Here is a 144,179-nt window from a genome sequence, read left to right as displayed (position 1 = left end):
TTGACCTAGATTACTTCAGATTTTCCAAACAAGAATTTCCCAGGCTTTACCAAGGGACTTGTTAGGGGGAAAAAAACACAGGAAACAAACAAAAAAATACATTTCACTTTGGGGTTTTGTTTGTTTGTTTGTTTGTTTGTTTGGGGTTTTTTGTTTCTTTTTCTGAAGTTAAATACCTCACAATACAGAGAAAAAAAATTTCTGACAAAATATTGCTACTGTACCAGACAGTCATCTGTAAGGTGATAGGTGCCAGTATCCACAACATATGAACTCAAATAAACAACAACTTATGATGAGGAAGTTATTGATAAATAAGGTGAGCTATATGAATAATTTTATATAGACATGGCAGTAAAGAAGTGCAATGACAAGGAAGACCTAATGGTTTATAGAACTTGTTTTCTTCATCTTGCTGCAATCTTCAAAATTATTTTTCTGTGAAGGACAAATAGAAAGATAAAACAGGGTCATAATATAAGAAATGCATATTAATTTATAATGTACTGCTTAATGGTTTCAGTTGATGGTAACAGCAGGACTTAGAGCCTTGTGAATTATCAAAAGGGGTTGGCTTTTCTGCTGAATATGTGCATGAATAAGCAGTGGTACAAAGCTGAAGAAAAATCTGGAAGTGTCTGATCTCAGATTACTAGAGTTCTTTTCTTTAAAGTCTTACTTGACCTTATGACGGCATGTCAGCAAATTAAATTTAGCTAATGCTGTTCCCAAGAGCTCTAATTATGGCTCATATGTATATTCTGCAATTCATTAAAAAAAATGCATTATAACAGCCTTACTGTATACTAATTTGCACGCACATCAAAATAGAATCTGTACAACCAGAATCTGCAGAACGGCTTTAATTCTTCTGAAGCATTTAGATGTTTCATAAATACTTGTAACTATTATTCTTTGTTGAAATGCATTTCTTGAACTGTCTGAGCAAGGATAATTTACATTTGTTTTTGGAAGTGGCCAGCACAAATAACTGGTCTGCTCAAGAACATCTACTAACATGAAATATAATTCTTTAAAGAAAATATCTGAACCAACTGCCCTGGGTGTGACATCTATGGAGGACAACGAGAATACAGTAATGAGAATGGCTTATGCTTGCTATTCCTCATTCACACTGAAAACTTGTCATAAAAACGGATTACCTGTAGTTCTGTACTATTTGCAATTTTCATTGTGCTAATAAGACATTAGAAGTTTAATGTTTAATATATCCCATGAAATACAAATAGCATATATAGATGTGAAGATACCAAAATATTTGCTACCTCAACTTGTTACCTTTTACTGTGTTTATATCCTAGGCTGACAAACCAACATCACTTTTGATGCTGTCTACTGTTTCAGGTTTCTGGGAATAACATTACATGCTTGGAAGGACCACAGACATCTTCCTGGACAAATGAAAAAAGCCCTATTGAAGGTGATAGGTCAACCATCTTGATTTGTTGACAATCTCCAAACCTTGGGTTACCTAGCTGATGCTGGTGGTGTGTTGTATTAGTGGCCTAGCTGCATTTCTCTATTATTAACTGCAGAGGAAAACCTGAAGCTGCTGAGTGTTTCTTGTAATGTGATGTTAGTTCCTGTCTTCCAGTGACCACAAGGAGACCCTCAGCAACTTGTCAAGACAACTTTGTATTTGGCTCATTTACTAATGGGAGTTCAGTACTCAAGATTGAACCCAATCAAATCAGGAATTTGAGGATACAAACCAAAAACATTCAAAAGAGATGCTGCATATTACATCTCAGCTGCATATTACATCTTAACTTACATGCCATTAGAGTTGACTGGCCATACCTTAAGCAGATACTCCAAAGCTGATGGAAAGGACCAAATAAATGAGTTGGAAAGCCATCTCTCTCTCCCTCTGTCTCTCAGTGTAGCTTACCAAAGTTTGCAAGTTAGGGTGCTATGGCTTCTCTCACCATTAGTGCATTGCCTATGAATGCTCCAGTAAAGACAGTTAGGGACTGACACTGCATTTACTTGAAAGACTGTTGAATTAACATCAGTAGGAGCAGGACAGCCTATAGCCATCAACACCTACATTTTGTGTATGTTCGAAATGCCTTATAGTTACTGAGTTTTCTGAGCTCCTCAGTTCAAGCGTAACTTGCTTGAATAACTTCAAACTTTAAAAGAAAAAAAAAAGTAAGATAAGACATAAGAGTAAGGCCAAAAGGAGTCAGACCAAAAGGAGCTTTTCTGTGGCAGTTAAACAATAGCATTGCAAATTTATGCTAACATTAGAAAATGTGCCACAACATTACTCGATAGAACCATTGCCCTAATGTAGGAGTGTGTGTAATCCTTCTAAAAATGTCATTAGAAGAGAATTTGTCACTCCAAACTGCAGTTACATTTACAGTAGAATATTTGTATAAGCTGTTTGCTGAAATACGTCTGATTCCTCAGTAAAGAGAGAAAAGGCAAGGAGCTCTAGCCTATATTTACCATGGCACACACTCAAGATAAGCCTTAAAATTACTTTTTGGTGTCCAAACAGTGTGGTTTCCCCATCAAAAGGTTATTTGTTATAAAAGAGCTTTATTTGGCAAAACATTGAGAACATTCACTTTTTAATTAGAGCAGCAAACTTCTGATGCCAGAGTTATGGCATTTTATAATACTTCTTTTCCTGATTATAAAAGAAACAAGTGCAGCAGAACCTATTTCATCCCCTGGGAATTCCCTGTAGGTCAGTCACACTATGAAAAAATAAACTAGAAATTGTAACACTGAGTACACTTTCCTAACATCATGAGGAGTCTTTTAAAATGTGTGGAGTTTAGCTCCTGATGGTTTTTTCTTTGTTTAATCTCACAGTAATTTTAAACAGAAATTTTAAAAATTCATTTCATTAATTTCTTTTCCTTATATATTCATATCCTCATTTTTAACTCAGTTTTTATTTTTATTTGGATTGTATTTGCATTTAATGTTATTAGTTAAGTGCAAGTGGGTCAAATGTCACTGTAGTGTCTTTTTTTCTCTTTCCTTGAAGGAATGGGACCTTTGATTTTACTGGATATTTTAATAATTCTTGCTGCTCCCAACAGGAGCAGATTTATTGTTAAACTAGATTTATTGTTTCTCAAAAAAAATGAGGTGTGACTACCTTCAGTTTTTAGGCAAAACCAATTACAATCTACTTGTCATTTCATGTGATAAGACCCAGTAAGCCCGTTAATTAAAACAGCCACAGAGCATCTGCAGCACTTTTGAATGAGTGCAAGGTCAAAACAGTCTTTATGGATCAGTATTTTTGTGCGAAGGTCAAGGGACTCATTACCTGCCCCAGAGTCCTCTGTAGCTCGAGTTTGCTCTCCCAGAGTGGGATTAGATGTGATGGTTGCTGTGTTTATTTTTACATATTGAGAGTAATGGAAGTTCTGCTTTAAACATCACTATGCCTCATAATGTTAACATTGTGCAAGCCATGTAGGCGAGGTTCCTTTGTGATGTTTCAATGTTTGATTGTCTCATCTATCTAAAAACTGCCACAGATCACTGCAGGCCGGGCTGCTAGGGAAGATCTGTTTGCCTAGAAGCAGTATGACTAAGAGCTAGAGGGCCTTCATATTGAGGCTAGAGAATTTCTTCTGGAAAAAAATATGGTTAAACTACCGAAAACCTGTTTTGTTTTGCAGTATGAAAAAAAAAGCCACTGAAGTTGCTTAAAATTACTTTTGGGTAACATGAAAGAAATTTAAAGACAAAATCATATGAAAAACCTTTCATAATAATGTTCTAGAATAACTGGAGTAGAAATAAATTTAAAGGAGATTTTTAAAATAATAGGATGGATTGATTGTTTCCCATAGAATCATCCACCATACCTAAGCAGTTCGGATTATCAAACTGAGAATGAGTTTTGGAAGATACATGAAAACATCTATTTGAGAAGAGATAATAAAATTAATCAAGGCAGTTTGCAAAGGAATAAACCCAAAACAATAATGTAAGGGGAAAATAAATCTAAGTATTCTTCAACTGATGAGAGTTTTAAGATTCTCTTATCAAGAAAGATGTGTAACTGAGTTCTTCATCAAACCTTAAAAATGGAAATATAATATTCTTATACCACTTTTTAGGTCTTCATTGGAGCAACATCTTGAATAGTATGTTCACTGTGAACAGGTTCCAGAAGTACTTGAAAAACTAGAAAGAAAATATAATCAGAATGATCGACCAGCTTAACAGAAACTATGTAAACCAGGTATCTTCAGCTGGGAAAAGACAGTTGAGGGTGTAGAGGTCCATAAAAATGAATGATGACTAAATCTTTTACAGACAAAGAAGAAGCAGCATGCAAACAAATTATTTTAAAAACCAAAGGAAATGCTTGCATAAAGAAAAGAATTTAACTATGGAACTAAATACCACATATGCTGAGGAGTCAAAAATTATAAAAGGCTTCAAAAAAAGGACCAGACCACTTTCACAAAGGATAGGTCCATTAGTAACTAATAAGTGTGATGGCCTACGCCCACTCCCTGTGACAGTTAGTGATATGACAGACAGCAAAGCAAATGTTACAACAAAAAATGCAGAGATCATCCCCTGCAGTATGTTTCCCACTCCCTTTCTTCAAACTGGTTCTTATGAGGATTATGACATTTTCAGAAATGCTCTAAACAGCCATGACTTTCTGTAAAGTCTCTTTCTTCTCCACAGCGGGACTTGCAGTCTACACCTGAGACATTTAGCCTGTTCCCTCCTGGTGAGCTGACACGCTGTCATATTATTCTTGTTCAGTTCTCACTCCTGGTCACAGAAAATATTTCCTTTGCCCTGTGAGAGAGCTTTTTTGCCATTTAATTTGCTTTGACAACAACAGTATGGTTAGGGGAAGAATGACCTAGGAGAAAAGAATCTTACCTTCAGCTGGGCAGAACAGCATCCTTTCAACAAGATCAACAGAATGATGGAGAGCAAGGCCCTTTGCTGCAATGCATGACTGGAGCGTGACAGATAATGGGCACAAGCTGAACCAAGACAGCCACAGACAGGGTAGAAGGAAAAAAATCATCACCTTGTGGGCAGTCAAGGTATGAAGCAGGTTACCCCGTGAGGTTGTGCAGTCTCCATCTCTGGGGGTTTTCAAGGCTCAAATGGTTAAAACCCTAATATGATGTCACAACTGACCCCACTCTGAACAAGACTGAACTAGAGATCTCCTGAAGTTCCTTCCAGCCTGAATCTTCTAGGATCCTATGTTTAGTACTATTATTAATTTGATCCACACATATATAATCCATAACAATTAATGTAATCAAGATGGGAAACACACAAGATTTAAAACCAGCACACAGTTTGAGTACTCAGAGTTTGTTGCTTGTTGGGCATACTTCAGAATAAGTAGGTGGTCCAGGAAAGTCTTCAATTGTAGATGGTTTCGAAGATGTAAAGGATGAAAAAAGGAAATAATTGGGGAGGAAATGGCAAAACTAGTAGGGCAAGACATAGTGTGATGCTAGTGCAGTCCTTTTCCTCTAGTGTTCCTCCTAGTCTGAAGGAGTTGCACTATGGCTTAGTTATGGATGTTTTAGCCTGTGAATGACTGATGAGGAAGTTTTGAAACTCTGGAGATCTCAAAGGAAGAATGCATCTTAAGATACAGGAAAAATTAGGTAGAGTTTGTTTATTATGGTATAAATAGTCTTTAATTTGGCATAATTAATAATTTATAAATATAAATTCAGTAAAAATAATGAAGTCAGTTTCCCTTTACTGCTAAAGGTCATAGCAGAAAGGTCTGTGGGAGGGTATTTCAAGAAGGAAGTGTTATGAAAAACTTATTTCCTAGAAAACATCATGGAGGGATTGATAGGATAAGACAGGTTTATGATGTAGGGTCTTTTCAGTCCATGTGTCAGTAGGCCATGAGCTTCTCAGTCTTGGTCATAGCACCTTCCATGATACAAAATTTTTCTATACTGTTTTTTAAATCTCTTCGGGAATGTAAAGGGATTTTGCGTCAAAATCTTCTTGATAGGTAAGACAGTGGAAATTGTCACTCAAAACAGCTTTCATGTTCTATGAAGGTCCTGTTAGGAAACTGGCAACTCAGCATTGTCTGTGACAGACAGCTCATACGCAAATGTAAAAGAGCTACTTTGACATAGCAGACTTCTTGCAAGCAGTGGAACAAGGTCTGCATCAGTGTTTTCTGTTACAGAGAGGATACAACATCGTGTTCTGTGTACCCATGACTGAGGTTAGTGGTGCTCATGTTTCTTAGTACAATCTATTTTTCTTAAATAGAATTATTTGCTCCACAAGCAGCATAACCTATAATACTATGAATATTTTATAAGGGCCCTGAACGAAGTATGTTCAAGCACTCTAGTGCATGCTATTGCAGGAGATGGACACTTTAAAAGCTCTCATTCCCATCCCCTTTGTCTCCCACTACTTTTTCCCACACTACGTCTCAGTGTGTCATATCATTTACGCCCACAGAATTGTTCATGAGGCTGCTGTGTGAAGTGGATCAAGAAAATTATTTAGATTAAAAATCATGCTCCAAAACCTGTCTGACAGGACGGAGATGGAATTTTATTGCAAATGTTTGAATAACTGGCAAACTGTATACCAATTCCTTTCCAGAACTGCTTTGTTCCTTATTTTGTATCTACAAACTTCCTACTAGAAATGACTAGGTATGAGTCTACACTGATATATGGCTATAGTCTGCTGGACCTTAGTTTGCCACAGACATTACTAAAAAAGTCGATTATTTTTATCTTGAGAAAAGCTGGAATTTCTAGCTTTTAAATGCCTATAGCTAACAAATTCATGACCTCTAAAATACATCAAGATAAACTTCTATATCTTTTAAGCTGAATACTACAAACAGCAACAGACCATAAAATAAACTGACTAATTTTAAGGTTAAATATTAAACCAGGAAATATAATCTGGATGTAGAGACTTTCCATACTGACATGATAAAATATAACTCCACACAGAAAAGAAAAAAAGGTCCTTCTTATTGTATATGGTATTTTACAGTCTTTGGATGTATAAAAGATGACAGCATATTGTCATTCAGTGTTTGTAGTAACTAGCTGGCAATATGCAATTAAACCCAAATAGTAATCTGGCCAGCTCTGCCAGGATACTTCTCTGGGACAACAGTGCACACTACAGTGTATAGATTCAGATGGCTCTTGGGCAGTGAAGCCAGAAAATCTTATTTACTTCTGAGATTTTAATGCACACAGTTAATAATCAGTAAAGCAGACAGTATAGTAAGGTCTCGGAATCTGAGAGTTAATTTGATAAAGCCTGAGTATTTAACTGGAAAACCGAGTCAAATTATACCACAAACATTTCAGAATATCAAGAAGTACATTAATTTATATGAGAGTTTAGACACACATTAAGCAAAAAGAAGCTTCCTAACCTCTTTACTAATACAATAGTTATGGCTGGATCCTCTCAGGTTGTATAATCAAATGAACAAGGGTTTGCCACACTGGTTTGTTCAAATCTGTCACCATCAGTTCAGGCAACACTGAGGCACGTGATTTTTCTTATTTAAGCAAAACTTAATTTCCTCAGAATCATTTACCATTTAATATTATCTTTTTACAGCAAAGTCCCACATACAAACACAGAAGGCAGTGAGGTAGTATACATATTGTTCTGTATCAGCTTGCACTAGAACAATATAAAACAAACTGGGATGGACTTCTAAAGCAAGAGATTTACTTCCCTGTCTTCACACAGCAGTGTGGAAACCCATACCTTTCTATTTTTTATATGGGAGATGTTTGTTTAGTTATATCTCAGTTTTTAACCTATATCAACTTTGAATTTTCAACAGGCATCATCATTAATGAAGTCGTATAATGTTTATTAGAAATACCTATAAAATGTTTTGTATGTCTGATGATTTTCAGCTATGCATTTATAACATAGATAATTAATAATAGTGGAACATTTCTGGAGTCTTTCAGCTAGGATAGGATAATAAATCTGTCACAACGCATCCTGAAGTAGAATATGAAACATATGGTGAGATACTAAAAAAAGAGGAAAAAAAAAAAAGAGAAGATGTCAGTGACCACAAAAACATTGATTTCCTGGTGTTTCAGAAAACTCAGCTGGGATAAAAGGCTTTTACTTCAGGATGAACATATACATAATACTACCACCAAGTACTATGTGCACTACAGAATAGTGAAACAGGTAAATTGCAGGCTCAGGAAATCTGCCTAAGTAATCCATTTCATAGAATTAAATATGACTGTGCTTATAACCTGTGACCTCCAGGAGGGAAGCACCTGCAAGACATTCCAAGTGGAATCAGTGGCTACAACACTGAGTTTATGAAACCACTCTACCACAATGTCAGTGATTTGAAAAGCCACCACTGTACACAAACCATGAAGATATCACCCACGATAAAGTATGTCCATGGGTCTCACCAGAAAAAGAATACCTGGTTATTTTGATCCCAATTTTAGGTTAGCACCTGGAAATCGGGCTATAATTTTACTTTACATTGTGTGTTGTTCTAAGCACAATCTGTTTACTACAAGGCTCTATTCAACAATTTACTACAAAGGCAGCACCAAAAGCTGGCATTTCTGTCAATTGACACAGTCTGATTACTAGGTAAGTGGAAGATGCAGATTGAGAAAATTTTAGGAATATCACCAAAACCCATATTTTGACTCCTATGCCTTCTGAAGGCTTGTGTTAGGCTTCATTTCTTTCCTGTGGATCACCAGAAAGAGGAATCTGACCCAAATAGGAACTTGCTGGTGAAGATGGTAGCAAGACATTGCAAAGGTCACCAACTCTGCAAAGTCAGCATAACCTTCCACCTATCGATTCTGCAAATCAAGAAACTCACAAGCTACTGCAAGTAAATCCAAATTCTATAAATATCAGGAACATGAGGGTTCTAATAAATAATTCCTGTCAAAGTCAAGTCTATAAACAACTTACTAAAACATGTCAAACTGTCAAACACTCTTTATATTTTCAGTCCCATTTTCAGTATAAGAGATAAAACAAGGACTTGCTGATATTAACCTGCAGAAGGCTGCTGGGCATACTGGTGCTTTTCCAAAGGTCCTTAAGAATTTTGGAACAAAAGGAAGGATGTAGTAAATTTCTTTACAAATACTCATCTCTCCGGCAAGCTACCCAAAGAATATACAGTTGGAAAATTTATGATCCTGGAAGCAAACAAGCTCTAGAAGTCACTGTATTTGACTGTACAGTGCCTGTCATAGCTTGTTAGAGGGCTTCCTCCTCAAACAACATGAAACAGTCTTGGAAACAGCTGTCCTAACAGAGCAAATCAGAGATCAGATTTAGTAACAATAGCTCTGGTAAGGTACTACCATAGTCCACTTTCACTGAATATAACTGCTGAAATAAATTCAAGCACAGTTACACTACTTATGTCAAGTTTTGCAAGGAGGAATGTCTGGCAGTTAAGCTTATGTCTCTGTTTTCAAACATCCTTAACTTGCACACAACTCTTACGCTGTCGGATACCATGCCCAGCAGTAGAAAATCTGCATGCTTAATCAAATTTCTGAATGAAGGACTTCCCCAAGAGCCACTACCTCTCAATCACCAATACTTTATCTAGAGTCTCCTACATGTCAAAGTCTGAAAATGACTTTGTAGTGCAGTTGAGTTTGGTGCCTGCTCTGAGATCAGAAGCATAAATGTAGGCTTAAAGACCAACTTCTTAGTCTGGAAGACATAATTTCATAAGTTCAGCTTTCTCCCAGACAGGCAGAAAATTGTAGACAGTTAAAAAAGGTAGGAACTGGTAGGAAGTCACAAAACCCCTCAAAACATCTTTCAGGAAAACAAATTAAATTCCTCTATCAGAGAATAATTCACATTGGAAGGGACTTCAGGAGGCCATCTAGGCCGGCCTCCTGCTGTAAACAGTGTCAGCATGGAACAAGGATCAGGTTAGAGTTGCCGGCTGAAGTGTGTTGGAATCAGACTGAAAGCTGCTCACAGCTGCCAAATGCATTTGAGAACAAGCAAAATACAAAAGCCCAGACATGCCCATTAGAAAGTAATGGGAACTACCTGAGGTAGCACTGTATGTGCCCTGAAGATTTTAAAACAAGGATTTGTCCTATCTACAGCAGAGAACTGCTCATCTGTTTGATATAAGAGCCCTCATACGTAGTTGATCCTCCCTGAAATAAATAGCTCTTTGAGAGTAATAAGCAGTGCATTAAACTCAAATCCAATTCCTTGGCTTTCAATACTATTGAGCACCCAAATATTAAACGTGAAGCAGCTGCACTGTAAGAGTGCCAGAAATTTATGGTCAATAAAGATCTGCCACTCGAGGCTAACATAAATGAGAAACAAGCAATGTGCCTAAAATCCAGAAAATTGTTTTAAATATGTGTCTCAAAACTTTGGGCAGAACTTAAAGATCTCACATCCTAATGGTATTTCATATAGGTATCCAGCAGTATCCTAAGTAAGAAATGAATTTTTAATCTCACGTAATAATGCCAGAATTTACCTTACTTTGCCAATAAATATCTGTCTAAATTTATTTGCAGCCAGAAAGTCACAAAAAGTGTACATATCTCGCATAAGCAAGGATAAACTTTTGAAAACAATTTCAGAGAACTTAATAATTCTCATTATTAAACAATTCTGGATTGTGCAGTGATGTAAGGAATATCAAAGAAATTCAATAGGTTCCAGAATCTACAGTAGGTTTTCAATTAATAAATAGTGGGGGGTTTTTTTAATGCCCATTGTAAGAGAGAAAGGGAATGTCAATACATAATTCTAGAGATAGCTGTTATTTTATAACTTATTGTGTATTTCAAAACTATACATAAGCCTTTTTTTAGTAATTTCTGCATTTAATTTCAGTAGGCAATGAATCTACTGTTTTCATAAAGGTTCTCCCTTACTCTTAAAATGAACCAAAAACATATGCTGGAAAATTTCTATCACTTCTATTAGAGATAATGAAAGCATGGGATGAAAAAAAATAATGTGTAAAAACTTTATTCAACTTGTGGAAGTCAAAGGCCCTGTTAAAAAGTTAAAAACAAAAGAACTAGTGTTCTAATTTGTTACCAGGAATTTAGGGACCATTTTGTCTTTCCAATGAAAGAATACTGTAATATTTCTACAGAATTGTGAGAATAATGATTTTCATCAAATCCTTTGCAATTATTCAAGTTTTAAAAATAAATCTGAAGAATTTACAATCGGTGAAAAAAAAAGGTGTGCGTTGCAAAAAGGATAAAGCAAACCTCATCCCAGATTTATGTGTGAGGATGCTGAACTCTTTTGTTTAATGTAACTTTTTTTCTCCAAGTTGCCTATGCTTTGGGAAAGCAAATTGTCCATGATATGTAGATCTTCTTCTAGATGGAAAGCTACAAAATGCCTCTTAATTTAGAAGTTATCAATAAACAGATTTGTGAACATTCACCCATATCATGTAGTAATCCTCCTTCGTGAAAATAAGCTATGTTACAACACCAGAATGTACCTTAAAATGTTACTATGGAATTGTTATCAGAGAATTTCTTTTCTTCATAAAGAGGTATTTTTAAAAATTATTTTTACTATATCTCATATAGAACACAGTGTGTAGTTATCAGGTACACTACACAATTGTGTATTTCTGATCTTGATGCAATCAGTCTAACATGGGCTAAATTTTCCCGAAAGATTTCCTAATGTGATATTATTTATAGCCATCAAGAACACCACAGGGGCTTTTTCGTAATTAAGTTTTAACACGGCAAGAAGAAAAAGGCCAGATGGCCATCTAGTGCTCACTGTGAGAAAGGCAAGTGATCAAAACGCCCTATTTGACAGTGATTTCGCAAATCTCCTTTAACAGTGAAAACGTTTTCAGTCAGACTGCACACTATTTCTGCAAAGCTGAAACCTAAAATTCTGGCTTCAACACTGAAAAACATAGTAAACAGGCTCATTTCCCTGCTTTGATTATATCCTTGTGTCTAGACTTTCACAGCATGCTCAGCAGTATGGAGCAGCTAGAATTTTCAGACTCTCTCAGGTGTTGCATGATTACATTGAATTTTGGTAGCTGTCAAGTGCCTAACCCCATTTGGTTATGTAAATAATACCAGCTGATATGCTGACACCTCAAATTACTACTCACAGAATCTTAGAATGGTTTGGGTTGGAAAGGACTTTAAAGACCATGTAGTACCAACCCCACAGCCACGGGCAGGGACACCTTCTGCTAGACCAGCTTCCCTGGGAAACCTCTTCCAGTGCCTCATCACCCTTAAAACAGTAAAGAATTTCTTCCTAATAACTTATCTAAACCTATCCTCCCTCAGCCTAAAGACATTCTCCCTTTTCCTAACACTGAATGGTCCTGTAAAAAGTCCCTCTCCAGCCTTCTTGTAGGCTCCCTTCAGATACTAGAAAAGCCAAATAAAGACTTCTTGCCTTCTCATATGCACAGGTCTCTGAAGCCTGTGACTACACCCAGGCTGCTCTGCAGGAGGGTTATGCTGAGCAGCCATGCAGATCTCTGCCATGCAAATGCAACAGACGCACCCTGGAATGTGGGGTCCAAGAATGTGCTGCAAGTCTCAGGTCTGGTCTTGCTCTGAGGACAGATTCATAACCATAGCAAAAAAAGACAAAGGTAGATGTAATAGGATTCTTCAGCTGCAGTATGACCTGGTTCTGAACCAGAGCAAGTGTTTACAGAAGATCTGTAAGTCAAAGCATGCTTATGGCCGTTAGTACGTGTCAGGGTGGAGATATGACAAACAATTGTTACAGTTACATGGTAATGTTTGCCTGTACACTCTGTAATGTATTCAGTGCAAAAAATTCACATTCCACCACAAAGAGAAACTGTTTTGTTTCCCTCCAAGGCAAGAGGAATCTTACTATTGACTTTACCAACATTATTATTAACTTATTATTAACTTTCTTATTAACTCATTTATACTCATACATATTTATCATACTAGTTGCCCTTCACAGAAATGCAGAAATTATCATAGACTCATAGAATATATTAGGTTGGAAGAGACCTCTGGAGGTCATCTCTTTCAACTCCCATGACCAGCTGAAAAGAAGGGAGAAGCTTCTGATACCAGAGTACTGACAACATCACTCAAAAACTCAGGCTGAATCTCTTTTGCAAAATGACAACATTTTTAATGCACTTTCTACTTCAGTGTGCTCTGCCTGTCACTGTGTGGTTCCACACAGAAAACAATGGTACTGACCAAAATCCTTCAGGAAAATTGACAATCCTTCCTGGGAATAGAAATCTTTCATGAAAGTTATTTCTAATGCATCTGAAGATGACCACAACTAAACATCTCATCAGTACATGTTCATTAGGAATGGCCCTTTTGTGCATAGTGAATTTTAATTAACACTACCTTTGTCCCTGCAGGGGGTACTGCCAAGGACAGCTGAGTTCACTAGCTTGCTGCCACTGGGTAAACACCACGATGTCTGCCACCAACGTGGATCTCCTCTGCTCTCACATATATGGGCTCTTGTCCTACCTCTGCCTCATTTGTTAATTACGGCCACTGAGAATTATGCTATCAAGCTTTATTTGAAGGTACTTCTAGCATAAAGAAGGAAGAAATTAAGTGACATTATAGCTAATGAGGCACCACCTGAGCCCTATAGCAATTTCTACAGGCATATGGGATCTGGTGGGTTATTCAAGAATGTAGAAGTAGTATCTGAGGTGATTTAATTCATTAAATAATTCCCTAGGTTCTCACTAAGTACTACACATACACAGGTCACAGTGTTCTTTTCCTTTTTCCAGTGTACAATTAATGAGATGGCACACTGAGGAACTGTTGGATTTAAATGTGAGAAGAGATGCCACATATGCAAATGTCCTGAAGGAAGCACAGATGGGCATTCCACAGGAAAACATCACTGTAACCTTGCACTACAGCATTTTCCAATCTAAGTAACTGCATTTACCCCAGATGAGAGAATATTGTACTAATACAAAAGGGAAATCTTTTAAAAACTTCCACTATCTCAGGGGCTCGACACATATCCTCCAACACTATTTAGTGAAAGACATGTCTAAGTCCCTGCAACATTTTAAAAAATTCCATCATACTATCCTCCAAATCTTTACTCCTGTCACATTTCAAAAGACCAGATTCAGTCCTAAGACAGCTGAAAAGAACAGTTCACTGTAAAGAAAATAGTAGGACTTGATTATGATAGGAATACCACAAGGATCTTAACTATGTGCAGTATATCTAAAATACCCTCTAGCTCTTGTCACTTCAATATCTGGATAAGGAATGGTGTAGAAAGCATATATAACATTGTGGCTCATTCCAGACTAATGTCTTCGGTTTCCTCCCCATAAAGCAATAGGAAAAGAGGTAGGACTGTTGACGCCTGTTTTACCCAAATCCCTTAGTACAGACATAGTCCAAGGGCCTAAACTTGCTCCTTCTAAATACTGCATCAGCTGTACCTTTTTTTTCCAAAAAGACTGAGATGAGAGACAAAACACCTTACCTTCCCCATAAAAACAGAGGACAATGTTCATGATAAGACTCTTTCCTTGGGACAGAAAGCAGAAGTCAAGCTCTTTCTGGTTGCAACTACATCACTGACTAATGGAGGACAAAGGGGAATTTGTTTTTTGCAGTCTGCTATGGTCCTAGGACCTAGGCACATCTCATGTGTATTGGCAGCCAAGCTCATGCCAGTTGCCGGTCCTATGTATGTCCATACATCTAAACTAAAAAGGCAATACAATGAAGATCTCTGTACCAACACCCCAAAGTGCCCTGCTGCTGTTGCCAAAATTACCTGCACATGTAAAGGGCAAACTCCTGGTGTTTCTCATGGCCACATTGCAAGTGTGGCACAGAGGATGGTGGCCTGCCAGGACACTGAGAAGGAAGCTGCTTTGAATTTGTCTTCACTGCACTACTGCGTGTCTATATGAAACCAAGTCCAGAAGAAGACAAGTTCTCACACAAACAAGAACCCCTCCAACTCACCAGATAGCTACAGCAGATGCAGCTCTGGTTCTCCTATACTCCTCCTCTGCACTTTGATGAGAATAGCTCCATGTCAACATAGAAATACAGACGTACACATATAAAGAGATACATCAGAGACAGGGTCCATTTTCACTGCTCTTCAGAGGTTTCACTGCAGCTACATTCAAGGAAAGAAAGACCCTTCAGCCATTAAAGGGTGAATCCTGGCATGGTCTTACCTCAGCTTCATATCTGACTCCTTTCCTTATTCCTAGTGTATCAGAACAGTTCACAATCTCTGTATGTGTGTTTGTACCCTAAACACTGCTGAGATATTTGCATATTTTCACAGAATCATAGAATGGTTTGGGTTGGAAGTCACCTTAAAAATCATGGACAGCTTCCACTATACTGTGTTGCTGAAAGCCCCACCTAACCCGGCCTGGAACACTTCCAGGGCATTTTCCTTGTAGGCAGGAGGGAGAGAGGCACAGAGACATTCCTCTCTTTGGTTGAGACCGATGGCAGAGGGGACGAGTGAAAATCTTTGCAGTCACAAGGCCCAGAGTACCAATACCTTTCAGACTTCTGGCAAATACACACAGACTTGATTAGTACTATAGTATGGTATGAAATTCATATATGAAAATATACTTGTTAGAGTAAGGAAATTATCTTCCACTTGCCTGTTTGACGAATTTTCTTCATTTTCCCCAGTTAAGCATAAAGTTTTCAAAATCTTACTACAAGCTTGACAGAAGATTATCACATTGGATTTAACTTCCTTAGTTGTTTCAAGGATTTCCTGATGCATTTTGAACAGCTATTAGATGCCATTTTGCAAATGAAGCAGCATAGGGGATAGGAGACAGGACCTACACTAGAGTGTCTGTGATGGCCATCTACCTTCTGTCAATACTGATTACAGTCACGTGTCATTGCTCATTGAAAATGAATTGGAACTCCAACTCTGCTTGTTAACTGACAGCAAACTGCATCAGAAAACTACCCTGACAACTGACATCTAAGTTGTGATGCCTCAATGAAATGGGGTGAAAGAAGAAGTACCAGACTCCATTCTTATCCTTCTGGGACAGGGTTGTATCACTAGATAATTCATGGAATTACATACTATCCATAGTCAATGACCAAATAAGGAACTTCACTTACAGGATGTCAATCTATCACCTTTCAGGAGTGCTAAATTCACTTAAAAAAATTACCTTTAGCAGAAACGGATGTTATTGCTTTTACTGAGGTCACTGAAAGGGTAAGATCCTTCTCAGTGATGCTAATGTGAAGGTACAGGGGTGACATGAGTTAATTGCACAGTTACCACTCTATTATTGACTTATACTCTCCTGACATTTACAGAGAAATAAAATAGAGTTTACGTTTTACACAGTCTCACAAAATACAAGCCACATAAACTACTGTAGAGAGCTGGAATTCAAATTGTTAAATTGTTACATGTAAAGGAATGAAACTGAGAAAAGGCGTAATTTCTTTCTCTTTCCTTCCATAAAGCATTAAAACTATAATTAGGGATTTTGAATTAAAGTAGAGAAAATTAATTCATCTACTGAAACAGTTTACTCTTCCCATATGCATATACAAATGTGTATAGCCTCTGTGACTAGCACAATTGTTGTAATTAAGGCCCACAAGACACCTGCATAAGTTGTATTTCAGTCATACATTTTACATATATTCAAGTGTCAAAAATAAGACGGAACATGAATAGAATTGTGTAAATTTACCTGCTTGATCCTAGCAATAACGCTACAGCATACAAAGCTTTTTTTTTTCCCTGACAGAGCTTCTTTTAACCAGCCTAAACAGTCTGATACTCAGTTTGGTCACTTTGTCCACTTACAAGTCAGGATAAAGAGACTTTTGGAAGCAAGATTTGTTAGAAGCTTCATCTGTATTTTCTTCAGTCCCAGAATCGCAGAATCACAGAACATGCCGAGCTGGAAGTGTGGGATACTGGATTCGAATCTCACTGGATTATTTTATCATGGGATCAGAATCAACCAATTCATGTGTGTGTTGCGGGGGGAGCCAGGTTGGAGTCCAGGTGAAGCTGCAGTCTCATGGCAGTCTCCTGTGGGTTCATGGAAGCACATGGCAGGGCTGCCAACCAACAGGCCTGCCTGGTTGCCTGCCCACACCACACCCCCTGGGGCCTCTGACTGGCTGCACCACCCCAGACTGTGGCCTGGAGGGTACTGGGTGATCAGTGCTGGACGTCCAGCCAGGGGAAGGGGTTGGACACGTGGCCAGACCACATAAATACAGCAGTACATGGGCTCCATTTGCCTTTTCTCTGGGGACCTGCCATCACCATGTGAAGCCCTGGACTTCCATAGGACTCTTCAGTGGTAGCTATGTCATTCTTTTATTCTAATGTTTTATTTACTCTTTCTTTTTTCTCTTAATGTCTTTCTTATTCTTTATTCTGTCCTTAATTTCTTTGAGTAACTTAAAGTTGATGGGTTGTATTTTACTAACGTTGTAAGTTAGTGTGTGCTGGGTAATTCAGTGAAATAATTGGTTGTATGTTACCCTTTTAACTTTAGCCAAAATGCCTATTTCTCACTAAATTAAAAGAAATCTCTTGAGAAACATATGTTGCGTGTTCTCTCTGGGCGACCTCAAGGTATTAAGTACCAAAGGCTTTCCAAAAAATTAAATTTTGGAGCCTTAAAAATATAAGTAAAATGTCTGGGTGGCATGTGGCTTGACCTGGGGTCTTACAGGTAGGAACCCACAAGAATCATCGAGTTCAACTCCTGGCACTGCACAGGGCCATCCAGTCATAGGGGCTCATTTAAGTTTCAGGTTTCCTGAATAACCTTCCCTGTTTCATACAAGACTTTATGATGAATGGTATCAGGAATAGATGCTTCCAAAGAAAAGAAAGTCTGAAATTCCCTTCATTGTACACATTTCCAGCCCTGAGGTTCCAACACAGTAACAGAAGATGAATCTGGTGCAAACCAATAGTTCAGATGCAACACAGGCCCTGGTTCCAGTGCACATGGTTTGCATCAAGCACCTGAAAAATATGTCTTAGGTCTACTTACATATACGCTCTGTATACTGAATTCCTATGCTAGACCTGTGGAGCATGCTGCTTCATCTTCAGGGAGTCTGAGGCCTCTTTCCTTTATTATGTGAGTCTGGCCTTCTCCCCAGAACTTCTATTTCTCCCAACATGAGGAATATCCATTACACTAGGTATATGAATAAATAATGGAACACAGAGAGCGTAGAAATCTCACGTAGTAAGATTTCACTGCAAAATATCACACAGTAAGTCTACTGAGAAAGCAGAGGAAGTAGTACATCTAAACAAATGCATAAATATGTATACAGATCATCCCTCAAAGACAAATCAGCTGTTCTGTGATGATAGTAGCATAGACAATAGAGAAGCAGCTGTTTTCCAAGGACTTCTTCCTCGGAGAATCCAATGTATTCCTTGCTGGGGAGAGAATTTCTTTTCCATGTAATCTTCTCCAGCATGCTTATTTGATTTACATCTTTTGTATTGAAGAGGCAAACCAATAACTCTCAAAACAGCAATTTTTTTCATGAGTTTGATGCATTTAATTTCTTGTAATCAACACAGAATCTCGACTTAAATGTTTTTTTTTTCTTTCCTTTTCTCAGGGAAAGATTGATACTCTCAACTCACTCATTTTAGCATGCTATCAAAGTACACATATAAACTTGTCATGGGAAAAAAAAATAGTCCTAAGTACTTCACTAAAACACCTACTGCCGGCTGGCAAAAACATGCATCGATCCTTACCCATTCCTTGAAAGAAAATGCCTTCTTGTACAATTTGGTATGAGAAAATACACTGAAAGTTAACAGTATTAATTTACATAGTGTGATACGATTAATGGAGTGCGGTTATTTTATGGTGACCCCAGCATATTTCCTGAGGTTTGTTACTAAATTTTACAAATTATTTAATAGATAAATATATTTATCTTAAAGGTTTTAATAGAGAAATATATTTATCTTAAAGGTTTCTTAGCAACCTTTAGTGATGTTTGATTTTACACTTTCTTTATTAAGCTTTTAGTTTTATGCAAAATATTTAAATAAATAACAACTTTAAGTTCATCATCTAGAATATAAGAATGCCCATACTGACATTAGCCTCTAGGTTAGACTTAAGGAGGTGGTGTTGTATCATGTGAGTCCCCTGAAAGTGTAAATGTGGAGTTTAGATCTATAGCTATCTTAAATAGCAGTGTTAAAACAAAAATGCCATTCTTCTCTATTTTATTACCTTAGAAATAAAAATTGACGTATTATTAATACAATTACGAACATGTGTGTTGAATGCTGCTGTGCTCTGTACAGAGTATGAAGAATATACATGAATCACAGCTCCACCTAGGATCTTCATAGCTTCTGTAGTTATATGAGCACATAAAAGTCTGAGATACATATAAAAGGGCCTGCCCCTTCCACATCTGGTAACTTCAGGACTTGAAGACAGACAGAGTCCTCCCTCTCGGGATGAATAAAGTTTATAGAATTGTTTAGGTTGAAATGAACCTTAAAGATCATCTAGTTCTATACCTTCAACATGTCCAGCACTGTAGTCAATGTAGAATACAGCCACTCACTTGTCCCCTGGCAAGCTGCCAGCCTCCCTTTGGATGGGTATTTTGAACATTATATGCCCCCTCAGACCTCCTATCACAACTGCATGTCTGGTACTGTTAGAATCATCTAAGATGAAACCAAGCTAACATAATTTTTAAGTTAAGCTGAGTTGTTTTGACGTGATTGGTGGAAGATCTAAGAAATTGGCAACTTTCAGCTAGGGGGTGGTCCAACCTAGGAAGAAGTGCTCAGAGCAGGGGTGGGACTGGCTGAGGCCTTCAGCACTTCCCTGGCTCCGGTACTTCAGCCTCAGCTCCTATGGCCAACACTTGGGCCTTCTTCGCATTAAACACCTGAGCCATGGTTTTTGAGCCAGCTACGTTGAATCGGTTAACGTGTAACCAGTTCAACTGAAACCATCCGGGAGGAGCTGGCAGGATCTCTTAAAGCGGTGCTTTTCAGCTGGTGATCTGTGAATCACTGTGGTTTGTGCGATTGAGGAGAACATTAGGGGTGACTAAGAAAAGAAAATAAAACTAGAAATACTGCCACATAAGTCTGTAACTCACTGAAGAGAATAGGTGGTGATCTGTAAAGGAATAAGTTTAAAAAAAACTTTATTTTAAACAATTTAACACCCAAATAGGCTCCAAAACTATTCTGTAGTGTTTTTTTTTTAATTCGGTGCAAAGCACAATGCATTTGAGAATGTTATAAATTATCTGGTAAACTGTAAGATTTAGGCAAAGTGAATTGTCTCATCTTCTCTGCATCTATGTAAGCATAAAAATAACCCAGACAGACAACTTTGTTTTAACCATCATTATTAAACCCAGACAAATGGAATTTCTTAAATGGCTGATCAGACTTCTATGGTGCTTTTACCTGCATAGTGTGACTGAAAAACAGAAGTTTCATCAGTTGATGCCATGGAGATTGAATTATTCCCAACTCTCAGCAGACGATGGCTTCCACACTTCATGTCTACACTGTCCAATATAAATGTGTACAACTGTTCAGCAGTATATGCAGTATGAATTACTCACTTACCAGTAAAAGATCATTTTTTTACCTTGCCCACATTTTGAATTCAATCTTCCCTAACTGAATCAACAAGTTAGAACTACTTCGTGTACAAATTACATATCAGATGTACACTCATCCTGTTAACCTCTGCTCTAGCCAGTGTCATTTTTGCTGTGTTCTCGTATCAGTACTGCTTAAATCTCTTTCAACAGCAATATTCTATGCCTACCTATACTAAACTTTCAGGTATGTCCAAAGACCGTTATCGTCTGTGAAACCTAAGTCACCACCATGTACTCAAACACAGAGGGAGAAGTCTTCACGTCAGTAAGGTTCATTTAGAATAGCCCATATTGGACAGATCGTGTAGACTAGCAGACACGTATCCATACTGAATTGTCAGGCATAAATTCTTTTGATCATTTTTGTAGATAAGCATAATGGTATATTCTAACCACATTACAAGCATCAAATAATGACAGAAGAGGCACGTCCATGTGCACAGACCAAGAAACAAATCCTTAGAAAGCTAATCTGAAATTAATTTTTTTTCTTTCATCTTTTGTTCGTGCATAGCTTCTCTAGGCTGTATTTTGGGAGGAAAAGAAGCCAATCACAATTTGCACAGAGCATATCATGAACATGACCCAGGTTAGGCAACAAGATCAAAACTGTATCTGCAAATATGCAATTTCTGTCTTCATCTGGGGAGTAATTTTCATTATATTTGTTCTCATTACATGAATGTAGCATTTGTGCTTCCAAGTCTTTATTCCTGCTTTAGCCTGGCAGGACTTTTAATCAGAAAAACAAACATAGTGAACATGATTCGTGCTTCCACATATTCACTATGGTTGTGTTAATGACAACGTCCTAAACGATGTGGGCTCCAGACCCTCTATTTGCAGGACCAGAGCATGTGCTTTTTTCCGGGGAAGGAATTGCTAGAATCACTGACATGAGTCCGGTGGAACAAACAGGATGGAGACCCTTGCTCTTACACCCTTATTTAACAATCTATTTGTGGGGTGAAAGGGTCAAGGGCGTGGGGGGCGGGGAGGGTTGGGACGTGGGGATGAACGAAGCATTGAGACAGCGTGAAACCTTTAGGCTGCCGATCCTTTACTTTCCCCTGTGGAACGCGGGACGCCTCGCGTGTGACACTCGGGACACTCTGGGAGGATTTTGCTCATTTTCTCGCTTAAAGGCAGCCACTACCGGCTGGGGCCGGGGCCGTAGCTCCTCCCTGGCTGCCGCTGCGGGCACCCCGCAGTTGTGCTGCGGCGCGGCCTCCCCGTGCCCTGTGGCGGCGGCGGCGGGGGCGCCGCTAGGGGGCACGGCTGGGTCTCGCACGGCGCCCGCCGCCCGCTCCACCTGCGGCCCGGCCCGGCCCGGCCCGGCCCGGCCCGGCGCCCTCGCAACGCCGCAGTCCCCCGGCCCCGTCAGGAAAAAGCACCCCTCGCCCTCCTCTCCGTCCGCTGCTAATGAGGGGAACGGCCGGGGGAGGGGAGCGCAAATCATCTTAAAAGAGAGGCAGAAAATGACCGCGGGCAGCCGCCACGAGGCGGGTTTTGTTCGGCCGCTCTGGCAGTAAACTCATGTAATCTGCAGTCATTAGCATAATCTTCAAAGATCTTTAGGGGGATAATCTTTAAAATGCCTGAGGTGCTCTCTTATGAGGCTCCTAAATAGGATATCGTCGGAGCACCGGCGATGCCCTTTGAGGTGTCTTTCTTGGGATTCGAGGGGTTCCTCTCCGCCTTCTGCTGCGGAGGACAATAATGTGATCTCCGCCTGGATGGGGGTCAGGAGAGCACTGCGGCGCTGAACCTCAGACCTGCTCTCTGGCGGGCTTTTAATTTACGAAGGAGAAAGGCATGTATTTTACCTCGAAGTTTACTTTTCGTCAAGGGTAATTATCTCACTTGCATTTGAACTCTTCGGGGGACTAGAATGAGTTTCCAAGCATTCGATTCCCCCGCCTTAAATCTATAGCTCTTTTGTGTGAACATCCAGAGCTCTGGAAATGAACAACCCAACCCGCGGTTTGCAGAAATGTTCATTGCACTGAAGGGCGTGTTCGGAGAACACAAACAGCACCCACAGATAGTTGCCAAGGGCACCTAATACATCTTTGCATTACGCCTTGAACCAGTCTACCCATATCTCCGAGTTTTTATTGCACGGATCATAAATGATTGTAAAGTCTGCAAATCTTTCATGAAACCCTGGCAATTAATAGTTTAACCAGGGAACCTCTGTTAGAAAACAGTCTCTAATGCAGTCCCTGAAATCGGTTCATAGCCGCGTGCTGCTAGCGTAATCTGACGATTCACAGTTATAAGGTTTATAGCTTTTCTTTTTCTTTTGAACAATGCACTTTTTCTCTCACTGTTTTTCGAGGCAACAAAACGCAGAAACTTTAATTAGTACCAGAATTTCAGGTGCTCTCTGTTCAGGAGGAGGGGGAACTTGAACACTTGATGCCAGAACCTGCAAAATTAGACCGCGTTTCCCATTTATTGTTTCAGGTAACCACATAAAACTATCTATTTCTTTAAACCAGTTTGGTCGTGATCGTTTCCTGTATTGCGCTTTTAAAGCCAAGAGTACCCTGTGACCCTAAGTGACTGTACTTCCCGGCAGCCGTTTAGATGGTTTTTGAAGGCACGTTGGGGTCCTTTATCAATTATTCGTGATAACAAAGGACGGGAGCTTGCCTGAAGATGGGAAAGTTTTTCAAGGAAAGCTCCTGCGAGGAGCGAAGTGCCCAATTCCCCATAAATGATTTACGAAGAATGGATCAGTAACAGGGAAAAAGCAGCCCAGAGAGGGAGAGAGGGCACACAAACAGTTGCTTCACCCGCGGGTTAATGATACAGGAATGAAGCGAGCGGAGACCGGGCGGGTTGCCGCGATAGGCGGCCGCCCGTTTCCGACCCCAGCCCCTGCCCTGGCACCCGCAGAGGCAGCTCCGCCAGCTCCCCTTGTTTTCTCCCCAAATAAAATGCATGGCGAGGGGTTGACAAACGCTACTGGGAGCAGATCGGGAAGGGTAGACCCTCACAGATGTTGCCTGCGGGAGCGTGCCGGGCTGCCCGCCCGGGGCGCGGGTCGCCGGCCCCGCTGGGACAAGGGGGCTGAGCCGGCGGCCGCACCCGCCGGGCAGCCGCCCAGCAGGTGTCTGCGGCCACAGCCAGAGGCAGCCAAATGATTAGAGGGGCTTCTGCAAATTGGCACGGAGACTATATTGTCTGAGGCTTTCTCTTTGAGGTCAACGCCTGGAAATATTCGTTATCTCCTCTGTAAAAGGCTACGTGGATTTCCTTCCGTCTGTTTCCCAGCACCGTCTCGCAGCCCTGCTCCCTGGGGTGTATCGGAGAGAGAGGTGGTGAGCAAAAGGGGCATCTCCTGCCTCTGATGGCCCAGCTGGTGCTTTCAGGGATCCCGGGCAGAGGGTCCCCGACACTGCCCTAGTGTCTTGGTGCTCCATCTTCAACAGAGGGGGGTGACTGGAATCACCCTGGAGGGAAACGGGAAGGGGTCCCGGCCAAGGGCGCCGGGGCAGCTTACGGCTACTGCGGCTCTTTGGGCGGTCGCATGGTTTCATCGTGGAGGTGACATGTGAAAATGCTGCTTCAGAGGTAGCACTGGCAGCGAGATGACCGTCAAGAGACTCTATGCTGCCCCCCACTTTTCCTCAAAAACGTTGTTGATAACTAAAAGAGGCAACCACTTCATAAAAAGCATTTACGGAGACGCTGAAGTCGAAATGAAAACCACTAGTTACATTAAGGTTAAATCAAACGTGGCCTTATGTGATGAGAAATACGCGCGAATATTCCCCTCACAGGAAAAAAATTCCATTTACTCTTCTGCAAGCTATTTGCTTTAGGCACGAAGCAGTACCTTTCCCGCAGAAAGAATAATAATAACCTTTGTATACGCTGAAGGGATTGGAATCAAAATGTCCTGACGCCCCCTCCATCAAAACTACCTGCATCCAGATGCAAGTGTAGAAATACAGTGGCTACAGATGACCACATGGCTTGAACGTGTTAACTTTATTCGAATTAAAACAGCAAAGAAACTCCAACAGATCCTGTTATTAGCTCCCGGCATATGGCCGAGATTCTTAGAAAAGAGGTAAAAAACAACCATCCCGTAAGTGGCAGTCACTTTTTAAGCCCGCTGTTTGTGCCTGCGGATTGCTCTGAGGCGCGCTGGAGCCAGCAGCAGTAACGTTTATTTCATTGTCAGTGCTGCCCTTGCCTGCAGTATTTTATCTGCGGCAGGAGATGGGCAAGAACACCTCAGGAACAAGTCTTCCTCGGCCACTTTTATTGGCCTTTTAAAAACCGCCTTTGAAATTACACCGGAGGGCTTTAGATGTATTTACACCTTCCTTGTGGCTATCTGAGCAATTATTTTCAGTGATTATTAATGTTTCGTAATGGGGGGGAATTGTCAAGGAAAATTCTCCTTGTTCCGTCCAAGGGACAATCGAAAGCCCCCAGAAATTAGATCCAGAGTTTTGACGGGCAAACTCTGGAAATGAGGAATTGGCCATCTTAACGAGATCCAACAGCATGGCAAGGTACCACCGGTAAGAAAGCAGAGGAAACCCGCTGATCTCCTCGCTGGGGAAACCAATCAATCACCGGCCGCTTTCAGAGACTGGAGGAAGAGAACATTTTTCATATTTTTTTTTTCCCAACCTCCTTCCTGTGTAGAGCCCGTGCAGTCCCTCTCCCGTGAGAGCGTCGTTAAATCACTGCCACGGGTGTGCGGGTCCAGGAGTCAGGCGCGTTCACGCGCCCACGGCGAGGCAGTCGCTTCCTACAGGCACTTTTATCACACTTATATGGGAACTTCTGCCAAATATCCTCCCTTCACGCCACCGAGGAGGCCCCTCCGGATAATATTTGGAGTGGCAAGACAGTGCCTTGAATTCTTTCCCTTCTTCCTGATGCCTCCGTGGGAGTGAGCCAGTGGTATCATAGGCAAGGCGTTAATTATTGCTTCGAGACAGTGAATGTTTAATGTCTGAAAACAATGGCAATTATTATTTTATAAACACTTCCTTGTGTCACGACCTTCCCGGCGCTAAGAGGCCGGCGAAGTGTCTCTAGCGCAGGGAACGCCGAGTTTGCAGTGGACCCCCCATATTTGGTCCCACTTCTTTACATAGCTAGGCACCGAACAATGGGGGGGGGGGGGCTTCTTTTCCCTCGTGGCAGTTTCAGGGGCTCAAAGAGAGCGACACCGGGAGGGGAACACCTGAGGTTTGGGCGCCCGCAAATCTGTGGCTGCCAAGCACCGTGGGGCGTTGAGGACCGCGGGTGGGAGGATGCGGGGACGGCCCTGCGGACGGAGCTCGCCGTTCGCTCGGGCCCTGCAGGGCCCGGGGTTGCCTCCGAGGCAGAGCAGGGCGGCCCGGGGGATAATTCCACGCCCTTGGCACAGAAGCAGCGGCAGCGTGGCGGGGTACGGCCAGGGGAGCAGGGCACCGGCCCCTCCCCGTCCCGGCGGCCGGGGAAGCTGCCGCGGAGCCAGCCGAGGGCACCAGGGCCGGGGGGTAATCCCCGCCGCAACCCCCGCCGGGCGCTCCCGCGGGGCCGGGCCGGGCCGGGCCGTGCGGGGAGCGCCGGGCCCGCCCGCCGGCGGGGCGCGGGCGGCGCAGAGCCAGTGGCTGGCGGCGGCGGCAGCAGCTTTCAGTTTTCATTGAGGCCGCTGGTTACTGTTTAACGTCCCCACCCACGTTTCAGTTTGTTTAGTAAATCGATCTGATGCTGGGGCTGAGGCTGCTGCCCTGTCGCCATTGAGCAAAGTTAATTCCCCCACACACAAACTCTCTCTCCTCCTCCTTTCCCGCTTCAGCATATGGTGAGGACGGTGTCAGCGCACCAAACAAGTCGCGCAGCCCAGCGCCGGGACGTCCGCGGGGAGCCGGGGGGTGCGGGGGAGGTAGGAGGCCCGGGGGATGCCGCCGCCCTGAGCTGCGACCGCGCCGCCGGAGGCCGAGGGACGGGGCGGCCCCGCCGGTAAGTTCCCGGGGGCCGGCGGCCGCCCAGTGACACAGCCCCACGCCGCCCGCCGCGCCGAGGGGCGGACGTACCCGGCGGGGAGAGCTGGTGGCCAAGCGCACAGCAGCCAGTTTGGGGGGATTTTATTTTATACGTTCCTTTTTATTTATTTATTTATTTTAAATTCGCCTGGTCACGTGTCCCTGTTGTCGGCGCCCGGCGTGCTGCGGGGAAAGGCACCGCACACGGCGCAGCCCGGGCCCCGGGGCGGGGTGTGTGTGCGTGTCCGTGTGTGCGTGTCCGTGTGTCGTGTCCGTGTGTCGTGTCCGTGTGTCGTGTCCGTGTCCCAGCCTCCGGTGTCTGGCGCAGCCCAGCGCCGACCCCGCTGCCCCTGCCCCGCCACCGGCCGCATGGCTGCCTGGCGCTGTGCTGGCATTTGTGATTCCCCAGTAGCCGAAGTCACCGCTTTGCGCCGGGCTTAGGAGCGTTTCCTAAAGGCTTTTTTGGTTTTGCCTCTCTTATTGATTTCTCCGCCCCCCGCCCTCATGGTCACCTGTGCAGCAGATGGGTTTGTTATTGCAGGGCTCTGCTAATAGTAGCACTTGGCCAGGGCTGGACACCTTGATAGAGAAAACCAAAAATACTTTAAGGAAAAGTAATTCAAAGAGAAAAATTCAAACATGAAACAAGCAAAGTAATACGGGGGTAAGTTTTGAAGACAGGTCCAGCTTTTACAATACTGCAGGTGCACTGCTTACAGCATACTTACAGGATACCTTTAATGAAAGCCAACTTCTAGCTGTTGGACTTCTGAGTTGAACATCTGTTCCCGTACAGTGCAATGGGAGATACAGTCAAGCATTTTGAAAAGCAGACAGTAGGTTGCAACTTTTAAAGTGACAGTGAATCGTATTCCATGGTAAACTATGGCTGTGTTAAATTGGACGTTCCCTTGTGTAGGCCTTTTCTTGTACAGTGCTGCACATGCACAATATATCAAAATACTGTGATTTCTCATCCATATTACAAAGATATTTAAAGTATCTTTGTATGAAGAAATTTAAAGTAGCATCTTTGTTAGTTGTCCCGAGTTTGTTAAAATTGAGTTAGTAAGACTTAGTATGCTGCACAACTTTCAAAACCCTTGAGTCTCTGGTTCGACTCTTTTTGAAGAAAACTATGAAGTGTTATGTTATTTCCCTTATTTCCCAAGAAGTTCTTACATCTTATGTAGGAGGCATATTAAATGTATCTATGCAGGTGGTTTTCATGTATTCTGAATGCTGTTTTGGGGATTTGTTTTCCTCTTTCCTTCTTACAGTCATGTGATAAGAGGAAAAGGGACAAAATGTTTAGTGGTAGTTTCAGCCTCTGAAGCATTGTGAAAAAAAAAATTTTAAAAGTGTTATTTTCATTGTCCAGTATTCTGTGCCCTGTCCCTCTCTCTCTTACCGAAGGTCACCAGGCTGCTAAGTCTCACTTCATACATATGTTTTAAAAAAACCCAACAACCAGGTGTAGGACAGGATCAGAATGCTGTTATTTTGTTTATGGAGTTACCTTTGATTTTAACAGCTAACATATTTGGACTCATTTCCCAGAATACAACTTTTGTGTTTCCTTAACATAAAATGTAACTTTCTCTGCAGTTTATCTCATATAACCAGAGGAATATCTCTATTCCAGAATTTTTGTACTTAGTTGCAGTAATGTAAAACGAGCAATGCAGAGGTCCAGTATACACACTCTTAGGCAGTGTACTGGGAGCAGCTTTGGGTGACATGGAGTTACCACTTCCTTCTATCTTACCTCCCCACCATGGAAGAATCCATGAGGTGAAGTGAGAAAAATGGGTTTCCTTTGGCCTGGCTATAATGGCCAGTTCCTTGGATGGCCAAGTGATGTTTGCTGCTAATTTGTGCATATAGTTAAATCATTTCTGGGCCAATTTCTTAACAGAAATGTTCTAGTATAAATATCTTTACTGCTGCTTTTCCTCAAGATACAGCCTACTAATGCTTGATCAAGTTTGAATACCTGAATCAAATCCTGTTTGATTCTACAGAGTTTGCCAAAACCGTACAGTAGTGCATGAACAGAACTCAGTCCTTGTGCTTGACATTGCTGCTGTTTCAAACTTTGTGGCAGTATTTATCGTGGGCATATGGACTCAAAACTACATGAGGTTGCCCATCTGTTAACCTTTGGCAGAAAAATGGGGTCTAGCATGTCATAAGTGTTATCTACAAGTCTGCATCATGTGAGTTAATTTCCACTGGCTACAAGAAGCAAAACATTACTTAAAATAATATTAATTCTTCTTAGCAGTCATTAATTAAAAGAGGCTTCCTGAAAAAAATTCAAAACTAGCCATGTGATGGAAAAAAATCAACTTTTTCTTTGTTCGGGAATTGAGTCTATTATAACAAACAAATTCATGACAGATTTAAGATTGCATTGGTGGTATAGGGGGATTCTGAGCTGAGCAGATTGTGCTTTTGCATCTGTGAGGTAGCAGGGGCAATGTGCTCCATATATTAATTGATAACCAGACTCTTTCAATATGGGGATCTCGCTACTCACTTTTCAGTGATTTCAAAGACCTGTTTCTTGTAAGCTTTGAAATATTATCTGATTTATTTGGTTTGGGTTTTTTTTCATGTAATGAAGATGTGTAACTCTTCAGAAGTCTTCAATTTCTGTGTTTAAAAATTAATATTAAGCTTGAAAATTAGTTTGATTTGCCTATGTTGTGTCAGGTAGATAGGAGGTATGTCAGATTATTCTGGTAATGTAGATTGGTAACGTAGACTGCTTTAGAATATAAATAAAGGTTTTATTCCTATGGTGAAAAACCTGTTGTGGTAATATATTCTCTAATAAAATTTAATTTCTCAATGAAAGTATCGGTGCAACATAAAAGAATGTAAGGTTGAGGAAAGGCAAGGCTCTTAGGTTTTAATGGATCTTAATGAATGATGCATTATATATCATGATGAGAAAATATGGAAAATGCTTTTCAAACAGATTAAGATGTTTGAATGTCTTGCAACAGCTTTGATTGAATAAAATATTTTTCATTTCAAATTCTCAATTTTAAAACAGCACACTCTAAAAATCAGGTCAGAATGCTGTGTGTAATGTCAGAACTGAGATCTATCAAACTGAAAGGCTCCAACAACATTTTCAAACCTTTCTCAATTGTCAATTTAAGTTAATTGAAAATGAAAGGTCTCGCTTTCAGGATTGGGCCATTTAAATAGAAGCCTGCTGCTTTCATTTTGTAGAAGGGCAATCTCCCTCCACATACGTGTTTTTAAAAGGTTCATTCATAATTCTCTCTTCACACTTCTATTGGAAATGACAGAATTCATTATTTTGAGTTCTTGAACTATTTTTCTGCAACTTGGGTGATGAATTGTATGAGATCTAGTTCATAACGTGGCACGGCAACCCACAAGATTTAAAATTCTCAAGGCTCGATTTGTCTCTCTCTGGCATTCGGTTGGCCCAGGCAAGGGAAGCTTCTGTGTGCATCTGCTGCCTCTTATAGAGCAGGAGATTGGGATTTTTTTATTTAATACTGATCAAGAAAAAAACTCGCACCCTTGCTTGGTAATTCACTAGAGGTATCCAGGCAACAAGGACATACATTACAGTCAGCAGTATACAAGGTGAGAATTTTCCTTGCCTGCTGTTTATCTGGGATTACAACTGCAATAGACCTATACAAACAGCACTGTTTCCACTGTCTATTTCTTGCATGTAGTTTGCCTGTAGACTTCTGGTTTTTTATTTATATTTAGCACTCTGATGGAAAAGGATTTCTTGATGTGTATCTATTCCTGCTCAAATACAGGAATTTGGCTCAGGTGGGGGAGCAGAACTAGCCTCCATGAAATGACAAATACGACTCAGCTTGCAATTGATGGTACATCTGTGGCCATGCTGCAATGAGAATCCTGTTTTTGAGGGTCATTTTTGTATGAGGTTGCTAGGCTACACCAGCCTGGGTTGTATTTGGCAGAGACAGTAGAGATGTTCACCAGCTACTTGCTAACTAAAATAAGCCTCACTGCAGAAAGTTAGGGTGATTGAATTGCCCTTTTTCTTTGTTAAATAAAACATTTTTTCATTAATTGCCAACATGTATCAGCGCTGGGCACTGAGTGGGACCAGTTCGTACTCTCCGAGCTGGTCCAGATGTTTGAAGATTTCTCACTGTAGCGAGCATTTTGCCTCATGTATCTCTTGTGCCTCCCACAGCACACTCCCTTCCTTCCTTCCTTCCTTCCTCCCTTCCTTCCTTTTTTCTTTCTTTCTTTCTCTTTTTTTTTTTTTTTCTTTTCTCTCTTTCTTTTTTCTTTCTTTTTTCTTTCTTTTTCTCTCTTTCTTTTCTTTCTTCTTTCTTTCTTTCTTTTTCTTTCTTTCTTCTCTCTTTTTCTTTCTTTCTCTTTCTCTTCTTCTCTTCCTTCCTTCTTCCTTCTTTCTTTCTTTCATGGATGGCTATGATGATAAAGATGATTCTTATTGAGACCACTTGTTTTAGAATCACAGCCTAAAGTGTCTTGCAGACAGTCTTATGCCCTTCAGGATAATAATGCTCATTCCTTTTGCAAGGAAATGCCAGACTGACATTACCTTAGCTGACGAAATTGCCTCAGTAAAGGTCTAGACGCTACTCAGAGAAGTGAAATGGGTGACCATGCTGTGACTGCACGTTAATACACACTCCCTGTCCTTTCTCGGCCCCTAACAGGTGTAGTTAGGTGTTAACTTGTACTTGCTGTTTTAGTTCCAAGGATAAGATTGTGATTTTGGAAATTGGTAGGATTTTTTTCACCAAGTGGATAAATACTTCACCTGATTATTACTGTTTACTCCCAAATACTAAACAAGTTGAAAACAGTCTTTTCCGCTGGACTGTTTGGTAGCACACAGTGACCCAATTAGGTGGGATAGAGATCCCATACATTGGCTGCACGTGGAGTTTCATATGGTTTCTGGGCAGTTACCCTTTGATTCATATTTCTTCTTTTGTCCTCACAAAAATGGAAGTAGGCTTGCAAAGGAGAAAGCAATACACCGCTTTTACTGTTGCTTTTTAGTAGTAGGCACTATTTGATTTTAGTAGTGACACTATCTACATAATAGGTATGTATTATTTAATATTGTTCTTACCTTTCATGAGAACAGTGATAGTCCTGACTTTCATGTCCAAATCCAAAGCATTTTCAAAATATTTACATTTTAAAGAGGCTATAACATCTTCCGAGCGTCTTATTTCTCATGTTTGACGCTCATGCTTTAGAGTGTCTTAAACTGTATTCCTGTTTATAACTTTCTTTTTTCTTTCTGTCTATCTGAGATTCAGTGACTCTTTTCTACTAATATTGAACATGCAATTTTAATGAGACTTAGAGGCAATGCTTTTAATTTATTTCAGTTTTGAAGAGCCAGAACTTACCCCGCCATAAGTTTAAGGCAGAACTTTAGATTTGATCACAGTAATATGAATAGCTTTGCCTATGATCATAAGAGGGAAAAAATGCAAAGAAAGGCACTTATTTAATATATTTATATTGCTATGCTTAATTTCAGAATCTTCTAGATAAATTATAGGGATACAAACTAGTCCCTTTAAAAGTTTGGTGCTGACACCCAAGCTTGCATGGAAAACCACATAATTATATCAAAGATGAAACACTATCTGCAAAAATAAAATAAAAGGAAGTTTCACTGGAAGTTCCCCGAAGAGCAAAAGGTAACCTCAAGATTAGCAGAAAGAAGTTTTAGTTGTAAAAATTCAAAATTCCAAAATTCATTAAGTTGATTTCAGGTGTATTAGGCTAGGATTGTGAGTGGGGTTTTTTCTTTGTTTGTTGGTTATGGCTTTTTGTCTTTTAAAGTAAGCCAAGATGAAATTATCTCAAATAAAGAAGTACTTTACAGGGTCTGTATCTCCTTAACTACTATTATATAGTATTGAGAGTAAAACATAAGAAGGATGAACCAAAGCCCCTGTGCCCAGGAATTTGCAATCTGCACTACTTTTAAAAATGTAGGTGCATTCTGTAGTTCAGAGAACACAGCCTGGTTTGAGCTTTTGGATTAATTTAAGGTCCATCTCCTCAGCCAGATTTTTCAGGCTTCATTCACATGCTCTTGTTTGCACATAAGAGCCAAGAGAAACAGGCAGGTTCGCGGATGCGGGTTGATGCATTTTACTTCCATTCTAAGACTCAGCTGAAAAAAATAAGGCAGCATGAGGCATTAGCACCTCTTGCTTCCTACTTAATCTCCCACCTGTCCTAAAGGTCATTGTCTCCATAACAGAGGTGCCAGGATTAATAATATGCTTGGCCCCAGTCAAGATAGTTGTTTAAATGGCCAAATACAGAGATGTGCGCGTTGGTCGAGTGGATGTTGAACTTCCGTGGCTGAGGTCTGCATATGTGCCTGCCTCTGCTGTCCTCACTGAAAAGAACAGTCCACAAAATCAGTAATTTCTTTTCTTGCTAAAAAGAGTGAGCTGACTAGTAGGTATTTAATGGTAAGGAGGTATATAATGGTAGGGATATTTGTTTGCTTAAAAATTTACAGAGGGCAACTCATTTCTCATACTTAACATCTTGTTGGTTAGAGGTAAATAGAAGAAGCAACTCCACTAATGTAATCTTTCCAAGCAAGTCCATAGAGATCTTTTTAATAATGAAGTAAAACTTGGAAACTTTCAATTAATAGGCTTATATTTCAAGGGCAAGGAAATGTTAAGCAGTTTGCACTCTCTAGATGAGAGAGGGATTGAAATTTTAACGGAAATTTTACCATGAGTTTTGATAGAACTTAATAGTGGAGTTTTTGTCTTATTTTAATCCAGTAGGTCAAGTAATTCATTTCCCAAGATGAATTTGAAGCTGAAAGAGGGTAAAAAGCGAAACACGTTCTCAATGATAATTCTCAAGATTCTATGGTACCAGAGAGTGTAAAGGATTATTCTGAAATTAATATACATGTATGAACTGCAAAAACCTTGGCAGGTAGAAAATGAGCACAACTTTGAATGACCTGAAGAAAATATCTGTGAGATTGCAGCAAATTTGTAACCCTTTATGATCGGTCTTCTTATGCATCTAGTAGCTTTGAATTTGTAAGTCAGGTCTCTTGCTTTCTGTAAAAGGATGAAAAGCGGCATTGTGAGCAGTTCAAGCAAACAAAGTGCTTGTTAAACCTCAACCATGTAGTGAAGGTCATGAAGAAAAAACTCTCTTAGTACATAAGTATTTTATTAGCTGGACAAAGTAGCATACTTAAAAAGTTGTCGAGAAGCTGCTGTTTAGAACATAATGGCCTATCAGACACGGAAAGACAGCATGCTTCAGAAGTTCCTATGAAAACAGCTTCTTTGTCTGCTTTTCTGGTAATATTAGGAGGTCCAAGTAATAGATTTTTTTTTCCAGTTTAAGCACTCTACCTCAAACCAGTACAATTGGAAGCAGAAACTTTGGGGAACCCTGGCATCAACCCGCTAATGGTTTAAAAACCTGGATCATGGATTATGTGGTGCACTTCTCCCCAAAGGATACATCTGTCCACCAAAGTGCAGCTTGTAATCCTGGAAAATCAAAGATACTCAATTGCTCTTAACTAGGTAAAGAATTCAACATGTCCTATAATCCTTGATAAGTCAAGATATATTTTTTCTGACCCTAGAGTAGAACTATAACAGGAGCTTTTATGAACAAGGATGTTTTCTTGCTGGGAGTGCTGGGAGCTACTTATAGTGTATTTCGTTACGTTTTTAGGTACAGCGTTTGGAGAGATATATGTTTTCTGTATCGGCAAATCATACAACTCTGCAAGTTGCTTGCCTTCTTGTCCTGATAAAAAACATGTAATGTTCTTATTAGTATGTGACATAGTTAGATTCCTGTTGAAAATCAATAATCTTCCCATAAAGCAAGTCTTACATCCTTTCTTAAATTCATTTAGAATCATTTTGTATGCCTCATTAACCTTGTAATTTAGGAAAGAATAAAAGAAAAAGAAAACCAACCAGCCACCTAATATTAAACAGTGTATGTAATTTAATTTTTCCAACCAAAGGGGATGTTTATGACACTAAATATATCTACTAGTCTATAAATACCTGTGTTTATAGTTGAACAGAGCAGTGGTTCTCAAACCGCTCCATCAGACACTTAATGATAATACACAGTGTGCCGTAGGTAGTATTATGCACTGCTACCTTTTTCTTTCTTTCATCTGCTACAATGCTGTCATGGAAACTAAATGTACCACATTGAATAAATTCCTAAAATTCCTAAAATTCCATTATTAGAAAGTGGATGGTCAATGTGAATAAATACAGAAATTGTTTTAAAGACAGGCCCTAGACTTAAGCACAGTTGACATTTAAAGCAAAAGGTATTAAATTCCTGAAAGACACCATACAATACAGAAGAATATTGTTGACTTCTGTATAAAACTTTCAGGGAGTGTATCTGAAGTTCCTTGAGCAGATTATGGTGCGAGAAAGATTCAGTAGCTTTTATACATAGTTAGCAACCTTTAATGACACCAAATCTTTGAAGTTCCTTGTAATAACCCCTTGGAAATTACACCAAATGAAATAAATGGGACGGGGTTGATGATGACCTACAGAAAAAAAACCCAAAAGCATTATTTGATTTAGGAAATATATTGAATGTCATATATAATGAATATGTGAAAAATAACATTCACCATTTATAAGTACAGTGACACCTACTTTATCGAGTGGTAAAATGTGCAGTTATACCAAAGCAAATGCAGCTGCAATAGACATAGTTTTAAGAAGAAAATGAAAAACATTTAACAGCTGCTTTATTAAACAATTCTTATTTTTTATAAAGTAGATATACTTTATATATTTATATTTATTTCCAAGCTGCAGTCAATGTTCAGGAATTTTCAATTAAGCAAACTCTTTACCTTAAATTTATCTTTTAACAATAGTCTCCACCAAAATAAAGGCAAAAGCAATAAAGTTTTCAATAGTTTGTTAGTTTTTTTAAGTTTGGTTGTTTTTTTGGTGTTTTTTTTTTTTTTTTTAATAGATCCTTAAAATAATATTTAAAATAAAATTGGAATAAATGATTGAGTAGTCTAGGTCTTGACCGACACGTTTTTTCAGTTTCTAGGAATTTCGCTTGGAACACTTTGGAATGACGTCCCACATGTGAGAACCTTATTGTAGACTGTTACTTAAATAAAAAATTAAGGTTTAGGAGCTACGTTAAGCAACAGAATTGGTTGTAATGAAGGAAAGAATCCCACACATTTTAAATTTCCTGAGCAGTTTCTTCATGCCCGTTGATGCCTGTTGATTGAGCTTTAATGCCTATTCTGTTAATTTCAAACTTTCTACATGTGTCTCTAAAGAAGAACAACTATGCATATTTTTATTTAAAAAAATTCTGGATTTTTTAACCTCTGTGAAGTTAAAGCTTGACTTTTCTCGCTATATGTTTTTCCCCTTTTTAGTACAACTGTGCAATTCCATCAGAATTGCTTCAGTGTAACTGAATGAAATGTGTGCAAATTATTTATAGACATTGGCATTAATAATTAAAAATAGGATGCAAAGATATTTTTTTCTGAATAAGGTCTGATTATATATACTTTGGGGTTTTGTGTGTGTGTTTGGGAGTTTATTTGGCTTTATTTTTTTTTCTTTTGTTTGTCTTTTGAGTAGCCTACCAGCTTTTGCTAAAGATACAAGGAGAACAGTCGTCAGGGTATTAAATGTAGCCTTGTTGGTGGACAGTCGCAGCATGAAAAAATGTGGCATAGCATCTTCTTCTTGCATTACTGTAGATTTCTTACAAGCAAATTCTTTGGAGAGAGAGAGGGTTAATCTTGGAGGAAATTTATTCTTATTATTGTAGCTTTTCTTGGGTGAGAAGCAGGAACATCGTTCTGTGTGTTACGGGCATGGATCATAGTCTGTACATCTGTAGTATGGGAGAGCTTGGCTTTAGGGCAGAAAGAGATGTAGCTGAATTGAAAACAGATGAAAATCAAGAGGAGGAATTTGGTGAAGATGTGTATAGGATGTATTTTCAAGAGCTTTGTTATCCCATCTCAGGTTTGGAAGGGATGAAGTGAAGTGACTGGCCTCCAGCACCTGGAGTTGCTATGGCTGGGAAGATCACAGTTCAGACATCAGTCATAACAACTACTGAAGATCGTTGGACTTTTAGGTGGAAGTATCTTTGAAAAAGGGCAAGGTCTGCAAAACTTTCCATTGCTAGGTCTGGGATTCTGAGTAAGGTGTTGTTCACAAAGTATTTGGAGAAAAAGAGCACATTCTAGCTGTGTACCAAGGAAATTTTTATATACAGAGAATGTTTTGGGAATCAGCAGGGTGTTTGCAACCAGATGAGATACAGGGGGAGAAAAAACGGGTTGATGCTGAAATTATGAAATATGGAAACAGTTGAGAAAGAGCAGAGAGAAGAGGTAAATAATGAAAGAAATGCTTTGTTTTGGCACATCACGGGCTTTGGTGTTTCAAGCCACAAGGAAGCATAGAACTCACTTGAACAGCGGAGCAAAGGAGATGGAGCCCTGTTAGTAAGTTTTAAAGTGTCTAGAAATAAGCATCACTGGAACTGCTTTGATGGTTGAGATTATAGATGACCGATGACCTCAAGTTCAATGCTTAGGACATGGTAAGGTGATGACCTGGGAGAGAAGACAGAGGGCTCAGAACTGACCCTTGCAGTAGTCCTTAAGGGAAAGATTCTCTGCTTAGATAAAAGCAAGACATTGAGGTATGAAAAATCATCATTTTCCGGACAAAGTAGTAGCACTAGATTTAGGTTACAAAGACAGTGAGAGAGCTGAGGAATTAGAGAAATGTGTATGCATTACAGGGTTCGTATACATATGCATGTTAGAGGCTCGCTTTTAATATATTGCAGCTTGTCAATGTCGTTAATGTCTCATTCTATACCCTGTGCACTCTTATGGAATCGCATCAGAGTAAACCTGATAAGAAGGAGGTACTACCCAGAAAAGTCAGAAAAATGCTAGCAATTTTTCACTGCAGCCTAACATTTGAAAAGCTTAAACTGAAAAAGTGAAAAATAGCTTTATTAATAACATTTCCTATTTGCAGTTGAATAAAGAATTTTAAATACAACTTTCCAACAAAATTAAACCATTTTAATAGTCACAGAGATCTTAGGAACATTGGTATCAATATGCTAATATTAGTATGTTACTGTTATCATGTGGCATGTGCGAATATTTGCATCAGTTCTGCACGCTATTTTGGAATTCCTGCTGACCAAACTTCAGTTAATTGAGTTACACCAATTTAAAAAATCACTGTGATAGAAGGTAAAATGAATTTGATAATTTTCATTAAACATATTTCATTGTGTGGAACTATTTTCTTAATTCAGTGCTAACTCCCTTTGCATTTTGTTCCATTGAGACAATTTTATGGGCTTGCCTAGCTTGTACCTCAGCAGTGGAACAGTATGAATACGAACAATTGCTTATTCTTCATTGCAAAAAAAGTATTTTCTAACTGTAGAGAGTCTTAATTTATCCTTTGCTTGGTCCTTTTAATGTTAACTCACAGTTCATGTATAAATATCTGCTACATAAATGCCTTATTTTTGGTGTTTTCCAGATATTTGTTCAAAGGAAAAGCTTCATAATCCAGTCCTGTGAGTTACAGCTATTACAACTTACTTGGGGAAGCTTTAGCAGGTGGTACTCTATACAAAGGTATTAAATTCATATCAACAGAAGAAAAATGCGTAGAGAGTTGACGACAGAAATTGCAAAGCTTTTAGGAGGCAGTATAAGAAAATGCAATAAATTTCCTGAATTCCGAAACAAAAAGAAATTTGTTTGTAAGAGTTTTTTCAACTCTGAGATCCTCTGCAGCGCAGTGCTTTGTGCGAAGGTATAGCCGACGTAAAGGTTTTTCTTGCCTTCCTGGTCACTCAAGCTGTTAAATGGCTGAGAGAAAACTCAGATGAGCACGAAGGATTTCTCGGTGTTGCTATTACAGAAAATAATTACTATTTACAGTAATCATAGTTTAGCAGCAGTAATTCCACCAGATATGTGACAATCTGTGTCCCCAGTTAACTGAACGGTAAAATTTCAGCTGTTTGTATTTCATCTGAAAATCACTTAAGATCAAGAAGTGTATTTCAGCCAAATCTGTGATTAGCATTGACACTCCAGTGTGCCTGAAAGGAGGTCTTGTTTTTATTAACACTTTCTCATTTGGCAACGAGAGAGGTGATAGCACCTTCCCGTGGTTCAGGTTTACTTGATGAAGCAAAATAACTCACAGACCTTGTGAGAATGGGACCCATAGGATTGGTCGTGGTCCACTTTCTCATTTGTGATTTTCTCTTTTTCATTTTGTTTGAGATTGAATTTGAGAGAGAGCTTTGTTCCGGATAGTAGTTTATGGCAGTGGGCTGAGGAGATGAGATTTCACTGAATCATAGAACGAATACACAAAGAGAAAATATGTGAAAATTGAAATGACAAGGTAGAGTAGCTTGGTTGTTGAGGTAGATAAAATAACTAGGTTCTCAGGGAAATGAGGTGGGGATTTTTTTCCTGAACTAGATTTAGTTTGAACAAGAATAGTTGAGATGGAAAACCTAGACACTATAAAAACTTGATAGAAACAACAAAAAAAATTTCATCCTACTTTTTCTTGTAACTTTGTCTTGAAGTATCTGTAATGGTGTGATTTCAAAGAAAGCCAACTAGAGTCCATCTATTGTCAATATAATGCTAAAAGACTAATAAATGGATTTGATTAGAGTGGATTTCTTTTTACTTTATTTACTATAACCAGGAAAATCTGTGTGTTCTGCCAGTTGTTTTTTTTGTTTTGTTTTTAAATCTATAATAATAGTATATTTATTTTACTTCCTTTGGAACCACTGTGGCAAGTCGTGACTGATCTAAGGTGTGAAATACACCTTTGTGAACAGAGGAATAAAGTTGGCTTGATGCAATCATGCTGCAGCATGACAGAGATGTGCTGGTTGAGTTAGAAAAGCCAAGAGAGCTATCAGGGCTCTCCAGTTTTCAGAAAAGTATCTGTCCTCTGTCATGTGGCTGGAAGAGAGAGAATTATTTTTGCCTTTGATTAATAAGGAGTTAATTTCAGTAAAGCTTCTTGTAACTGTTTTACAAAGGCTCATGGAAGAAAGCAGCCAGCAGTAGCCTTGGTGGCTCACAGAGGAGTTTGCTGCACCCTAGGGAATGTGGAGCTTTGTCACGAACGGAACAAGCCAGGGCTAAACCCCCAAGCAGGAGAGTGTTTCCGACCTTTTTTGTTGTTGCTTTTAGTACCTGAAAAAAAAAAGTGCATTACAGTCAAATCTCATTGACTTTGAACTTTCAAGGACTGTAATCAATTCGTCAGGATTTGCTAATTTGCTAAGGTTTTGTTGAGAAATGTGTATTTTCATATTTGTTTGTTTGCTTTTCAGTTTCTGTGTTACTTCCACTAGATCCCCATACAGTATTGCATACAACTACCCTAGATAATTTTTTTCACTCTACCAAAATTCTTACTCGGGCACAAAATAGACACATTCTTATCCTAGCACTTTCAGCTACCAATTACTTCACCAGCGAGGAATGCTTAACATAGTGTGACTGCACCGAGCTCTTCTCCTGCATGAGCAAATACTGACACTTTACACTATAGTTTCACTCTTGTGTTTTGCTGCTGCATAAGTCTTATGCTTCCAGTTGCCTCAATTTACAAGTTTCTATGGAACTGTGGAAAAATATATGATGGGAAAGTTTAAAAGTCAGTAGCTTTATTTGATGATTTCTAACACCCTACAGCTGAGGTTCAGAGCAGACCCCCAAACTGATCTGCACCATTGCTGTTTTTCGTATATTACACTGATGCTTGTTGGCCTCACGAGGCTCAATGCCTTTTGCTACCATAATAAAAAGGTAGCCTTTGCTCTAGGATCTTTAGCACTTGCTAAAGTATTATCAGGAAAGTTAATATTTCTACTGCAGACCTAGCTTACACAGCCCCTTCCCTTCTTTATTTTCCAAAATAAATCAAATTGGACTACTTTTTCATAGGTGCAGTTTCTGTCAAAGTCATGTTAGATTTTGAAAACCAGTTTACTCAATCCACTTTTTTTTCAGAATGACAATTTAAAAAAGGAGGGAGAACTTTTAACTTTTTGAAAGTATTTTAATTTGTTGTTGTTGTTGTATTTTTTGTCAACATTCCACACTTTGTGTGTGTGTGTGTGTGTGTGTGTATGTTTGTAAAATTAATTAGCTTTGAAACCTTTGAAAGTGCCAGTGCCTCTGTTTTGGGAAAGTTGATAGCTGGATGTTTGGTCACTTTAAGTAAATGTATAAGAGGAGGGTAATACATACATTTGACAGACAGTAGAATATAACCAAGACCTACGATATCTGATGTCTCTATAATAAATAGAACAAACATGGAAAAGCAGTCCAAAGTCATATTTTTTAATTTGCTGATGACATTTTACCAGTCTTGTCCCCCCACTTCTTGCTGCCACGTGCTGAGGTGGGGTTTTATTTGATGTTTGCATGTAGCCCAAAACAACTTAGCTGGAAGTGATTTTAAGTCCTCTGGGGACAGCTGATTATTTGTTAAACAACCAAGTGGGACTGCCAAGTTCTTTCCTTAAAAGCCATGAAGTTAGTTAGTCTCCACAGTAAGAACAAGAGGGTGATTTGGCATACTTCATGTGAGTGAGAAGAATGATTGTCGTTAAGAGATGTTGACTAGGGTAATACTTTCGTTAAGTTCACATACTCATTCTTATGCAGTATAAACAGCATAGTTACAAACAGCTCTAGTACCTTCCCTAAGTCTTCCTGTCCTTAGGAGAACACTGCTGCAGTTCAGGTTGCTCTTAGGAGGCTGAAAGCAACTGCCATGGTACTTTCAAAGACAGCTCATGGGATCCTTGGGAGGTACTGGTGAAGGACCATGACATTCATAGTAAAACTACTCTTGGTTTCATCCAAGATAGCAGGTAATAAGCTAGACCGGAATGGTATTTTCAAGCATCCACCATCACCACAATTTTGTATCAACTATTTTTGATTAAGTACCTCCTGTTGTGTTTGACAGTTAAACCTTGTGAAGTAGATGTTACTGTTGGTTCAATTACAAATGTTTCCAATTTTTAACTTAATTTTCTGTGTATGTATATACATGTATACATACATAGACATGTATTTTATGGGGTGAATATATATATATATATGTTATATATATGTGTATATTTCAGTAGGATTCTCACATTTCAATAGGGTTGAAAATGTGGTGGTCATTGTCCAGTAATGGGGAAGATAACAACCCTTGCCCACAAAACATTTGATGAACGTTTTAAACTGACATAAAAAATTGTTTTCTACAGTTAGCTGGTCTTCATTCTTATCAAAACTGTGGGGTTTTCCAATGTCAGGACACTTGGTGGGTGGATACTTCTCAGAAGAATAAAAGACTTATCAGTGTTTGCTTAGGATCTATTACATTCTCAGCCATAAAAGTAGCTATGCTGTCTATAGCACTCATAAATCTTCACCTAGTCAAGGCTACTGTCTCTCTTGTCATGCAAGTTTGTGTTTTAAAAAATGAGCATAAACGTTCTTCATTTAAAATGAGCATTGAGTAATTATAATCTAAAAACACCTAATTTCTTCGTTGCTGGTTTTGAAAAGTTCCATAATTCAGTTTGCAAAATTGTCCAAATTGCTGATCAGCGCTGCAACTAAAATCTCTTTATCCTTACAAGGCAAGCATATTCTCAGGCAAATTCTCACCAGAGGGCACTGTTACACATGCTCTTACAGATCATTTTCTTCTGGTGAAAATAATGTCTGGTCTTGCGGAAAAATGGTGAGTTGGTGTTAGATTTTGAGGCACACTTTTTATAGGGGAGCTGATGCTAATAAGGTAGTTTGACCTGTTTTGGTCTCTTTATCTATTTAAGCTACATTTTCCTATTGAGAAGTGGCCATTGCTACCGAAGATGACATTTCTGTAGACAGTCCATCTTTATGTGTGTGAATTAACTACACTATTTCAAACTCCATGCAATTTATAAAAACTGATTCTAAACAGCCTTGAATCTTTAGATTTCCTCTGAAACAGTAGCAGAAGGGCAAAGACATTTGTCTTGTTTCTGTGGATTTTCGTTGAAGATAACAGACAGGTAATATGAAGTAAAACCAGTACTTTAGCTTTAGATAATTATTATATCTGCTGTTTATTAATTAAAAGCATATACTCAGGCAGTATGATTACACAAAGAATCTTTGTATGTACACAGTTACACAAATTTGTATTTCTATTAGGTGAAGAAAGACAGTTGAGAAAATAATGGTAAAGTTTATGCTTCAGGTAATATTTTTTTGTGGAAATAGACTAGTTTTGCCAGATCTCTTAAGAAAAATCTTATTCCAATGTCTTTTCTCCCTGTTTAGGTGTCAGATGATATTTATATTTTTAATAGGAAAAGGTGTTTCAAGTTCCCTACTAACTGTTTGGGGTTTTGCATGTGTATTTTTACTTCACTTTGCATTGGTAATTTCCAAACCATCTCTAAACATTAAAACTTAATAATATACACCAATAAAAATGGACCTTCTTCAGGAAATGAATGCTATTGACTGTGCTCCAGAATCTATTATTTGTGAATTTCCATGGCTGGCTGATCACAGAGCGGATTTTTTTGATTTTACGTGAGCCCGTTATCACTGGTCTGTTTGGCAGTGGCTGCAGCGAGCAAGCTGCCATCGAGAGCTCAAGGTGTCTGGGTGACCGGCAGTGAGGTGGTTCCTGTGGTGGCATTGCAGCCATGTGCAGAGTGTCAGGAGACGGGGAACCAGAATTCTTTTTGCTCTACTTCAGATGTTTTTTGTCTCACCTCTTTAACTTTTCTCCAGTAAGTTCTTGCAGATAGTATTGGTAAAACTGGCATTACTTTCATGCTGTTCACAAGTAGGAAGGTATTTGAAGGTATTCTTATTTCAACTGTCTTGTTACAATTCATATTTACTAATCTGTTTCACTGTTCTGTGTCTGTCACCTTGTGCCCCTGCATCAAAAGACCATGGAAAATAGTAAATACTATGCCCTTTTTTTTCGTTTGGTTTGGTTTGGTTTTTTGTAGTTTATTTTGTATGAAGGGTTGCAGATTAAATTTGCAGAACTATAGTCTGAACTCGATGAAAACGAAGTCTAATAAAAAGAATTTTTGCAGTGAGATGCACACTGCGTAAGGTTGCAGCTCTTCAAGGAATCACTAGGTACAGGGATAAAGATATGTTATTGTCAGAGGTGTGCCTCAGTGGACATCCTTGTGCTGTGTGCTCCCTGTGTCCTGGTCTCTGATGGTCTTGTCTTGAGAGAGCAAGCAAAAACCACAGCTCCTCTCCTGCCAATGGGGTTAATGAGAAGGAAGCAAGGATGCCAGTGCCCTTCCAGACCTCATCCCAGTGCAATATGTAGCAAAGCTGGGGTATGTCAGGTTCAGGGCCTTTCAGTGCTTTCTGGTTGTGATTTTAGACGTTGTCAGTGTATAGTTAATGTTCCAAGAAGCCTTTGGCAAATTTCCTCAGAAAAACGTGTTAAGAAGCAAAGCTATCATGGGTTAATATGGAGGATTTTTCCTGGATTAATGATTGTTTAATAGAAAACAAAGAGCGGGGCTAGGATTAGGTTTAAGTTCAGCTTCATAATGAAAGGAAGTTGCTAAGGAAGTCACACATAGACTTGTCCAGATAAGCAGATATTCAGGGGGCTTCTGTTGTTCAGTATATCCATCAGGACTTACTGAGAGGAGTTGATTCATGAGGTTGCAAAGTTTGTAGTTACTGCAGATCTACTGCCACAGGGTACATCTAATGTGTATCCATATCTTAAGTATTGGATATGGACTTGGTAACCCACTTAAAAAGTTGAAAGAGAACTTGCAAAGCCCTTACACCTCATTTTAGTGTCAGTCAAGATGGCAGCCATCCCAGTGATACTGGAGAGGTTTCTGTAACTATTTCCTTAGCTTTGGGTAAGGAACAGGGTACCAAGGAGCATTGACACTTTAGTTCTTTTCTTCACAACTTCTGCACTGGAAATCATAATAAATGAGATGTGTTAAAAGAGTCAAACAACACTGAGTTCACTGGACTTCTAAGAATGTCACTTTCTTTTCTATTAAGTGTTTTGTAATTTCTGCTGTTTTTCTTCAAACCCCTTTAATTATACTTAGTGCAACCTTGATGCAGTGCACTTAAATTGTTGTATCAGTGAGATTTGCTAAAGTAAGTCACACATGAATTGTAGGCCATTATCTGTCAACTCATCTAGAATTTCATGGAGAAGTAAGTGCTATGTATAATGTGTTTTCTCAATTGCTACTGACTGTGTTGTCTTAGTGTATCAAAATATGGCTGGTAGTAGAGTCAGATGCAGTTTAGGTACATGGAAACCAGTTTGGGAGGAAAAATGTTTTTAGTTAGTAGTTGCTAATATTTTAAATTATTTCAGTTATTTCAATTAATTTAGAGGTATTTAAATTAAGATTTATAATGCATTTATTTTAGAGTTGCTAGTTGCATATAGTGCCCATGAAATTCACGTCCATGGAGAAGAAACAAACAGAAAAACAAACTTGGGCTCTTTTTTCAGGATATACCTACTACAAAAAAAGGCATTTTCAGGTTGTGTAATTGATGTTTTTACTTCTCAATACTTAGTTTTATAAAAGATTCCATTTTCACTTGGAACTCAACCCTAAGAACTGTTCACGAGCATTTATGATTGCCTTAATCATTTGCAGTCAACTGCCAGCTGATGAGCTCAAGACAAAAAAAAAACCCAAACGGTTCTAGCAAATACAAACTCTTATCATCCTACTGCTCTAGGGAACACTTAGAACTGGGGTCAGATTTTCATGCATCAGAAGGTGCAATTAGATGTCTAGTGAAACACATTCTGCCTATCTTACATGATGTCTGCCGTGTCATCTTGTCTGCCGACAAAAAGGAAGAGTGATCAAAACCATCATAAGTAGTTGTGGTTGCTAGTTCTCTTTCCTTTTGAGAATGGTGGTACAGTTACTCTGTGTGTGTGTGTGTAAGAGAAGTTTGGTTTGGAGAAGTTGCTGCACAAGATACCTACTCTTATTCAGCCATTTCTAGATGCCAATGATCCTGTTCTTCCTTCCCTCTTTCATTCTTTCAATTGAGAATATTTTTCAGCATGCTGGTTCCCAAGAGGATGAGGCCAACCATTGCGAAGAACCATGGGTTCTCTAACCATATCTTCATCTTAGGGTACCTGAATACTTCTGAAAAATCTCTGCAGCTCCTTTTAGTGGGGATACTTGATCTTCTGTTGGTTTGTTTTGTTGATACTTCTTATTTCAGTTTGTCCACTGATATTTTGTTGAGAAGATGAATTGTAAGCAGGTTTATGATCTCTTTGTTCACTACTTACAGTGTTTAAAACTCGTGGGAACAGAATGTTCTCTGTGAAAAGAACATTGGCAGACTGGTATATCTCACTGTTTCTTCTTGTTTCTGTTTGCTTCATCATCTCATCTCATCTCAATCTCATCTCATCTCATTTAATTTCCTGGAGACTAGATCCTGCTTTGCTCAATGTTTTCTATACCATGTCTTCCAATATTAACAGACTGTTTCCACTAAAATTATTGGAGGCCTATAAACACATTAGTGAATATTTTTGTAGCATAAAACAATTGCAGAGTTTCCATTTTATGGCATAAAACAACTGAAAAAAAATGTTTTCCTGGTCTGACTAAAATTTGATTATCTTTTATCAGACTTGTAATCCAGCCATCATCTGAAGATCATCCTCAGACTCAAGTGAGCTTCTGTTTCTAGATCTATGTTTATTTCTAGGTTTGAATTTGTCTTTTTTAGTTCTACTTTTTCCTACGAGTTCTAGTTAGCTTTCTTCATTGGCTTGTTTAGAAGAAGTATGCTGAATGACATTTTTTAAGACCAAAAGGGATTGTGTCCTTTATCCCTTAGTACTATCTGGGAGACAGCACACGTTGCTATTGTTTGAGATGTAGTGCTGCTTTGTAATAATTTGCATGTTTTGTTTGTGGATTTGGTTACCAAGTGGTATACTTTATGACTGCATTCAGTTAAATATTGGAAGTTTATTGTGTGATCGTATTTGTTTAGCTTAATGTCGATATGTTGGAAAATCAAGACCAGTGACTTGATAAAGCACTGACCTGCTAACACTTCTCGTAGAATTATTACCACTTACTTTTACATACTTCTTATGAGCAATGGTTTCAGCAATGAACTTGTCAGAGTGAGATGTAAAAGTCAGTGTTCATTAACTCGGGAAAATAAAAGCCTAATAAGATTGAAAAGGGTAAGGAGAAAGAGGACTGACATGAAAGGGTAACAGAATGAAAAATTTCAGGGACTGAGTGACCTGTAAGGTGAGACATGATTAATCTCACCCAGAGGTTGTAAAAAAGCTGGTTGATCATACTGCTCCTCACTGGTCACAAGTTCCCAAAGAGAAAAGGATTAATCTTGACTGACTGGGCAGGTGGAAGGCACTGTACTGCAACTCTGGACCTAAAATTCAATTGGGTAGAGAAGAAGCAAAGAATTGCAGGAATGGGTTGTACATATGAACCTGGGTTCAGTGTTGCATCTAACTATTGTTAAAGGTAGAAAAATTTTTATTTTGCTAAAGTTTTAAAGGACTTTTTCAAAAGTTTAATTGAGAATTTTTCATATTTGGATAAATTAACATTGTCTTCATTATGAGAACTAGCTTGTTCCCTCTTTTCTAATTTTCAGTGTGATTGTTTTATAGATGCTTTTCAGAAATTTTAATATATTAATCAAATTTTTGACTTAGCCTAGTAGTTATCATTCTTGTCAGGTCTTTCTGATAACGTTACTGTAATGACTAAAGAACTAGTATGGGAACATTTACAAAATTCTGAAAGTTTTCTTCAAATTCCACACTTAAATCTGCTATGTTTGTATAAGTGCATATTTTTCACTTTTAAGTTATCAGTACATTTCCTTAGAGATAATGAGATTACATTAAACAGGACTCTATCATAAAATTATCCCTAAGCCAAACTGCATAACCTTCTCTTTCTAGCTTTCTGTATACACAAAAGCATGCTATATATATGTGTTGACAATAAAATTGTAATATAAATCTGTAGACATTATTTTTTCTATATATTTGTTAATTACTCATTAATCCAGATATATGGTATGATTTTCATTCTGGAACTAAAATTGTAAGTATTAATGTGACTGTATTGCTTATCCAGGACCTCAGTGCCCGCTTTTGCTATTAAGATTAGGTAAAGTACATCTTGGCTACATTTTAACTATGCGTTCTTACAATAGTTTAAACTTGTAAGTAAACACACCACAGTGTATATATAGGCAGTGTAATTCTTTTTTAAAAGGTCATCTGTGCAAGTCAGATACAAATAATTTTTTTTGTTGCCAGTCGTCTTGTTGCTACTATTATGTTATTGAAAGTTCTATTTAATATATTAAAAATATTTTCATTTTTTTTATTGCTGGATAATTCAGACCCCATTATTAACACTGTTTTCTTATTTATTTTTAGCTTCTTTATTCAGAAATGTCTTCTCAGTTTAGGGAGGCATTAAGTTGACAAAAGCTGCATGTGTTTATCCAGCCCTCTTCCAATTGCCTGACACTTTGTCAAGAGTGTAAAATTATGTATAGAGAGTAAAATATGGATTAAGCAAGATTCAATCATCTTGAAAGGGGCACTGTTTTGTTTTGGTTCTTTCCCATTATTTTCTCTTTTTTTTTTTTCCCTCCATGTGTCCATGTTTTGTTTTCCCCTTCTTTTAAGCAAAATGATGTGATTTATCATAGTACTTACTTTGAATCCTAGCTCACTGAAATAATTCAACACATAGCTCTTTTTTATTGTGCTTTTATTTCAGCAAGCCATTTTTTTGCACAATAGCATACTGTTTGGACACTTGAAAATTCAAATGAAAAGGGGAATTTTTACCCCAAAGTAGTTTCGGACCAACTTTTCTATGTAGACGATGCAATTTGTAGAGTGGTATACATTTTCTGTATATTATATGCACTTGCTTGTGCAAACACAAATTGTTGCATGTTTTGATTACAATATTAATGCAGCGTATCACACGTTATGTGAGTCTAATCACATTCTGAGTAGTTGTTACTGGAAGCTGGGCTTTCACATTTGTGCTGCTCATTCCAGTTTGAAAGATGACAGATTCCCAGAGCTCATAGTAGAGAAACAAACCACTGCTGAAATCTATAGTAAAAGCAATCTGTCTGACAAAAGGCTAACCAAAAGAGTGAATATCTGGAGAAGATGGAGAGAGCAGGAGAGGAACAACCAAGGCAACACGTGTATCATACAGCAGGGGAAATGCAATTTAACCCCTCTCCCCAATTACTTTAAAGAAATATCCAAGCCTCTTCTTTAGACTAAAAAGGAAGGGATTCAAAGACCAATCCTGTTCAAATTGTCACAAGAAATGTATAACTTCACTTATAGGCACTTTATAAACATCTGTTATGAATGTTTTAAAGAAGAAAAATAAAATTGTCTTTGGCCATGACGGTAATCGTGACTGTGACCAATCACTGGACTGTGATGGTCCCCAGATTGTTTTGGTAGATTGTTATTGGCTATTTTAAATCACAGTGTTTTCTTCTGAAGGACAACCACATGTTTTTGGTCCCTGTTAGCAATAATGAGATAAAATTACACTTTTTCTGTGTTATTCACAAGTCAGTGTAGATTTTTTAGAGTACCTCCTTATGGGAATGACATTTTTTAAAGCTTATTAGAAAATAATTTAAATAGTGAAGTAAAGACAGAAGAAACTCTACTCAATGGATAACTATAGCTCTTTAAATTGAAAGATGCGGTATTTTAAAGGAATGGATTTTAAATTGACATAGAAACGATTCTAAACGTAATCAAAATATGCTGTAATTGGTACAACTTTAATTTGATTGTTGTTAAGTACTTTGAGGAAAATCCAATTTGCCATTAGATTCACAAGTATATAGTTAGATTTTTAAATATCTTTCTTACCACTAAGCATATATCTATAGTCCAGTATCAACAGCCATGAAACACCATTTGATGTTTCCAGCTAATTTGGACAGTGCATTAAAAGGCTAAGGCATGCATTACACATTTTAACACAGCCTCAGTGCAGCTATGCAAATTTCTCATTCCATCTAAGTCATATCCGAGTAGATTTGGGCTGAATTTTCGAAGCTTTCTGTTTTGTTTTGTTTTTTCCCATAAAACTGATCTTTCTTTCAGGGAGGTTTTTTTTTCTTGCACAGTTCATGTGAAGCAGGCCTTAAACATTGGGCATAAGTCTGAGAGTAATGATAACTACGGATTTGAGGCAGAGGAGAATTAGTAGCACTCCTGGTATCAGTGGGTGCAAAGGTCTCTGTTATTAAGGACCACAACTAAATAAACATGCTGTGATATGATTGCTTTATTGCTTTTTGCTCATTTTATGTCATTTTATTGCCATACTAATGACTATAGAATTAGGTGTGTAAGGGAGTTCTGAAAATGTAGCTCTAAAAGAGGTATATAGAAAAGTGTGTGCTTCCCATAGAGATTCCAACTTCTCCTCATCATGGATGATGGAGAGACTAATTTACCTTGCATAGATAAGTGAGGGTAGGGAGAAAGGCACAGAGGGACTTAAAGAACAGATCCATTTCTAGGCTTCATCCTCATTTTAGTACCCCTGCTGATTTCTATATGCCTTTATAGTGGCCCCAGTGGAAGAGGCTGTGTCATTTCAAGTAGCACGTTTTCCTTCCACTGTTAGACAAATGGTATATTTCTGATCCAGGGCCTATGCATGAAAGTATGCAGATAAGAATTAATTTTATATATGTTTAACTATTGTATAAAATACTCTAATTTTTGATATTGCCAGAATCAATCTGGCATACTGTTGTAACTGTATCACTTATGAGGACAGAAAGTACTAGTGGGCTAATAATTTTATTGCTTCCTATTTTGCATGCACTGCAGTTTACAAGATCAATAAAGAATGTAGTACTTCAGCAGACTTACAATTTAGACTGTAAGAATCTCTGTTCTTGACTAAAGTCCTGTTCTATCTAAATAAAGGGAGTTAGTTTCATCCCTGGTGTTTAGAAGTGATTTTCTGTGTTTCTTTCAAGGGAACGAACGATGTATGACCCATAAGGTTTCTAGTAATGTAAAAAGCAAAGCAAAGAATGCTGCCTTAGCTGAAGCAGGTGGATATTTTTGAAATACAAAAACCTAAACATTACATGCTTTTCTTTGGATCCTGATAGCATGAAGTTATATCTGGGATGCAGAAAATAAATTGTCTTTCAGAACTTTATGAGTGACTCATGTATATTTTATTTGTATTTAGGAGTTGCTTTTAAAGTTACAGACTACACATGTATAAGAATGTATAGAATTAATAGGTAACATTGAAATAAATATAGATAAACCATAAATAGATAGTGACTGCCTAGCTAAAGCTTAGCATTTTGAAGTGCAGTTCACCCAAGACAAGTAACGAGGCTGCAAGATCTCTAAAGACCTCAAGGCTACTACAAAATGCCCCTTTGTTTCTTTCACGCCTTCATCTTTTTTGAAACTCTCTCTCAAATTAAAATTGTTTTTCTTTCAGGCTTTTCAACTACAAATCCTGTTTTACTATATGGTTTACTCAGTACCTAAACATTAGTCATCTAAAGAGCAGGGGATTTTTTATTCATATGCTTCTATGTCAACAGAACTGCAGTTTTAAAAACCATTTTGTCTCCTGTTCCATATGTAATCCCTCCAGATAGTATTTCAAGACATTGTATAAATTCTATGCTTTTTTGTTCTACAAGTGGAAGAAAATCTGGCATCAGCGTTGTCTGATGACTTAAGCATTTTCTTTAATCTTCAGAAATGCCTTTGTACCTTGAGTGAAAATACTGTATTCTCAACCTTTATAATCCAAATAAGAATTTTATTTAGGAGCATAGTTGGTTTGCATTGCAGGTAGCTTAGCATTTATTTTACTCTTACTGGCGCAGGTATTACCTAGAGATGAGGATGGAAACACAACCTGGGAAATCAGCCTTTCCTCACCTGTGTATGGAACACTGAAGCTTCTGTGCTCTGCAGTTTTCTTTTCTGAGTGTAATTAATTTTGCTGCATGCTTCACTAATCTCCTTGCTTGCTAAAGACTGTATCATTGGCTGTCCTATTTCAACATGCTACTCACTCAGAAATTGATGATTGTTTGGAGATGCATCAGTTGTAAAGATCGTGTGCTTTTGAAAGCCATATAAATACCCATGAAATCGGAGAAGCTGGCGATAGATTGATGGAACCAAAACACCCAAAATTTTGCTAAATGATATTATTTTCTCCACCCAAGACTCTCTGTGCTCCTCATCAGGCAGGTGTTCCCTCCTGATTTCTCCTTATTACTTTCTTCAGTACAGATTTTCCAATATCCTTCTGGGAAAAGTACAGAAGAACAGAAGACCTGTGAACCACTAGTTGCCTCTTTCTTTTTTAAATTGGTATCCTTTACTGAGTTAATTAAGGACTTTGCGACTCCAGCATGTATTGACCTTAAAGACCTTGTCCTTGAAAGGTGATGATTTTTTCTACTGCTTTCATTACACATTGAATGGTCAGGCATTCTTCAGTTTTGGACCTTAAATATACATGACTTCAAAAAATATTTTTCCCCTTTCCACTTTTTAAGTGAATTATACTTTGGGTGTTTTCCTCTGACCCCCAGTGAGCTCCATGATTTTTGTTCCTTTCTACTCGGCAGCAACCCACGCGTTTTGAATTCAGTCCCGCTTGGTTCATCACAATGACTTTTTGCACATTTTTCATGTTTATTAACACTACTTTTGCTCAATTTGTGCAAACATCCTTTGGACTTGTTACAATTTGATTTTCTGTCAAGAATAGTTCCAAAGAAGAGAAAATGATGGGCAGAGGAACTGATGGTGGTGTATATCTTATTTACAATTCTAATAACAGCTTTGTGAATTTGAACACATTAGTAAAGAGCACTTCACTCAAGTGCACATTACTGCAGAACTTACTAAACATGCCTAAGAATAATGCTATTCCAATCTTGGCAAATTAGATGAATAACATAATTTGCAGCAGCTGTTAATTATGTATCAGCTGCAATCACAGCATAATTCTGTTAATTGCTTATCACACTGAGGTTAACTTTCTGTCATTTATATTTATTTAATTTGTAATTGTAATAATCGACTTGATATTGTCCATTGACCACATTTTAAAAAATAGTCACGATGTTCAGCAAAGATAAGACAAGAAGAGATCTCCGGAGTCACCAATTTGGCTGACATCGCCAACCTGTGTAATACCTTCATAAATTTGTCTTCGTATCTTAAAATCAGTTAGGTTCCTTAGCTATCCAAATGGAGGAGGCTTATTGCAGTGCCTTAACCCTGACATGTTTAGAAGCTTTCCACTTGCCAGCCCCAAATTTATACCTTTGCTCTTATATTTCTAAATAATTTTCCCCCCTATATAGCTTGATTTATTTGTAGAATAAACTCCCTCTCCCTCTTCTCTGAGATGAGCAAACGAACTCCTTTTAGTCTTCTTCAGTAAGATCCACATTTTCGTGCCCTGAACGTGGCTGGCAAGCCATTAGTGCTCCTAATTCCAGCTGTAATGGCAGCTTTTAACTCCTCTCCTTGTGCGCATGGAAGCAGAAATGCCATTCACTGTCACATGAATGACAGATAGGAGGAGGTGTAGAAGAGTCCTACTGGCTCTAGGAAATGTATCCAGAAGTACTTCTGGAAGTGATTGACTGGCTTCTTATTCTGGCTAAATGAACAGATACGGCAGTGTTTTAATTAAAACTGTTTGAGACAGCTAAGTCAATCTTTTCAAACCAAGTCCATCATGGTAATTTAATTTATGTATACACATAACAGATAGGGAATGCTGTAGTAATTTAGCCTGGGGAGGCTAGAAAAGTGTTGTGATTCTTAGTGAATAAAAATTGGATTGAGAATTGTGGCACTGGGGGACAACTGGAGAACAATCCTGTACTGGGGAGAGAATTAGAGGACTGGCTGGGAAAAAACTCTGCTGTGAAGAACCAAAGGGTCTTGGTAGCGAGCAAGCAGAGCATGAGCCAGAGGACCAACAGTATCCTGGGCTGTATTAGCAGGACCAAGGGAAATTATTATTTCCTTTTACTTAGCACTTGTTCGATGGCATCTAAAATGTTCCATTCAGTTTTGTCATCTCCCTGTCCACCCGCGCCCTTCTTTCTTTGAGGAAATAAATGGATCAACTGGAGCAAGTTCACTGGAGGGCCACCAAGATGATCAGGGGCTGGAGCACCTGCCCAGCTGGGGAGAAGCTTATGACCAGAGTTGTTTCAACCTAGAGATGGCTTGGGGGAGGGACCATCACAACAACCTCTAATACCTCAAGGCTGTTTGTGAAAAGATGGACTTTCACTGTGGTGCAGGTAGGAGGACAGGACACTATGGATGTAAGTTAAAGCAAAAAAAATTCAGACTGGATGAAAAGAGAAAAACCTCCCACTCTGAGGACTAGGGGAGACCAGGTCCAGTAAAGGAACAGAGTGCCCAGAGTGGTTAGGCAGTCTCTATCCTTCAAAGCATTTCAAGATATGAACTGGTTAAAGCCCTTAGCAACCTGGTGTGACCTACATTGAGAAGAAAGTTCAACTCAGTGATCTCCTGAGATCCTTGAATAAAGGATTAAGAATGTATTCAGGATTCCTCATGTCCATAGTAGTATTTCATACAGCTACTCCTTTTGGACTCATAAAACTTATTAAGGAGTGTTACACAAATACCCAGTCTTTTAGTTCTTTCCAGTTGCTCTTTTTTCTTGACTGAGTTTTATATTCATATTCCCTTCAGGAATTAACATTAGGAATAATATTTTGTACTTATTGTTTCTTTTTCTTTCTCCTTTTTATTTCTCTTTTTCCTTATCTTTTTCTTCCTTCTTCTCTTCAAAACAATATAGCACAGCAATCTACTATAATATTACTTTAGTCATTTTAATTCTCTTCAGTCTTGGAAATTAGCAAAGAGCCCAGTGTCCTGTTTCACCTTTGAGTCTTCTGTTTGTTTTTCTCTTCTAAATAATGAAAAGTATGAGTTCATTTATGTAAAATAAAACTGCTTACGGAAAAGACTGTATCTTCATGTCTTTTTAGTATTCAATGATTCTGAACACTTTGGGGTTCCAAAGGAATTATTTCTACCACACTTCCTAGGAATGGTTGGATTTCAGGTTTGTTTTTTAACTGTTCCTTCCAAGATAATAGTAGACAACAATGCTGTCGTTTTGGTTCTTTTTTTTCTCCCCCAAGAACACTATGCAGATCAAATGAGACAAGTCACATCAGTCTTCAATTAGAAAATATTTGTCGTGTTTCCTATCCCTAAGATTTATTATGTGTAAAAAAAAAAAGTGTAACGAAGAAGTTTCAGTGTTTGAGTTGTACTTACTCAAAAGGCCAGACAAACCCAAGTTTTACCAAGAAGTGACATCTTTATTAGACCAAGCAGGACTTTCACTTCAAACAGCCAACACTGATATTCTTTTTGGTTCAGCTGTTCTGCTGATGCTCAGTATAGCAGTCAGTCACTACAGTTGCTAGACTCTGACTCTACACCTTACATCACCTTAGAAAGAAAATCATGTTACCCCCATTTTTCCACTCTGCTGCAGATTCTGAGAGTTTTCAAATGGCTTATTTGTTCTATGCGTAATAAAACTTTAACATAGGTGGTTAGAATACGCCCAGTAGTGACCTTTCCATCACCTAGGTGAAGTCATCTTTGTTTCCTTGCACATCATTGCTACTGACTCATCCTTCCTGATTCCTAAACAAATTGTTCTTTTTGATTAGGATATTCTTTTCTACTGCTTCTTTTTGAAGTCAAAAGACTAAATTTTCACAGAAAGTTACTTTCGCCATTCTCACAAATCAGATAGGCGTATTTAAATACCAATGTATTTTAAATGCCGATGTATTTAAAGAACTCACGAAAAGTGGACTGTCACCTTAGATATTTTCTCTTGTATCTAATTAAAGCAATGTTATCTGAAAAATTAATCAATTTTAGGTATTATCAGGGCATTTAATCAGTAGACAGTACAGTTCACAGCTGCTTTTGTTCCTTAATCAGATGAAAAGATGCATTTTTTTTTTTTTTTTAAAGATTGCACTGTTTAAAAAAAACACCAAAACTTTGGAGTGCAACAACTTTTATGTGTCTTCTGAGATAAATGTAACAGATCTGTTGTGATTTCTCCTTTTTATTAATGTGGGGTGCAGCTTTGATAAGGCAGCTTAGCTTCCAGTGACTCTGTGTACACTGTGTGGTAAGTGCCTTACAGTTCAGGCCCAGGAGATGCACTTGAATAGTGTTGCAGCAAGGTGGGGAAATGATCTGTCTCTTCCACATGTCCTGTATTTCTGGTTGCCCAGGCTAGAGAAGGTGTCAGCTAGGAAATGAGCCTGGATGCTTGGTGCATCTTCTGAAGGAAATTATAGAGTCCTGTTCTCTGGTCACAGGGATCTTGGCTACCCATGCACAAACCAGAGCTGCAGGCAAGACCATGCAGGACAACTATCCCACATTTAGGTACACTAACTTACTTGATTTGTCTCTGTCTATTATGAGGAATATTCTTCATCTAGCTTATTTTTGGGTTATATTGCATATATCTCCATTTTTATCAAATGCAGTAATACCTGAGTCTGATTCTGTTAATCCTCACTTGGTATAGTGTGTTATTTTATGATTTCACGTGTGACCATTGTTTTAAGTTGACTGACTCTCTTCTTGAAGCTCAGGTCCTCTGAAATGTATTTTAAGTTGGTGCAAACATTCACTATTGATCGAGGGGATAAAAATATTATGAATTTGTTTTAAAATGAGATAAAGGATTTTTTTCCGGTATTTATAAGCTGTAGCAGTTGTTCTATATCATATATTTTCAGTTTTGAGAAAGTGCTCCAGTGGAGAGTGCAGGAGGTGGGTGTCCATCCAGGGTCTCCACCTTCAGTACTCTTCTCAGATTTTGGGGAGTCATTTGCATAAATTCACCTCATCTAACTCTAGGTGTTTGTTGCATTTGTTTGAGCGCTTTGGTTTGACAACCAGAGGGAAGAAATGGTTGTTTTGAGAGGTGATTCAGTGCAACCTACTGTTGAAGATAGGTTTGAGGAATCTAGTTAGATGTACCTGTTTATGATCATTGTGTACAAAGGGAGTTTAGTTTGCATGCAGGTGACCGTATAGTAGACACGTGGATTCAAGTGTCATAAACACTGCCTTTAGTTGTCCTTTGCCTCATTTCTCTGTTCATTAAAAGGGGAAGATAGTTTATCCCTCTCTCACAGATAGGGAAATAATGTTACTGACTGCAAAGCTCTCAGTTAAAATGAGGGAGCCTAACTACTTAAATACATTAAAAACAAGGAATACGGCCACATGAATATTGTTGATGTCCAGAAAAACAATCCAGACCCAACTGTTATCTATAACATTGAAGGTTGACTTGATCATGTAACCTACATTATTGCAGTTACACGTAACTTTTCAAATTGCATCTTGATGATTTGCATTGCATTTTTACTCATAACTGCATCTATGTCCATTTATCAGAGTTTCCTCTTACTTGCTCTAAAGATGGGGACTAATTACAACCTTACAGGACCACTTCTGTCCTATTTTCTATCCCAGTGAATTTTTCTCTGTTCAGCTTGATCGGTGTTCTGGCTTTGCTAGTTAGAGAGATACAACCTACCTTCTTTTTCTAATATTTATCATCAACTTTTAAAAGGGACTTCTGATTTTGAGCTTATTAAATCACTGTTTAAAAACTGTTGGGAGCAGATATATTTGTATTTCTTTGAAGTCACAGTGTGTGATGTTTTTTTCCTACCTGGGAACACACTTAGTGTGTTAAAACTAAAGAGATTACAACTGGCCAATTGAAGAGCGAATCTGTGTATGTACAGCAAAGCACAGTCTTAAACTCCCTCTCGAGAGGATTCTGCTTTGTGCTCACTGTATTTACTGTGTTTAGAATGTAGATGCTTTTGCCCATAAAGATATCAGGTGTCCAGGACCTCCCTGATTCTTAGGACAGCCCTGTTTGTATTTTCAAGGATATACTATTGTCAGTTTATGTCTGCTGAAACCAATAATGACATTGTTCTCTTAAGAAATATAATGTAATTATTTTAAGAAAAAGAGAATGATTCATGGAGACCTTAGAGCAGCTTTCCAGTACTTAAAGGGGGTCTACAAGAAAGATGGAGAGGGATTTTTTTTTTTACAAGGACATGGAGTGATAGAACAAGGGGAATGGCTTTAAGCCAAAAGACAGTGGGTTTAGATTAGATGCTAGGAAGAAATTCTTTATGGTGTGGGTGATAAGGCACTGGAACAAGTTCCCAGAGAAAAAAGTCGTGGATGCCCCATCCCTGGAAGTGTTCAAGGCTAGGCTGGATGAGACTTTGAACAACCTGGTCTAGTGGAAGGTATCCCTGCCCATGGCAGAAGAGTTGGAACTAGACGATCCTTAAGGTCCTTTCCAACCCAAACCATTCTATGATTTTATGAAAATCAGGGTATTTTACACACATACCTTCCCAGGCTGTGAGTTGTTCTAAAAACTTGATATTTATTTGATGCATAAAATCAAGCTATTTTGGTACTTTAAGGAGCTGATCCAAAATATGATTGAAACAGATTATATGCCTTGATGCTTCCATATTATTCCTTTGTTCAGATAGTATTTTGAATTTTTTGTTCCTTTGTCATACTTTCAGTTTAAACTGGTAGTCTTTAATATGCTCTGAACTTTTCATTAACTGATTTTTGTAACAATAAAAATGAGTGAAGTTGTTAAACTCAGCATAACCATGCTGGTGTCTTGGAAGAGTTAAGTCAAGTGTGTTGACACAACGTTCTTTCTGTGGGAATGTGATGAGTCAGTGTATACTCTAGTTAAAAATTTTAATTTTAGACAGAGTAACTGAAAATAATGGCACTTGTCTGTTATTTAATTAGCCTTTTACGTGGGACCAAGAGTTACATAGTCACTAGTATGGGCAGAAGTGTACTGAGTTTGTTTTAAAACGTTATGTAGAATACATAACTCATTCAGCAGAGGATAGAATATAGAAATTAGAGGACTTGTGATTAATTGATCACACAGAAAAGAAAGATTCTAGGCAAGCTGAAAAAGCAGAATCCCAAACAAACCTTGCCTTGATACTGGTTAACCTTTTTTTGAACTCTTTTATTGTGTATGACAAAGGCAAGTGTGTTTATCTGTGAAAAAAAAAATCTCATTATATGGTATTTCTCAAGATAACTGTGGATAAATTGTAAGTCAAATTTATCTAACTGGTTATATAAAGCATTTTTTATGAGCAAGTTTGCATAAAACCTGCCAAGAACGCTTATTAAGAAATTACTAATCACTTGGGGGTGACTGGAGTGCTTAGTCTTACTTATCAATATCTTGATGGTTTGGTTTTATCTTATGCCTGAACTCTTTCCTCTTTTCTTCTCATTTCATTCTGCTCTCCAGGACAACTCTCTGATTAACTTTCTTGTATGTAGCAGAAAAAAATAAGTTACCTGATTCAAGCAAATAATTAACAAGTGTCTCCAGTCCTTTAAGTGTAACTCAGCAAATCTCCCCACAAAATTCTATGCTACAAAAATCCTTTAAGCCCTCTAAACTGTCAACACTTCATGGCTATTGTGAGTTTTCAAGAATAAAATAGAAATATTAAGTACTAAATAGTAATTCACATACCTAAGAGCAAACCTGATCTGTTGCTACGTAAAAAGCAAAAGTATCATATTTTTTATCCTTCCTCCCTATAAATATGCACAGTTTTCTAATGGTGCCTGCTAAGCTCAGATAGGGTTAGCACACTTCCTGTAAATCTGGACACAAAACAGGCACGGGAATGGATTGAACTGGCAAAATACTAATTTACTATTAGCTCCTGGGGAGAATCTGCACATGGACAATACAATGTCAAGAATTACTAAGATCCAGCATGCAAGAGGAAGAGCTTCCCCCTGTCAATTCAGGAGGCATATTCAGCTGTCACAAAAAACCTGACAATAAATTCCTATGTGTACATACTTATATACATACATATGTATACATAAAACAAGATTTTAAATCTGCATAATATTTGATATTTACATATGTTGCAGTTTACTGTGGACATCCTTCTGGAATGGCTAGATAAAGAAATATAACTACTCTGTGTACTCAGTATTTACCACCTAACTGTTGTACCTAGCATACCATGTTGTGACTGAATAGAAACTATTAGAATACACTAGACTAGACTAGATTAGAATAGTATAGACTATTTCAGTTGAAAAGGATTTACGCTGACCATTTAGTCCAACTGCCTGACCAATTCATGGCTGATCAAATTGATGGACATTGTCCAAATGCCTCTAACACTGGCAGGCTTGGGGTATTGACCACCTCTCCAGGAAACCTGTTCCAGTGTTTGACCACAGTCTTGGTAAAGGAATGCTTCCTAATGTCCAGTCTAAACCTCCCCTGATGCAGCTTTGAACCATTCCCACTTAGCCTATCACTGGGTATAAGGGAGAAGAGATCAGATGCACCTCTGTCCTTCTCCGCTTCCTGTTCTCAGAAAGCTGTAGAGAGCAGTGAGGTCACCCCTCAGCCTTCTTTTTTGAATGACTGTTATCAAGCTTCCACTTCACCATTAGCCATCTCTTAGAAATGTGCTTCTTCAATGGGCACCATAGTGGCCTTGACTCTTCCAACACTCAGACACAATGTTCTCTGTCAGGGCAGTTGTACAGCTGGTTCTTGACATTTAGTGGTGGCTCTTATGCGATGGTTCGTGTTTGACCTTTTGGCTACAAGGTGGCTTTTCCTTGACTATTTCCTACTCTTCGGCAGTGGTATTATTCAGTGAAAGGCTGTCCTATGCTAAGTTGAAGGCTGAGCAATCTAAGAAGAAAGTTATTAGCTGCTGGCATACAGTTATAGATGTAATCCAACTCACCTTAGTTGAAAAAATTCTCTGCAACATGAGAGTAATAAAGAAGTGAAATAATAACAGTAGCAAAAATTGTCTTGAATGTGGTAGGTAATCAAGAGCTGGAGAGTGCAGCTGCAGAACAGCCAAGCACAGGTACACCACGGCTTTCACTAAACCATTGACAAACAGTAGCACAGGGCAGCTGCAAAATGAAGAAGATATGTGCAGATTGTGGGTGAATAGAATATGAGAATTGTCCTCAAAACACCTTTCTGTCAAATAGAGAGTACAACTAAGGGTTTGCGAACTGGAATGTGTCTTGTACTTTGCGAGATGCTACCCGGGTCACTCACTGATGTATGTGTGCATGTGTAAGTGATAAATAAAATCAGATAAACCAGATAGCTTTGTTTACCTTGACCTTAAGTAGTGGATGTAACATCTTCTCTTTGCCTATGACACCATTGTATTCCTATTGCTATCCTAGTAACCTATCCCCTTAATGACATTGTGGTATATAAAGTGAATAAATAAATAATTTACCCTTTTAGAATAAGATGGAGAGAATTATATTTGGAATAGGGAGGGAGAATCTGAAAGCGGGCTATATCCTCAGTGAGTGTAAATTTTCTTTGGAATTATCCTGCAGCAACAATTTTTCAGGCTCAAAATATTTTAGAGCCTTCATATTCCTTTGATATTTCCCCTCAAGTGCTGACAGGGCAAAGACTGAGGTGTATGCAAGATTAAAATTGCACTTCATAGAATTTGGAGTATCAGATCTCTTAGCTTTGAAGCTCTGATGTAGACTACTTATTGACATCTTTGTAACTATTTTGGGATTATTCAACCTTGAAAAATGTGCTTTATGGTGGGTCCATAAAGTGTTTGACAAGTCAGAAGCCAGGCATGTTCTTTGTTGTCTGTTTGTTCACATTCATGACTGTTGAAGTTGTAGCCAGTTGTTCTGAATGACAAATCATTTTTGAAGTCAAAAACATAAAGACAATTCAGACCTCACAATAATTGTCTGTTCCCTGTTATGCCAAAATGAAAAAGACTAAAACCAACCCTCATCATAACATATTAAAACTATGTATGCTGTATGATAGAGTGGAACTCAACATAATGAATGACCAATTTAAATGAAAAATTCAATATGTGCAAGAATCTCCATTTTACAGAAAGCCTGAGGTGGTCTAAGTGTCTAAAAATGTGTGTAATGAAAACAGGCTTAGCCTAGATTTCCCACAAAGATCTGTAGTTAGGTTTCACCTGGCATGATTTGTTGAAGCTAATCTTACCCATTGCCTAATAAGTGTGCTGTGAAAACCTGTTATTCAGTTCTGGTACTGGCTTTACTTTTCTGGTGTTTTATTTAACCGCTGTATTTTTTAGGACAAAGTCAAAAAGAAAGATACAAGATGAAAAGGCACAGAAGCATCTAAATGCCATAAATTTACTCATTAAATCTGATAGTTGGTGCTGGGTTTGAGAAGTGAGTGTAAGATGATGCCTTTGGTCACCTTAGTGGGAGCAGTTGTTGTGCTATGCATTTACTCTCATGATTCACAAATTGTTCTGAAAAATCCTTCAACATTAGACCAGCTCAAAAGCAACTTTGTCCGTGTTTGGCTATGAACTTTTTGGACGGAGGGGGAAAGGGATGTGAGAACTTTAAAAGACTTACTGTAGTATTTTAGAGTTGTAGAAGACTTGTAGCCATGTTTCCATCATGTTACTTAGGTCTTCAGCACAAAAGGCTATTTCTTTTCCAAGCAGCTTGGGAATACACATTTAAACTTCAATACACATTTGTGCTTTATCACTGATTTTTAGATCTGATCCAGCTCTAACATTTTTATTTATTTAAAAAACAAAAACCCAGCAATCTCTGTCAGATAAAGCAATACCACAGTGTTGCAAATCTTTCCATGGCAAACACGTCATAATTTTATATGTTTTAGAATACAAGCAAGCATTTCCGAGTCATTAGTCATGGACCATTTATGAAATACTTGGGGGTGGGTGTCAGCAGGGCTGATGTGATGGTGACTGGCAGTGTTCTCCCTGGCACTGAGGGTGTGTTACAGGAGAGGGAAGCTCAGTGTCTGGTATTACGAGGGTGTGTATCTTTGTAAGCCAAAGATGAGATTGCCCACAAGTGTGCTGAAATTTGTACACTGCTTCTTGTGTAGCAAGCTTTTGGCAAATAAACTCTCTGACTTGGAGATCTTTGTCCGATTTTGCTGTAGTAAGGAGGCATTCTGGCTCAACTCGTATGGTTTCATTAGGTTTGGTTAGTACAGACTCCCTGCATACCCTGTCCCATGTGTGCCAGCAGGTAAAAGGGGAAACAGATCAAAATGTGTGTTTTATCAACATGCTGGATAAATATGCCAGGTTATTGACAAAAATAGGATGTCTTCCAAGTATGTGCACCACAACTTGCTGTGCTTGCAAACTAGGAAATACTGTGAAGATGTGTTCCTTAATCAGAATACATGGAAAACAAAAAACCTTTAAATTAAGGCTTTATTCTGGGGATCTACATTGCTTACTAAGCTGGAAAAAAAAAGGACAGATTGCTCCTTTAAAAGAAAAAAAATGAAGAAACCCCAGACTGTTTCAGTAGTGATAGTAGTTTGAGATTTGTTTTTATTTTCAGGAAGAGTTTTATGGAAATAACCTTGCTTTTATTAGCTTATGCTCTATTTTATGCCACAGTCAGAAAGAATGATTACATTTAATATAGAGAGCTGGACAATTAACAGAGTTAATAGTCTTAAAGATAAGATAGGAATGCTTTCTGTATGTGATCCTGAGGTCATCAGATTTAAAGAAAAAAAGCAACAAAACCATATGAACAAAACCATTACTGTGTAGCTTTCTCTTTCTTCACAATTATTGCAAAATTTATTTTGAGAAATCATTTTGTACTCAAATTTACATTATCTCAAGGAAGTGTCTCTCAGTTTGACTAATTACACAGTTTTAAAACCTTTTCTTACCTTAGGCTGATACTTCTTGGCTGTCAGTAGTAGATGACTTGACTTAGAACATCTCATACTACAAACTGCAGTGTCATTCAGAATTTGAAAAACAGCTCAGGTGTACAGTATGAAAAGAAATCTGCTGAGTGGGGATCTGAATACTAGTGAACATTGTAAAACTTGGACTGACATAGGACCAAAAGCTGTTCATCATTAGGTTCTTTCATCAACCGCTCTAATTCCAGGACTGCATTCTAATCCACCTAAGGCTGAAAGAAAACATATTAATATTTTACCGTAGTGATTTAGTGTACATTAATTGTTCATGATGTACTTCATGATGCTAAAAATCCCCCAGAAAGCAGATTTTTATGAGTGCAAGATTTGACTGTAAGTTTCCTTAGCAAAACATGAAAAAAATAGTATAAAGAATGTCTTTCCTACAGCGTACGTTTTTCCATATTAAAAAATCAATTGAAATGAGTTTTTATATGACAGAAGTATGAAGGGTCAATTCATTCCCTCTCTTTAGCAGTCACTAAGGGACCTGTTTTGGCAGCACTGAAGAAGTTCTACTAACAGCAGAGGGAATAGCAGGATTTGATCATGTCATACATGATATCTTCCATCTTCCATTCATTCCCTTACTTTAAATTAACTTATATGCCAGACTGTTTTCAGGACTGGAGTTTTGAAATAAAAATATGCATTAGATGTGTTTGTAAGCATACAGTTTTGGTATTAAAAAGCCAGAGATTATTTATAGAAAATCTTATTAAAAATATGCACTAAGGAACAAAACATAATTCTAGTTAACATGTAAACCTTTTTATATTTTGTTAATCAGCATGTTAATGCAATGAATATTTTGTCATGTAACCAGTAATTAGTATTGTAGTAAATACTATACGAATAGAACAGATTGTTGTAGCAAATACAACAAATTCTGCTTCAGAAGAAACTTTTCAAACTGAGCCATCAGGTAATATGAAACTATTCCATCTCATGAAGAAAATACAGTGATTTCCTAAACAAATATTGACTGTCAGCAAATAGCTTTGCATCAATCTTAATTTAATATGCTTCTTTAAGAAAAAGTGTTAGGTATGGTTAAAAACAGTGAAACCTTGTACACTTCTAGTACTGTGCAATGATACTTTCTGAGTAAATTTTTTCCCGTGATTGGAGGCATAAAATATTCTAACATTTCAGTCATATCCTTAAATATCTTTAAAAAAATTCCCATTTTTTGTACTATTTGTCTTTTGTCATGTATAGGAAGTATTTGTAGTCACATTGGTTGTTAACAAACACACTATTCTTATGAAGGGAGAACATTTTAGGTTTGCCCTTTTTGAGCAATAACTTCTACAGTTTTTTTGATATCTCATTAAATATTACAGTGAATGAATGGTTTAAAGGAAAAGGAGCAGCAGCAGGGTAAGAAGGAAAGCTCCTGTGGAGACCCTCCAAAATCTGTAGAGAATTTGTTCAAGCAGTAACACAATTGCAAATAGGCTTTGGTTTAGGGATAGCTCTGTGATTTATACAAGAATCCCGTTGTCATAATTATGTCACTAGACTTGGCTGGAGTCAGGAGGAGAACTGACCTGAGACTGCATCTGTGTGTCCACATGGAGAAAGGATGATTTGTGCCTCTCAGGTAACTGTGGGCATGTGGAAATTAGAAGGATGAATCTTGAAAGGCTTGTTTCTAGGTCTTTTCCTGTAAATTTTCCTTTTTCATTGGTAGCCTGTCTGTCATGAATTGCCTTTTTTTTTTTTTTTAATATCAAGGAGTTCTTTTACAGCTATTTTTACTGAACAAGAACTGCAGACACTCTTTTCCATTCAAATAAGCATTTCAATGCTGTATGTACAGTTACTGGCTCTCATTAATTAGACATAACCTGGGAAGTTTTCCCATATGTGTAATCTTTAATGTAACTGTTTTTCAGCAGTATAAAGGGTAGTTTTCTGTAAAGAATTTATTGAGAAATAATAACATTTCAAATTCTGCTATCAAACATTTAAAACCACCAGATTAGCAAGTGAAATTCAGCTGTTCAGCTCTATATTTGGCACAGATTCAAGCAGCTTTGCCAGGAGGATTTTTAACTAGGTTTGTGCACACCATGTCTGCCAACTGATGAACTGTGGACCTCCCAAAAGATTCTTCTTTACAGAGAAGGTGAATAATATTTTTTTTTCCCTTATGCATCTAGATGGTACTTGAAAACACCATGCTGCCATCACATTTTATACGAAGAAGGGTTAGAGCAGGAAGCCACTGTCTGAGAGTGTGCAGGGTCCAGTGCCTAGAACCATTGCAGCAGCACAGTATGTGATGGAGGGGATTTATGAGCTGGCCTTGCTGCAGGCCTTGTGTGGCTTGAGGCCTTGCTTAAGGGTGTCTACGCAGCCAGCTCGTCACTGCTGTGAAAGAATGTTAACAGCTGTAAAAGTAGGAGGTTTTACAGCTGTCTTTTAAAATATGAGGTTGGATGATTTGGGTATAGTTTTGAGATAGTCCATAATCATATCACATTTCCTTATTGTTCTGAAGAGAGCAAAATGGCGTAAGAACCTACAGTCACTGTGTAGAACAACCAGAGCAGTTTGTTTAGAACTGTTTGTTCCACACATTGACAACAAAATATGTAGCAGGGCATAAGAGACAGGAAGCTTCCTGCACGTCCTTGGGTTCACGCAAGAACTGGAACCAATACAGCTTCTGATAAGGTTATTTCATAAAGCATTCCAAGATTATCAGAAGGGTTGCACTGTATCATAAAAGAAAAAAAATACCCAGGTGAAATACAGCATGCAGAAGCAGTTTTACAGCTCCTCCCATTGCTGCACGTAAGTGATACAGTTATAGTTAACTTTGGATTATCAATCACTGTGAAACAGAATGGGAAGGTTGTACATTTGAGCAGCTTTTTCACTGGTTTTGCATTCAATGATGAGGCTCTCAGAACCAATACTAGACATGGAAATGGCAAACTACAGTGAAGTTTTAGATCCGACGTATACGGCACTGGAGTTTGAAACTATGCAGATTCTGTATAATGGCAATGGTGAGTTCTTCTCTGTGAGGCAAAATCAAGCCAGTTGATAGAAAAAGTGAACTTTAGTAATGCTATAAGGTGCTAGTTAAATGTTTAATTAATGGAGCATTTGGGGGTTGTTTTCAAAGTACAAATCTGCTCTTTTACACTTCATCACTAACTTTAAGTTAGTAACATTATAATTCTTTAAGGAAAATAAAAGAGAGGGTATATGTAATAAAGTAGATGAACTGTACTGTCACCAGTCAGTTAATCAAAGGAAGAAAATGGTGAATTCAGCAGTTGTTTTATTTACTGTACAACAAATGAATAACTAGTACTGACAGTTTGGACATGGAAGTATATTTCGTATACAACTTTCAGAAGGAAAGGACAAAATTGTCCAGAGGTTTGTGAAAAAAAATTAGCTACTGTTTCTTGATGCCTAGTTTCTAATTGTTAGACTAATATTTTATTTATATTTTATTTACTTAAGTGTTAATCTAGCCTTCCTAGGTAAGTGCATATATGAACTAGAGTGATTTAAAAAAAAAAAAATCACATTGGCTTTATATAGAGGCTGATGTTTAGCCGAGAAAAACTATTTGCATTTAGCTAATGTAGCACTTCAACTTTAGGTAGAATTTTTAATTGCAGTTTTTGAGAAGTTGTACCAATAATTTATGCTTGAAATAGGAAGCACACCATTTCATTTTGCCATCATTGAATACTGACCAAAACAAAAAAAAAAAAAGAAATGTCAGTCAATTCAAGTGAAGAAAAGTATTAGGCAAGTTAAACTACTCAAAAATGGCCTTCCAGATCTTCTAATATAATAAAAAAGTTGGTCTATCGTATCATAAACTATATGTGCTTTTAAAAAGCAGAACTGGTATCTAATCATTTGCAGAAAAATTATTTAGCACCTGCATTTCCACATATTTCTATGTGGAACCTAATTAAATTTTTGTTGTTGGGCTTGAAGTTTTATCTGAATTTCTGATGTTACATTACAGCAAGCGTAGTAAACAGAAAGGTAGACTAGGTTATTGATTTAGGAAGGAAAAACAGACCTTTATGCCCTAAGTGATTTTGGAGCTATCAACAGTGATTATAAAACTTTTAGATGATTTCTCTGGTTTTTTTTCTAATATGGGTGATTTCATTGGTCATTTGTGGTTTTGCTGAGTAGCACCCTTTTGGATCTGTTAATGTTAAATAAAATGGGAAAGCAGATTAGGGAGGTTGTGCTTGGTTGCATTATGTGTTGGTGATAGAGCTGGTTAAATTATTCACTGTAAGTGATTAGCTTGATAGTTAGTAATTATAAGGTGTAACCTTTTTCTGTTTAGAGTTTGAGTTTAGCTTAAGTATTTTCTTATAGAATTTATTAAAACATTGTCTTGTTTCAGTGCTAGTCTGGAACTGAAAACTGCCTCTTATGAACCTTCCTATGTATCTTTTCTAGTTGTCTAAATTAATTAGGAACATTCAGATGAGTTTAACAAGCCACGTTCAGGGAGATTTTTCAGTTCTGTTGAAATCAAAGAACTTTTCAACATCAGGTCAATTTCCCAGATATTTTGTTTCAAAATAATAGCTAGGAAAATAAGTATGTCCTTATATATATATACACACAATTTACGTTGCTGTAAAATATTTCATCATTACATTTAAATATTGTATTATTAATTATTCTGCAATGCAACATTACAGAACTCCAAAAGAATGGTTTTGTATTTTTTAGAGTAATTTTATAACCCATTTATGAAAATAATTTTCCAGTCATGACAAACCTAATTTTAAAATAAAATTTTTACAGAACTGAATTCTTACTTTTAAGATTTCCTTTTATTTAATCGATTTTTAATATAATTCCTATCAATTACAGCTCTGTAAAGCAAATCAATACAAAAAGGTTGTTTCTTTGTCTGAAGAACTCAGTTTAAATTGTAAACTCTGCAGGACGCAATGAAAATTTTATATTTGTGTTGTACATTTCAGTTGGATCTATACAACAGGAATAATATTATGTATCATTGTTAACAGTTTTACTGTTCAGCCTGTTTGCTGTTCATGAGCTCATGTACTCGACTTTTGAATCCATGTTTGAATAACTAATTAATGTGGCACAGTTTCCTCTCCTGGACAAAACAGCTACAAATGCTTAGGCCTATTTCAAACAGTTTTCCTTTCATTTAAATCAGAAACAAAACAGAAAAAGCTATTTTGCAATTGTTTCTTTTAACATGTCTGAATAAATATGTGTGTTTTGATTTCAGGTGAGTTTCTTCAGTAGTGTTTACCAGATTCAGTGACTAATTGTTAATCACATAGCTAATATTCTCTGTGCAACAATATTGTCTACAATGTTCCTGTCAAAAACATCTTCAAGGAAATAATACTTAGACAGTCCTCTTAGCAAACCTTTTGTTTTCTTTTTTTTTTTTTTATTAAATATTGTGCAAAACCTTTTGTTTGTTTGTTTAATGTCCCAAACCTTTGTATGAGTTGCCAGTTATTGCCAGCTCATATGAGAAGTGATACATGAGAGTTATCACTGTTTTATGCCAAAGTTCCTCTTCATGTTAGTAGGAATATATATGTAATTATACATGCAAACTTAGACTTTAATTTTTAATCCTTCAGTTGGAAAGAGTTTAGAATACAATTATTTGTTGGTATGAACTTTATTAATTCTGTTAACATCCCTATTCACTTTGAAAGTGTTCATATGAGTAAGAGCCAGATGTAATTAGATAGGTCGTGCTATATAAATCTTAAGTGTCAATTAAAAGACAGAAAACCAGAAGACACCTCCATTTAGGTACAGCTTGTTCATGTGCTGGTTGGTGGAAGTCTTGTCCATAACTATGTAATATTGTTCTTCCCTGTTGTCAGAGAGTTCAGGAGAAGCTGTCAACATGAATGCTGCTGACAATGGGGTCAGTAGTCTCTGTGCAATATGTGGAGACCGAGCGACTGGAAAACATTACGGTGCTTCCAGCTGTGATGGATGCAAGGGGTTTTTTAGACGCAGCATAAGGAAAAACCACGTCTACTCGTGCAGGTATTTCAAAAGTTCATCTAGACGCACTAAAATAATGAATTTAAGCAAAAATTATATTCAGAACTTTGTCAGGGTCTTTCCAGCTTTTTCTTAAGGGATGCTACTTGATATTACACATTCCAGATACTATATTCCAGATGTCAGTTGATATTATTTATCTTTTATTTAAGATTATGAAGGTCATCTCCTGAAAATAAAAAAAAAAAGAAAAATTAAAACTGCTCATATTTTCACTGCAATATGAAAATCGTATATCTTAACTGTTTTCTAAGAATTATTTTCTTAGGAAATTAGCTTCTGAATAGAAAGTCTAAGATTTATGAGGGTTTTTTTAAGGGCTGTGCTAACATATCTGCACATATTCCAGGTTTATGTGACACACTGCTCTTTTGATCGAACATTTCCCCCCGTCAGTCTGATCTGCTAATTTCCAAATGGTGCTCTAATTATCATGCTGCAGGTCTGTGCACTATGTTTGACAAATCACTCTTGTGCATGCACAGGATCATAACTGGTGAGTTTTAAGCTGTGCACAGAACACATGGAAAACTCTGTCTATTGGGTTTTCATGGCAAGGTTTTATTAGCAAGGAGGCTACAAGAGTGGATTCTGTGAGAAGCTCTTGGAAACATCCCGTGTCTAGTGAAGCCAATACCAGCTGGCTCCAGGATGACCAAAGATGAGCCCATCAGCAGTGGTGGTAGTGCCTTTGGGATAACGTATTTAAGAAGGAAAAAATATTATTGTGCAGAAGCAAATTGCAGCCAGAGAAGAGTGAAGTGAGAATATGTGAAAGGAATGACTCAGCAGACACCAAGCTCAGTGGAGAAGGAGAGGGAGGAGGTGCTCCAAGCACTGGAGCAGAGATTCCCCTGCAGCCCGTGGTGAAGACCATGGTGAGGCAGCTGTGCCCCTGCAGCCCATGGAAGTCCACAAGGGAGTGGATATCTACCTGCAGCCTGTGGAGAACTCCCTGCTGGAGAATATGGATGCCCGAAAGAAAGTTATGACACGGTTGGGAAGACCATACAGAAGCATGTTCCTGGCAGGACCTGTGGCCCCACAGAGAAAGGAGCCCATGGTGGAGCAGGTTTGCTGGCAGGACTTGTGACCCCACAGGGGACCCGTGCTACAGCAGCCTGTTCCTGAAGGACTGCACACTGTGGAAAGGAAAGCATGTTTTCTGCACCCAGGAAACATGCTGGAGCAGTTCATGAAGAACTGCAGCTCATATCAGAGAAGTTTGTGGACAACTGTCTCTGTTGGGAGGGACCTTATGCTGGAGCAGGGGAAGAGTGTGAGGAGTCCTCTCCTTGAGGAGGAAGCAACAGCAGAGACAACATATGATGAACTGACCACATCTTCCATCCCCTGTCTCCTTGGGCCACCTCATGGGGCACAAGGAGGAGAAAACCTTTTGTAAATACGGCTTTTTAGTAGAAACATTTGTTACAGTCTTCCTTGATTGCATACTACTCTTAAAAGGAAATCTCTCCCTTACAATCACAGCACAGTGATATAACATAGACATACCCCTAAAGTGGTGTGGCAAGAGCTGATGTAAGTGATTTCAGGAAGAGCTCTGCAAAAGCTAGGTCTGTTTATCTAACAAATACATGCAGATCAAAAAAAAAGGCAGACCTAAACAGGGAGAGGGGAAGAGGGCCCATATGAGTTCCCTTTAGGCACACCTGTAGATGTACATAAAAGCCTGGATAAACCTTCCTGCAGTGTCATGCTCTGTGTGTTTCCTCATGTCTTTGTTTCATTGTGTTGGTAGAAAATGTTCCTCTCATTTCCTCTTTGGGTTACCACTTATAACGATACAACATGTAGTTTGTTCATTGGTATCTCCATAGGGAGTAAAGGTTGCCAGCTGAGGGTAATGGTTTAACAGCTGAGGGGCTCCTCAATGCCAGCAACATTTGGCATTTTCCTTGATTGGCCTTTCCATTTACTTTTTGTAGCTTTTCTTCTTTTGTTTTGCCACTGCCATTTGACGAAGCCAGTTACTGACATATCTTACAAATCAGTTGAGGTGTAAATGATGCACCTAAGTCTGAAATTTTCCACACTTGCCAGTTCCAATGCATATATGTGTCTAGGCGCACATATATATTCCTGGAAATGGAGCACCTCTCAAAACTGATTAATAAAGAAAAATAATCCAAACAACTGAAGAAAGAAGTCTGGTTATAGACATTATTCTGACAGGCCAGATTAGTTGGTTTTCTTCTTTGTAATCAGAGTGCTGCTTTATTAATGCTATACACATTTCCCTTTTCTTGTCTCTGGTAGATTCAGCCGACAATGTATCGTTGACAAGGACAAAAGGAATCAATGCAGATATTGTCGTTTAAAAAAGTGTTTTCGAGCAGGAATGAAAAAAGAAGGTAATGGAGTCATTTACTATTTGATATACAAAGAAAAAAATTCTGAGTGAGTTTTAAAATATAATAAAAATTCTAAAAAATTCCAACAGAATAATTCAATGGAATGTCTGCTATAATGCCTTCATGATGGAGAAATGCTTTTATATTGAGGTAAAATATATATCTTCTAGTTTTCAGGTGGGTAAGCAGTTTTAGCATTTTGATCATAAGCAAGTCCATGGATTCAAAGTGAATTTGCAACTATTCAATCCATGAATCCTGGCACCAAAATTCATTGATTTGTATATATTGAACCATATGCTGGAAAAGTTCAAACTGTGAGATTTGAGTTTTAATTTTTCATGAAATCTCTATCTGGCATTTTTTTTCTACCCTGAGTAATGACAGTGCTAATTTACCGGTTCTTCCATTAAATTTAAATATAAGAAACATTTAAGCCAGAGGAAGGACTGTGAAGTTGAGTGAAATAATAGTGGTGAGAAGACTAGTGGTAGCTGTCAGTGGAGTCTCCACATTAATTAAAAAAAAATTCTAATTTCTTTAAGGCTTAAAATGGGAAAAATGTTACTTGTGCATCTCACTGACAGGGATGAGAAATGTGAGTCACACTGATCCTCCTGTCAAAATGGAAGGACCAGATGACCACAGGAGCAGAGTGATAGGGAAAGAAGGGCAGTGGTAATATCGGAGGAGTACTGTTGTTGGGAATGTTGCTTCACTGACAGTTATGATGTAGAAGCAAAAGATGTCCTGATCTGTTTCAAATGCACACTCAAAAGTGGTTCATCACAACTTTGCTACCTTTTTTGTCTGGAACATGGTGTATCTGCCTGAAGGCCAGTCTGAAATGTGAGTGCTCAGTTCTCCTGTACAAGGAGCCTGTACAAGGCTATCATTATTTTAGTCTTTACATAGCTTTCCTAAGATAAAGCAAGCTGTTTCTTTAGGCTCTTAAGTATCTATACTGTAGTACTGCTTTGCTAGTGATCACGTTATTGATATGAGATAAAATAGATTTTTCTTTTTGAGGCTGGATGGGGATATTCTAAACAGTGTTACAGAGTGTATGAATGAAATAGGTTTGCTAGCTCTTATGGATCTCCTTTAACAAATTTAGCCTTTGGAATTTGAGTCATTAAAATCGGTAACATATTGTATATATATTATCAATCTGATGTGAAGAAAGGGAGAGACCTATGTGTCCACAGCTGCCCTAAAACTTTTGCAAAAAGCAGAGCTTTACAGACTTTCAGAACCTGGAATTAAAGAAATTTATCTCAGAAGGGACATCTGGAATTCATCTAGTTCAGGTCCCCATTTAAAGCAAGGCTAGTGTCTAGGTTCAGTCAGGTTGCTTGGGACTCTGTCCAGACAGATTTACACAGTCCCTGAGAGGGGAGATGTGACAGCCTTTCTTGGCAAGTTCTTTCAGTGCTTGACCAGCCTCACTGGGAAGAGTTTTTAATTTCTAACTGATTGGAATATGTCTTACTGCAATTAGGGTAGTGTCCATTGTCTCTTGTCCTTTCACTATGGATTTGAAAAGAATCTGGCTCCATTTTCTGTACAGAAATGAAGACCCCCACCTCCATGTTGGTCCTCTCTTTTCCACATAGGCTCTACTTCACCTTGTGCACTTTGTGGGTTACGTCTCCATAGTCCTCCTCTGGACACTGCCTAGTTTGCCAGAATCTTTCATGCGCCGAGGAGCCCAAACCAGAGAATTGGTCATTTCCTTTAAGATGCTAACGCAGCCCAGTGCGTGGCATAAAACTTTCAACCTAATTTACACTGTTCTGCCCTACTTTGGTCCCACTACCTCTAAAACTTCCATTTTTTCATTGCATCCAAGCCATGTTTATTTGAGGCTTCCAAGTGCTAAAATAATTCAAAACACTGAACTGCTTGTGTGTTGTTGCATACCTTTTCACATGGTCGGGGCATGTTTCATAGTGTAAGAAGTGTAGTATAGTCTCTATGATTGTTTCTCCTCTTGTTTCTAGCAAATCTTTCTTTTCTGCAAGAAAAGGTAAGAAAGGCTTCAGTTGGTGAAAGCTATACAAGGCCTCTTTAAGCAAATATTCCACCTTCCTCATATAATCTCTGTTTAAGGCAGTTTTAGCCTGAATTGACAGAAAGGCTTTAGCCAGACAGACAGTCTAGTCTAATAATACAAAATTATGTATAAGTAGGAGAAAATTGAAGCATCCACCTATGGTTCTCAGTGTGCTCCACCAGTGACTTTCACTACTGATTGTCAGAATACCTTACTATTTTTGCAATACTAATTAGTGCTGACATTATTTTAATTATCTAGGTAGCACTTATGCTGCTGAAATTCAGTGGATGTTTTGGCATTCTTTTACAAGAGGTTATGGTTTTTTCTCCTGTCTATATGAACATATAGCACTTTGTGTTTATCACCACACAAAATTTCTTACTGTGACCTTAATAAAAGACCCATCAGTGAGTGTCCTTGCAAAAAGTTAGTACACCTCTGGAATAAACTATGTGCATTGTTCAGATAAACTCTGAAACTATTCAGTGCATAGAATACTTTATTTTTTTTTTATTGAAGCCTCTCTTACTGCTCCTAAATTCTATAATGCAGTTTGTTTCCCATAAAATGGCAAACTTATCTTTGGAAATAAAACTGCTATTCTTAAAAAATTATGAGATTCCTTGTGCAATAAAAAGATTTTGATCAGCATAATTCTTTTTTTTCCCCTTTTTTTTTTTCCTTGACCTAACCTTGGACATGATTTCGGTTTTAGAAATATCTGACTGATAGTTTTATTTTTTCTTTTTCCTTCAGTTCAAAAGTATGCCCTGTTGCTTCATAAGTCCTGTGTGTGCTGAGTAAGGATTCCTTATCCTAAGCCCTTTCAAATGCCTTTCTTTGGACCCTATTAGACAAAACTTACTGTCCTGAAACCTTTTAACTGAGTTAATATTCAATAAACTGGCTAGGAATGTAATGTCACTGAGGAGGAGCATGAGATTTAAGTTTCAGAATTATCTTACTGTTAGGTTAAGTTCATGATTTATTCCTCTTTCAGAATTTCCCACAGCAGAGCAGGAGGAGAGCTTTCATACTTCCCCTGACTGAGATATTTTTTCAGTGGTGGTGCTGTATCTCTTGACCTCTTTGACAGTTTGGAGATGTCCATTTCTACCATTATGATAAAAACTACTTTACTTTTTAAATTGGTTGAAATAACAAAATTAGAACATGTCTTCAGGTTCAAAGGAAGAAAGAGGTTTTATAGTAATAAAACCACTGAAAAAAGTGATGATAATTCAGTATCTATCTATGATTAGTTACACATACTTTTTGCAGGCAAGTAATATACAGATAGAGACCATAAACATGTATTGTCATTCTTCCTCATTACTCAGAGCTAAAAGCAGATCATCCTCTTTGAATGTCAGACCTTTCAGTTCTTACAGTTATCTTCTGAAATACGGTAAACTTCTGAAATTATACTGTGTGTCAGCTTTTACAAGTCAGTAAATGAGATGATTATTCTTTTCCAGCTGTACAAAATGAACGGGACAGGATAAGTACAAGAAGAAACACCTTTGATGGCTGCAACATTCCTTCTATTAGCACATTGTCACAAGCTGAGACACTCTCCCGTCAGGTACTGAGATATACCACAAAATTATTTAGTAACTTTAAGACTGATTTTACTAAAACGAAATACTTTTCAGGTTTTTATTGTATTGAATGTAATTATTGAGATTACTTTCTTCTACTTCCAAAATGCACCCAACTTCCTGTTTCCAGTGAAAGAATCAGTAATAGAATACATTCTTGAAGCAAAGTCAATAAAAAAAATTCTACTTTGTCCAGGACAATATGTCTTAGGCACCTTTCTTAATAAAGCTTTATGGTTCTTACTGCTTTTAAATCAGATGCTGTCTTAGGCAGCTTGTGGCATCTATCTATCCTTGAAGCTGGCTTTCCCATGAAACATTAGTGAAAAAATTGTCCAAAGCCATTACATTCAAAGGGGTGTGGACACTCATTTCTTTACATTCTTTGAAAATCCAGTTTTTAATATCCTTAGACATTATAAGTAAGGCAAACAGAAATGTTCCAACTGCAGAGTCTGTTCACATCTCGCTTTTGAATTTTCTTTGTCTCATCTGAACTTCATTTTCTCTTTTTCTTTTTTTTTTCCTATCCAATCAATTGCTGCATGGAACAGTCTCTAGTCCTTTCCTGCAGCTCAGATAAATCATGATCATTGATTCTGCATTCTTGCACCTCTTACTAACTTGCTTAGAATTTAACTGCCACCTTTATGATTTCATGATGACTGATTTATACATCCCCAAATGTTTTGTAATCTCATCCTTTATCGGCATCTCTCTTAGGCTGGAACTGTCTGTAAAGAATTGATGCAGGAATTACTGGGTGATATGTCTTTGGCACATATTGCATGTCTGGGCAGACTAGATGGACATAATGGACCTTCCTACCTTTCATACCTATACACTATGAAAAATATAGCTGTTTTTACCTCCTTAGTAATTTTTTGAAGTTGCTTATTGTGCTTTTTTGTGTTACTCCGTTAATCATTTCTGACTGGTATATGCAATTCAAGAATAAGAACTGTCTTAAAGAGAATCACATCCTCAGCTGTTTATGGCACAAAGTTCTTTTCAAACAGTAGATTCCTGGCCTAAAACATCTCCTTGTGTACATGTGTAAATTTATTCTACATACTGTTTGGTAGGACAGAATTAGTTCCGCTATGTCAAGCATATATGAAGATACAATCTCAGCCTCAAAGTCCAAGAGACTACATTAACATGGTGGAAAAGTCAAGTCTTAGAAGTACTTGTTTTTCTCTCAATCAAATAGGCCTGTAAGATGAGTTCAGTCCTGAGGAGAAACTTGGAGGAGGAGGTAGTGTCCCAAGTTGTTACCCAAGTCCTTCAGCTGTGAAATGAGGAAGAGAGTGGCATTCATACCTTTTGAAATTTTCATATTAAATAGAGCAAATTAATTACTTTGTTCCTGAAGATCCCTTACAGGGGGAAATTGTCCAAGTGCAATTTTTCACCTACAGACTCAAGAGAGGCTTCCAGGATTATGTAAATATGAAAGGGACATGCTCGACTCCCATAGGCATAAAGCCATCTGTCCCTGAAGGTTTTCAGGACAATTGGGATATAGTGTTAAATTGTCACGTTCAAGTCATTAACAGGTACAAGTTCCACTGGGAAAGGTTTCATCTCAATATAAGAAAGAAATTTTTACAGTGAGAATAAACAATTACCAGAGCAACCTTTTCAGGGATGTGGTGGAGTCCTCATCCCTGAGGAACTAGATGAGTCCATCATCTAGTCTTACTTTCCCACAAAAGATTGGATGAAATCATCTTTCAAGGTTCTTCCTAACCCGCACTGGTCTATGATTCTATGAAGTCAGTGACTACCATGTTGCACCCCAAAAATGAGAGGAAGGTTAAATCAATAGAGAAAAAGAAATAGGAAAGTTCATGTCTTCATATCCTTATGAAGAGATTAAATCTTAATAATGAACTCCATGGGAGTCGTCCTATGAGTTCCCAGCAGAAGTTCAGCAAGTAATTTTGGCATGTAGTTTATAATGTAATTTTTAATTTATAAAGATGCACAGGTTTGATTAAAAGATATTAAAGGAAAGACAACGTATTAACTTCATGAGTCAGTATGTCTAACAATTAAACAATCTGCCTCTTCTTTACGTTCTTGTATTATCTCCTAGTTGGTGCATGGTGGTATCTTTCTCAGGTGTGACCTGCTATCAGAAGTCTCTTCTTTGTACTTTTGAGTCTTGATCAAGATGTCTTTTACTCTTCTGGAAAAACAATGAAATGTGTTGAGTTTCTTTACTCTCTTTCGCTGCTGAAGGTTTTCTAGACCAAATCACTCTGATAGCTCTCACCTGAATGATATTCAGTATTTTCAACTTCGTTTTTGTAGAAGAGATGCCAGAAATGGACTCATGATTATAGTGTGGATTTCTCAAATGCTCTATCTACAAAGAAACAATACCTCTAACCTTTTTCCTTCATGATAGCCTTTGAATTATGTGTCTGAGGAGGTTTTCACCTGTCTAGCTGCTCTAATTTCCCTGAGAACTAATGTTCAGATGGTTAACTGACATTAATATCTAAGCTATTTTCGGTGTTTTACACTACTCAATTATGTAGGAAGCGCTGAGCTTTAGTTCAGAAGTGCAACTCCTTTTGACTACCCAAGGATAATGGGATTTCACTGCAGATCCCACTGTGGGTTTTAACATGGATATATGAATGAAGGGGAACTGATAGGAGGTCAACCTAAATAGCTTCCACCATCCTGAAGTATGTACAGGTATGCTATTGGAAGATCAAACATTTATTTTTTTTTCCCGAGGAAGAGAATCACACTATATCATTTCCTGAGTATGCTTCTAGTAATAAAACATAAAGGGAAAGTCAATTTCATATGTCTATTACAGTGGTGGGATTTTGGTTTTGTAGTGGAGGGATCTTTTTTTCTTTTTCTTTTTCTTTTTCTTTTTCTTTTTCTTTTTCTTTTTCTTTTTCTTTTTCTTTTTCTTTTTCTTTTTCTTTTTCTTTTTCTTTTTCTTTTTCTTTTTCTTTTTCTTTTTCTTCTTTTTCTTTTTCTTTTTCTTTTTCTTTTTCTTTTTCTTTTTCTTTTTTTCTTTTTCTTTTTCTTTTTCTTTTTCTTTTTCTTTTTCTTTTTCTTTTTCTCTTTCTTTTTTCTTTTTTTTTTCTTTTTTTCCTTTTCCTTTTCCTTTTCCTTTTCCTTTTCCTTTTCCTTTTCCTTTTCCTTTTCCTTTTCCTTTTCCTTTTCCTTTTTTCTTTTCCTTTCTTTTCCTTTCTTTTTTTTCTTTCTCTTTCTCTTTTTTCTTTCTCTTTCTATTCTTTCCTTTTTCTTTTTTTTATCTTTTCTGTTTCCTCTTTTCTTTTTCTTCCCTGGTATGATAGCAGCTATAAACTGATCTTGCCTTCTGACCTTACCTTCTCAGGCTTGGCTTTATCTTAAGTTGTCTTTCCTACCTGGCTTAAAAGCAAGCCTGGTTTTGTTCCTTTCCTTGAAAAGTCATTAAGAATTTCAGGATTTGGCTCAGTGATTATGTAAAACTGTCCCAGCTTCAGGCCCAGAAAGATATTGCTCTCTTCCTATTTCACAGAACACTGTTCACTGCAGGTGGTCTAATGCACACTCATATCCTTTACATTTCCTCTGCAATGTCTCAGGCCTCTGCCTATACTGCTGCTTCATCATTGCAAACTGTTCTCCTCCAGGCACTAAAACCCCCCTGTTTTACCTTCTAAAGTTAATGATACTTATCTTTTCACTAGAAGAATATGCTACCCCTTTATCACTCTCTTTCTCTGCCCTTAATATTACTGCATGCCCCTATGAGCTCTTCTTTTTTTCTGAAATGAAGTAAATGTCAACCCTTTTAAAGGAAAACAAAAAGAAACCACCTCCCCTCTACGAATGATAAGGTCTCTGGTATATTTAAAAATAGCATTTTGGAATGAGAAGGTATTGTATCATGATATGAATAATTAAATATAGCAATGCACACTGGTAATAATGAGAAATAAAAATTTATAATTTACGTGCAGACTAATGGTCCATGTGGTCCAGGAATTTCTCAAGAGTATCCATGCTTACTGCTATGATATTTTCTTAAATATTCTGTTAACCAGTGAAAATGCAACTGTATGAAATTTAACGTTGTGAATTTTTTCTCTCATAATGGCCAGATCTCAATGTCCAGTCCTGGTTCTAGCACTGATATAAATGTTAAGAAAATTGCTGGTGTTAGTGATGTCTGTGAATCTATGAAGCAACAACTTCTGGTCCTGGTGGAATGGGCTAAATATATTCCAGGCTTCTGTGAATTACCACTGGATGACCAGGTATAAGAGGACACCAAAGAGAAAACTTTAATTATACTGTTCTGTTACTCCCGTGATCTTTGAATGTCATGATTTTTTTGATCTGATCAAATAGATCTGCATGCTAGACCCACAGCTTTTTTTTTTTTTTAAGTTTTGAAATAACACCACCACACAAAAGATATTAACAAAAAGAAGCATCAAATCAGCATGTCTCTTAAGCGTTCTTTCTGTAGTCTTTTGGAAACAGAACTTTTTTCTGACCTTGATAAGTATTTATTTCATGTTCACCTTTCATTATAATATGGCAGCATCTTAATTAGAAGCAGGGCTTCTCTACTTGAAAAAAATAAAAACCATTAGAATCTTGAACAAATTCCAAACGTACTGGTATCAATCCATAGCACATAATCTTTCATATATTGCAATGTACTAAAATTATATTGTATATAATGAATGTGAGGAAAAAAGCATCAAGCTTTGAAAATTTACGAGGGTTTTTATGACAGAGGTCTGATCACATCTATAATATATCCTAATATATCACCCGCTTTCAGAGTAAGTTGTGTTGGCACACCCAGAACCAGTATTCCCACATTGTGGTGAGCAGTTCTTTCACCAGTGGCCTGGGCAGGAGTTTAATTGGTTGCTCGAGATCTCTCAACTCCAGTCCACCAAAATCTGATACATCCTGAAAATCACTCTGTGACTGCAATATTGTAAATCCTCCTTTTTGTCTCTTCAGTCTCTCAGTTTTTAACAAAATCCTGCAAGAAGCGTTAGATTCATCCTTGGTTTTGATACTCAAACTGAGTCATTCCCTCTTATATTCTTCCTCAGGAATATGAACATGTTTCAGGCCACAGGAGACCCCCCAAAATAGGAGTTTAATGATATCTTTGCAGACCCACAGAGTATGATATATGTGCACAAGCTCAACATACTGGAATAAGTTAAAACTCTGTTCGTGTGAAAGAAGGGAGAATTTTAAGTGCATTGGTTACACAAGGGCAACAAAAACAAGAAAAAAATATTGCTGCTTTTACTGTTAAGATGGCATGAAGGAAAAGGGAAGGTATAAGATGTCATTAAAAAGTTCCTGTCTGCATTTAAAAAAATAAATTATCGTCTTAGAAAGACAGGCTGAAAACATCCTTACAGTGATTGAAGAGTACATGTTGGGAAAAACTCCTGAACCTTAAGTAGCTTAGAAAAATAGGGACAAAGATATTAAGAGATAAAGCAAATACCACTTTTTCATTTGTGATAGCAAATTTCTAAGGAGCATTGTGCATTTAGTAATGAAATAAAACATCTGGTTTTGAACAAATTATTCCTGATCTAGGAGTCAGCCTGATTTCCAAACCATAAAGGAGGCCAGAGCAGCTAAGTTAACTAACTGAGAACCAAAAAAGTCTTAACAGATAAGTGTACCTAGGTACTGTTTACTCATAAAATATTGGCTTGGATTAGAATTACTTGCCAAGAGACGAGTTCCTTGAGGAAATAGAGACCATTGCTGAAGTTTCAAGAAGACATTAAAACCAAAGGAAAGTAAATAGATGACAAAGAGTAAACAAATAACCACAAGTGCCTTCCTAGTATGAACCAGGATTCTTCTTTGTTGACAGTAGTGGCTGTTTTAGCATATCTGGCTTTGTTGTGGAAAAAGCTCTTTTAAGCACCACATAAATTTTTGGTTCAAGTTGAGAGAAATGAAACATTGCTAGTGCCAAATTCACTGTAGCAGTTCATTCCAGCCCACTGGAGTCTTTAGTGTCAACTTAAAATGATAGAGAAAACTTTGCAAGGGAATACACACTAAAGGTAGATAGTGTATTTATTGATAAGTGTTTTGCAGAGCCTAATGTTTAATATCTGGACCAAATGCTAGAAGTGACAGAGAATGACAATTTAATTATAGAGTGCTGTTTTTATGGTGTTAAGATTTTTATATTAAAATCTTAATTGTCTTAAACGTGTACCTAATACACGGTAATATGCAACCTCTTTTCTTTTGTTCTTATTGGAACTTACTGCATTATCATTTATTGAGTCTGCTGTTCTTTTCATGAGGTTGCCCTGCTAAGAGCACATGCTGGGGAACACCTGTTGCTTGGAGCAGCAAAACGGTCCATGGCGTATAAGGACATTTTACTTTTAGGTAAATATTGGTTTTGTTTTACTTATTAATGATGATGTACATTAGCAACCATGTAATCACTTAAGTGAGACAACTGTTCTGGCACAATCAAAGCAATGCATTCTCTGAATGTTAAATAGCTATTAATGACATAATGTCACATGCCTGTTACAGCAAAAGCAGATGGATAGGTGAGCTAATATTGGATGCTACAAATCAAAACTTAAGGGAGTTCCTGGCAATTGTCTCCTTACATTAGCATCCTTTCTACACCTTTGTCCCTTAAAAAAACCAGAAGAAAACAACAAAAAGCCCTGTCATAAACCCCCCTTTGTTTAAGAGAGCAGCAGCCAGCCTGTTTTCACGTGTACTAATTTCAGTTTTCATGAAAACCATTTATCTGGAGCTTTCTCAAGAGTCCTTCAGACACAGTCAGAGAAGACTCTACTGGCTAGAATATCGGATAGCCTGTTCCCTTCAACTCACTTTCCCAAGAGCCCTCTCACTGCTGCCTTGACAGTCACCACATGGCCATCATGTAAACAGCTCACCTGCTGTCCCTGACGTGTGGCAGATGGGTGCATGCATGGCACAGTGAGGAGTCATGCCTGCAGAAGCATATTCGTGGTCACTTGAAAGGGCTCCTGCACTGGGTTATATAAGAGAACATAGCTGTTAGGGAAAAAGACGTTGCATGATGGAAGCATGTCTTATCTTAGTTCATGCAACAGAGAGGCTCAGTTACCGGATGGGATGTGTGCCTGTGTGAATAGGGACTTGATGAGGCATTTGTTAGCATTGTTTGAAACAGGGCTCTGCCATTCTGAAGCGTACTGTCCTGAACATAAACATGTGCAGCATTTGGGCTGTTTTATGAGAAAGTGTGTAGGTCATCTTGGACAGGATTTTTGATGTGAGGCAAGACTATATGGAATATGGACACAAACTAGTCTCTTCACTGGTGGTGTTGAACAAGGACATTTTTAATACTTGTTCTCCTCCCTCTTTGGGACAGCCTTTTCACAGCTCTAAATCATGTTGAATTTATTTTTACACCTATTATAACATTAAAAGGACAAGAAGGGCTTGGTCTGAAGGTATTTCACCACCAATCCTTTCAAGATAAAAGCTATACAAATGGCTTTCTTTATGTAGTTCTTTCTCTAGATACTGTTTCACTGACAAACTTAAATAAAAAAGAAGTATTTACAGTTTTATTGGAATTAGTAGGTAATAAGAAAAAAAATGAAAAAATAATAAGCAGAAAATTATATTCAGTGTCATGAGCATCAGCATATGTATCAAAAGAAGAACGATTTGAGGCTTTAGGGCTTATTTCTGGTACTTGGAGGCAGGTATATGTAAAGTTTATGAGTCATTTTGGCATGGATCCCTTGTGACATAATCATCAGCTTTTCTTTCAAAAACTGCTTTGATGGCTTTTGAAAGCTCTGTGAATTTGCCAGTGTTCTCCAGGAGGTGAATTAAGATGCCATGGTGCAGACTTCTCCAAAATGGAAATTTAAAATTAAAGAAACAGGGAAAATTATTTCTATACTGAAAATTTTATGATGCTGCTAAATTTTATCAGGAGTAAGAGGAGCACCTATTAGAAAAAGAAGCATTCCCCTTATCTTCTGCTATGTATTGACAAATCCTTCATTCAGCTTGGGATGTATTATTTTAATTGGGGAAGAAGACATTTTAAGATCAATTCACTATTATATTTATCTATTATGTAAAGATAAAGGTCTACTTGCTCCATACTTGTACATTCAAACGTGAACCTCAGTCCTGTGGACTAATCAGGAACTGTACATGTTGGCATATTTACATGTACAGATTTTTTACTGGGTGACAGCTATAATTTGCACATATACTCTGTTTGGAAAGAACACTTTTGTATAATGCGAAGGAGAGTTATTACTTAAAAAAATGATTAACCTGAAATGTGCTTTTGAGAATGGGCTTCATCTCGTGTGTTACATCAAAATCTTTATATTAATCCACATGTTGGTATTCTTTCTCTCTAAGGCAACAATTACATAATCCATCGCAACAGTACTGAAGTAGAGATCTGCCGAGTGGCGAATCGCATTCTGGATGAATTAGTTCGACCCTTCCAGGAAATTCAAATAGACGACAATGAGTACGCTTGCTTGAAAGCAATTGTGTTTTTTGATCCAGGTATTTTTACCAAAAAATCTCTCAGAATTTTTTACACATGGAAGAATTACTGGAAGTAATTTTTGTTAACGTAGAATCTGTTCATGAATGGAAAAGAATCAAATGAAAAATATAAGTAAGGTGCTCCTTCCAAATCATAATCTGCCTTGACTTTAAATTTTTGTCATTTTTTAAGATGCAAAAGGCCTGAGTAACCCAATGAAGATTAAGAATATGCGGTTCCAAGTCCAAATCAGTTTAGAGGATTATATTAATGACCGTCAGTACGACTCCAGAGGAAGATTTGGAGAACTACTTCTTCTACTGCCTACACTCCAGAGCATCACTTGGCAAATGATTGAGCAAATACAATTGGTTAAACTATTTGGAATTGTTAAAATTGACAGTTTGCTTCAGGAGATGTTACTAGGAGGTAAACTAACAATTTGCTAAATATACTGTGTTGTATTATGTTGAATTTAGCATGCTGGGATCTTGAGGGATTCGTGATGTAATCAACCATGCTGACTCACTGTCTGAGCTTTGGGTCGTGTAATTGTTAGCTAAAGCTTTCTTGTCTTGGCAGTTCATCTTGTTAACTTAGTCTTGCAACAGACTGTGCCGTGTACTTCTCAGTCACTGCTGGGTCGTCCTACAATTCCCTTCGCAGATGAAAGAATCCTTACAAATATTTCATGAAATCCACTGTTATTGCAGTCAAAACAGTGAAAATAAACACAGTGCTTAATATGGTTGAAGTCTGGTATGATTGTTTAATGAATACCCAGAGGCAATTATTCAAATTGCCAATCAAAATATTTACTCTGTGGAAATGTAATTACTGAAGTATTAGTTGCTGGCAACAGCATGTTCTTTTGAATTGATATATGCACATGTTATTTTTGCAGGTACTTCTAATGATGCCAGTCATCTGCATCACCCAATGCATCCTCACTTAGCCCAAGATCCATTAACTGGCCAAACAATCCTCATAAGTTCAATGTCTGCTCCTGTACATACAGAACAGATTTGTAAGTAATTGCAAGTTAGCCTTCTGTCATAAGATTTCACTGTTTCATTTAAAAATATTAATTAGAGTGGTGGCCTGTCAGTGCTCATAGAGTTATTTCATCATCATTCTTAAATTAAAATAATTGTACATTAAAAATGTATGTAGATAAATGGTGTTAAACAAGAGACTTTGACCTGAATTTAATCTAATTTTAAAAATTCAGCACCATTCTGATATATAATTGTTTTTACATGCACAATTTTTAATAAACTAAAAATTCAGATAATTAAAATATCCTATTTCCCTAACATGTCAAATGTAACCAAACTCCCTTTCAGTGCAGTAGTATGCATATGCAGAGTAGGCCAGACTATAAATTCTTTCTGTGTTCTTTTTCAGCAACTCCAGAAACTCCATTACCTTCCCCTCCTCAAGGCTCTGGGCAAGAATACAAAATGTCTGCAAATCAGGCTTCAGTCATTGCACAGCAGTCTATTTTGAAACAAAAACCATTGTGATGATGTTTCTGTCTCTGTCTTAATCCACCCTTCCTTCCTTTCTTCCTTCCTTCCTTCCTTCCTTCCTTCCCTCCTTCCCTCCCTCCCTCCCTCCCTCCCTCCTTCCTTCCTTCCTTCCTTTTTATGCACTAGATAAATTGGTAGGACACTTGCACATTTAAAATCTCAGGTTGATAAACGAAATTATTTCCTCAGCAGCCGCTGCTGTGGGTGTTCCTTTAAACACCTCACAATCTGAAAAGTAGTGCTGTTCTGACTGCCACATACAACTGTAACTGTGGACACTGAAGTCTGACAAATATGTATAGAGGTTCATATTATTTTTAGATCTTATAACTGCACAGATTCATGTTTTTATTTCCTGTTTCAGTTGTTGTCTTAATATTATCATTTTAGATGTGTATATATATTTCTTTTTGTGACAGAACTGGTTAGTGCTTGTTTAGTTGTGAATTGTAGAGAAGAAAAAGTGGGTTAATCAGGCAAAAGCCAAAGTTCCACTAATAATAAACCAGTAGGCTACCAAAAAAGCACATGAATTAAAAAAAAAAGGACGGAAATGCACAACTCATTTAAAAAAATATTGATTTGAAAGGACCATCTCTTTCAAGTAATAGTGTTGAATCCTTCCTGCTCATCTGTTTGTATGAGTCAGAGGGCCTGCCGTGAGTGAATATGCTTGAGGGCTTTTTAAAATCTGTGTAGACAGTGATGCCTGTATCAGTCAATTGGATAGTGCCAAAGCATTTACATTGCTAAATAGTTAAAACAAGGACTGGTATGTTTTTTGGTCAGGACTAACTAGTACTCTCCCCAAAAATTTATGGGCACACTTTGGCCAGTCTATGGACACTTTTCACCAGGAGTTTTGAATACAGCCCCCCTCTTCAGGGGGCAGAGAGGAATACAGACAGACTGTACCATTTGACCTCAGGAATGGAGTATAGACTTTGTGCTGTTTGATTTACTTGTGTAAGTGTAGCCTTTGGGTTTATTTACCTAACTGGCTGGTGAATGCATGTTTCAGCAATCACTAAACTTCACCTACAGAGATGTTGTAGTTAATGTAGCAGCTCTGTCTGGAAAGGTATGGCTAACTAATTGAAGTGGCATATGTGCCTGAGTTCAGCTCCAGGTGTTCCTAGTTTGAGCCATGGTATTTCAAGCCAGAAGACAGCCAACCCACAAAGTATTCATCCTCTCAATTTTTAAGAGTTTTCAGAAGCTTGGGATGAATCAATTTTCTGTGATGAACCCCCACCTCCTCTTCCTCCCATTACAGTCTGGGAGGATCCAACATTGACTAAGTTTTGTGTCTGAAGTCTATAACAGCTCATCTGGATTTGGACCCTCTGTGGATTTGCACAAAGTGGACCTTGTGACACATGCTCACTTGGGCATGTACACTCAGTTACAATTTGTGAAAATAATCTAATATGTTAAGTGATATGTTGTTCCTACAATACTGACATCATAAGAAAATTACCACTTTGCACATTTTATTTATTCCGGACAGCAATGATTTTTCTTTAGTACTTTAAAGTAGACTTTCTTCTCAGAAGATATTTAAGAGAGAAACAGATGAAAAAGATATAATAAAATATTGCAGTTTGCTGAACTATTGCAAAGAGAAAATAGTCAGAGTCAGAAATTCTGAGTCAGAATTTCTGCAAGGTGAGATTGATCATCCTGAACAACACCTTCACTAATCACAACATCCAAAGATGGTGTAGTTACACCTCTGGCTTGTAAAAGTTGCTCAAACAATCTGCAATGATTCTTCAAATACATTTTTGTAGGCAGGAAATGCAACACATTAAATGCTGAGCTAACCTGAACATTCAAAAGGCTTTAATGAGAATACACTACTACCAGGTAGATGCTGTGTTTCTTATTATTTTAAAGTAGTTGCTTTTGTAAAGTCCATGCAGTGGCTCTTAACATTTACCTTTTGCTTTATAGATGGTTTTTCTTTTTGCTGTTTACTGTTTGTTTTTTTATCAAGGCATTACTCTTTTTGCAAGTTCCTTTTAGCATGAGTTTTTATGACAGAATAAGGTTCTGAAGTTTTGCCATTAACTTCAGGGGTATCCAGAACGTGCTATTTTTACAAGTTCACCACCAACACTTTATGGTGAAACACAGAGGTAAAGCATGTGTGAGAGATACTGAGCAACCCAAAAGTTTACTGATTGGGCTCACTTTTGTGTACTTGTCATAGAAAGAGTGTTGGACTCAAGGTGGATCTACATGAATTTAATGGGTCAGATTAATGAAGTTAGTTGCATAAACGTGGCAGTATCGGTCTGACTAAAAACATTTAACTGGAAATAAAAAGTAGTCCCCAAGTTGGCTACCCTTGCCTTATATAAGAGATATGCATAATAGCTTAATGGATTTATTTTTCACACTGTACTTTAGATATCAAGTGTACAATAAAATATTTTCACACACTGCCAAAATGTACTGGAGGAAAGATATACTTTAGTGTTTTGTCTGACAAAACGTTGTTATCTATTTTGTATGATATATTACATTTTGGAATAAGAACACCACTGTAATTTATTGGGAAAAGCTGATTTATTTTATAAATGTAGCATTATTTTTTTAAACTTAATTATGAAAAATCAGAAATGATTAACTTTGTTAAATATTAAATTATAATGAGGTGTAACTTTATATGTTTGAACTCTGATACCAAGTTTTTGTGTTGAGCATTTGGAATTGAAATGGTTGCTGAAAATATTTCAAATGGACTGTTTTTCATCAAAACTTAATAAAGAAAAATGAATGATCCAAATGACACATTTGCCTTTTGGTAAATTTTTTTGCTATTTACTTAAACATTGAGAATGCGTTATATTGCTTACATTATGAATAAGTATATAACTAACATACCTCCATCTCTACAGTATTCACAGCATCACAGAATGGCTGAGATTGGAAGAGACCTCTGGAGGACATGTAATCCAACCCCCCTGCTCAAGCAGGATATTGAAATCATATGAAAGAATATGATGGCAACACTGTAGTTGATTCTGCTGTAACATAGCGAAGTATACATAGGTATGGTTTTCAGTTTTTAGTTCTGACTCAGAAAAGAACTGAAGCACATGTTTAATTCCTTCTATGTTTAAAATGAACCATATGTTCAACAGCCTTTCTTTTTTCTGGACAGGGATAAGTTAACAAATCACTACCTTTCATTGCTCTAGTGTATTATTATTTAGGCAAATCTACATGTAGTTATTTATTTTGTGGACAAAGACTTTCATAACTTTAGAAACACTGTTTATAATATATTTTTTTAGATAACCAGTGTCTCCTCGGCCATGGAAATTATGTTTAGTTGCATGTCTCTTTGAGTAGATTTTGAATAGAGTTGTGGTTGGAGGTTGTTTTCAGTTGGGTGGTGGTAGTAACACAGTGTTTTGGGCTGCTTGCTTTGCCCCCATAGGCTCTACTGTGGAGTGCAGAGCTGCAGGGCAAAGCTGCCACGGGAGGAAGAGGAGATTCCATTTATTGAATGCTGGAGGTCTTCAGGTCCCTCTGAGGAACTTGTGTCAATGGCTGATTACCCTAGATGAAGGAAACTTTTACTCATGAATGCTGGGTGGGGTGTAGGATGTTTATGATTTTAGGGAACAGAAGACTTTTTTTTTTTCAGCCTACAATGCAGAAAATATGGAAAACCCCCTACACTTTTAATGCTATGAAGCGCTGACAGACTGTTCTTCAAGGATTTCCGTAAATCAGCTTTACAAGCAGCTCCAATAGGCAAATCAGGAGTGTATATCTTACAGACAGATGAACTAGCTTTCAGTTATAATCACTGTCCAGAATTTCTCCCAACTAAAGAATTCTGAAAGTGAGCAAAGAGATTTACTGAGCTCCAGGAATCTTCTGCAACAGAAAATTTAACCTTCTCAGAAAGTAAGAAAACTTTTTATAGCTCTTGGTTATATTTGTATACTTGGCAGGTCTGTTTTTACCTCAAGGATGTCTGTCAGTCTGTGACAGACTAACATTTTATATGTCTTTCCACAGACTATTTCTAGTTGCACACCTCGAACATTTGGGCTACTTATGCTAAAGTATATACTAAGCAAATATTTAGGTCCACATTTTAGGTAAGTCTTTCAAAACTCTTCTGTATCGGTTTGAAATTAATTTTTACATTTTTCATATTGGCCCTGCTATAGAACCATTAGCTTTATTCTTTCCCTTATTTTCTCCCTAGGAAAAAATTAGAAATGGAAAAAAAAAAGTTTATCCCCAAATTTAAAGTCATGATGCAATTGTGCTTCCCTGTCTTCTGTTGTTTTTGTAATATAAAAAAATAGAGAACATCATCAAGGCTAGCATCAATCACTACTTACTTCTGGTTCCTGATTGTCCTGTGGCAAATCCAAATATTTTCATGAATTGGAAGTCTAATAAAATAAAAAGCCCTCTTTGAAGTCAAAAGCTAAATTTCATTGCAGGGAGGATTAAAGGTGCTCAATTTCAGAAATATATTTTCAAAAATTTATTTCATAAAAAAATGAATGCCTGATTTTTAAACAAAATGCTAAATATTTCTATTAAAGGGTAAGAACCTTTAAGATATAATGAAATATACAGATTTTTGTATAAAGACAGAGAAAGGGAACTTCCATTTTGTGTCACAATATATAATAATTTCTTTTTGAATACCAACATATCAAAATAGTTTCTAAACAGGACGGGTAAAATGTCATCAGGATAGGGGAGCAAGCACATTATGCCTAAAAGTGTCCTTATGACAATGATCTCTATTCCTTAGTGTTGTGGTGGAGCTGTGATTGCTACTGACCTTATCTAGTAGTTCATCTGAGTCAAGTGTCAGTCAGAGATGCCACATCAGCTCCAGATTTACTGGTGGTCCGGAGAAGGTTGTCACCTCACTAACAGCAACACCTGCTCCAGGTCACATCGTGGCGATACACCCTTGCACCAGTACAGAGCTCTTAATTACCCAAAGATTTTGAGCCTGAGACCACTTTTTGCAAGGGTGAATGTCACTGATGTCTAACATGACGAGGTGAACAGAAGGAAGTGTTGAAGATTTTTCCTTAGCCAGTCTGATCAAGGCATAGTTTCATCTAAAGCTTAGCACTGAGATTAGAGAAGAAAGCCTAGAAATCCACAGTTTCAAAATGTCTTTGTCTTTGATCTGAGTAGCATTGGCTGGTCTCTTTGAGTCTGATTGAAGGAAGAGTTGAACAGTTGAGAACCTCACTTGTCTGATTAGGCTTAGTGGTATTATGGGGTTTAGCCTCCCCCATAATCTCTTTTGCCAGTTTGTTAGTGGGTTGACTAAACGGAGCAGTTGCTGTTTCAATTGTAGAATACTGAATGTCTTCAAGGAAACATAATCATAAAGACGGCACGGGCAGATGTCTCTGGAAGTGTAATTACCTTAAGAAGTTAAAGGAGATAGTGATTGGTTAGAGAAAAATATTTTTACAGAGTACATAATAAGGTGTACTTCAGTCTTTCAAGGGAATTCAGTGAAAGGAGGAAAGAAAAAAAGACATGCAAAATTGCCTAACGCTGTTGATTCCATGAAGAGATTATGAAAACCTCTGCATTGGAGGTAGAAGATTAGACAACTTTGCTCAATATCGTTTGGTTTGTGGTTCAACATGTCACCTGTAGATTGCAAACTTCATACTCAGTTGGAACAGATGATTAATTTACAATTTTTATTAAGTGGTTCACGAAACATATTCCAGCAGCCTAACATGCCCTCAAGTGCCCACTAACAGTTTGTTGGCTCTTCACAGAGCTGCTGTACAGGGAGGCCTGAGCACATTCTGCATCACTGCCCTGGGACCCTTCCTCTAGGTGTTGCTTGAACATATCCTTAATCAAGGGGCAGTAATGCCATGGGAGTGAAACAGTGTCCTTCATGTAGCCCATGGCAGTGCTTAATGTCAAGAATCCCCTTTTATCGTGTCTTGTTGCGTGTGACACAGCTGAACTTGACAGTTGCATCACCTGCACTAAATGTGCAGATGTCCTGACCACTTTTCTTGGAGCAACTCTGCAAGTTCCTCCACTCAGGGAATGCTGCAAGACATTTAGCACCCAGATGATGCTTTGATGCCAGCAGTCACCTTGCAAAGTGACCTTGGTAGCAGCTGACCCATTTTGCTGTGTCGTGATCTGTTTCATGCTTCTTATAGGCCAAATGAGATGAGATAAAACCTTGGTCAAGTTTTTAGTGGAGTTCAGAGTCAATATTTCACTTTGATACAACTTTGGAGGAAAAAAGAGTGTTGAATCTGGGGATGTTCTCATCTGTCAACTTCACAACAGCCACATGATATGCAAAGTGCTTGTGTCACCTATTAAAATGGCCCCTATTTCTTGTCTTCTTCAAATAAAAAAAGTAAAACATTGGGTTACAACTGCTCTCTAGCTAAAAGTATGACAAATTCATAGAAACACAATTTTGAGATCATATGCAACTTTTTTAGTCTATGCATTTTGCTGCTTAAATGGAATGGTGCAGCTTATGTTACATTTTGATCAGCAAGCATTTTTTTTCTCCCTTTTTTTGACCCCTCTCACAATTGAATGAATTTTCATGAATATGACTGCCCAACAAAGCATCCCGTTTTTCAGATGCCTGCCTTTTGTAATTTAAATAATGCAAGAATATGAACATAGAGATTTTAAATTAAGAGGCAAAGGCAATCTCACCAAAAGAGTTTATTCAATATATTTCCAACATCATCTATTTCAAGATATAATTAAGATTACCATGGCCCAAGTCTAATTTGCTGTGGTTTCCAAAAAGTGGAGCAGATAGCAATTGTAATAGAGGACAAGAATTTTCTATATAAAATTTTTCATTGTCATATTAGATTTTTTAATGAGCATTAGTCTTGGTCAGAAATGTAATAAAACAGAACAATACTCTAAAATATGCAGACAGATGTATTATAAAATAACAAACTTTATATATTTAATTTATGTACTGTGAAGTACACTTTTCTTTTGCAACATGAACATTAATATCCATTTTTTATCTCAACACCAAAATCGCTATTTAACTGTAGCATGATCTGTCCTCTATTTTCATGTGGGCTTTCTAGCATGTTGATTAAAATCGCATTGTGTGATTAAATACGTAGAGGCAGATATTCCATCCCTGTGACACTGTGCCTCTTCAGAGATTGACAGCCTGAGGTGCTGCTCATTAACCAACAGATAATTTGAAAATGAAAAGAGGAATGGAGTCTTTCTGGAGGGCAGGAGAGAAATCCACATCTCCCTAATCATGAGGAAGACACTGTTGGAGCTTCCAGCTTTTGACTTACGAAGGAGACACCTGCTTAAGGAGAAATTTGCACTTTGAAGATAGGGGTACTGGTGGGAAAAAAATCCCTTAAAAATATGGTGCTGTTAGTCTCACGGGTACCCAGTTAGAGAGGATAGATTGAAGAAGGCTTGGTGAGCACAGAAGGGCAGTCAGCCAAGGAACTAACACAGCACTATTGCCTTTTGCAATGCCTCAGCTTCTGGAGGTGTATCAATATGTGAAAGTGGATCTTTATTTTGTCATGGTCAGAGTAAGCTTCAAGGCACCATAGTTAACAGAGCACCTCCTCAAAGAATGAAACTTACACACAGAAAAATAAGATGGAATATTATTTTGATTTGGAAATAATTTAGCTTATTGATTTTTTATACTAGTCAATCTTTCTGGTATTTTGAGTGCTCTTTTCAGATTTTAAATGCTTGGAATTGACCATGCTATGTCAGATGTCATCCTCATGTTCTGCTTAGCAGGGGGGAGTGGGAGAAGTGAATGAAGATATTAAAAAGTCAATGAAAACCCAAACAGTGGGAACTCTCAGATCCAAAGAATATACCTTCATCAGCGCACTACATAGACTGATGGGATCTACTTCAACTAAAGCATGTGAATAGAACTATTTGCTCAAATTACTGTCTTCAACCCTAATAATATTGTTTGCTGGTGATAAAGGTTCTTTAGTGTAATAACTATTAATTGCATTGCCCTGTTCTCTCCCTCACCTGAATCTTGTCTTTCCCAGAGTAAGAGTCCTTATTTATATACAGCTTAATTTATTTTGAATCCTGTGCCTGAGAATCCTTGAACCCATCAAGCTTACCTCACTTGTGTTGTCACACTGCCAGCCCCATTTCATGTGAACTCAGGCTGAATTTCCTGGAGCAACGCCCCCGCCCCCCCCCTAGAATATCTAGAAAGGGAAACAGCAGCAGATTAGAAGGCTGCAGAGCATCTTGTCATTTCTGTTACTTGCTGCTGCTGAACTCACTACCTACTGTGTGTGACCTCTGAGCATGTTAGTGGCTGCACGGTAGTTCCTCACGTCACTGGGAGACGTACAGCGAGACAAAGATCTATGTGCTGCCACTCATTTTCTCTGTGAAAGCCACATCTGGGTTGTTATAGGGAGTGTTTGGAAGGGTGCAAGCAGCACAGTTGTTTCATCCTATTCTTTTGTTTAAGAAGCACAAATGTGTGAGTCATCCTTTCGCTCTTTGTACTTCATTTCATTCATAAATACTGATGTTGATATATTAGTAAAAAATACAACATTTAGGCCAGATCTTAGCTGATGCATTTCACTTTCTCTGTCACACAGTTTATCATTTTTGGCCATGTTTATCTTCTAAGACCACTCAATTTTATTGCAAGGTAATTTAAGATTTTAATCTAAGTTTAGATGTGACTGTGGGAGAGTAATGAAGTATACTAATATTTCCATAAATGAGGCGTCATTGCAGTCAGAGTGTGTGCTACAATGCTTTAAAGCAGCTCATCTCTGAAGTTCTGTAATTTGGGTGCAATGTGTATTGCAGGTTAATCCCCAGTACACACAAGCCAGTTCACCAATTTAAATCTTATTATTTCCTGTCACTTTGTTTTAAACTACAGCCAGCACTGGACCAAAGCGGTGAAGCTGTGCCCATTGTCCACTGTCAGTTGTTTTATATATGGAGAGTTATTTGTTGACCTTTGAAGTAGGATGTCAAGCTCCTTTAATATTCTTTCATTTCATATGATGAGGAATACAACTGAGAGTGCTTGGTCAGTCCCACGTGACTCCTGTCCTCTATAGGAATGAGGCTAAGTGGCACAAGTGACCCCTAATGTAAGGGAGCAGCTGAGTGCCTGCCTAGCACGTCTATAGGGCTACATCACCCAGTAACTGAAAGGGAGTTACTTTCTGCTTTTTTTTTTCTGTGGAATAAAGGTAGCCCAGCCTCCACCTAAAGCTGCTACTACATTGGAATGATTCTTAACCATGTGCTAAGCATTTTGCTTCTTTATATGACAGATATTGCGGTGCAATATTATTATGCAATACAGTGTGATTATAGTATTATTGGATGGAAAATTTTAGTACAGGCCATAGCAAGTATGTAGAAAGATAACACACAGGTACCTCCAAAATGCCAGGCAGTCGAAGGATTGTTGGAAAATTTATTTCCAAAGTTGAGAATAATAGACTTTAGGAACATTAACCTTAATGGCATTTCAAACACTGGGCTTAGGGAAAGACACAACCCTTTATTGTGCTCAGGGTTTTATCATGCCTGACACCCCCCCTCTGTGGGGGTCTTCAAAGATGTCTGAAGGGCTTATCTTTTTCTCATAACGGGGAGACTTTCACTGGAATGCAGGAGGAGAAAACATATAAAACTGTCTCTGAGAAAGGTGCCTCTTCCAGACAGGAAAGTCCTCCTAAGCGAAATAAGCCTCATCTCCTTGTAATAAACCTTCTGGAAGATTCTTCTACCCTTACAGCAAGTTGCCTTAGAGTTTGATCGCACTGTGTTATATGAGTAAGCAAACTTGAGGAAAAGATAGGAGGGGTCCTATTACCTCTGTTCATACAGAAATTGGGAGTATCTGAGTATCACTCATTAATATAATCTAGTGTATAAAGTAAGCACCTCCCTTCAGAACATAAGGTAGAGCTCTTCAGGCTAAGACGTTTGAGATACAATCTAAAAAAAACCCACTTAGCACTCTGACCCGATCCAACAGATCACTTAAGGAATGCTTAACTTCAGAGTCATGGCTGACTTCATTGGAGCTGCTTATAAGCTTAAAGGCTAGGGCACTCTGGCATGCTGTGCTGTGTAGGGACAGGCAGTGTGCCACTGTGTGCCACCCTGTGGAACGGAAAATACTGCAGTGCTGAAGCCTGTCATACATTGCTGCTTCAGCCACAGTATTTTAGAAAGCTCACCCATTTTCAGCAGAATGGATTTTCTCTCCTATCCACAGAAAACAATGTAAGAAGACAAGTGTAGACTGAGCTAAGTGTCCTCTATGAATTGCAAAGGCTCCCCCACCTCCTCATAATTTTGAATACAAAATTAATCACAGATGGAAATTTCTGACTTTTATCGCTGTACATTGATTTGAAGGGAGCATCCAGCGCTTTCCATCCACACCTGGGGTGCTGGTCAACAGGTGGCAGTTGTGCCCAGATGGCCAAGAAGGCCAATGGTATCCTGGCTTGTGTCAGAAAGAATGTGGCCAACAGAACCAGGGCAGTGATTGTCCCCATGCACTTGGTAGTAGTGAGGCCACACCTTGAATCCTGTTCAGTTCTAAACCCCTCACTACAAGAAGGATATTGAGGTGCTGGAGCGTGTCCAGAGAAGGGCAACGAAGCTGGTGAAGGGTCTGGAGCATAAGTTTTATGAGGAGTGGCTGAAGAAGCTGAGGTTGTTAAGCCTGGAGAAAAGAAGGCTGAGGGGAGACCTTGTCCCTCTCCACAACTACCTGAAAGTAGATTGTGACTATGTAGGGGTCAGCCTCTTCAGCAGGCAACTGTTGATAGGACAAGGGGAATGGCCTCAAGTTGCTCAAGGTGAGGTTCAGGTTGGATATTAGGAAAAATTTCTTCACTGAAAGAGTGGTTAAGCAATGGAACAGGCTCCCCAGGGAAGTGGTAGAGTCAGCATTCCCAGAAGTGTTCAAAATACGAGTAGACATGGCACTTTGCTATGTGGTTTGGTGGGCATGGTGGTGTTTGGTCAAAGGTTGGACTTGATGATCTTGGAGGTCTTTTGCTACCTTAATGAGTCTACGATTCCATGATCTGCGTGAGAAGTATTGGAACTGAATGTTCAGCCATCAACACAGTAGAAACTTTTGTCTGATCACAAAGCTGTGCTCACAAGTAGGGTTACACTCACATCCTTGCAGCAAGGTTGGAGACTGAATGGACTACAGAGCCTGTGCTATGTTCTAACACTTTTAGACACAGCCTCCTTCAAAATGGATCTAGTAATGGGAACTTTGTGCTATAACTAATACATGAATCTAAACTTTGGCACCGATCTTCAAAGATACTTTGTCACCTAACAACTACAGAAATCAATGGAAACTGGCTACCTAAATAGCAATTAAGTGTGCATGTGTATCTTAGGGTCTGTGCGTTTGATCTCAAAATCTGTCAGTCTACCTCATTACAAGCTGTACATTTACTTTAAAAAATATGTGAGTTATGAATTAAGGATAAGATTAATTAGTAGTGGCATTAACTGTAGCAAAGCAGAGACAGATTGCCCTGACAGAGAAACTAGAAGGGATAATGGATTTAATGGCATGTGTTCTAATGGAAAAAAATAACCTATTTCATGAACCTGTCATATCTGAAAAAATGTGGCTACCATTTGCAGTTCATATAGGGACAAAAAGGTTTATACACTAGCAGTATATAAATCACTGAAAAGAGTAAGTTGAGATCTTTATAGTAGCAGTGATATATTTTCCCTTGTGGAAACCCTAGCCCAATTTTGTATCTACAGAATCTCTCTTTGGCACAAGGTGCTGACCTACCTCAAACACCCAGTGCTGGGGAAGGATGCATCCTATGTGGAGACACTTAGCCTCTCTGAGCAAACACCCATTGAGGAACAAGCATGAAACCTCTGTCTTCATTTACTACTGGGTAACACAGGAATCTCATAATTTAGCCTACTAGGCTGCCATGGTTGTCATTTAAAGTATGTTCCCAAGCATGGTAAGGACAAAGAACCTAAATCAAAACAAGAATTTGACCAGTGGTCAGTGAGCTGGAAAGTTAAATGTTCCTAGTGCAGATGTGTCACATGGGAATCCACATGTGTGCCTACCATTCAGCTGGCAACTAAAAGGCAGAACAGGATGTGGCCCGCCTTCTTCGTCCCTTTTCTTGACCAGGCTGTGGATCTCCATGAGGACACTTGATCAAGGCTAACATCCCAATTGCACTTGTTTTACCGGTTCAAAAGTTGTGAGGGGAATAAAAGAGAAAAGAAAGGTAAGGGTTTGAAATTATAGTGAAATGAATGATTTTGAGATCATGTTCCCATGCCTTTTGATTTAAGGCTTTGGATAATGAAAAGGTGGCTAAGGAGCAAAGTGCTGATATATGAGCCAGGTCTCCAGATATGATGGCTAAGTGCACAGTCCATTTTGGGGATGGAGGGAGGGAATGCACAGGAACAGGAACTCTTACCTAAGCTCTCCCCCATGTTCTGGGCTGCTGGGTTCAGGGTCAGCCCTCAGGCAAACATTAGATCAACCCTTAGCCTACCTTGCTAAGAGACAGATCCCTCTGCAAGTGCAAGATTACTCCCAAAAGAATGTTATTGACTTCTGCATTCAATTTGGGTTTAAATGATTCATGTACTAATTGAACTTCTACTACTTTCCAGCTGAAATATCATTTGACCTACCTGTTAGGGTGCTCAGTATTGTTCCAATGTCCTGACAATTCTCAGTATAAATTTGTAAACTGTATTGCTTATGCTAAAAAAGGACAGCAGAAAATATACTACAGTTTCAGTTATTTAAACTGTTATGCTAATAGCAAGTATCTGCTATTAGTCACCTTGCGAATTCATAGAATCAGCTGGGTTGGAAGGGACCTCCAAGATCATCAAGTCCAACCCTTGATCCACTACCATCACAGTTACTAGACCATGGCACTTAGTGCCACATCCAGTCTCATCTTAAAAACCTCCAGGGACAGAGAATCCACCACTTCCCTGGGCAGCCCATTCCAATGCCTGATTACCCTCTCTGTAAAGAATTTCTTCCTGATATCTAACCTAAACCTCCCCTGGCAGAGCTTAAGACCATGCCCTCTTGTCTTGCTGATAGTTGCCTGGGAGAAGAGACCAACCCCCACCTGGCTAGAACCTCCTCTCAGGTAGTTGTAGAGAGTGATGAGGTCTCCCCTGAGCCTCCTCTTCTCCAGGCTGAACAACCCCAGCTCCCTCAGCCTCTCCTCATAGGACTTGTGCTCAAGTCCCTTCACCAGCCTCGTTGCTCTTCTCTGGACCCGCTCCAGTACCTCAATATCCTTCCTGAACTGAGAGGCCCAGAACTCGACATAGCACTCAAGGTGTGGCCTCACTAGCACTGAGTACAGGGGAAGAATCACTTCCCTGGTCCTTCTGGCCACACTGTTCCTGATCCAGGCCAGGATGCCACTGCCCTTGTTGGCCACCTGGACACACTGCTGGCTCATGTTCAGCTTCCCGTCAATCCAGACTCCCAAGTCCCTCTCTTCCTGGCTGCTCTCCAGACACTCTGTCCCCAGCCTGTAGAGCTCCAGGGGGTTGTTGTGGCCAAAGTGCAGGACCCAGCCCTTGGCCTTGTTGAACCTCATCCCATTGGAATCAGCCAACTCTACAGCCTGTCCAGGTCCCTCTGAAGAGTGTTCCTACCTTCCAGCTGATCGACACTCCCCCTCAACTTGGTGTCATCTGCAAATTGGCTGATAGTGGACTCAATCTCCTCATCTAAATCATCAATAAATACATTAAATAGAACTGGACCCAACACTGATCCCTGGGGGACACCACTGGTGACCGGCCGCCAACTGGACGCAGCACCTTTCCCTCCACTCTCTGGGCCCGGCCCTCCAGCCAGTTCTTAACCCAGCAGAGAGTGCCCCTGTCCAAGCCGTGGGCTGCCAGCTTTTTCAGGAGAATGCTGTGGGAGACAGTGTCAAAGGCTTTGTTGAAATCCAGGTAGATCACATCCACAGCCTTCCCCTCATCCACCAGGCAGGTCATCTGATCATAAAAGGAGATAAGGTTGTCATTGTATAATTCACCACCACCACCAAAAACCAAACTAGCGGTTGCAGAGCGAATTCTGCTGATTGAATTTGCTGTGTGAGAGTGATTGGGTAAATATAATGCTGCAGCTTATTTTTTCAAGCAACAAAACTACGGAATGCTTCAATGCACCAATGCAAATTGGTAGAAACCAGAACCTAGGACAAACTGGTATTAATATTCCCCAGTGATTTACTTGTTCAAATGCCCTGGTTCATGATAGTAATAGAAAAAATTACAGTATATGATCTTCTTCTGAACAATTTGCTAAACCCCAGAATACTTGAAGGATAAGATAACAAAGGAAGAGGAGAGTGATTTAAAGGATCCCTGCTAGAATCACTTCAACAAATATTCAGTTGACTGGTGGGACCGTATTTCCAGCAAGTGTATACTTACTGAAAGAACATCTTCTTTCCCTCTTTTGTTTGTGTTTTTGTTTGTTTGTTTGTTTTTTGGCTTTGTTGTTGTTGTTGTTGGTGTTTTTGTTTGTTTGGTTGGTTGGTTTTTTAAAATATATTTAATGCATCCTAAACCACTTTGTTATATTTGGGCACCTCATCTTTACAAGCATTCATTTGTGCCACAAGATGTTTGCCACAGATCCCTTTCTTTCCAGTAGTTACTTATCTTTTCCAGGGTGTAGGTTTGTTGTATTGGTGTCCCAAATAGTGATAAAGTGTAGAACAACTAAACTAACCTTTAAAACCTCAGAGTCAGGGAGATGGCCCCACTGTCATCTAGTGCTTGTCCTGAAGAACTAAGGGGACACTTGTTGAAATAATGAGACGAAAACCTCAAAGGACTAGAAAACCATTTTCAAAATGTCCTGACATCTTCCTCTATTCTTTCTTCAGAAAGAAAGGTCAGGTCTAGATTTGTGCAATACTGTATTTGGCCTTATGCATTCTGCCAAATTCAGTGTGAACTTCAGTATGAGCCTATGGGTTTCAATATGAGACTGTGCTCCAGACCTGGCCCCTCTCCCACTCAGAGGAAATGTTCATCTGACCCTCCAGGGTTTATGGGAGCTGGACATGTCTTGGGGAACAACACAGGCCAATTTTTTGTTTAATTGTTTATTCCTCCTCTAGAGGACAGAGGTCAGGAAATCATCTGGCCACAAATGCTGAATGACTGCAGAACCCTAGTTTGCATGTGTTGCTCAGAGAGATGATCAAGGCAAAATAAAGATTATATTAACTGAAAGATAAACACATAGAGGTCAATCAGCTTAAAGCACTGACATTATCAGGAGAATCTGTTGTTCTTTGTCTTATACCTTACACAACTGACAAAGAGACAATATATGCCCTTCTTCCAAATAAACTGTATAAAATTATATTGAGTTTTACAGGCATATTAATCTTAGGAGCCACACTAAAGAAAAAAACAAACCCAAACACCACAGAAGTTAAATGAACAATTTTGAACCAGTTCGATGGTCCCTTCATTTTATTATAACACACATCACTTTCATCAAAGGAAATCATATCTTGAAGAACTGATTCAGTAGAATACCCACCTAATTGTGTGTTTCAAAATGATTTAAACCTGGGATTAAGTGATCTGATGAATTGGAGCTTTATGTACCACAGCACTCCTGAGCATGCTAAGAAAACACTGGAAAAGGAAAGTAGAAATATACTTGGTCTTCCAAAAAATCTTTTTTATTTTATTAAGTAAGTCAAAAGTTATAAGGCTGAAGGTAAGAAACAGTTTTTGTGGGTTTTTTATTTCTCTCAGTAAAAGGTAAAAAAAAAGAGAAATATGAACAAACAAGAATTTCAGCACAGTTAAAAGGACAAGTAAGAAAACACCACTTATATTTCTTGGTGATATGAAAATGGGAGCATAGGAGAGGGAGAAAACTGTAATTATTATCTTTGAAAACTGTGGTAGTAAAACTAAAAAAAGTTTACCCCGAGGAAAAAGAGGAACAGCTCATCAGAATGGGATATTTTTTCTATAAATATATTTGTTTCCCATCTCACCTCCAGTGATGTCCACTTTTCACCTCTGAGACTCAACATATTTGTTAGATGCCTGCCTTGCTGACCAGCATTGATGGGGGTTCCCACAGGTGGGGAGAACTGTGGTAGTGCAGTGACCATGGAGTGTTGGACCATACTGCAGTCCAGCATCCAGTGGAGCCCTTATGTAAGGCACAGTCTTTCCTACTTTTACCTTTGTTTAATATATTCCTAAAAATTGTATACAATTGTAACCATTAGGGAAGTCCAGGACCTGAAGGATGCATACAGCTCCTGCCTCCAGTTCTACAGTATTTTTCTCTGACTTTGCTCATTAGCTCAATGCCACTATTGACAGTCCCTATTTTTCATATCTTTCTGACCAAAGATAAAACAGAGATTTTTAAATTTGCTACTTTCGATATTTGACTTATTCATGTTAAGATGTCAGATGGATATTAATAATCTAATTTTTTAGGTTACAACCTAAATGTTTCATAAGAACTTCACAGACCGAAGATTTGTAGAGGAGATGAATAAGAAATTGAGATGCCATATTTCTAACACATAACCCTCATACACATCAGCACACAAAATAACCCACAGCTCCAATTCACTTTAGTGGGACAAAAGCAATCTAAAAGAGAAGTAAAAACTTCAGCTTACTAGAAAGAATTGAGCTGTGATGTATATTGATGTTCAGACCCTTCAGAATTATATTTTTGATAGAAAAGGTTCAGTTGCAAAAGTTTTAGACATTTATTTATTTTAAGTGTGTATATTTGTAAGATTATTTAATAAAGTATGTGGTTGTGTTGCATACACATATTAGTTATATTTGTTTATATTTTTATATTGCATTGATTAACTGCCATACACACATAAAGGCTGGCACAATGTTTTAGGAATTCTTAGCAGATTCAACTTCTGGGTTCTCTGTCAATTATATAATAAATATTGAATTATTCCAGCTGCTTTATCAGCCTTAGGAAGAAACTGCCTCTTGGCAGTATCATTTTACATCTTATGTATACCCAAACTTAGATATCCAAAATAAGATAAATGTGTCTTCCTTCTTCCACAGTTGTAGAAAGATATAAAACAATGCTCTTGGTATTCAGGAGGGTATATTAAAGTGCAAAAAATCCTCTGTTGGTTATTTGATCTTGCACACTACAAATACAGTAGTTACAATATCTGTGAAGATCTAAGTGACCATATTACACTTAACTTGTCTAGCTTAATTAAAAAATAGATGTAAACAGTTTTTAAAATTGTAATCAAAAAGCTCACCAAGAATTGCTTTGTTTTATCATTGAACTTCATGGCCAGTTTCCACAACTTAGACTTTGGGGACAAATCTGAACATTTAAGGCACAAAGAGAAGAGGGCAGATGACATCTCACAGAAGAAAAAGCTGATACAGCAATAGAGTACAAATATAACAGGATTCAAAAACTACCTTCAAAAATGTGTCACAGAATGAAGTTATAGATTATTAAAATGTAAAATCCCAGACAAACCACAAGTTTCTTTAGATTTCTCTCAGAACCGAATTCCTATAGCTGTTTTTAGCATTGGTTTTCTGTTTGTTTTCTTGTTGTTTTTCCTTAACTTCTGAGGTGCTGGAACTGGCATCTCCATTCCTGACCATCCCAACAGGCAATAGGTGCTCAGAAGGTCTGAAAAACAAAAGCCACCTGATTTCAAAAGGGAAACATACATATTGAAGTAAGTAGAATATGCTATGCCAGGAATTTGCTGATTTTATAATAAATAGTAATACAATTACATAGCACACTAAAACAAATGAATGGTGCTTTAACAGTGAATTTATAAAAAGTTATATTTAAGAAATCAATCTCATTCTGTGATAAGCCACTATTTATTATAATAGATGTGGCAAATACTGCTGATATAAAACCAATCCAATAGGCTTTACAGGATGTTCATTTTCTTTGCAGATATTGTATTGCAGACCACATGATTTCCAAATCTCTGATATGCATTCAGTACCATCATGTGAACTAAATATATTCTCTTAAACGACCAGAATCCAATCTAAATGAAGAAGGTTTTAATACCTTGTTTCCTCTTCTTATGTTGGAAATTAGTCCATGAACTACCTTTGAGTCTTTCTGTTGTATAAATTATTAAAAATGCCATTATTTTTCTGTGAAATCAGGGCATTTACCCCAGATATAAGCTACAGGGGATCTCTTTAGGTTTCCTCCCTTACTTCTCAAGAATGTAACACTGAAAGAAGAGCATGTGAAGCAGTCTTGCATCTCACCAGTGCTACTTCTGGACTGGTAGGAAGTAATGAGGTTTTATTTCAATAATACTCCAAAACTGGTTAGACAATAACCAAGGAGCCTCATGTCTATGCAGAGAGTAGTCTATTGCAGTGAGTCAACCTATTCAGAAACATTTTCTCTGATTATTGCACTCCCAATCTCTTTCTGCAATCTCAACATTATGAGCAGAAAAGGCTTTTTACAATGGTCAAGAAAGTATGGAACGTTTACTTTTAAGTCTGAAATTTGCTCTGAAGCTGGACTCCATTGTTTGTTGTCAAATGTCATTACATCAGGTTGCTGCTTTTACTTTGTAATATATGTTCATATCTCTGTGCAGTTCTCTCAAAACTAGTATTCCTAACACCTAAAATAATTCAACCAGCTCCTAAAGCTGAGGACCTGCTTTCAGTAATCACATCAGAAAGCTGCTGATATGCAACCAACATTAATTGGGATGCTTTGGGACAGGCTCAGTGAAAGTGAAAAAGTGAAAGGTTGTGTTAACCCTACTTGCAAAGACAGAGTCACACAGATACGGCCATTGTGTGGCCAACTTTTCTGCTCTACTTCTGTACATCAAAGAAACTTCCTAGAGATTTTTGGTACTTTAATGAAGATTAATAGTTTAATTATTGTTATTTATTTATTTATTATTTAAACAAAAGCAGCAGAAGACATTTTTACTGCTGTCCTAATTCTGGAGAATTTTCTTACAGTTCGTATAAATATACTTACATTCAAGTGTGGTTAGTATTATTCTATGAATTAAACCTTTTACTTGAGGTCTTCTGTCTGTAAAATGTGATTATTTTAAATTAAAGAATGACCCAAACAGCACTTGAGACTAAACTGAAATGTTTTATAAAATGTGTATATTGATTTTAACCAAATGCAATCTTTTTAGATAAAAAGAGTCTGTGATCCATATTCAGTGCACCAAAAACTAACTTTCCTGACTTTGATTATACAAAGACATAGAGAAGATCTTGTCAGATATGAAATACAAAAGTGAGAAGAGTGGAAAAATGAATGAAGTGACATAACACAGGTTGAACTTTGTTGTCCTTGCTGTACTATACTAGAACACTTTTACTAATACAATGGAACAGCTCAACAATTTTCAGGCAGAAAGACTACACGAGGGGAAAATTCAATAAGTTAAGAATACCAAACTGTAATCGGACCTTGGGGAAGAAGCAGTATTGAAACACAACTTTTTTTGACAGTTTTGAGTGTAGCTCTGGTGGTCTGTTTCAAAAACTGTCAAAACGATGATAAGTGGTCTTGGGAGTCTAGATTTGATTCTTACACCAAATAATCTGGCTGCCTTCTTGGTATTAGTGCTGTTAGCAATTAAGAAGTCTGAGTTTTGAAGAAGAAAAGATGCTAAAATGGAAAAATTACTGTGCTGAATGTAGAGTAATTACTTTTCATGACATCCTCATTTAAATCAATAGGATTGACTAATTAAGATATCTAAGCTGAAATCAATTGGATCTAAACAGCTAACACCTCCCTGTAGCAATAAGCCAGAATCAACAATTTTGCATCTATACTGATGTGAAAATTAGCCAATCCTATTTTGATTGTTATCCAGTACTTAATGTTTTCCTGAACAACTAAACCATTCCGTAGCTTGTATATTCCCCATATTCCAAAATAAAAGCTGATTAAATTGATATACATTCTGCCTTGCAGTGCACACTTGCAGCTTGTTACAAAAGAGCCTTGATGGACCTGATGTTTGTGTTCTCATTCCTAAGATGCCAGTGGGTCAAAAAAGGCAATTAAAATGCATGTCATGGCCAGGAACACCAAATACAGAGCCAGCAACCCAGAATGAGACAGTTCTTTCATCATTGAGACTTTAATGGGAAAATCTTTGGGTTGGTAGTTTCCTGTCTTGGTTCTTCCTCTGAGGATTTTCTCTGTCTTCCCTCAAGTTTTCAGTTTTTCTTCAGGATTTCTGATGATCTATGCAAAGTCTGTGCTACATTACTCCTGAAATTATCCTCAGTGCACAGGGGGACAGGTTCATGGAAATCATGGCACCTTGAGGCTTTCTGGATTTGGAAAGGAGAGAGAGATAATGAAAGAATCAAAATACACTGTGTGCTATCAAATAGACATGCAGCCTAAGGTTTGTTCTTCTGCCAGTTAGAGTCCGGTTGAAGTTCGTGTTTCTTCTGAATTTCTAGGCAGAAGTGATAGTCAATGTTTTCCTTCTTTATTTTGCATTTCAGGCTGTGACTGTCCTTCAAACCATGCTGATGAGCATGATAGCCTTCAATAAAGCAAGCATAATCCATTTGACGTTACACATAAATGACCTTGAAGACAGATCAGGAAATTCAAGGAGAGCAGAACACATCAGAAATGTCTTCTGAATCATACTGTTGTCTCTAGAATTCACTTAATATCTGTTCATTCCTGATACTTTCCCTTCCAGTTGTTGTTGGGTTTTGGCAAATTTTATTTTCTTATTTAATTCATGGCCAAATGAATATTGTTGGTTTAATGTAGTTATGCATAGCAGAGTAGAACCATGTCTTCCAATGACTGTAAAGGTCACAGTAAGCAGCCATTTGAAGACATATTAAAAACTCACTGAGGACCGTATGTATGATTCTCTTTCTCTCAACTACAGGCACATTTATTTGGAGGTCAAGCACCAATTTAAGCATGCTTTCATGTGGCCTATGTACTTCAATGCATGAATTTTTAAGATAAATCTCAGAAATTTTTAAGAACCCAAAGCAGCATCCTGTCCCAATTATATATAAAAAAACCCCAATCCAAAATACAAGTTGCAATCTTTCATATCAAACTCTCTCTTCATAATTTCTAAGCCAAAGTACTTCCATAATATCTTCTCCTTCATTTGATAATGTGATCTTAAATTTTGCAATACCTCATTTCATTTCCTCCAAAGCATTTTGCAGATGCCTAGATATCAACAAAAAAAAGATATTATATAATTCACGTTGGAAAAGAATTGAAGAAACATATGCCCTAGGCAAGTAGTAAGTCTTAATATTGGACATACTAAAAATTTACTGTAGGCACAACTTTCTTTCCAAGTAATTTCTTAGTAACTGTGTGCAATATTTGATTTGAGAAAAATTAAGCAGTTTAAATTCGAGATGTGTTCAATGTTATATCCTGAACCGGGCTGTCATCCTTGAGAGTGGCTGTTTTTCTTATTTATGTAATGTCTTCCACAACTTTATTCAAATCAATAGAATTTTCCTATTGGATCAGGGCCCAGAGAGTTTAGTCACCTCTGCTGATCTCACTTGCAGCAACATGGCTAAGAGGGACAAGATGCCATTCAGGCTGAAAGTTCCAGCCCACTTTGGAAACCACACTAAACCTAATTTAATGTCCTCTGAAATGTTATTTTCTGCAAGCACCACAACAAAACAAATAAAAACTTCGCAATGTTATTCATTTTCCTCAAAGTTTTGGCTACAAAGGAGACAAAAAGGAGGCGAATGTGAAAAGATTTTAGATTAACAAAATTTTGAGGTGGCAGGAGACAAATTGCATTGTAGCTAATGGCAGAAATGCCATAACAGGTCTGTCTTAGCAAAAGAGAGTCTCATACATGGGCTATGGTCACTTAGAAGCAATTTTTTTCCAATACATGTCTTTGGCAAATGTTTTGGCCCCGGTAGGTCTTGTGTTCCTCAAAAAGGGCTTTAAATAGTTCTTAGGTAAAATCCTCTATATCACTGTCCAAGACCATGTAGAAGGATACAGACAGAGGTGCGTAACACCTAACACTTGCTCAGAACAGACACATTGCTTAGAATTGGAGCTAATTAAGCACACATCTGAAAGATGTATCTTGAGGAATTTTTTTGACTTGTGTATCCATCACAAGAGTGAATACATGCTGAGGTCACTTCCCTTGGGGTGGGAAAAACTGGATTCAGAGCCCTTTTCTGCTTTTTTCATGGCAGTGATCTAACGTAAGGCCATCCATGTGATAGATGAATATTGCTGGAATAAAGAGATACTCCCTTTTTTTTTACTAAATCATTTATAAAGCATGAATAACATCAATAAAATAAATTTACACTTCAAGTCAAGTATTTTGCAATTAAGGTACTCACATGAAAACTGGCAGACCTATGCTGAAAATTCTTGATCTAGCTCCAACAGCAGCAGAACTTCATTGCAGACCTCTCTGTGAGTGCTTTAGACTTCAGTTTACTCTGTGCTCTTTCTGTCATTTTTTGCAAAAGGGTAAACCAAGTTTAGGTCATGAGTTTCATGGAAGGTTAATGACTGGGGATTTGATAATGTGATGTCTTAAATTTTGCAATACCTCATTGCTATTACTTTTAAGGGACCAAACATTTAAAGTTTCTCTCTTTCTCTTTTCCCTTACTCACAGAGAATGTGAGGTGCTCTTCACATCCTACGAGTGGAATTATAACATTGCAGGAACACGGTTAATGAGACCATGTAAAGTCTGTGCATGGATATCTAATAACACAATAGCACAGAAGATAGTGAGCTAGTGATTCACAAAGGCTGAAATGAGAAACTAATTAAGAACACCTCTGGCTTACAGACTTCACTAGGTGCTTCTTTTCTGGAGGTTCTAGGTATTCAGGATAAAATGAACCATAACAGAGGTACTACAGAAAAGTAATTTCTGTATCAGGAGTGGGAAAGGATTTCTGTAACAATTTAGCCCACAGTATGTGAGCTTTGTAATGATCAGGCTATTGTTAATTCTTTTCTACCATGTCTGTGATATCAAGGAAGGAGCTTCATACTTTGAATACGGTATTAATACCATAAATAAGGTAACAAAAATTTTTACATCTGCATCCCATAAAGTATTTCATCAATCCAGTCAAATCATCCCATAAGTATTTTCATCAATTCAGTCAATAAGAGTCTATAAGCAAAGTATTATATAGATTAAATAGCATGGTTCAAATGCCCTGGTTTAAGCCTGCAGAGTTCTGTGATACTTCTCAGGAGAATACCTTCCATTTTAAGTGTATTATATTCATTCTTCCTTTCCTCTCCCTCCTTTCTTCTTATATTTTAATTCATTTTGTGGCTTTCTCTTCATCACGTGGGCTTTTATTTTCAAAATAAGCCATTTGTGCAGTATGTTTTCAAATGTCTTTGGAATATTTAAATATATATTGTAGCTACATTATCTGTCATGCTAGCAATATCTTCAAAAGTCTAGTGTGTTTGTAAAGCAAGCGCAGCTCTCCTAGCATTATTACTGCATCTTGTTAACTAATCCCCTTGTCACCACCTTACTTTCACTTTCTTCTGTCACAAATTAATCCATCAACAATCATGTAATTCGAATTATCTGGTTTCCTTCTTATCCATGAAGTGACATTAACTCGTACTTGAGTTGTAAGAAGGGTGCACAATTTTCACTGAACAAAATATGATCAAATCTTACTACTTTTAAATGCTACTTGGGGGCTTTGCTAGCTACTATTCTCTACTGTCAAGGATATATAAGAAACCAGGCAGAAGTAAAATGCAGATTGGTTAAGATGTGGATCCAGACCCTGATGGAGCCAGTGTAAGTTTCCCATTGACTTGGCTGCCAAGGCACTGACACATCCTCCTTTGCTGGGTGGAAGCAACTTCATTGTCCAGTATTCTTTGGAAGTGAAAGTAGAGCTCCTTGACTGTCATGTTAAACTGAGAGGGGAGAAAACAAGACTAGTATTATTCCATTTAAAAAAAGCAAACCATCAGAAATAAATGTCCCCAGTACAACAGAACTGAATGTGTATTAGTGTTGAAAATAATACCTGAAGGATTGGGGAGTCACCTGTAATTAGGCTTTTAGGTTTCTGAACTGTTACAAGCTGGAATGTGCTACTAGCAAGCAGAAGCAGTGCAAATACAAACTAAAGCCATAGGCAAATGCTATTAACTGTTTTCAAACAGGAAACAAGGACTGTGGAAGCAATAATGACAAAATGTATAGTTCCAACAGGAAATGCCATTTTCCAGCTGACTAGAATCACTTGACTTTTGTCCTTGCTTTTTTATTGTATCCCAAATGAACAAAGGTTTCATGCGACACATACCTTTCTAAGGATCCTTGCAGATAGAGATAAGGGACTTGTTCCCACTTATATTGAACTACATTTAGCTGTATACACCAGTGCAAAATAATTGTAAATATTTTCCAACTCGACTTCATAGCAGGTTATATGTTTCTTGCTTTTTATGATGAAGCACATCTGGCAATAAGATGTAAAGACAACTGAGAATTCACCTAAAATAGCAGTTTAACAACTTTTCCCCAACTGACCTACCTAAAACCTCCAAACAACGTTTGAAACCTTTGATTCTTTAACCTCTTTCATTACTTCAGGATTTTTGAAATTAGGACCTTCAAATAGTTTCACATAAAAATTACATCTTAAAACTCTGTGGAAGACTTTAACCATATCCTTTGGAAAAGAGGAGATTTTTAGTAAGGCAAAAAATACTATCATGACTGCAAATGAGATTGGTGAATCTAATTCAGTATAGAACCCCATATCATCTTTTATAAGTAACATGGAAGACTCATTAATGTGAAAATTTAATGCATTATAGGCTTTTTAAAATGCATGAAAAATTAAAAAGTTAAAAAATCTAACAATTTTTCTTTTTTTTTTTTTATTCTTTTAATGTGCAGTTTGGTTACTAATTTCTGCACTGTCCCTCACTTAGGCCAAAACTCAGCTTTTATCAAGAACTACTTGTTTCTCAATCTCTTTAACATTTAAATTTACAGGACTTTTTTTTATTCCTGTTTTTATGTCTTTCTGATAACAATTGGAAAAACTAGAAAACTTTTACAGCCTAAATAATTTCATTTTAGGAAGAACCAACACTCAGGTAAATTCAGACTGCAAAATAGGTATGTCAGGAAGCTCTAAGGGTCTGAATTTGCTATGATGAACATGAAAAGGTTTGCTATTGATGTTGTATTGTAATGGAGTCTGTACCAACAGTCTCCCATGCTGAGAAGGAAGACTCATGTTTTATACATCTGATTCATACGATGGCAAGGCACACTCTGAAGACAGAGATGTTTTACAGTCATGCAGTTGAGTGGGGGGGATGCATAGAAATTTCTCTGAGAGAAAAGAACAGTGTCTGGAGTTAGAAGCTAAAAGATGTAGAACTAAGTCGTGTTTCTAGCTAGAGTTCTCAGGTAGAGACCATGCTACGTGAGGCACTTTGTTGAAGGTCACAGCTAACAGTGGGGTTCAACAGGGAAGTCAAATGATGAGGTCACCCAGGGACGGGTGAGGACACTGAGCTGTAGACAAACATTTTGCAAAACCTCACAGCTTGCAGGGGCAGCCCTTCACCCAACAGAACCGAGGAGCACTGTACCTCCTTGCCCAGGAAGCACTATTTTCTATCTTATGGCGCAAAAACTTTTCTACAATCTTCACACCGGGGGATAGTGACTTGGCTTTTCTTGAGAGAGAGGGTTTGAATATAGCCCACTGTTAAGGAGGCTCAAACAGCAGGCTTTCCTCCCCGCCCTGAGGGAGTGCATACACAAATTCTGCTTTCCATGTGCCTCAGTTTCCCCATGGGCAAATGCAGTTCATGCAATTTCCACAGTCCTCGAGGACATTTGAAAATAGGCAGATGTGTAGTGGAGGTGTCTACTAAACATTAGTGCTGCTAGAAGCAGGTTATAAAAACTGTGTGGACCAGCTCCAGACATGTGCTTGGGCAGGGGCAGGGATTTGCAGATGCAGAATGGACACACAGAGAAAAGTGTGACCCAACTGTTCATGAATATTTTACATGTTATTGTTCTGTTTTTATAGCTTTGTTTTTTATTTCAAGCACTAGTCATTGAAAGTAAAGGCAATAATTGCCCCTGCATGAAAGTTACACTTTTTCATATACATCTCTTTTATTATGGCAATTGAATTCTCATCACTGACCCATATTTATCCTTATGCCTATAGGATATAGACTTTTTCAGTTCCTCTCTCCATTGCTGTGCTGTATTGATCAAGCAATTTGCAACCTGTCCTTCCCTTAATGTCATTTCCAAACTTCCATCTATGTAGCCTCCTATCTCTCCCAGGCAAATATTTGGTAGATGCAATCTTCTCCAATACAGCATGCATTACTTCTGTATTTATATGCCACAAAATATACATAATTGATACATGGTATGCAGAAATTCATGAAGAATCTCCCTGTAGGTGTTAAGCAAACCCTATTGTTATTATAAAGGAAGTGAGATAGAAGGGTGGTTTAAAAATAGACATACAAATAAAAATGATAAACAGAAATTTATGGAGGACTGTCCTAATAATTGCCTCCTTCAGCAGTCAGAACAACAACAAAAAAGTTCAAGGAAAGAGAATAATCTACTCCTCTGCAGGAGAACACACATTGATTCATTTCTCCTGGAAAAGCTTAAATGGTGAAATTCGGATCACTTTTGTACTGATGTAACACAAGCAGTTTCACAAAAATGCTTTTCAGTCTGTTGAAGTGACATAAAACCAGATCTGTAAAGCAATACAGTTGTTTTCACTTTCATTTTAACCCAACTCTTTATTCTCTTAACAAATTTTCTCCATCATATGCGAGCTGGATCCTAAGACCAAAACCTTCTGATAAGGGTCTGCTGCTAAGGAGAAAGAATTTTTATGTCACAGGAAGACAATTTTCAGTCTTTTTGCTAAATAAAGAGTTTAGTTTGCATTGTAGAATGCATTAGGCTCTTAAAGAAAAATTGCTCCTGGTCCTTTAAAAAGGATATAGAATTTTGAGAAGACCTTTCTAAAGAAAGGAAATATTTGAAGGGTTCTAAGAGCTTTTCCAACTTTAGGTTTTCTAGAATATATATGTGTTTATAAGTACTTATATATACAATTACATAAGTATTTATTTTGTTGTTATTATTTTATGCAGACTTCCTGTTTTAGCTACCAAATTAGCATCTGAACTGTTAAACTATGCTGTTCAACTTTCCACAGGTCTCTGCATTCCTAAAGTTGGGAAGGACTACAAAGAGCTGGTCACAGAGGCTCAACTGCAGGATTGGTACCTTGAGCTTGCAAAACTGTAATGTGTTTCCTAGCACTGAATTAAAGATTCTGCATGAAGCATTGAAATAAAATTGTTCCTAGCCTTTGATAACAAGCTTTTCACACAAATTTGCACTGATAGCTCTTTAAGTTTGCTCAGAAGCCAGAGTGCTGAAATAGATGAGGAGTAGTTATGTGCTCCCACCTGATGTGGTTCAGATCACTAGAAGGATGTTCTTATAAACAAAGAGCTGCAGGCCATGTCAGAGCCCCTTTCCTCTGCCTAATCCACAGCTCAGTTAAGAAATAACATGTTTTTCTTTATTCAGGACATCTTTTATCTTTTCTCCTTCTCATGTGTCTGTGCGGTGTTTTTTTCTTCTCCTCTTGCTATCACACTGCTGCAGAATGTTGATGAGAGTACTTAGGCCAATCCTAGAGTGATTTTGTGTTATTGTGGTATTTTTTTTCCCTTCAGGTCTGGCAATACCTGATCCCAGCCTTAAGAATACCATGTGGCTTAGATTGTCTGAATACTGGATATTGTCTTTATGATAACACCTTTCCTCACCTCTCCTGAGGAAAGGAGATGCTTTAGAAGACAAGGCAGAAATGTGTCTCTCATTGAATCTTGCAAAAGAACAAAACTACTCTGTCTTCTCTGCCCTTGTGAGCAAAAATCATAGGATGGAGTCGTATTGGAGAGGAGAGAAAACAAAAGTTCAGTGCCGGTGTTCAGGGTCAGTAGGTTTCAAATGTACACTTACTTTACATCTGTTGCACTGATTTATATACAAGGTGGAGGTTAACTGTTTTCTGTTTTCTTTTGCTACAACTTCTTCTGGGCTCAGAGCATATGCTTTCTTCATAGTATTTAAAAGAACCCTTGGGTTAGTTTTTTTTGGGGTGTGTGTGTGGAAATTTCACTAGACCCGGCGGAAAAGCCCCATTTTAAAATTGTACCTTTTATGCTGCTAAAAATGCAAAGAAATCGTTTCCACTTTGCACTGTTTTCTAGGATGTAGCTGTATTTTAGCAGCAGTGTTTAATAGAAAAATACATGCCCCAAACCGTTGTTCCCACTGTAGCTGTGGCTGCTAGAGGTGCTTGATGGTTGATGGTTTTCTGTGTTGGTTGAACTAGACAGGTGAAATATTAAAGCCAGCTCTGCAAAATGAGAGAAAATGAGGTATAGCTTTATAGAAAATTACAAAGAGAAAGTTTGCCTAAACAAACAGAACTACAGCGAGTCTCATACCAGATAGGGTGAAATTTAGCTAACATAGGTGCATGTACAAGCCCCTCATTCTGTCTTACACTGATGCACTTGTGCCACAGGTAGGGAAGACATAGGAAAAATAGTTGCCTTTCTTTGTATTATCTCAACAGTCCTCGTAATTTTACATCAAAGACAAACCTTTTCATAATTCTGTTGAAGAAAAAGGTATATAGGAGTGAGACTTTCCCAAAGCAGTAAGGAAATGTGGTGGTAACAGTCAGCAGGGCAAAAGTTTACCCAAGGGTTTTGTAGTAGGGCAGATACCCTGATGTAGCTTTATTGGTAGAACAAAAAGTCTATTGTAGACTACTTATGTGCACCCTTAATTGAATGTATGCAAATCCATTGGGCTTAATGGTACTATTCATGTATGCAAAGTCGGACACGTGCTTTAGGCCTCCCAGCCAAGCTATTTTGTTCTTAGTTCAACAAAAAAGCAAAGTATTTCCTCCAGTTTTTCCCTTGGTTAAAGTTATGAAAGTATTGGTAGGAAAATCTGCAATGAAAAAATAGTATTGAATATTTATAATGAAAACACTCAGGCTTTGTCACCGAAAGTGTTCATAGAAAACAAAATTTCCATGGAATTTATTTTTGGTAAGTTTTTAAGAAGGCCAAACCTTTAAAAAGCCTGCAGTAACTGTGAACAGCAAAAGCTTGCTGGAATTCCAGATTTACATGGCCTTCAAAAAAAAAAAAAAAACTATCTCAAAATCAGGGCACCACTTATAGGTTTCAAGACTTTTGAATAAGTTCAGTCCTCTGAGTAAGAGATTGCAAAAATCATGCTTTATTTGAGCAATGGTGGCTTAGAGAATACGGTTCATACACGGTAAATACTGGAATCATCTATGAAGTAGGCAGCAGCAAACATTTCTCAGTAGAAGTTGTGTTAAATGCAGTGATCTGTTTTGTAATGGATATCTGTGTATGACGTAATTCTACCACGTTGCAATTACGTGCCTAAGACATTAATAGCATAAATCGTATTTTAAATTATTGGTAACCTATTAATTTCTACATCTCCAAGTATTTGTCATTTACCATGAAATACTTAAATGTCTTTTACATTGTCTCAAAAAAACATACCCATATTTAAATAAAACCCTCCTTTAACTGCCCATGGTACATGTTCATTTTGTCTGTATGAGGAACTGTGAAACTGGGGAATTAATAATTATTTCACTTGGAAAGGTATAAAGCAAATTCCATTGCCTTTGTCTGATTAGAATCTTCCCTGCCGGTTTAATTAAAAATGGCCATGTGACAAGCAAAGAAAGCATCTCTCCTTTGGGGTGGAGGGGGGTGGAGGGAATGGTATTGTATTTCCGGTAAACAGTGAATCTTGAAGCTCCAGAGTTGTAAAATTTAAATGCTTAATGCAAATGAAAAATGCAGACTCAGGTCAGCTATAGACAAATGTCACTAGACTGGATGCAAAATGCACTGCAGGCAGAAAAGATGACATTTATCAGTCATCCATACATCAGTAACTAAAACAATTTTAGGGTTGTCTAGACAGGCATCTATTATTCCTTAAATTTAAAAGCTTTAGTAGAAAGACAACAGCAAATGCTCTATTTATATTGAGAATTTTTTTTTTTAGACAAGACAAGATAAGGAAAGGAAAAATGATAGTTTTCAAAATGAAAAGTACAAATTTGCTTTTCTTTCTCTATGACTTTTTTTTAAAAAATCTTTCTTTGCTGTCTGGGTAAAGGAGGTTTTCTTGGCATGTTCAGAAGGCAATTTAAGTGAATTATCAGAGTGTGCATGCAATGCTGACTGTAATTATTACAGTACAGCCCTTTAATATTGAGCTTAATTACTGTGTACAGTGTTTGGCCTTTATGTTTTCTGCTTAATTTACCCTGTATAGTTAACGTGAATTTAGTGAAATCATTATGCACCTTTCGGGTTTCTTCTTTAGGAAAAAAATATTTATATTCTCAGGACAAACAAACTAGAATAGATACAAATATTGAAGTATATAATTCTGGTGGATGAATCCCTTCTGGTGGATGAATCCCTTCCTTGTTTATGTTGCTTTATTGCTTATGTAGAGCAACAGTTCTTCAAATATATGTTGATATGCTGAATTAAGGTCTGTGAACTGTCCCACTACCTGCAACAGGAATACTTGTAAGCTTCAATTTCAACTAAATATTTTTACTACTATTTTTTTCTTTTCATTTTTACTCCATACAGTAACAAGCATTTTTGTAAGAACATGAACGAAATTGCAATTATTCTCTTTACCACGCCAAATGCATACTACAGTTTTTGGAATGAATGAACTTATTTGTATGATGAAATTATTTATGATAAAATAAATAAATTAAAAGTGCTTTAAAGTTAATCTCTGGATAAACTGTACTTAAGCAGAAGCAGATAACCTGCTCATATGCAGTTCGTTCTCCATTAATACTTCTCATGTTTGCAGACCTCGCTTTTATATCACCTCCTCTAGCAGAAGGAACACAGCTCAGCGTCATGTTGCCCCTCTGGCAGCAGGGGCTGAAGCATTGACTAGTCAAGCCATGGACTTTAGTGCCAGTGGTTTAGAGCTCTGCAAATGTAAGGTCATTTCTTCTTTCCATGCAGAGCAGAGAAACTGAGTAGCAGAGGAACTTGGTAAAGATATAGAAGCACTGCTTGCACAGTGGACCTTGATAGAGTGTGATGACTTTTGAAAAAGATGTATGCTTTTAATGGGTCAAGATGGAACACAAACTGGTTGTGAAAGATGGAAGAAAATGCTTAAAAAATGAACAATAAAAATAAATCAAGGGGTTCGGTTGTGAACCTTCCATCACATTCACTGCCTTTCAGAAAAGGTGTAACACCTAATGCACATTGGAAGGGCTTGGTAACACCTAATGCACATGGAAGGGCTTGGGGGCTTAAGTTTGTTTTGTTCTGGTTTTTCCTGCTTACAGTTCTTGTACAGTTCTTACCTTTTGTGTCTGCCAGGAAGAGGCAATGCATTTGTATGACATCACGATTCTCATATTTTGTCAACTTCGGAATGTCAGGTAAAGGTAAAGAAATGACACACTGAGAGATTTTGGTAACTATGAATTCACTCATGTCTAGCTGCCTGTACAATACCAACATTTTAATATTTGGAAAGAACTTTGAAGCAATTAAATATATTACAGAAGTGCAAATGAACACTGCAATAAAGTGTGGGTATGGTAAGGTCCCTTATATTTAATCTGGTAGAGGTCATAGGACCTCATCACTCATCACCTCATCAATGTGTACAAGTGTCTGAAGGGAAAGTGTCAAGAAGAGGAACAGCTTTTCTCAATGGTGCCGAGCAATAGGACAGGAAGCAATCGGCCGAAACTGATGCACAGGAAGTTCCATCTGAATATAAGGTAAGAACTTCTTCAGTGTGCAGGTGACTGTGCAGTGGAATAGGTTGCCCAGAGACGTTGTGGAGTCTCCCTCACTGGAGATTTTCAAGAACCATCTGGATGCAATCCTGCGCAATGTGCTCTGGGATGACCTTGTTGGGCAGGGAGGTTGGATGACGTGACCCAAGTAGTCTCTTCCAACCTGACTGATTCCCTGATTCTGTGAAAATTCTGAATGTATGCGAAAATTTAGACTCCTTTTGATTATAAATGTTATAATTTTGGCAGCTTTATCTCTTGTTTAGGTAGATGAAACGCTCCAGTATGAAGAGTGCTGCTCTCTCTCAGAGCTGCCTCACTTGAGGAATAGACAGACACAGACGCAGACAACCTCTCAGCTTCGATTCCCAGAACAGAGCATTTGGTGTGGTTGAGAAGGACCGCCGAGAGCAGGGGAGGCTGCAGCGGGGTGGGTGCCGCCGTGGCCGGCGCGGGGCCGCGCTCCCTCCGCGGGGCTGCGCGGCCGCTGTGCCTGCCCCCGCTGCCCACTAGGTGGCGCTGCAGCAATAGGTTTCCGTCCCCGCGCGAGGGGCGTGAGCTCCGAGCCGCTCTGAGGCGATGTTCGGTTTAACAATTCAAATGTATTCTGTTAATTTGTATTTGATAAAGGTTCAGGAGTCTTTTGTTGTGTGTCTAGTTAGCCTGCGTGTTACCTGAGAGCGTTTGCAAATTTTCTGTTTGATTCTGAGCCTTGCTGTGAATTTTTATGTGGCTGTATACCTGCGTGTATTTGTTTATGTGTGTGTGTGTCTGCGTTTGAAGGGTGTGTATCTAAAAGGCAGGAAGAAAAATCTATGTCTTCACCGTTGCTATTCTCATGAATGAAGTGGTTAAAGCACAGAGTGATGCCTAGTCTCTGCACAATGCCAATACAATTATTCAGAGACAGGTGGAGATTAAGGATTTGATTGTCTTCTGTGTACAGTTCAGTGGGTCCAATGCTCAGTACCCAAAATTAAGACAGGACAGTGCTTTCAGAAATCTGTTTTTTCTCTGTGGGTTCCTCTTGGACAGTTTATTAAAGTAAGAGCTCAACAGCCTCATGTCAGTCTTTAGCATCTAGTTATCACATTCTCTTTTTAAAGGGTCAAGACCCCCTATGGCAGATACCTCTAAACACTGAAAGGCTGAAAAAAAATAATGAAAAGTCAGGTGGGTGTATGTACAAGTGTGCTTGCCCTAATGATTGACAGCAGATTCAGGGCTACAGTTACTTGAACAAAAGTGCTGTGATTTGGTACTCAGATCCATGACCATGCATCTTCTTTTATATCTTGGCCCTTTGTGGAGGGCAGGATACTTGAACTGGGGAATCATGTCCTTTCCCTTTCCTCTTAGGCACAGAATTTGCAAATCTAATTCAGATGCAAGATCTTCAGGCACTATCTAAACCTTTGCTACCTCTGGCTTGCTTGGCGCAGTGAGCCACTTTAGGCATCTCAGAGTTCAGCAAGTAGTAACCATAGACTCACCGAATGTGTAAGGTTAGAAGAGACCACATTCAATCACCTGGTCCAACCCGCACAAGCAAGGTCATCCTAGGGCACATTGAACAAGATTGCATCCAGATAGTGCTCGAATATCTCCAGTGAGGGAGACTCCTCAACCTCTCTGGGCAACCTGTTCCCACTATACAGTCACCTGCCACAGTGAAGAATCCTGGTCAGGTATCAGAGGTTCTTCTGTACTGGAGTTGTCTCTTCTTTACAGTGCAACATCAAGGACCAAGGGGTTGATGAGCCAGGAGCCCTTCTATGTAATAGCAATGATACTGTGAGTGTGTGGTGAGGGAGTATCTATGTCTGTCTCCAGACTGCAATACAGCATGGTCTCAGTCTGAGGTAGTTGCACAAGCTGTTTTGGTAACTTAAGATTTATGAATGCAGAGGAGGGTATGGAGGGAAAATGGGGGAAAATTATGTTTGCTGATGAAATGGCTGTCACCTTTTTACACAGGGTATTTTACGATTAAATTAATATGCTTCTTAAACTTCTGCTGCTTGTGATTGGTAAAACCTGTGCAATTGTTTGGAATACCTGTTCTAATGTATGTCCATCTGATAGATGTGCCATCCCTCCAGCATTGCTTGAGCATGCAAGGGGTTCTTTGTAAGCTATTGTCAGAGTGGCAAACCTTGAACACTTTCTTCTTAATTCATAGGTCAGAACATAAACACAACTGAGCACCTTTGATCTAGAGCATGGGATAATGTTTCTAGTTAAGTGTTTGTCTTCTGAATTTTTACTGTGACTGCATCTCTCCATGTATGACCAAAAAAAAAAAAGCTGGAATTTAACATCAATTTTTGTGCCCAACGAATGCAGTGGTCCTTTCCAACTTCCATGTTCTTTCTAGATTTTTTTTTTAAACTTCAGGGAAGTTGCTGAGCTGCTGTAGGTCAGACTAAAGCAGGAATGTCTGAAATGACATTCCATCAACAGGAGAGTGCCTGTCTCTCTTCTTTCTTCTTTTATCTTTAAGTTATCCTGCAAGGTTAAGAAAAAGGTAAGAGGGTTTTAGAGCCTTTTGCCTGCAGGATAATGGATGAAAGAACTGCAGAAAATGGAAGAAAAATTTCAGGGAAAGTTACCTGAGCCCCAACAGAAATGACAAGTCATGAAGAATCTGTGAACTGAGTCTCTCATGGTGTAATCTAAATAGTAGCAAGACTAGGGTAGGCCACGTGAGTATTTCAGATGAGACTGTCCCGGGTACTGTGCACTTATTCCACAATCCATGTGATTTTGAATATTATTTTACATAAGAAGTAGGTATGTTCTGCATGCAAACATAAAAGGTGGAAAATTATCCATGAGATGGACCTCATGGTGAGGCAATAGAGTAAGAATGACAAGGTGTTATTACTGTGTGCAGTGGTGACGAACATAGTAAGAAGAGATTAGCTGTAAACATAACTTCTCTTTCTTTTTCTTTCTTCTTTCTTTTTCTTTCTTATCTCTTTTTACTTTCTTTCTTTCTTTCTTTTCTTTCTTTCTGTCTTCTTTCTTTCTTTCTTCTTTTTTTTTTCTTTTTTTCTTCCTTTCCTTTTTCAGGCTGCTATTTGTGCTACAGAGCCCTAGGAATGGCATCTGTCCAAAAAATGATTGTTACAATGTTTGCATGTAATGAAATTATTGTAATTAAAATGGAACAATCTTTTAGACTGCCTTCTTAAGAGAAGTACCCTAAGCCGTAGCCCCTTATGATGGTAGGAAGATACCATTTCACCAGGAGCACGTGCTGATCAGCAGCAGGAGGTTCGCCCAGCAGTCGACCATCATATAGCTGTGCTTCTGGAATGTTCGGGGAAATCTCCTGCCAGGAAAAAGGTGCATCTGGTAAAGATGTAGCTACATATTATTTCACTTTAGTCCTGTAAACCTAATCTGCTAGTCTTGACGACTAGTAACTGTTATTTATGTAAGTGTGCATACAGAGAGACCTGTAGGCATTAGCCTACATTCATTGAATAATCAAAGCTCTTGGAGGCTTGCAAGCCAGTAAAAATATTTGTGAGGAAAGCAAGTATCTAAACATTTTGAGCCATTTAATCTAATTTGACTGGATGTAGTAATCTAACTCAAAATTTGGACACTACTGCAGCAGCAATTATTGTTGTAAAGGTCACTGTAATGGCTAAAAATGATGTTCTCTCTTTCCTACCAATTATCGAAGTTCGGTAATAAAACCAAAGCTTTAATTGGAATATCAGTTGGTAAAGTCATGTCAAGTCATTTCGGACACTTCAGGTCACAAGCACTGCTAGGACCATCTTCATGTGTTTGGTCTCTCAGAGAATTTTCAAAATTTATCAGCTGGAGTGGTGGAATAGACCAGAGGATAGTACGTTATGGTGCCATGAGGCCAGCACAATTCACGATAGTTGAGATGCAGAGGTTCTTCCATAATATCTGTACTTACGAAGGATATTTTGATGCAAGAAAATACATTGTCAGCCAAATATGCAGAATGAGGTGAAGCTGAAATAGTGGTATTTTCACACATTGCTTTTCCAACTATAAGCAGCCCTCTTGGTGCAAGATGTTATTCTGACTACAGGGATTACTCACTGCATCCGTATGGTGAGTAAACATAACACCCTTTATTTTTTGTAACAGAAGAAACAGTAAGCTTCCTAATGTGTGTGAATACATGCAGTCATATCGTCTATTGAAAAATAGCCAAAAGATAACCTAGAAGGGAAATACATATTTATTTAATTTCTCTTCCGCTTGACAGAGTGTGAGGTTATTGTGATAAATTAAGTTCCACCCATGGTGTAAAACTGGATCAGGCAAGAATAGGTTCAGGCCAAATATGCTGGCATAGTTTAACATAGTGTCAATCTAGAAGGGAAGCTGTTGATCCTCTGATCATTGCTAGAATATAGTGTAATGGTTCCTTTGACACTTTTGTCTTTTATTTCATCAGTATGTAGTACATGACATTTTGTACTTGTGAAAGGTGCTGAACTGACAGGCCTTGAGACTGAAGTCTTCTCTTTGTACACATATCAGACGATACATAGACAACACAGCATCCCCTCTCTGCTTCTTTCTTTGTCTTTCCTACACTTCAACTGCTTTCTTGCTGCAGCTTTCTCATATGACCACCATTTGAAGTGAAAAGATAGCCTGATCTCTGCTACAGTTCAGCAGTTACTATTTGCTGTTAATGTTACCAGGAAGGTTGCTTGTCCTGTGTGGGTTTTGTGGGGTTTTTGTGACACAGAAATGCATTTCCATGAATTTAAGTAATTCCAGCTCATTTCATGTGGGTCACAAGCTGGCCATTAGGCTGTAATATCTTTAGGTTACCAGTGACCCGAACTAGACTTGATCTGGTAACCTATAGCAGAGGTGAAATGCTCCATATCCTATTTCCATTCCTGCCTGTATATGAATTGTTCAGTATAAGGTTAATCATGCATACTAGAGAAATTTTTTCTCTGAAATACGCAGTAGATCTGTGGTTTTGTCCTTTCTGTCTCTTTGGAGTAGACAAGGGGGATTATGAATGGGTTGGGTACAGTAGAAATTACAGTGTTAAGAGTACCAGTTAATGCATAGCAAAATTATTCTGTTTCATAATATTAGCAAAATTTGTCTCTGTATCCACATCGCTCAGAATTCCCATTGGGAATATTGGATCCACCATGCAGATCAGAGAGACCAATTTTGCCTGTAGTGTGGACTTCTAATGGCTTTACCATTCTTGCATTTAGAGGGAAGAGGGGTGTAGGGGAAGGAGTTATTGTCTCCTCTCAGTTTTTAATACTGTGTCCATTTAGTGAAAAAGAAATATGAAGAATCCACAATCAGGATGAACAGCTTGCAAAATGTAACTCTAAGATGTATTTAGTTTCTGCAGTTGGTATTTTCCTGAAGTATTTCCCAAAGAGTTATTTTAACTGTGTCTATCGTCTACTTAAAATAAAATAGTGTAATAATTTAAAAAAAAAAGCATTTTGCATCCTCAAATAAAAATCTACACACAATACATTCTTAGAGCATCAGAAAATTTGCACTGAGCAGCAGAAAACCTGGGGTGGGGTGGGTGCTGGTGGTGCAGGGGAAAAGTTTAAAATTCTGGAAATCAGTTTTCTGATCAAAAATTTGGATCAGATCTCTTCACCTTTTTACATCACTTTGAATCTTTTTGCTGTCTCAAATTGCTTCTTGATATGCAGAAATGTATACTACTCTTCTGAAAAGGTTTGCTATGTAATTAAGATTTTAGATATCTTCACCAGATGTTGCAAATTATTTTATTTTTTTTCAAAGAATATGTCAAGAGGACACACCCTTGTGTAATTTGCAAGAGTCTGCTAAAATATTGAACAAATAGTAATAAAAAAGAAAAACTATTACTTTTTTTAAAAAGACACAATCAGTAGGGTTTTTTAATAATCTCTGCTCTACGATGACATAGGATGAGTTTAATATTTTCGTAGTAGCATCATATTCCTATTCCATTACTCATCAAGGAATATCCGAACATCGACTTAATTATTTTTGTCAGGACTGGGTTTGCATTAAGGATCTGTTTAGTGGATAAGGGTAAAAACTGCCCCGGATCATTTTTCCCACTTTCATTTACTTATACTTTCAGACTTGTCTCAGCTAGATCAACTAAATTTTCCCTGAAAGATTGAGAACATATCCAGCCTCACTCAGTCACAGTCAGAAGGAATTCAGTTATTTCCAGAAGTCTCATTACAAAGATCCTTCTATTACCTCTTGTATTTATCTTTCAGTACTATCACCTTTTACTACCCTTTCTTCTTTCTTAATTCAATTAATAAAGTCCTGCAGTGAATGATTCTTCAGTTCCTTTGAAATTTCTTTTGAAAGAGTGAGAAGTCCTCAAAATCACAATACTCATAAAATGGTTGAGGGGGAAAAAATCCTTTATTCTTTCCTCTAGACCTTCAGTGACACTATGAAGTTTCACATAATTTGCAGACTGCATCTCATAAATACTGGCAAAATTTATTTCAATTCAAATTAAATAGATGTAGCACAGAGTATCTCTCTCTATTAAAATGTCACTTTTTTGCAATTGGTTTCTTAATATCCCTCACAGCTTCCATCTAAGATTAGCACTTTCTTTGCTGCCACAGTTTCACTAACCTACTGAATTATTCACTGAAGCATAACCTTCAGATATCAGGTTAGAAAGACCTGATATGGCAGGAAGTGAACTGTATAAACCATTTTTCTTTAAAGAAATTTCTCAGTATAGAAAAGTCTAAAATGAGATAAGTATTAAAGTGTGTAAAATTAACCTCATAATTGATAGGAATTTAGTCAACTGTGACATTTCTGTATTTGTTTAATAATGTACAATAACATTTCCAGATACCATTTAATAGCGTAAAACCACGTGCATTTTTATGGTGCTATTTAAACTTAAAGTACAAGCCAGGATACCCATGCTGTTTCACTTCTAAAGTAGAGCTGTGGAATCTCTGCTCAGATTTAACATACTGGACAAAGAATATTTACATCCAATTCCTGATTTGTCCCATTTGCTGAAAATTACTTTAAGGGTCTCTCAGCTCCGGAAACCATGGTGACAGAGTGGAAGGCTTCCCTACAGCAGAGCGCTGTATTGCCCATTACTTTGTGCCAATCCACTGTGAAAGGTCATTTGAAACCTACCAAGGAGACAACAGCTCGGGAACGCTTCTTTGCGAGTGTTGAAATACAGACTCACACTCACTTGTTCTGCTTCTCGTGACCTGTCGATGGCAACCCAGGAGCTGAAACGTAATGTGAAGTTTAACAGGCTTTTAGAGGTAGTATGATAGGCAACATTCCCGGGCAAACACCGTTCTACAAATTATTCTGCTAGTCAAGCGTACAAATTTTTCATAATGACTTGACTAGAATAGGAACAAAGGTGTTTTTCCTAAGGTGGGTGATAACTGCATAATTATGCAACTGATTCTACTAATATTATCAAATTATGTTATTTTCCCAGATGTTAGAGAAATGGCACAGAAGGAGGGAAAACAGGTGGTAAGATTGTGGATGTTGCATATTAGTGCAGTTCGTAACAGAATTTTCTGTCTAGATTGTTGACCATAGTTTGAAGAACTATAAATAAAACATGACTGCACAAGGATTAACGCTTCGTGTGTAGCAGGGGCTTCAGCAAACAAATTTTTGTGTGTGCTGTGAAGTGTTCAGTTCCTAGGAGGTGTTTAAACCTCTTGCTTCCTGATCTCTGTCTCTCTTTCTCCTAGTGATGTTTGTGGTTTATAGGGTTTTGCAACACGGAAGGTGTCACTTTTGGGCAGCTAAATTCATATTAAGTGATTATGTGAATTCACAAGTCAGACATCATTTTAAAAGACATACAAGTATTGCAAAGGAAACTGTTGGTTTAATGAAATTTTAAAAATTATATATGTATATTGCTCTTCAAGAGATCTTACACAACAAGAAGGTTTTAAAAGCAGTGTGATAAAAAAATTGGGTTCATGTTGTAGGTGTAGAGATTATTTTTTCTTTATGTTTAGTATACATTACGCCTACATACATCATAAAGACAAATGCCATCATGTATTGTATACATTTAATGTAATAATTCAACTCTGTGTTTATTCTGTGTTATAAAGAATTATCTTTTTGACAAAAAGATCTGCAGCTGTGACATTTGAATTGCAGACCAAAAAAACATGTGAAAGAATTAAACTTTCTATACAGGAAAGAGGCTAAAATTTTTATTTAAGGAAACTGATCATTTTGGACTTAGAAATATATGTAGGAAGTGGCTGTGGGCATGACTTAGTGTATACTGTTCATTTCAGTTTAACTGCATCCACTGAAACTGCCTGGGAGTTGCATCGAGAGGGTTCACAATTTTTTAGTTCTGGTGTTTTTGCCTTTTAGTAATGTTTGATAGAAATCTTGTCAGGCTTAAAATAATTGGAAGCACCTACAATATCAGCACTGAAAATGGAAGTTGTAAAAGACAGAAAAGATTGTGGTAGTGGTTCCTCCAATAAAATAGACAAAATGAATGCTATTATGTGCCTGCAGATTGCATGATAATCTGAAACCCTGATTAAAAGGAATGCTATTAAATTGATTTTCAACTTTTTTTTTTCTCTTTTCCCAATTAATTGATCTACCATCAGGCTAAAGAAAGGTTGTGTAATCTGACGCAAGCCACAGTTGTTTGATTTTTACCTTCCCTATGTTTTGAAGAAGCAACTGTCTGTTCACACATAGAAACTTTGCCTTTATTGGAGTGATAGGAGAACCCATAATACAGCAAAACCCATAAATATGCTTGCTCTATTGTTTCTGAAGTGGCTTTATTAATTTCTGATTCTGCGTATGCCCTTTTACAGAATGCTTTAGAGTTGTAATCAATAGAAAAAAGTCTGGTGAAAAATGGAAAAGTATCACATCAAAACTTGCTTTTCATGTCAGGACTTTGTGTAATTGATGGACAAGCGTGGACTTTGAATGTTACACTTTCTTCAGATTTGTAGTCATTTGGAAGGTTAATAGCAGACATATGTTACTGTGGTTGCCAATGGCAATCCCGGTGATTTGGGTTGGGTTCAAACAGCCATTCAACCCCACTTGTCCCACTCCTTAATTCCTAAAGCTAGCCATGCAGATTGTTTTGGGGGATGACATTTTACATGTGTGTCTATCAGTCTTTTCTGTATGTATTTATCTAAACATTTATTTATTCCATCACCACATTACTCAAGTGTGAACGAATCTTGGCTGACAAGTTAGCTGTAAGGAAAAGGAGTATTACCTTTCCCATTTAACAGAGAGAGAACTAAGATTTTAAGACTTACAGAAAGTTTCAAAGAAAATATCACTGCCGGATATTGCTGCTGAAGTGTCTGAGCCTTTACCTACTTTTACCTTTTTTTTCTTATGTCCATACAGAACCTGCCTGAGTCTCATGCTCCTTTGGATTGCTACCAGGGATATGCTGGTTCTTGGAAGCAGCTTTGGGATTCCTAGCTTTATGTACAAAGGAATTAATACAAAATGAATTTTAGACATATATGTGTGTGCCTGTATGTGCATATTTGTGATTCTTGGAATCATTAATATTCACTGTCATCAGGTATGTATATACAGACATTTTGGAGATAAACTGCGTATACTATTTGATGATAGCCAAGCTACATCTAGTGGGATCTAGCTGTAGTTACACTGCGGAAATGGAAGCTGTTCCAACAAATGTCTGGGTTTTTTTCTCCTTGAACAGCAGATAGATACATCCTGCCGTCACAGTGGGATTGGAAAGGAACTTGCGAAACCATAACCCAAGGCAGGTGAACTGCATCTAGGGAGATCTAAAATATAATCCAGATGGCATGAAATGGAAATGCTTTTTCGGATATTGCTAGGTAGATTGGACAAAGAAAAGAAACCCCTGAACCATGCTTTGAGTTCACATTTAGTCCAGTCTTGGACTTAAGATCTATAGTGACCCCTTTCCCTCATGCCTCACTGCTTCTCCAAGCTTAATTCTGTTGCTATGCTGCGCATTAGAGGGGAAGAAAGAAACAAATGTGAGACTTCATGCAAATCTGTTGATGATAGTTTTCAAATCTTCTATCATGTTCGGTAGGGGACAACACACCAGTTGTCATTGCTAGACTACTTGAAACAGGTGCTGTTGTTCTGACTCATGTATTATCCAGTACACTTTCATACATTTCCTTTTGATGGCTCATGCTTTCTGAGGCACATTCCTGAAAGTGCAGTTAGCCTGTTAGACAATCACATGCAAAGCAATTCTTAGAAGTAATAAAGAATATAGAAAATAGTTATAAATACAGTCTGCTTTTATATGTCAGACTTCCTCTCCTTAGTCCCCAGAGATCTGTTAGTATAAGGATGATAAAATAGCTGAACAGAGATAGAGTCTAGATGCCCTCTTAAGAGTCCAGTGTGTAGGTGTTCTGGCGAAGGGGCTTCTGGTAAGCATCTCTAAGTTGTGCAATTGTTCAGAACCAGATAAGGTAAATTGCAGATATATTGGGGGCTTTTGTGCAGGTAGATGTGCATGTTTCTCATGTAAACTGATGTATTATTATTCTCAATGTAGCTGGAGGGGGTCAATAAGGAACACAACTACTTTCACAGCCCAATGTATACCCAAATGGCACCTATTAAGAGTATCTGTCCCTCTCCTACACAGCATAAGGTGTGAAGCAACCCTCTGCTGTCATGTATGAGCTGCTACTAGCATCCATCTCCTGCTTCCTCCCACCGCATACTATCATGACTAATATACCTGCATTGCAGGTAGTTCTCCTGTTACAAGCTAAGAAGACCTGACGTCAGATCAGGCAGCTGCTGTAAATATATTTGGTCGAGTTGTGCTGAAAGAAAAGTGGTGAAACTGTATCTCAGACACATGAAATGGAGATGATCATGAAAGAGTGGCGGAAAAAAAAGGGTCTCAATAACACTGAGGAGAGCTGAAAAAAAAAAGAAAAAGAAAAAAATTAGAATAATACATGTGGGATAGAGTTAAGATTGCAAAAAAACCCACAACAGATGGAGGGAGATTCAATATTTACAAATGGGAGTGAAAAATTAATTTGGAAGGAAAGGGGGGCTACAACAAACAAAAAGGGCTACGGAGAGGCAACTAGTAGAAAGGAGGAAGGAGGGGGAGAGTAGGAAAAGGACTGAGGGAAGAACAAAAGAAAGAACAAAGAAAAGAACAAAACCCTTCTCACTCTGCAGTTATTGTATTTTGGCGATAAATATTTGCAGGTGGTTACAGTAGTTATTTCCCCACTTCTCCTCCCCTTTTCCCTTTTAGAATCAGCTCACAAATCAGTAGAATCTCCAAAACAGATGAAACTCTGAAAAAAGTGAGTTCTGTTCTAAAAGCACAGCAGTCACTCCACAACATCCACATCACTGTAATGATGTTTTCCGCTTTTTCAGAGTGCTGCAAGGCACATGAAACTGACCCATCCTCATATTACACTACCCTTGAAGCAGCCTCTCTCTTTTACAAACAAAACATAATGAAACAAGTTTATCTTTGAGCTTCATTGATGGATCCTGGGCTTGTGCTCTTTGTGTGTTAATGTTTTCAGTTACACTTGGCATTTTTTTAGCATGTTTAGGCTTTTAATATTTCTGTCCATATTAATAGTAACATACAGGTGTGAAATGTTTCTGGAAACTTGCCCCATTTCCATCACTGGTGGAACTCTCAGTGCCCACAGGATGGTCCCACTTCCCTCCTTCTCTGTCTGCTGGGGGCATTGTGGCTGTGAATTTCTTTCTCTTTTTGCTGTGCAGCTTCTAAAGGAAATCAGAAAATGTTTGCAAGTGTGGCTCTAGCATATTTCTATCATTTTTCTGATAATCTTTGCTTGTGCTTGCGCTGCATTCTGTGTATGGTGGTGGCAGTTTCACCTGCCTACTTTTATGTGTCATTAGTTGTCACTGTGCTACCACGTCTGTGTAGACACGTCTTTACCGAGTGCTGCTCCGGCATCGTGTCTGGGCCTTGTAAATCCTGGCAACAATGCTACACACACCGCAGAGGCTTTGTGACAAAATATAGAAATACATTAATGATGTCTGAATTTGGGAAAGGGAGGAGAAATACACTTGGTTGTCTGGAAAGACGCATTTAGAGGTTTTAGAGCATGAGACAACATTTTACAATTCAGGCTGCAGTTTTAAAGCCTGATAGAGAAACCCTTTCGTCTGGCAGAGCTCAAAGCATGCATTAGTATCTACCATTTGCAGAGCCTCCGTACTTCAGCGGGGGCTAATTTTCTTCTGGTGGGAATGTCACTGGATGATTGAGGAATTATCACTTTGAAAAGAACCTTAATCGCCTGATCAGTCTATAAATTAGATTTTACTCAGAGCAAGCTGGGGTGGTGGGACTGGCCCCCTTGACTTCAGGGGAACCACTCAATTCAATAAGGTTTTACACGGTCTGGACTTGGATTTAAGAACAATATTTTATTTTCTGCCAAATATACAATAGGAATTAATTGCAATATATTATTCTGAGCTTACAAATGCTAAAAATATATGCTCATTTAATGTGCAAGATTTTTGTTTATAATGGGCATTAAACAGAGAGAATGTCAGTGTAAGAAGAGGTGGACTTAATGGGTTAAAAACTGTGTAAATGTTACTCTAGTGTAAATTACAGCTTGTTGTTCAGATGAATACTCTCCACTTCTCATATAGCTTTAATTATGGACAAATGCTTGCAATTGTGAACTACCTACATTGTGGCTGCCTGTTCCCAGGCTTCATCAACCCTAGCTGTCCAATGGGATTACTGTAAGCTTTCACGGCAGTCTGCCAGCCACTGATCAGAAATTCATATCCCTGGATGTTAGATTGCTCTCTTTATTCCATCCTTGTGATGGCTGTGATTGCTGTCATGGTGTTAGGTTAGAAATTAGCATTTTGTGGCCCAAATTTTGCCATCCAGAACATAATCAGAAAAAAGAGGGGGGGGAATCAAGAATAGTAATTTCATCTGTCAAAGAAAGGAAATGCAGTGTTACCATGATACAGATGTCTATGAAACTTAGGTCAGGAAATGTTGTGGTATTTATGGTCCTATTGGTGAATGCTTAGGCAGGTGGTGTTTTTCTGTTACTACAGACCTCTGTTCATAGATTAATGCTTTTTGCTCTGATAAAAATAAATAAATCAATAAATAAGTAGATAAGATGCATCGGTAAAACTCTAGGTGGGCTTCAGAAACTCTTCAATAAAAAAAAACAAACAAGGATCTCTAGCAGATACTTTCAAGGACATGCTGAATTAATCACAAGAGGCTGGTTAGCAGGAGGTCAGAGAAAGACTTCTTACCATCATTTTGGGTCATATGTCTAGAGGCGATGGCAGTATGTATGTGCTGTATTGTAATATCCCCTTTCTAGTTTTCTTGTCTCAGTCAGAGACTGCTCTTTAAAAATAAGTCATATCTGACTAGCTAATAAAAATATGTCATTGTTTTTTGTCAGGTTTGTACTATATTCAGCATATTGTATCGTCATATATGGTATCCCTTGCATTTTATTTTCTAAATGTGTTATATCTGGTGATTAAAAGGTGGGGATTAAACAGCCCAGTAGTAGTCACTGATAGATTTAATGAAGGTTTATTATTGCTCTAAACAAAGATTTTTCTCTTAATCTGTTTCAAAACAATTCATCAGGGCTTATTACAGAAAATTATGGAAAACGACTGTTTTAAATTTAGTGTGGAGATATAGTTAGGTCCTTAAAGGTAGCTTGTTATTCTTTTTAGGCAACTCACACACATGCTAATTTTTTCTGTCATTAGCACTGAACAAGCTGGAAGGATTCTGACATGCGAGGTGCACAGATTCTGCTAGGAGCCTTGATTTTTATCCACCCAAGCTTATCCGTCATCTTTAATCATGCAAAAAGCAGGATTACTTAATCATTTCATTTTATTGAAAAGAAAAAGAAAGATTTACATTAAAATGATGACATGCAAGAAAAAAATAAATTGAAAATGATTATAAAGAAAATGTAACATAGAGACTAAAGCTCCATTGGTTCTGTGATGCTCATTTAAAGCAATGATCTAGTAAAGTCAAGGTATAAAAGTAATGATGATGTTAGCTGTTGAAGTATAACCATCTCTGCATTTTAATGTATATTCTGACATGAGGTGTGTAGTTTAATATTGCAGATAACTAAGGAAGATACTTTTTTCACCCATGTTGTATTTATTTCTTGCATTAAGTTGCACCTTTGTTTGAAATAAGTATTTTAGCACACAGATGTTATGAGGCAAGGCATACTAGCATTTTCACAATCATTTCAGTATACATGTGCCTGCCTGTTTATCTCCCTATATAGGACAGGCAAAATTATACTGATTTTTAGCCTAGCTATGAAAAGTACTGGTTTACTGCAAGTGTGAAATTTATGTTGGAGATAAAATTAACAAGTTATTAATGAGTGCCTTCTGTATCTTTTGGATTTTAGATATTGTATTGTATGCCCTACCTGTTCTAGTCTTCCTACACTTAATTTATTTTTTTTTTTTCTGTTGTTATTTTTAAGCATTTTGAATATTCTTTTAAGTTAATATAATTTTTGCTGATATAACCTTTATGTCCAGCTGTATCAGAATTTAGGTAGTAAAAGAGGTGGGGAAAAATACAGCTGCAAACTTTTGATGTCACAAAGCATTTGTTTAGGAAACATTGCAGTTTCTAAAAGAAAGTTGAAGGAGATAATGAGGACATATTTTTGTATGTGAATATATACAAATGGTGTATTTCATCAAGGAAAATTTATTAAAAGCACCAGAGTTTTACGTCTGATATTTACATAAAATGGTGTATTAAACAAGTAATTACATTACAAATCAATGTTTACCAATTAGATAATTAATAATTCATTCTACTGTACTAAGTTGAGTGAATTTAAGGTTGAATACTCTGGTGCCAAATTGTTTTGAGTGCATAAACATTTAATGAAATCTGAAAATTTTCCAACGTTTTCCTTTAATACAGAAATTTCTAGGTGTTGAATATTGGTTTTCTTTAAAGGAGTAATAAAGAGGAAAACAAGTATATTTTTTTCAGTTTTACCCCAGTGCAAAAATCTTTTGTTGCTGTTGGAGCTGAGAGTGTAGAAATAAGAAATAAACCAGAAAAGATAAAAAATAGGTGTACATATGTCTATTTGTATTCAGTTATTCCCTTTCTGACATTAGCTCTGGATACTTCTTGGCTGTGATAGCTGCCAAGGTATTTTGAGAGGTAACCTTCTAGTAGGAGGTAAATGGTTAAATCGTATGAGTGGGGAAAAGATTGGAAGTCCCTAACTGCAAAATCAAGTTTTGTTTCTATGTTGTTTCTGTTTTATAGAAAAAAAAAATTGAGTCCATGAGAAATTTAACCTTCATATAGATTTCTTCTGTTAGTAGAAAAACTCCCTGAAACTCGTTCTGCTACCATGGACTTTTTAAATATTTGAAATCTAAAATACTTCATTTAGTTAAAAACCCCCAACCAATCAAACAACAAAAACAAGCAAAAAAACCCCCCAACAAAACAACCAACAAAAACCCCCAATTCAACTCACTTTTATTTTTTGAAATATTTTCTATTTTTGCTCTTAACTACATCCATCTACCTTACAATTTCACAAATGTTAGAAGTACAACTGGACTCATAGAGAGATTTTAATACAGGGCAAATGTCACACATTGTGCATAGTGACTCTGAACATTTTTGGGCACAAGAAAAATGGATTTGTAGTTTTCTTCTAATAATAGAAGAGAATATAAGGGAATTTATATAATATACAGTTACTTCCCAGTAGTGAAGTAGTAAAATCAACTTATTTTACACATGCAGACTGAGTAATACACTGAGGATAGAAAAGAACCTTTCAACAATAAATTGTCTTCCAAACTAAGTAATCTTTCTATATTACTGTAAATTAATCTAGACAGTACTTATATAGTTTGTATAACAGGTGTTACGTTATCTTCCTGATTGATTCATATTACTTTCCTTACTTAGTATAATTAAGTGTATTTTTCTCTTAAAAAAGTAGAAGCAATTTTCTTTCTCTCACTTTTTTCCCCAAGCTGACAAAGGTTATTCTTATGGCATGATTCTTGATTAGATGTAGAATTAGTGATCTTTTGATGGTTGTCCTGAAAACAGAACTATTTACTGGAAAGAATCAGGTCTGATCTTATAGTGACTTATTTTCATGCTTTTAAAGTCATGTCCCTAAAAGACCTGCCGATGTTTGTTTACAGTTTGAATATTTGCCTATCCACTTGAAAAATGTTAGTAAGAATTATGTTACTTTGTATTATATCAAATAATTTTATTTAACCAATAAATTGGATTTTGCAATATTTGTCATGTTATAGCCTGAAGAATCTTCCTTCTGTTAATTTTCTGGGTGGATTTTGTGTTTGAAATTATTTTTTTTAGCATTTTCTAGAAACTTAATTTCAGCAATATTGAAAGTTTCTTAAGTTTTCATTAATTCCTGATAAATAATAGCCATAGTACTGAAGGTAGATACTTATTATTTGTTATATGGAAGAATATAAAAGTCTCACTCGGTTATTAGAAATAATGAAAGCATAATAGTCAAAACAAGCAATGACGAGTGACAAAAACCTACAGCAGATTTTAGTAACTATGACCTTTAAGCAATAGGTGGCAGTGTTACCTAAATACTCTTTGCTTTGAATTGGGAAAGAATGGAAGTACTTAAGAAGGAAGAGGACATTTGTTTTACTTGTACATAATTGCAGATTTGTACAAACAAATTTCACATCATTAAGGATTTTTCGAAAGTTTTTCCTAAAAAAAATTAAATTCAGTAACCATTATCACTTAAATGACCCAAATTTTGTGTTTTGTGATTTATTAGCTAAAACATGATATTGGAATCTAAAATATTCAACTTGTACCTGAAAAACAAGAACATTTTCCTATGACATCCTGTATTTGAAAATGTCTTTCATCTTAACTTTGTTACATATTTTAAGTGATAAACACCAAGCACAGTTTTAGAAAATATATTACAGAATATACTTTTCTGGTTTATTATAAATTTAAGACTTAGTTAATAAAGCTCATAGCACATAGTGCTTCTGCAGAGGTTACAGAATAAACTTCATGAATCCTTTTAATATATACAGCACAATATCACAGAATAGACCTGTACTAATCTACAAATACTGTTTCTCTCTTTATGTACAAGTAGGCACTCCTTTCCACACCTTCTGAAAAGCCTGCAATAACAAAACAAACAAGAAAATGGCATTGCATAACAAAACTGATGCTTTAATATACATTTCTAAACTGAGTATGTCAATATGCCTATTCACTTCAGTATAAAATGCTTCACAAAATGCAATATTGCACATTACAATAAAAACAATTAGTTTAAGTCATTTCGGTCTTCTGAGTGTTACTTATGTATATCTCATCATATAGTAATTAAAACACATACTGACCAATGCAGCAGCCATATTCCATAACATATGTTCTACCTCTAGGATACAGCTTTCATACAGTAGCAGTTCCAAGAGATGTGTTCATCACTCTGTGATAGAAACACTATGCAGTACTTTTTTGCAGTTTGAAGTGTGGCGGGGGGGGGGGGGGAGAGAGAGAAGAGGACTTGTACAGTATGTAGTGTTAGTTTGATAATTATATCTTAACTATTTACTGTGTTGCATCTATCAATTTTTAATCTAAAATTAGGATGTTGCCTCTAAGGAGGAGAAAGGTAAATGATAATCACGCTAGCGAAAGAAGATAGTGATGGATAGAAGCAATGATGAAATGTGTCTGATAGGGTAGTTTTCTTCTGTACCACCATTTCCTTGCTGCTCTGGGATTACAGCAAAATGGTGGCTACTTACATTTTATGGAAAATGTAAATTTTATGGTAACCTTCCTATAGATTCCAAATTGCTTTTCCCCTCCACCCCTATTATATTGCTTTGTTAGAATGAGTGCGTGGTTTGCCTTCTGAATCTCACAGTACTACAGGAAAGGGAAATGTTCAGTTGCAAAATTCTGCATCAACATTATAGAATTTACTTACATATGATTAAACCAAAGTGTAATCAAACGCGAAGACCGTGTTCTTTTACAATTACAGATAAGATACTAAACAGTCATAGGTAAATAAATAAGATTTGGAGTGTATTCTTGTTTTGCACAGAACAGACTGAGGCGAACATCTGTGATGCCTTTTTGGTTTTTTAGGTAAAACTTAGTCTGTATTATCAAACAATGTTAATAAGTGGTAGATCTTAAGAAGGATAAAAGAGATAAAGTCCTAAGGTTTTATTTTCTAGCCTCACTGTTTTTGTGTTCCCAACAGTTGACATGGCATGGAGTGACTAAACTGTCTTGTAAAAGATCCCCTTATCTACCTTCTTGGGCAGAGGTAAGGTGCTGAAACAGTACCTTACTGAAACAGCTTTTTGTTTTTGTCACAGTTTTCAGAAGGATGTTATTTGTGATAATATGATTTTTCCCAAGTATCTAATTCTTAGAAATGAAAATAATTAGAAACCATGACTATAAATATGATTTTTTTAACTACATCTGTTAAAACAGAGAGAGTGCAGGAAAACAGGAAGCAAAGGGAAGTGAACAAAACCAAATTAAGAAAATGTAGATATGGAGGAATATTACAATAATGGCTTTTCCTTAAATTCTGAAGGGAAGACAATTTATAGAATGCTTTCTTTCTTCAATTACTCTATTACAGTTAAATTGTATTATTAAATATCGGGTATTTTTAAGATGTAATTTTATCTTTCTCCAAAGATATTAGATAGATATTAAAATTAAATGCATACAATATTATCTACAATTTCCTTGTCCAATTTTATGATGTTCTTGTTGTAAATTAGCTCAGTTCTGAAGTTGTGAGATTTTTAAATAGTAGAAAAATAATCAAATATTTTAAAAAATCAACCTCCGGAGTCTTATTGTACCGTTTGTTTATCTGGTGTATGTAAGTGAACTGATAATATATTGAATTTAAAGCATGTTTTAATGGAGTACATGCACTGATACTACTTATTTTTAAGGAAGCAGGTTGTTCAAGGAGTGAATTCTTCCTTTGAATGTTTGTGTATCTTATTGCATTTGGCATTGTAATGAAATGCCAAAATAATTTTGCATTTTATATGTGTACATCCATGTAAAACATGCTCTCTTTCCGGACATACTGGTTACCCATAAGCAGAAGGGACGAATGGTTATTGAAGTTTATTTGGATGTGCACGAACACACTATTCTTATTAGCATGTCATGGCACCTAGAGACAGAAGAGGTACTATGTTTCAAGTGTATCTTTAGCTTCCACTTCACCCTCCACACTTTTTACACGCGTGAATCAGTTGATATCCCTCAGTGTAAGTGGTGAGTCACAGCATTATGTAAAAACAACATTGCTCTGAATCATTTCTGAAAAGTGCTTAAATTTAAACCTCAATATTAATTTTTTTTGGAATTATTTTGCCCCGAAATGCTCAAACGTACTTGAATAGAGATTTTAAATGTAAAAATGGTAATGATTTACGTCTTTTTATGATGCAATCATAAGCTTTTAGTTGCAATATGACTATTTGTTTTGTTACTCCAGTTTCTTATTTATAACCCAAAAGCTGGCAACATTGCTAGGGAGGATCAGGTAAGGAAGTCATTCTATTTTATGCCAAACAAAAAATATGCACTGATCTCAAACTACATGACCTTATTTAAAGTTGGATTTATTTTTTTTCCTTTGTAATTTATTTATTTTAGCTGTGTATTTACATGCAAAGCTTAGATTACTTTGAAGTTCTATACTAAATGAAATAATGCCCAGGAAGGTCTAAAAATCCATTTCTTAATTTTACATGTTTAAAGAGAACTGAGGTGCACCATGCTTTTATTTTAATAAAGAACCCTGTAAACCTAAGCCCCCCTCTATCAATCAATGTATTAATCTTTTAGCAATATTAATCACACTATAAAACATAATTTTACATGGTTAAATATGCTATTTAAAACTTCTAAACAGTAGCATCAATATTTGTGTAATGTACTATAAGTATTTCTGTTTTATAGAGGAGTTCTGTAGTCATTTGTTTTTAAAGTTCTCTGCTTTACACATATTTTGATTCTTAAAAATAAAGGACAAATATACGATAAGCTCAAGTTTTAATATAAGCACCTGCCCTTACATAGTAAGAAAAAAACTTGTTCAGACCCCACCAAATTTGTAATGTGCTCATAGCAAGCCCATACAACAGCAAAAGTAAACTGAAACTTATATACTCCTACAATATCTTAGCTGTGCAGGTTAACATTGCTTTAGTCCGAGTCTCTCAGACTTGTTGTTGTGATTTCTGTTTTCACTGTAGATCAGACTGAAATCAGCTATGTGTCAGCAGATGTGGTTAAAAAAATAACTAGATGCAAGGGTTTATGGCATGTTGTAAATTTGGGGGTAAAGATAGGTCTTTATATTTAAAGAAAATAAAATATATATTTTAAATCCTGAATTAAGTACACACTGTTCATATATTATGACAATGTTTTAAAAAATTGTTACAATGCTTTCACACATAATGATGCTATAATCAAACCTGTTGATTATTTTATCTCTTTGTTTCAAAACATATGATAATCGTAAATATACAGAAACTATTCAGAGGATTTGTATTTTCTAGTTTCAATCACACATTCAATTAAATTGTTCTATGGACTAATAAATAAGTTACCTGTTGTATTAATGCAGATATTGAATAACTTTAAGTTTTATGCTATCCAAAAAGGCCCAAAACCAAGAGAACAGTTTCATCCTTTTTATTGAACAAGTATTGCAATTGTTATGGGATATCTTGCTTTATATCTGCAGACTTGCAATTTGTCTAAAAAAATCAGTGTTTTTTGAGTAGGTTTAAAACAACTGTAAAATAATATTAAACCTCACAAACACATTTGTGTTTCCTCCGTTACTTCTCTTGAACAAACACAATGTCTCATGTAATGTCTTGCAAAACAGAGTTCAGAAGGATGTTAATTTTGATTCTGAATTTTCAGAAATTATTGCATTTTGATATGACTGTGATATCTCTGTATAAGAGCATTTTGGCTTTTCTGCTTTATTTTACTCTTACAAATGATTGATTAAAAAAATTACAACTTAGGTTATTGTTATGCAGCATTTTTTAGTGTAAATAATTTTTTCTTCTCTTAATGTCAGTGAAGGTACAAATTATTACTAGATAACCCAACTATAACTAATCATTCAGAACAACAAAATGAATGTCAAATAAAAAGAAAAAAAAAAAAAAACACAAAACAAAACCCCAACACTTTTGCTTCCTTTTTTTTTCCACTCATCTTCTGATGCTGGTAAAGATAAAAGCTGTGCAATTACATCTCAGCAGTGAGGATGCTGAATTTCACTAGGTTTGTCAATCAGAAAGCTCAATTTACTTGCTCACTTTCATAAAATTTAGAAGTGGGGGACAGAATGGTAACCAACTCCTCTGTCTCTACAGGTGCAAAATTATTTCCAGCCTGTATATTTACTTGGAAATGTTTTACCCAGTTATTTTAAAATTGGCTAGCAGTGGGCCACTCCTTGGTCTCTGGGGAGATTTTTCTATTGGTTAACTTACAGTCAGGTTTTTCTTTTTCCTCTACTGATATATTCCCTTTATTAATTTCCTCCCATTACTCCTAGTTATACCTCCTTTTACCATGTTAAATAATTCCTTTTATGCTAAATAATTCCTTTTTTCCATTTTTGAGTTATCACTCTGTAACATTGCTGTTCTCCTTTTTATGGAAACTGTCTCAAATTGGCAAGATCTAAAATATGCCGAGTTAAATCTGCTATAAAAGACTTTATTGACAATTACTATAACTTAAACACAGTCCTGCTTTAATAAGCCCAGCTAAAACTGAAGTTCGAATAATTTTTGTTAGCTGAAGCAAGAAATCTATTAAAAGGGCCCTCTATTTTGAACTGTTTTGTAGTGATGTAATGGGGCCAAAATGATTAGGCATAGCTTAGATAGCCAAAATCCTCTGGGTCAAATTACGCTGTCTGCTGAGAAGAACAACAGGGTTGAAAGAAACACAGATGCTGGACAAATGTTTCTGGTAAGAGGAGGGTTACAATACTGTCTCCTTTTTCCAGGGTTGAAGCTAATTTCGGCTGTTTCTCCTTCCCTCTCTGCATTTTCCTGAAGGCTAGAGCCTGCCTAGTGCTGAAACCTCTGGATACCCCCTCCCAAAACACTGCCTTCTCCTCATGCCTGAGGACTTGGTGCTGCAAATTTGGCCTTATTCTGATCCCAGCTAGAGAAGAGCTGGGCAGGTTCATTAACTGCATGTGCCTGCGATGCAGCATGTTGGTGCTAGTGCAGGGCCCCTCTGCACCATCACCCTCATGTCCAGAGTCCTATAAAGGACTCTAAATGACTGAGTCATTGAGAAGGGAACATGCTTCACAGTGAGTAGTATCTGCAGACAATTTCTGATATGCTTTGATCAAACTTCATACATGGGCTGGCCCAGCTAGGGACAGGGGTAGCAATGCCAGGCTGGAAGCCACCGTGAGGGGAAGTGATGAGGTAGGGTGAATGCATAAAAGCTCCTCGATTTTCAAAGAGGGTAACAGGCTCCCCTGTAAATCTCATGGTATGCTGGGAAAATTTGGATGGTACACATAGATAAACCATGTCTAGTTTTCTAAACTCTCCTCTATCTCAGCTTCCTTTCCCTGGAGAGACCCCTAAATTTAGTTAGAGAGACTTTTACACCAGCAGCCTGACAAGGATTGAAAACCACTGCAATAATGCGCTGATGCATGCTACCACCATGGTTACAGTGGGAAGGTTTGCTGCTCTTTGACACTGTGCATATGACATTAGTAACTCTCCATTTGCATCAAGGCTTTTTTTGCAAAATAGCGAGCAGCTTCTACCCTGGCTGAAGTTAATAGAAACTGAGGACTCATTTATAAACCAGACGTGTTTTAAGATACCTGTGTATGTTTAAATGGGGACTTGGGCTTTTTCCCCTTCAGCTGGTTATCTTTGTAAAACTTTGATTTTTGCATCTGAAAGGACTGGGCCCTCCAATGTGTGTTGATAATTTGCTTTATTCTATTTAACTCTCTAAATGGATGTGAATTTGTACAAAGATTTCAGTGTTGTAGCTACGGCTGTCTTTATTACATTATATTTGCTGGTCAGCATATTGATTCTGATAAAAATTAAGGTTACTGAGATACATCTTATTTTGCAGTTTAAAGCTGGTTTTGGAATGTTTTGTCTCATCTTGCAATATGATTGCTCACTGAGAATACCCAAAAAGTGACAGATAATGTAGGTAAAAATCCTACAAGTACTTGTAAATATTTTGTTTCACAATAACATTTGAAACTTTCATTTTTTTTTTATCTTAGTATAATATGTTTTAAACAATTCTGCAATCCCTTGGAGCATGTAGAAGTGCTCCATGTAAACAGGTCCCTCTGTCCTTGTTCTTTAGACTGTAGTGAGGCTGCTGAAAGATTTGAGTGATGGTGCAATGCTTTAAATTAAATATAGATTTGGGGTTCTGAGCCTGCTGAGTTGAGTGCTGTAAACACTGAAGGACCAATCAAAACAAACAGAAGTGGCACAAGTGATCTTCATTGAATCATTTGGCATTTCTCTTGACTTGTTTAGAGACAAATGCTTTTGTTTCCTTTGGTGCAATATTGCTTCTAGATCTACTCTGAATTTTCATTTACAGAGAGTACATCACAAGACAAATAGTACGCTTTTACCTTGAGCAGCTAGTTAGAAAAATGCAGAACATAAAGCAACGAAGCTGTGGCATTTGGAGGCTCTGTTTTCCTGATGAGATGAACTGTGTTTCATTCCTGATCAAATGTTCTCTCTTTTTACAATATTCTAACTCCATCATGTGCTGTTTATGAGTAAAATTCCCAGCTTGAAATTGCTATGGCTGAGAAATAAGAAGTATAATGTGCACGTGTGCATGTGCATGTGTGTGTGTGCATATGTGTGTGTGTTCATTAACATTTGAGGTAGCAGGTGCTGAGAGCTCTTTTTCCTTGGTGTGAATATATTTTGCATCAGTGGAAGGCACTGAGAGATCTTATGCTGCAATCTTTTCTGAGAGCAGCTTAACATTCTTTTTAGTGCTTCTCTAGAAGGGGATCGTGCAAGCCAATGCTCTTCTCCAGTGCTAACAGCTCCAGAAGTAGACTGTAGGTTAGACGAGTTTGAAAACTAAATGGTTGTGCAAGGATATGGGTTTTTTACTTCTGTCATTAAAGAGCAGGAAGGCATAGAAGAGCAGCCTGTGGAAGCATATTTATTTATCCTTTTTTCCTTGCTCTGTACAAGAGCTTAATCTTTCTATTGGTGAGTTGATCTGGTTGTCCTCATTTTGGTCCTTTTAAAAGCCTTTTGCATATGCAGTCATGTTCACTATTAAAAATGTGACTAACTATGGAGAATTTTCTCTTTTAACTGCAGCATAAAAATATACTCCTTTGTCATATAGGGAGACTGATGGAGGTAAAACAAAGATTAGACTATTTCAACACCAATCACTTACTTATGTAGTATAGAACATCATCACAAAGAAACAAGGAAATAATCAACAACCCATGCAGAGAGAGGAGAGAGCAGAATGAGATGTTAAAAATAAACAAAACAAGTTGCTGATGAGAGCTAAGCTTAATACAAAATGCATCTTTCCTCTCTGAAGGGCAAAATCACACACCTAGAATGTCTCATACTGGCTGAGAAAAGAAAGACTAGTTAGTGGCCAAGAACACCCTGATGTTCTGTGCTACAAATTGAAAGTGAAGGTTACTTTATTGTAGACTTTATCTTAAAGCAGTAAAACGGGTAGCTGCAGCTACAACTGAAAGTATTGATTTTGTAATTTCAGCAAATTAAGAACAAGACAGGAAACCTATTAAACCTTTCCACTGATTGCCAGGGCACTTTTTGGTGATGCTGGTGCTGACATTAAAATTGCATGTGCTGTCTCTTTAAAGCCAAACATATACATTTTACAGAAGATAGTGCCAGCTAACATGCTGAAAAAGGATCTTTATAAATCTGTGTAATTTCACATTTCAGATGTGAAACTTTTGAAGCCTGATGACATGAATGTCAAGCAGCACATCTAAAATTTTCATAAATTATGGTTCATGTTAGATGTGCTTTCATTACATTTTAATAAATTAAAATTTTCACAAAGCCAGAAGATTTTTTATAATAATAGCAAAGATGGTAACGCTAGTAATAGCATTATCTGTCAGAACATTATGAGTAATGATTATGTAAAAATCTATGTAACAAAGGCTAACAGAAGAAATGATCAAATTATATTCTTCTGTATCTTGTATAAAACAAGTTATTTTATTATAGTAGCAAAAAAACAACTTCTCTTAAAGCAATATTTAAATTACTTTTAAAAATCAGTGTAATTAAATTCATGTGAATTACAATAGTTAAGATCACTTGTTTCATAAAGGATTGTTTTAAAACTTTGCTTTAATATTACTGAGTATAAATTAAAATGTTGTGTCTTTTACAAATGTAATATGCCTAATAGCTCTTAAGAAGAAAATTTTTCATTAAAACAGGGTAGGGCAAGGGAAAATTATAACTGAATCCACTTGAGA

At 37.5% G+C, this 144,179-nt stretch overlaps 1 protein-coding gene across 3 annotated transcripts; it reads left to right on the top strand.

Moving 5' to 3' along the window:
* Nucleotides 1-26,684: 26,684 nt before the first annotated feature.
* On the top strand, nucleotides 26,685-89,037 carry HNF4G (hepatocyte nuclear factor 4 gamma). 3 transcript variants are annotated; one of them, XM_032708992.1, is made up of 11 exons: nucleotides 26,685-26,741; nucleotides 69,913-70,081; nucleotides 72,380-72,474; nucleotides 76,012-76,118; nucleotides 80,259-80,414; nucleotides 82,470-82,557; nucleotides 84,571-84,723; nucleotides 84,899-85,135; nucleotides 85,611-85,733; nucleotides 86,114-86,271; nucleotides 86,328-89,037. In XM_032708992.1, exons 2-10 carry the CDS (start codon nucleotides 69,936-69,938, stop codon nucleotides 86,230-86,232), a joined length of 1,224 nt encoding a protein of 407 aa, XP_032564883.1. In that variant the 5' UTR covers nucleotides 26,685-26,741; nucleotides 69,913-69,935; the 3' UTR covers nucleotides 86,233-86,271; nucleotides 86,328-89,037. The 3 variants fall into 3 exon arrangements, 2 of the variants coding, with proteins under 2 accessions (XP_032564883.1, XP_032564869.1); XR_004360658.1 differs by lacking the exon at nucleotides 26,685-26,741 and adding an exon at nucleotides 66,855-67,041 and having other exon boundaries at nucleotides 86,114-86,292; nucleotides 86,349-89,037; XM_032708978.1 differs by lacking the exon at nucleotides 26,685-26,741 and adding an exon at nucleotides 66,855-67,041.
* The last annotated feature ends 55,142 nt before the right edge of the window (nucleotides 89,038-144,179 follow it).

The sequence above is a fragment of the Chiroxiphia lanceolata genome, chromosome 1 (genome assembly GCF_009829145.1).
Source record: "Chiroxiphia lanceolata isolate bChiLan1 chromosome 1, bChiLan1.pri, whole genome shotgun sequence".
Lineage (NCBI taxonomy): Eukaryota > Metazoa > Chordata > Aves > Passeriformes > Pipridae > Chiroxiphia > Chiroxiphia lanceolata.
The sequence above is the reverse complement of the archived record's forward strand: the minus strand, read 5'-3'. Positions and strand labels throughout refer to the sequence as shown.

What these genes read in the sequence shown, in the direction of transcription:
- HNF4G (XM_032708978.1), top strand. Translation starts at nt 66,924, where the DNA reads ATGATGAGGCTCTCAGAACCAATACTAGACATGGAAATGGCAAACTAC. An exon ending in GATTCTGTATAATGGCAATG is followed by an intron (nt 67,042 to 69,912) that starts GTGAGTTCTTCT and finishes CCCTGTTGTCAG; the next exon opens with AGAGTTCAGGAGAAGCTGTC. An exon ending in AGCAGGAATGAAAAAAGAAG is followed by an intron (nt 72,475 to 76,011) that starts GTAATGGAGTCA and finishes ATTCTTTTCCAG; the next exon opens with CTGTACAAAATGAACGGGAC.